At 44.7% G+C, this 144179-nt stretch overlaps 1 protein-coding gene across 2 annotated transcripts; it reads left to right on the top strand.

The window, feature by feature from the left end:
- Window positions 1-88979: 88979 nt before the first annotated feature.
- On the top strand, window positions 88980-142454 carry ENTPD4 (ectonucleoside triphosphate diphosphohydrolase 4). 2 transcript variants are annotated; one of them, XM_044279204.1, is made up of 13 exons: window positions 88980-89137; window positions 91813-91923; window positions 93326-93523; window positions 94374-94579; window positions 108201-108351; window positions 108643-108746; window positions 108901-108960; window positions 109042-109172; window positions 127819-127985; window positions 128062-128386; window positions 131451-131536; window positions 131856-132017; window positions 141647-142454. In XM_044279204.1, the coding sequence occupies exons 2-13, from the start codon at window positions 91916-91918 to the stop codon at window positions 141873-141875; spliced, it is 1827 nt and encodes a 608-aa protein (XP_044135139.1). In that variant the 5' UTR covers window positions 88980-89137; window positions 91813-91915; the 3' UTR covers window positions 141876-142454. The 2 variants fall into 2 exon arrangements, with proteins under 2 accessions (XP_044135139.1, XP_044135138.1); XM_044279203.1 differs by having other exon boundaries at window positions 109042-109196.
- Window positions 142455-144179: the final 1725 nt, after the last annotated feature.

Genomic DNA, 144179 nt, shown 5'->3' with positions numbered 1-144179 from the left:
TTAATTCCTTAAAAGTTTATGAGTGTAATCGTATCCCAAGAGGATTCCATGTGTGCAAGCAGGTGTCGCAATATGCAAATGATTTGGAGTTTGTAAAGGAATGGAAAGAGGCCCAGTTACAACGTTCTTTGAATTTAAAGGGGCTATTCCATGATTGATGTAAAAATGAATATCAGACATCATATAGCAGATGATAATACCTTTCCTAAAAAAAAGCTAGAACCAGCCTCGTACCTCACATGGGTCCAGAGATCTCCCCATTCATTGTTTCTATTGTTCTAGATTTGTTTCAGGCCGTCAGCTCGGGGCGTGTGCTTTTATTGTAGCTCTTTCCCTATAATTGCCACAGCTCCTAACAAAATATATGGCAGGTGACAGTTGACGATTTAAAATGAGCGCGTGTGACCACTCAGTGAGGTGGACGAGAAGTAAGGCAAAGAACAAACAGCCGGTGGAGCTATACAGATACATTGTATTAAATAGCTCAGTAGATGTAGTACATTTTTAATTACATGCAAATACAAAAGTGTTCAGATCCAGATGCTGGTTTGTAGAATGTAGAATATTTTTCGTGGCACGTCCCTTTTAATGCATAAGGTATTGAAGCGATCTGAGAAGGAATATGAGATTGTAACAGCTGAATTAAATAAACTAATGACTTAATTAAAATCCTTGCTCACAGAATCTCAATTAAAAAAAAAGTTAAAAAATGAATAAATTAAAAAATTTAAAATAAAACTGATATCATCTCAAAATGAAATCAAAGAACAGAAGAGATTTAAGTTTATGAGAGATAAAACTGACACGGACAAAATATTTCATCATAAGATCAGACGGACAAGGAAAAGATCAGAGATGAGTGGACATCAGCGAGTTAATAAAAATCCCGATTAGTGGATCGGATTCAAGCCCTGCAGAGGATACTGGTTCCTGGATGGTGAATAATGACAGTAATTTTCTGGAAGTTCCTTTAGGTTGTGGGGAAAGACACAACGAGGGAGACAAAGATGGAGGAGAGAACAGAGAAAAGAGAGGGAGGCATGTATGGGGTCCATTGTTCACAGTGAATTTTGTGACACAAAATGGATTTTGTATAGACAAAATTCATTTTGTACAATTCTGAATTATGTGAGTCAAAATTACAGAATGGCATTTTGTCACACAGAATGTCATTTTGCACATATGTCATTTTGTCAGACAGAATTTTATTTTGTTGCAAAATGACATTTTGTGACATAGAATTTTACTAATTTAATTTTGCCTATAAAAATGCATTTTGTGTGACAAAATACACTGAACAAATCACGTCCGATAGCCCCATAGTTACACAGAATTCATTTTGTGACACAACATTTTGTCGCACAGGATGTTATTTTGTGATACAGAATGGCATTTGTTCACGAATAATATGGTCGCACAAAATGTTATTTTGTCCCACAGAATTGTATTTTGTCACAGAATTGTATTTTGTGATACAGAATGTCATTTTGTCACACAGAATGTCATTTTGTCGCACAGAATGGTATTTTGTGATACAATTCTGGCATTCATGCAGAATACAGTTGGTGGCACAAAATGTTATTTTGTCACAGAATGTCATTTTGTGACATAGAATTACAGAATTGAAATTGTTGCACAAAATGTCATTTTGTGACAGAATTCTGATACAATTTGTGATACAATTCTGGCATTCATGCAGAATACAGTTGGTGGCACAAAATGTTATTTTGTCACACAGAATGTCATTTTGTGACATAGAATTACAGAATTGAAATTGTTGCACAAAATGTCATTTTGTGACAGAATTCTACAAAATTAATTTTGTCTATACAAAATGCATTGTGAACAATGGCGCTCCATAGACATGAAGAGAAAACAAGTGTCTTGGCACTAATAGTAGTTGTAGAACTACAAGTACAAGAATTAGATGAAGAACTAAAGGATGGACAATATAAGAACTCCTGCTGTGGGCAGATCCCTGGGACTGGTGATGCAAATGAGATAGAGAAATTGGATTTGCTTTCTGTGGATCATGATGTGATTGATGTAAATATGGTGATCAGTATATCTGGTATTTCTCTCCTATAGGATTGCATTAATCTATTATGTAGGGGTTTGAATGACTGTATTACTGATAGATTTGATCAGGTGCGTTGTGAAGCTGATTATTATGTGTCTTTGTGTAAGTTAGAATCGAGATTTGGGAAGTAACGTACAACAGAGAGATGTGTTGGAAGGTGATTCTCCTGCTTATTTGAGTCCCTTAGGATTGAGTTTGAATGAGAACTTTAATCGTGTACAGTCATCGGCTATATGTGATTTAATGAGCCTGTTGGGAGTAGAAAATTATCCTGATAAGTGTGTGGAGCTTGAGGCATTTAAAGGTTGTGTGAGGTCCTCAAATCAGATTCCTATTACACAGGGTAGTGCTCTATTGATATTTTTTTCAAAACAAATACAGCAAGCTCCTGAGGAGCCAGTGCAGAGGATGGGAGTGGTAGTGGACCTGATGAGGTGTTGTGTCAGTGTACTCCCTTAGGCCATCGCTCCCTGGGGATCCATGCAGTGAAAAGGTAGTTTGAAGAATCAGGCCAGAGGTAAACGTATAAAAGTCTCTCTTTAGTAAGTCCAACATATAACCTGTGGCACATCCAGCAGTAGTAGGCCTAAAAAGCCGGTCTTAATAAATGTGCCCCATGGTGTCACACTCAAATCAGGTAATCAAGACATGATACCTGCAAAGGTTCTCTCAGCCTTTAAATTGTCCCTCAGTCTGGTTCAGTAGGCTACACAATCATGGGGAAGACTGTTGACTTGACAGTTGTCCAGAAGACAGTCACTGACACCCTCCACAAGGAGGGTAAGCCACAAGCGGTCATTGCTAAAGAAGCTGTCTGTTTACAGAGTGCTGTATCCAAGCATATTAATGGAAAATTGAGTGGAAGGAAAAAAAGTGTGGTAGAAAAGGTGCACAAGCAACAAGGATAACCGCAGCCTGGAAAGGATTGTTAAGAAAAGACCATTGAAGAATTTTGGGAGATTCACAAGGAGTGGACTGCGGCTGGAGTCAGTGCTTCAAAAGCTACCATACACAGACATATCCAGGACATGGGCTACAACTGTTGTATTCCTTGTGTCAAGCCACTTATGACCCAGAGACAACGTCAGAAGCTTCTTACCTTGGCTAAGGAGAAAAAGGACTGGTCCAAAGTCCTGTTTATAGATGAAAGTAAATTTTGCATTTAGTAACATAGTATATAAGGATGAAAAAATACATTTGTCCATCCAGTTCGGCCTGTCATCCTGCAAGTTGATCCAGAGGAAGGCAAAAAAAAACTGTGAGGTAGAAGCCAATTTTCCCCACTTAAAGGGGTTGTCCAGGTTCAGAGCTGAACCTGGACATACCTCCATTTTCCCCCTGGCAGCCCCCCTGACATGAGCATCGGAGCAGTTCATGCTCCGATGCTCTCCTTTGCCCTGCGCTAAATCGCGCAGGGCAAAGGCATTTTCTGAGTTCCGGTGACGTACCGGGGCTCTCTATGGGGCTGACAGGAACCCCGGTGACGTCACCGGCACTGATGGGCGGGATTTGGCTCTGCCCTAGCCAGTAAAACGGCTAGGGCAGAGCTAAAGCCCGCCCCTCAGAGCCGGTGACGTCACCGAACACACTGCTGGGCGGAAGTTACCGCCCGGCAGTGTGTTATTGTAAACACAAGAGCCTGTGCCCTGCGCGATCTAGCGCAGGGCACGGGAGCGCATCGGAGCATGAGATGCTCCGATGCCAGGCTCAGGAGGGCTGCCGGGGTGAAAATAAGGGTATGTCCGGGTTCAGCTCTGAACCCGGACAACCCCTTTAAGGGGGAAAAAAATTCCTTCCCGATTCCAATCAGGTAATCAGAATAACTCCCTGGATCAACGACCCCTCTCTAGTAGCTATAGCCTGTAATATTATTACACTCCAGAAATACATCCAGGCCCCTCTTGAATTCCTTTATTGTACTCGCCATCACCACCTCCTCAGGCAGAGAGTTCCATAGTCTCACTGCTCTTACCGTAAAGAATCCTCTTCTATGTTTGTGTACAAACCTTCTTTCATCGAGGCGCAGAGGATGTCCCCTCATCAGTGTCACAGTCCTGGGGATAAATAGATGATGGGAGAGATCTCTGTACTGTCCCCTGATATATTTATACATAGTTATTAGATCTTCCCTAAGTCGTCTTTTTTCTAAAGTGAATAACTCTAATGTTGATAATCTTTCAGGGTACTGTAGTTTCCTCATTCCAGTTATTACTTTAGTCGCCCTCCTCTGAACCCTCTTTAGCTCTGCTATGTCTGCCTTGTTCACAGGAGCCCAGAACTGTACACAGTACTCCATGTGTGGTCTGACTAGTGATTTGCAAAGTGGTAGGACTATGTTCTCGTCATGGGCATCTATGCCCCTTTTGATGCAACCCATTATCTTATTGGCCTCGGCAGCAGCTGCCTGACACTGTTTTTTACAGCTTAGTTTGCTGTTCACTAAAATCCTTAGGTCCTTTTCCATGTCAGTGTTACCCAGTGTTTTACCATTTAGTATGTACGGGTGACTTGCATTATTCCTTCCCATGTGCATAACCTTACATTTGTCAGTGTTAAACCTCATCTGCCACTTCTCTGCCCAAGCCTCCAATCTATCCAGATCCCTCTGTAGCAGTATACTGTCCTCTGTAGTGTGTATATACAGTATACTGTCCTCTTCCGTGTCAATTACTTTACACAGTTTAGTGTCATCTGCAAAAATTGATATTTTAAATATAGATATAGGTATGTGGTGGCTCACCTACCGCAATACATGGATTAAGGTGCTCTGTTGATTGGTTGGATTAACAGGAGTGTGTAAGCTCCGAAATGTGTTTGAGGATTATATAAATGCAATATAAAAAAGGTTCTTGTATTAAAATATACACACCGAAAAATGTCAAGTATACATTATCATAACCCATCAAAAAGAGGTAATATCGCAGACTGCGGAAGACAGTTGGGCTAAATACTCAGCCGGGGTGAGATTCCTACAATCCCCGAACACAGCAGAGATTCAAATAGTTCGGAGTAAAGGCGCGCTAACACGTGGGACGCCAACTCTAGACAGCTTGCTGAATGGAAAGACACGGCCGGTGAGAGCACTAAATTGCTCCCAGTACAGACATCAGTACGGCAATCACTGTAGCAAACACAAATATTCAATATTGAATCAATTACTGAGCTCAGTATGAACATTGCATATTATAAATGAATTGATTGAGGACATTAATCAGTGCAATAATCAAAGGGACACCATCACTTATTACAATTATATATTACGGAAACATCAACTTTATATCACCTATCACCAATCTTATATTTATATATATTTATTTTTTATAAACCTTTTACATTCCTTCACATTTTTCCACATTTTCCCTGAGTTTTCACAATCACTGAAGACATTTTTAACCCTTTGGATTAATATGATAAACAGCAACTCCACTGAACTAAATTATAATATTATATATAAGGACATTTATTGATTTTTTGAATTATTTATTTAATTGATTTTCATCTAATTTTTATTACTATTCCTTTTTTTTTGCTTTATTAAATTGCAACTATCAAATAATTATTCATACAAAAAGTTCTATCTATATAAGTTGGAATTTAAACACCATCATAGTAGCAATAATTAGTTACCATTTTTGACTGATAATTAACTATCATTTTATTAATTTATTTTAATTATAACAGCTGATGTTAAAGAATTACTAAGGTGGTTACATTAAATCAGTTCTCTTCATATTTCTTCACTATAAAATTCCATAATACTTTTTGCACTATTTTATATACACATTCTTAGTACAGCCTTGCCTGTTAATCCAACCAAAATTTATATTTTACTGTGCAAGCCTTCTACAAGATCATCAATAAATATATTGAAGAGAATAGGGCCCAATACTGACCCCTGAGGTACCTCACTAGTGACAGTGACCCAATCTGAGTATGTACCGTTAATAACCACCCTCTGTTTTCTATCATTGAGCCAGTTACTTACCCACATACAGACGTTTTCTCCCAGTCCGAGCATTCTCATTTTATATACTAACCTTTTATGTGGTACAGTGTCAAATGCTTTGGAGAAGTCCAAATATACGACATCCATTGATTCGCCGCTGTCAAGTCTAGAACTTACCTCCCTCACAGAAACTGATTAAATTAGTTTGACATTAATAGTGCTGCCCAAGCCTGGTAAGGATCTCACATGCCCGGAGTCCTATCGGCCTATATCTTAGTTATGCACAGATGTCAAGTTGCTGGCCAAAGTTTTGGCCAATAGGCTGGCAAAGGTAATCCTTAGCTTGATCCATGGAGACCAAACTGGCTTTATGCCGGGTAAATCTACAGCCATCAATATTAGATGACTATACCTTCATTTGCAGATGTCTAAGGGAGGAACAGGAAACCGCACAATTTTTTCACTCAACGCTGCGAAGGCTTTTGACAGCGTCGAGTGGAAGTTCCTATGGGGAGTAATGGAAGCTATTGGGTTCGGCCCTAAATTCACATCATGGGTAAAATTATTATATGGAAGACCGAGGGCTCGTATACGCACAAATGTGTTACTATCTGATACATTTACCTTAGAGAGAGGTACGCATCAGGGATGTCCCCTGTCGCCGATGCTTTTCGCTCTGGCTGTGGAACCCATGGCACAGATAATACATACTAATCCCAAAGTGACAGGTCTAGTATATGGAAGTATAGAAGAGAAAATTGCACTCTATGCTGATAACATATTGCTCTTTTTGGACAAAATAGACCAGTCTATACCTCATGTAATGAAGCTTATTGAAGATTTTCGTACTTATTCAGGTCTAACCATAAATTGGGACAAATCAGTCAAGCTCCCTCTGGGTTCTGTACCGATATCGCTCCAGGATAAGATAGCCCCTCTACAAATAGCCACAACTTTCAAATACCTAGCAATACAGGTGTCATATAGATCACAAGACTACATCAATTTAAACTTGACCCCACTACTTGACAGGAGTACTAAAAACAGGTGACTAGCTGGTGTAAGTTGCCGATATCAATTATTGGAAGAGCTAATTTAGTTAAATAGGTACTAATGCCACAATTTCTCTATGTATTGCACAACAGCCGACACTTCTATAAAATACAGGGCTTATTCAGGTCCCTGATATGGAGTAAGCAGTCTCCAAGAAGCCGTTTAGAAAGCCTATAAAGGGAAAAGGATAATGGAGAACTGGCAATCCCCAACCCATGGTTATACTTTTTGGTGGTACAGGCTCAGCAGTGCAAAACATTGGGTACAATGGGCAGCTCGGGCTCAGTAGGCGCGCTGATGTCTTATTTGATGGGAGGAAGGCCTCCAGGCTATATACTCGAATTTGGCTCAGTCATTCGACCCCCAGACTATATCCCGGAGCATAACTTTATTCTGTAAAGTATGGAAGAAACTGAAAGATATCACAAAAATTTCGGGATGTAGTGCCCTTACACCTCTCAGGAACAATCCCAATCTCTCTGAACGAAATAAGTTAGAAGGCTTTGGTACTTCGGAAAAACAGGGAATATACTGGATGTCACAACTTTATACTAATGGGATTTTCAAAAGCTTTGAACAATTGAAGGAAGAGTTTAACCTCACCAATACATATTTCTACCAATATTTACAACTACGTCACGCCTTGGCAGTGCAGCGAAAGACAATGGATTTGACTATACAAGCGTCTATGATAGCACAGCAAATTAGAAAGGGGGGAGAAACTAAGGGAGTGATTTTTGTATTCTACAAGCTATTGCTCTCATTCTATCAGGACCGTTTTTCATTAAATGTTAGGGAAAAGTGGTCCCGCGAGGTAGGCCCCTTAACTGATGCACAGTGGTCGGAGGTACTGTCTAAGGGCCCCTTGCCATCACTGTGTGAGACGCATAGACTCTCACAGCTGTACTTAGTACATGGGGTATACAGGACACCCATGTTCCTCCAAAGGCTGGGTATACGTACCACATCTAACTGCCCTAAATGTGATATTTTTGAAGCATACATACTCCACATGTTTTGGGAATGCACTGCCATAGGCCCTTTTTGGCGAATAGTACTGGATATTATCTTTGAGGTATATAAAATCAGACTTCCAACTGAACCGTTAATATGTATACTGGGCCTGTTACATGACGACTCCACAGAGGATATTAGTATTGGTATAAGTAGATCACTATATCAGGCTAGGAAACTAATAGCCAAGTATTGGATAAGCACTACAGTATCGACTAAAGAGGAGTACATTGCACGTATGAATGTGATAATTGGACTAGAGAGCGGAGTGTACTATAAAAGAGGAACAATTAAGAAGTTTGAGTCTATTTGGGGACCATGGTTAACGATGCCAGGACTGCCCTCTAGACGCCTTCTAACCATACAACTGGGGTAGAAACTGCTAGACAATGAACAAACGGGAATTTAATCTTTTTAAGATGCCGATGTACTTCTTCCTGGGTCAAACAGGACACTTTTAATGGGGAATTAACTTTTACATTCTGCATTTCATCTGACAGTTTATTTTCTTCAGTGAATACAGTGGAGAAAAATATATTTAATAGCTTTGCTTTCTCCTCCATGCTCTCTGCAACTCCCCCCTCATTACTCTGTAAAGGGCCGACACCTTCAGATTTATACTTTTACCATTTATATAATTGAAGAACATTTTAGAGTTAGTTTTGCTCTCTTTGGCAATTAATCTCTCGGTCTCTAGTTTGGCTGCTTTTGTTAGTTTTTTACATATTCAATTTTTTTCCTTTTCAGTGCTTCCTCACTACCCTTCTGTTTTAGTGATTTAAATGCTTTCTTTTGTCATTTATTGCTTTCTTTACAGTTGTTTATCCACATTGTTTTTTTCTTGTTCCTTAACCTTTTATTCCCATAAGGTTTGTACCTCTCACAATTAGATTTTAGGATGCTTTTAAAAATATCCCATTTTGTGGCTGTATATTTATATTTGAGGAGTTTGTCCCAGTTAGTAAGGCCTATGGCCTCTCTTAGTTGGCTAAATTTAGCTTTTTTGAAGTTTGGTATTTTTGTTCTTCCCTGAAGAAAAGCTCTTTTGAATGATAATTGAAAGGTTATTACTTTATGGTCACTATTTCCCAGGTGTCCTCCGACCTGCACATCTGTTCTGTCATTTGGAAATCAAGGTCCCAGAGTCTGGAGGAAGAGAAGAGACACAATCCAAGTTGCTTGAGGTCCAGTGTGAAGTTTCCACAGTGAGTGATGGTTTGATGAGCCATGTCATCTGCTGGTGTTGGTCCACTGAGTTATATCAAGTCCAAAGTCAGCACAGCCGTCTACCAGTAAATTCTACAGCGCTTCATGCTTCCTTCTGATGACAAGCTTTATGGGACTTAGCACCTGCCCACATGGCCAAAAATACCAATACCTGGGTTAATAACTACGGTATTCCTGTGCTTGATTGGCCAGCAAACTCATCTGACCTAAAGCCCATAGATAGAGAATCTGTAAGTATTGTCAAGAGGAACATGACAGACCCATCAATGCAGACAAGCTGAAGGCCTCTATTAAAGCAACCTGAGCTTCCATTACAGCCCAGAAGTGCCACAGGCTGATCACCTCCATGCCATGCTACATTGATGCAGTAATTCATGCACAAGGAGCCCCGACCAAGTATTGAGTGCATATACTGGACAGACTTTTCAGCAGGCCAGCATTTTTTGTATTAAAGGGATATTACGGCTGTTGAACGTTACATAACTATCAGATCAGTGGGGGTCCTACTGCTGGGAACCCCACACATCACAAGAGCAGGGGCCCTGTGCCCCCCTGAAATAAACTTAGCGGCGGGTTGAGCATGTGTGCAGCCCCTCCATTTATCTCTAGGGGAGTAGAGATTGTTGAGGTGTAAAGTACAGGTAGGAACCAGACAGATTGTTTCTGGAGCAGTTTAGTAAGTTTATTAATGTATATTTATTACCCAGGGACATTTAGGAAGCAAGGAGGAACAGAGGGAGTTGGGTCAAAAAGAGGGGCTGTCCCTCCAAAAGTGAGATGCTTGGGAGGCTTGTGTGTATATATACTTATAAAGGGAGATAGAGGCAGTGAAGGCAGCAGCAGTCAGTATGGAGCGTGTATATATATATATATATATATATATATATACACACACACACATACATACATACATACAGGGTGGCCCACCAAAAAGTTTTCCACCTCCAGAGATAGTATGGCAATATAAAGGAGCAAGTGGATTGTTTATTTTTTTATTATCACATTTTTTTTTTGCTGAAAGTGGTCCCCGCTCACGTCTATGCATCTTTGGCCATGTTGGATTATGTTGGCTGATACTGCTTGCAGCTCTTCAACAGTGATGTTGTAGAAGAAAAAAATGTCCTGATGGGACAACATGCCACACCTCAAAGAACTCATGGACGGGTTCATCAACTGGTTATGGAGGAGCGAACTGTGAGTAAGGGGTTATCAACACCATGTTCCCCAGACTTGTCCACATGTGATTTTTTATCTGTGGGGCAATTTAAACCAGAAAGTGCTCGCTAACAATCCACATCTCCTGGATGAACTCAAGGAGAACATTACAAACACCATCCTCAGCAGCATCACAAGCAGTATCAGTCAACATAATCCAACGTACCCAAAGATGCAGAGAACTGAACGGGGACCACTTTCAACATCTTTTGTGACTTGTGGGTAATTAACATAAAAAACTCCACCTGCTTGTTCATCTTGTCATACTATAGCTGGAGACGGACTACTTCTTTGTGGGCCACCCTGTATAAAGGTAGATAGAGACAGTGAGGGCAGCAGAAGTCAGTGTGGAGCGTTTATATGTATGTATATATAAAGGTATATGAAGATAGTGAGGGCAGCAGCAGGGAGTGTGGAGCATGTACAGTACAGACCAAAAGTTTGGACATACCTTCTCATTCAAAGAGTTTTCTTTATTTTCATGACTATGAAAATTGTAGATTCACACTGAAGGCATCAAAACTATGAATTAACACATGTGGAATTATATACATAACAAAAAAGTGTGAAACAACTGCTGCCCTCACTGCCTCCATCTACCTTTATATATACATACATATACACGCTTCACACTGACTGCTGCTGCCCTCACTGCCTCTATCTACCTTTATATATACATACATATACATGCTCCACACTGACTGCTGCCCTCACTGCCTCCATCTACCTTTATATATACATACATATACTCGCTCCACACTGACTGCTGCCCTCACTGCCTCTATCTACCTTTATATATACATACATATACACGCTCCACACTGATTGCTGCTGCCCTCACTGCCTCTATCTACCTTTATATATACATACATATACACGCTCCACACTGATTGCTGCTGCCCTCACTGCCTCTATCTACCTTTATATATACATACATATACACGCTCCACACTGACTGCTGCTGCCCTCACTGCCTCTATCTACCTTTATATATACATACATATACACGCTCCACACTGACTGCTGCTGCCCTCACTGCCTCTATCTACCTTTATATATACATACATATACACGCTCCACACTGATTGCTGCTGCCCTCACTGCCTCTATCTACCTTTATATATACATACATATACACGCTCCACACTGACTGCTGCTGCCCTCACTGCCTCTATCTACCTTTATATATACATACATACATATACACGCTCCACACTGACTGCTGCTCTCACTGCCTCCATCTACCTTTATATATACATACATATACACGCTCCACACTGACTGCTGCTGCCCTCACTGCCTCTATCTACCTTTATATATACATACATATACATGCTCCACACTGACTGCTGCTGCCCTCACTGCCTCCATCTACCTTTATATATACATACATATACATGCTCCACACTGACTGCTGCTGCCCTCACTGCCTCCATCTACCTTTATATATACATACATATACATGCTCCACACTGACTGCTGCTGCCCTCACTGCCTCCATCTACCTTTATATATACATACATATACACGCTCCACACTGACTGCTGCTGCCCTCACTGCCTCCATCTACCTTTATATATACATACATATACACGCTCCACACTGACTGCTGCCCTCACTGCCTCCATCTACCTTTATATATACATATATATACATGCTCCACACTCACTGCTGCTGCCCTCACTGCCTCTATCTACCTTTATATATACACTATATACATACATATACACGCTCCACACTAACTGCTGCTGCCATCACTGCCTCTATATACCTTTATACATACATATACACGCTCCACACTGACTGCTGCTGCCCTCACTGCCTCTACCTTTATATATACATACATATACACGCTCCACACTGACTGCTGCTCTCACTGCCTCCATCTACCTTTATATATACATACATATACACGCTCCACACTGACTGCTGCTGCCCTCACTGCCTCCATCTACCTTTATATATACATACATATACACGCTCCACACTGACTGCTGCTGCTCTCACTGCCTCCATCTACCTTTATATATACACACATATACACGCTCCACACTGACTGCTGCTGCCCTCACTGCCTCTATCTACCTTTATATATACATACATACATATACACGCTCCACACTGACTGCTGCTGCCCTCACTGCCTCTACCTACCTTTTATATACATACATATACAGTACAGACCAAAAGTTTGGACACACCTTCTCATTCAAAGAGGTTTTCTTTTTTTCATGACTATGAAAATTGTAGATTCACACTGAAGGCATCAAAACTATGAATTAACACATATGGAATTATATACATAACAAAAAAGTGTGAAACAACTGAAAATATGTCATATTCTAGGTTCTTCAAAGTAGCCACCTTTTGCTTTGATTACTGCTTTGCACACTCTTGGCATTCTCTTGATGAGCTTCAAGAGGTAGTCACCTGAAATGGTTTTCACTTCACAGGTGTGCCCTGTCAGGTTTAATAAGTGGGATTTCTTGCCTTATAAATGGGGTTGGGACCATCAGTTGCGTTGTGGAGAAGTCAGGTGGATACACAGCTGATAGTCCTACTGAATAGACTGTTAGAATTTGTATTATGGCAAGAAAAAAGCAGCTAAGTAAAGAAAAACGAGTGGCCATCATTACTTTAAGAAATGAAGGTCAGTCAGTCCGAAAAATTGGGAAAACTTTGAAAGTGTCCCCAAGTGCAGTCACAAAAACCATCAAGCGCTACAAAGAAACTGGTTCACATGCGGACCGCCCCAGGAAAGGAAGACCAAGAGTCACCTCTGCTGTGGAGGATAAGTTCATCCGAGTCACCAGCCTCAGAAATCGCAGGTTAACAGCATCTCAGATTAGAGACCAGGACAATGCCACACACAGTTCTAGCAGCAGACACATCTCTAGAACAACTGTTAAGAGGAGACTGTGTGAATCAGGCCTTCATGGTAGAATATCTGCTAGGAAACCACTGCTAAGGACAGGCAACAAGCAGAAGAGACTTGTTTGGGCTAAAGAACACAAGGAATGGACATTAGACCAGTGGAAATCTGTGCTTTGGTCTGATGAGTCCAAATTTGAGATCTTTGGTTCCAACCACCGTGTCTTTGTGCGACGCAGAAAAGGTGAACGGATGGACTCTACATGCCTGGTTCCCACCGTGAAGCATGGAGGAGGAGGTGTATAGTGTGGGGATGCTTTGCTGGTGACACTGTTGGGGATTTATTCAAAATTGAAGGCATACTGAACCAGCATGGCTACAACATCATCTTGCAGCGGCATGCTATTCCATCCGGTTTGCGTTTAGTTAGACCATCATTTATTTTTCAACAGAACAATGACCCCAAACACACCTCCAGGCTGTGTAAGGGCTATTTGACCATGAAGGAGAGTGATGGGGTGCTGCGCCAGATGACCTGGCCTCCACAGTTACCAGACCTGAACCCAATCGAGATGGTTTGGGGTGAGCTGGACCACAGAGTGAAGGCAAAAGGGCCAACAAGTGCTAAGCATCTCTGGGAACTCCTTCAAGACTGTCGGAAGACCATTTCAGGTGACTATCTCTTGAAGCTCATCAAGAGAATGCCAAGAGTGTGCAAAGCAGTAATCAAAGCAAAAGGTGGCTACTTTGAAGAACCTAGAATATGACATATTTTCAGTTGTTTCACACTTTTTTGTTATGTATATAATTCCATATGTGTTAATTCATAGTTTTGATGCCTTCAGTGTGAATCTACAATTTTCATAGTCATGAAAAAACGAAAACCTCTTTGAATGAGAAGGTGTGTCCAAACTTTTGGTCTGTACTGTATATGTATGTATATAAAAGGTAGATAGAGGCAGTGATGGCAGCAGCAGTCAGTGTGGAGCGTGTATATGTATGTATATATATAGGTAGATGGAGGCAGTGAGGACAGCAGCAGTCAGTGTGGAGCGTGTATATGTATGTATATATAAAGGTAGATAGAGGCAGTGAGGGCAGCAGCAGTCAGTGTGGAGCGTGTATATGTATGTATATATAAAGGTAGATAGAGGCAGTGAGGGCAGCAGTCAGTGTGGAGCGTGTATATGTATGTATGTATATATAAAGGTAGATAGAGGCAGTGAGGGCAGCAGCAGTCAGTGTGGAGCGTGTATATGTATGTATATATAAAGGTAGATAGAGGCAGTGAGGGCAGCAGCAGTAAAGGTATATAGAGGCAGTGATGGCAGCAGCAGTTAGTGTGGAGCGTGTATGTATGTATATAGTATATATAAAGGTAGTAGAGGCAGTGAGGGCAGCAGCAGTGAGTGTGGAGCATGTATATATGTATATATAAAGGTAGATAGAGGCAGTGAGGGCAGCAGCAGTCAGTGTGGAGCGTGTTTATGTATGTATATATAAAGGTAGATAGAGGCAGTGAGGACAGCAGCAGTCAGTGTGGAGCGTGTATATGTATGTATATATAAAGGTAGATGGAGCCAGTGAGGCAGCAGTCAGTGTGGAGCGTGTATATGTATGTATATATAAAGGTAGATGGAGGCAGTGAGGGCAGCCAGTCAGTGTGGAGCGTGTATATGTATGTATATATAAAGGTAGATAGAGGCAGTGAGGGCAGCAGCAGTCAGTGTGGAGCATGTATATGTATGTATATATAAAGGTAGATGGAGGCATGAGGCAGCAGCAGTCAGTGTGGAGCATGTATATGTATGTATATATAAAGGTAGATAGAGGCAGTGAGGGCAGCAGCAGTCAGTGTGGAGCGTGTATATGTATGTATATATATATATAAAGGTAGATAGAGGCAGTGAGGGCAGCAGCAGTCAGTGTGGAGCGTGTATATGTATGTATATATAAAAGGTAGATGGAGGCAGTGAGGGCAGCAGCAGTCAGTGTGGAGCGTGTATATGTATGTATATATAAAGGTAGATGGAGGCAGTGAGGGCAGCAGCAGTCAGTGTGGAGCGTGTATATGTATGTACAGTGGAGGAAATAATTATTTGACCCCTCACTGATTTTGTAAGTTTGTCCAATGACAAAGAAATGAAAAGTCTCAGAACAGTATCATTTCAATGGTAGGTTTATTGTAACAGTGGCAGAGAGCACATCAAAAGGAAAATCGAAAAAATAACTTTAAATAAAAGATAGCAACTGATTTGCATTTCATTGAGTGAAATAAGTATTTGAACCCTCTAACAAAAAAAGACTTAATACTTGGTGGAAAAACCCTTGTTTGCAAGCACAGAGGTCAAACGTTTCTTGTAATTGATGACCAAGTTTGCGCACATTTTAGGAGGAATGTTGGTCCACTCCTCTTTGCAGATCATCTCTAAATCCCTAAGGTTTCGAGGCTGTCTCTGTGCAACTCTGAGCTTGAGCTCCCTCCATAGGTTTTCGATTGGATTAAGGTCCGGAGACTGACTAGGCCACTCCATGACCTTAATGTGCTTCTTCTTGAGCCACTCCTTTGTTGCCTTTGCTGTATGTTTTGGGTCATTGTCGTGCTGGAACACCCATCCACGACCCATTTTCAGTTTCCTGGCAGAGGGAAGGAGGTTGTCGCTCAGGATTTCACGATACATGGCTCCGTCCATTTTCCCGTTTATGCGAATAAGTTGTCCTGTGCCCTTAGCAGAAAAACACCCCCAAAGCAAAATGTTTCCACCCCCATGCTTGACAGTGGGGACGGTGTTTTGGGGGTCATAGGCAGCATTTTTCTTCCTCCAAACACAGCGAGTTGAGTTAATGCCAAAGAGCTCTATTTTGGTCTCATCAGACCACAGCACCTTCTCCCAGTCACTCTCTGAATCATTCAGGTGTTCATTGGCAAACTTCAGACGGGCCTGCACATGTGCCTTCCTGAGCAGGGGGACCTTGCGAGCCCTGCAGGATTTTAATCCATTGCGGTGTAATGTGTTTCCAATGGTTTTCTTGGTGACTGTGGTCCCTGCTAATTTGAGGTCATTAACTAACTCCTCCCGTGTAGTTCTAGGATGCTTTTTCACCTTTCTCAGAACCATTGACACCCCACGAGGTGAGATCTTGCGTGGAGCCCCAGAGCGAGGTCGATTGATGGTCATTTTGTGCTCCTTCCATTTTCGAACAATCGCACCAACAGTTGTCACCTTCTCTCCCAGCTTCTTGCTAATGGTTTTGTAGCCCATTCCAGCCTTGTGCAGGTCTACAATTTTGTCTCTGACATCCTTGGACAGCTCTTTGGTCTTTCCCATGTTGGAGAGTTTGGAGTCTGCTTGATTGATTGATTCTGTGGACAGGTGTCTTTTATACAGGTGACTAGTTAAGACAGGTGTCCTTAATGAGGGTGACTAATTGAGTAGAAGTGTCTAACCACTCTGTGGGAGCCAGAACTCTTAATGGTTGGTAGGGGTTCAAATACTTATTTCACTCAATGAAATGCAAATCAGTTGCTATCTTTTATTTAAAGTTATTTTTTCGATTTTCCTTTTGATGTGCTATCTGCCACTGTTACAATAAACCTACCATTGAAATGATACTGTTCTGAGACTTTTCATTTCTTTGTCATTGGACAAACTTACAAAATCAGTGAGGGGTCAAATAATTATTTCCACCACTGTATATATAAAGGTAGATGGAGGCAGTGAGGGCAGCAGTCAGTGTGGAGCATGTATATGTATGTATATAGTGTATATATAAAGGTAGATAGAGGCAGTGAGGGCAGCAGTCAGTGTGGAGCGTGTATATGTATGTATATATAAAGGTAGATGGAGGCAGTGAGGGCAGCAGCAGTCAGTGTGGAGCACGTATATGTATGTATATATAAAGGTAGATAGAGGCAGTGAGGGCAGCAGCAGTCAGTGTGGAGCGTGTATATGTATGTATATATAAAGGTAGATGGAGGCAGTGATGGCAGCAGCAGTCAGTGTGGAGCATGTATATCTATGTATATATAAAGGTAGATGGAGGCAGTGAGGGCAGCAGCAGTTAGTGTGGAGCGTGTATATGTATGTATATATAAAGGTAGATGGAGGCAGTGAGGGCAGCAGCAATCAGTGTGGAGCGTGTATATGTGTGTATATATAAAGGTAGATGGAGGCAGTGAGGGCAGCAGTCAGTGTGGAGCGTGTATATGTATGTATATATAAAGGTAGATGGAGGCAGTGAGGGCAGCAGTCAGTGTGGAGCGTGTATATGTGTGTATATATAAAGGTAGATGGAGGCAGTGAGGGCAGCAGTCAGTGTGGAGCGTGTATATGTATGTATATATAAAGGTAGATGGAGGCAGTGAGGGCAGCAGCAGTCAGTGTGGAGCATGTATATGTATGTATATATAAAGGTAGATGGAGGCAGTGAGGGCAGCAGCAGTCAGTGTGGAGCATGTATATGTATGTATATATAAAGGTAGATAGAGGCAGTGAGGGCAGCAGCAGTCAGTGTGGAGCGTGTATATGTATGTATATATAAAGGTAGATGGAGGCAGTGAGGGCAGCAGCAGTCAGTGTGGAGCATGTATATGTATGTATATATAAAGGTAGATGGAGGCAGTGAGGGCAGCAGCAGTCAGTGTGGAGCGTGTATATGTATGTATATATAAAGGTAGATGGAGGCAGTGAGGGCAGCAGCAATCAGTGTGGAGCGTGTATATATAAAGGTAGATGGAGGCAGTGAGGGCAGCAGCAGTCAGTGTGGAGCGTGTATATATAAAGGTAGATGGAGGCAGTGAGGGCAGCAGCAATCAGTGTGGAGCGTGTATATATAAAGGTAGATGGAGGCAGTGAGGGCAGCAGCAATCAGTGTGGAGCGTGTATATATAAAGGTAGATGGAGGCAGTGAGGGCAGCAGCAGTCAGTGTGGAGCGTGTATATGTGTGTATATATAAAGGTAGATGGAGGCAGTGAGGGCAGCAGTCAGTGTGGAGCGTGTATATGTGTGTATATATAAAGGTAGATGGAGGCAGTGAGGGCAGCAGCAGTCAGTGTGGAGCATGTATATGTATGTATATATAAAGGTAGATAGAGGCAGTGAGGGCAGCAGCAGTCAGTGTGGAGCGTGTATATGTATGTATATATAAAGGTAGATGGAGGCAGTGAGGGCAGCAGCAGTCAGTGTGGAGCATGTATATGTATGTATATATAAAGGTAGATGGAGGCAGTGAGGGCAGCAGCAGTCAGTGTGGAGCGTGTATATGTATGTATATATAAAGGTAGATGGAGGCAGTGAGGGCAGCAGCAATCAGTGTGGAGCGTGTATATATAAAGGTAGATGGAGGCAGTGAGGGCAGCAGCAGTCAGTGTGGAGCGTGTATATGTATGTATATATAAAGGTAGATGGAGGCAGTGAGGGCAGCAGCAATCAGTGTGGAGCGTGTATATATAAAGGTAGATGGAGGCAGTGAGGGCAGCAGCAATCAGTGTGGAGCGTGTATATGTATGTATATATAAAGGTAGATAGAGGCAGTGAGGGCAGCAGCAGTCAGTGTGGAGCGTGTATATGTATGTATATATAAAGGTAGATGGAGGCAGTGAGGGCAGCAGCAGTCAGTGTGGAGCGTGTATATGTATGTATATATAAAGGTAGATGGAGGCAGTGAGGGCAGCAGCAATCAGTGTGGAGCGTGTATATATAAAGGTAGATGGAGGCAGTGAGGGCAGCAGCAGTCAGTGTGGAGCGTGTATATGTATGTATATATAAAGGTAGATGGAGGCAGTGAGGGCAGCAGCAATCAGTGTGGAGCGTGTATATATAAAGGTAGATGGAGGCAGTGAGGGCAGCAGCAGTCAGTGTGGAGCGTGTATATATAAAGGTAGATGGAGGCAGTGAGGGCAGCAGCAGTCAGTGTGGAGCGTGTATATATAAAGGTAGATGGAGGCAGTGAGGGCAGCAGCAGTCAGTGTGGAATGTGTCTCCACAGTTAAGTAAACAGAAGAAAAAGGAGTGTTGCTAAGACACAAAATGGGCCACTTTAGCGCTATTTTTGTAACAGAAATGTACAATTTCAGTAATTAAAGTATATTACAAAAATTGTCAATATCACTTCCCCTACACATTACAAAAAAAAAAAGTGACAGTTACACTTTAAGTTGTTCTCACAGGAGAACAATATCTGGTACCTGAGTTTCCCTTTTTTGGGGTATAGGGTAAAGCATCCCCACCTGCAACCAGCTACCAAGGCCTGTTAACCCTTCGACAGCCTATAGAAAGGAAGTCAACATATGCATACATATCCTAAATCCCACACATTTTAACCCTCTTATGCAGTGGGCTACCCGCTCACTGCATTTGCATGTAAAGATCCCTTTTCACATGCATTAATAGGGAACACAGAAGAAAGGATGCCCCATATATTAGCCAGGGCTGAAAGCCCCTAATCACCCTTACCTATGAACTCCCGTTTATTACAGTTGGTTACATTCCTTCAAATACATTTTTCTGATCAGCACAGCCAGGCTAGAAAATAGGTAATTTTAGTGCAATTTTGCAGGTGATTCTAAAGTACAATAATACTCCATACTAATAGCCATGTGTACTTGATATGTACATACAGTAGAGCTCTTCTATATACTTATCAGCTTGTGTTCAGTGTCTTAGAGTTTTTTTTTTTGCGATAGTGTGCAACCATGTGTCGGCAGTTTTGGGTCTGTCTTATGAAGTGGGTGTCAGGGCGGGTCTGTTGGTTTTGATCCAGACTGAGCTCCGGCTCCTGCAGATAAATGTATACGGTCCTGCAAAATAGACTGACACAGCTATAAGATAAGCAGCACATGTTGCTGGATAGTAAACTGTCCGCTGCGCTATATCCTGTATTACTGTGAGGGTTATTCTAGCAGTATATAGCGTTGTGCATGTTTCTTCCATTTTTCAGGCACCACAGATGGTATAAGACGGAATGTTTCATGACACGTATTTTTCACGGCAGAAAGTCCGTTCTTGCATATACTGAATTATACTGTCAGCATTATGCCAGTATATTTCTGTAGAAGCAAGGTCAGGCAGAGACACACAGCATTATAAATCATTATAACGCCTGTAAAATGAGCAGTGTCCATAATGGAAAATTACGCTCCCACGTGGAGCATGTTTTCTGCACTGGACATCTGAAAGAGGCCTAAGGGAATAATTTTGGCTCCACTTGCACTATTTAGGGTCCATGCACATTGGTGCTCATACAGACCCTGTATGAAGCATGGAAGTATGGACTCTGTGGGTCTATATTATAGACTTATTAAACCTATAAATGCTGCTATAAAAACAACCATAGAATGCCCAGTAGAAATATAAATACTTTATTAGATCATCAATGGATCACCAAAAATTCATAAAATATTTTTTACACAGATATGCTATGGAGAATAATCAGCAAAACAGACTGGAAACAATAGTCCCCCCCGTCGGTGCCTCAAACACCCACCAAGCAGATGAAAAACATGTCAGTGTGATGTGCAGTGAGGTGATTCACCAGTAGAGAGTGTCAGTAAACATCCACTACAAGTGTCTGTGATATTCAACTCACTGCACAACCCAGGGAGAGGTTATAGTGTGAAAAAATACAGCAAAAAATGATGATACAATGGAGCACAAAGTCACATGACATTCATCAGATACATCTAGATGCAGTCTGCCCATATACAATAAATCAAGGATACCAGGCTGTACAATCAAACTCCCACACAAAAGATATCCACTGGGGACGTGAACATACCCACAGACATGATGGAGGGTGGAAGCACCGAACACAGGGCTGGAAGGAACCCCGACGCGCGTTTCGCCTCAGCTTCGTCAGGAGGTTAATGTGAGTGAGGCCATGGCTCCCCCTTTATACCCCTCATGCAGCTACACCTTTAATTAGTATGCTTCAGCTGATACTCATTTATCGAGCGCTTGTGCCCGATGATGTACGCCGAGGACATCATGGAGACGCCGCATTCATCAGGAGGAGGGGTGGAACGCAAACGTGCGTTCCAGCCCGCCTCCCAAGGAAACGTAGCCGCGTCGCCACGTGACCCGGCACACAGCGCATCCTGGCCAAGCGCTATATCAGCCTATACAACGAACCTGCCAGAACGGCTCAGAGAATACCAGAGCCCGTCCGAATGTGTGGCGAATAATCTTAACCCTTAGTGGGGTTTACATAAGGTGTATAAAGTCCGGAAATGCCTTAAGACCGCTGAATATGCATGGCTAATGATTGGGATACATACAGGGGGGGGAAAAAGAAAAGATAAAGGTGAAAAAGAAGTTGAGGAGAGAACAAATAGATAAAAATAAATCAGCAGAAAATAAAGAAAGGGAAGTAAATACAGAGTCTACGCTAATACTGCTGTAAACATGATTCCATACTTTCATCTTTTCATACAAATATTCATAAATTTCACACCATAGTTGAGTATATAAAATGTAGCATAATTTCTTATACATTGCACCCCATGATTTTATGAAAACATATACACACCGATTTTACAAATTTATATATCAGGAGTAGCATGATTTTTTATGATGAATTAGGTCCCATGATTTTTAACAATAGATTTACGTATCCATGACATCATGATTTAACAATAGATTTACATATTCATGACATCATGATTCCATATATAATTGCAGATACACACGAATTTTACAAATTTATATATCAGGAGTAGCATGATTTTTTATAATGAGTTAGGTCCCATGATTTTTAACAATAAATTTACATATCCATGACATCATGATTTAACAATAGATTTACGTATCCATGACATCATGGTTCCATATATAATTACAGAAATTTATAATGAGCAGACTTTATGAACATGATTGTATTGAATGATAATTGATATATATTACCTCTAAGATATGATGAATGTATATCAATTATGTATATGTACAGAAAGGAGCAATATGTTTCAGAAAAACGAATTCCAATCTTATGTTATCGCCAATATTGTCAAAAAATAACTGTAAGTGACCCGTGCAACAATAATTATATAGGTATGGGCCCTAACCAATAGAGGTCCCGTCCTATCTAGCCCATTCAAAATAAGACTACATAGGCCCTATGAGATTATACTACCGCTTAAATACTTCTAAAGTAAAAACAGTAATCCGTTCAATTCACACATATCATAAACAAGTTCCACCAACGTTTAGAAGGAGGAAGGAGAAATGTTTTCATTTATAATTGATGTGAAGTATTGCGGGGGATGATCGATGGACCAGAGTGTCGCCGAGCCCACCTAAACCAAGTGGGCTCAGTGCAGTCAGGCCCATCGCCACACCCCAGCAACACCCCAAAATATACATAGTCATTTACCCTAGACCCAAAATTGTGAATTAATATAAGAGGACCGTGCTGGTCAATAACATCAACCAACACCCATCATGTGCATAATAACTTGTCCAGAACGAACATTGTGAGCTTATATAAGAAGGCCGTGTTGGTCAATAATATCTCCCAGCACAGACTATATTACACCCTCCAACGACCTAACCTGTGCAGAAAATATTGGCTAAATGAGTAGAAATTCCAAAATTCATAATTATAGATATTCATAAAGTTGATTATTCATATCAGAAGGTGAGGGTGTGTCCAAAAACAGCTGGGTACCATCAATCATGGTTATACCAGCCTAATCGGGCACAACATCACCCAATGATGTACATAAAGTTCTAAAACAACATCACGTTCCAATTATACTCCATACAAATTCATTCACCAATAGTCTAGCCCATATATCATAGCAGATTCCTTATCAAATAACCATGGAACCACCCACGCAGAAATAAGTAGAAAGATCATAATGTTTCTTTCTGTTGATATCTTCCCTTCCATTAGCATCATAGAATTTCCGATACATATGGGAACTCCTCCTCAACTTGAACACCTCCACTCGTCGTACCATGTCCACACAAGAACTAAATAGAATAAAAAACAGTTAAAATCACTGAAAAAATTCAGTAACAACGCTACCCTAAATAAAGGATTTGAAACTCAAAGCCTCATTCAATCCATGAGGAGTCACTGTATTGAGCAGAACCATCCATTTGGTCTCCTTTTGGAGGAGGCAGCGTTTAATATTGCCCCCTCTAATCCCCAACCGTACCCGGTCTATCCCTTTAAACAAAATACCCCTGGGGTTACAACCATGCATCTCCCTAAAATGTTTTGCCACTGGTTTCAACTTTCTAAGTTTCTCGCACTCTGTAATCTCGGCAGCAGCCTTAATGTCACGAATGTGTTCCAGGACTCTCGTTCTGAGTGCCCTCGTGGTCATGCCTATATAGACCAGGCCACAGGGGCACTCAGCACGATAGATCACCGCCTCCGTTTTACAGGAGATGTGATGCACAATTTTATACTCCTTCTCCCTGTTGGTGTTGGTAAATTTATCTGACCGAATCATATATTTGCATGCTGTGCAATCACCACAGGGGAAGAAACCCCACTGTGGGCCCCTATCTCCAAATATCCCTCCCTTAGTGGGGGCCACATAGTGGCTCCTGGTCACAATATCTCTCAAGTTTTTAGCTCTCTTCCAAGTGACCAAAGGCCTATCCGAGATGACCTTTTTCAGGTCTCTATCTGTGCGAAGAACCTGCCAGTGTTTGTGGAGAATATCTTGTATTTGTCTCCATTGGGCATTAAAGTTGGTGATGAACCTAGGAAAACCAAAATCTTTTTCTTTTTCTTTTTTGCGTGAGGATTGTTTGAGTAGACTATCCCGCGAGGAGTTTTTGGCCCTGTCATAGCCTTTTTTGATTACTTTTTGGCTATACCCTCTCTCTCGGAGTCTCCTAGAGAGATCCGCTGCCTCTCGCTCGAAGCTTACTTCGCTAGAACAGATTCTCCTAGCTCGACAGAATTGTCCAATGGGTATAGCGCGAGCGACTTGTGGATGATGCGAAGAAGAGGAGAACAGTAATGAATTTGTGGCCGTGGGCTTCCGATGTATGTCAAAGCCCAACAGGCCATCGTTCTCCACAGTAATAGCAAGATCCAAAAAATCAACACGCTCGCCACTATAAACCCACGTTAATTTTATATTTTGATCATTGGAGTTAAGATCATCCATAAACTTCTTCAAGTGCGACGTCGAGCCCTGCCAGATGAACAGCACATCATCAATATACCTTGACCACGAGACTACGGCGTCATGACCTTCCAAATTCAAGACTATCTCCCTCTCCCACAGCCCCAGGAAAAGATTTGCGTATGAGGGCGCACAAGTCGCCCCCATCGCAGTTCCCCGGAGCTGTAGGAAATAGCGATCCTTAAATGTAAAAGCATTGTGTTTCAATGCAAACTCCAACAGCGTCATGATTAGATCAACCAGATCGCTGTCTAGTTTGGTTGTATTGAGAAAGAATCGTGACGCTCGCAGCCCGTGGTCGTGGCAGATGGAAGTATACAGGGACTCGACGTCGCACGTGACCAGAACCATGTTTTTATCCAAATGCACACCACTGAGTCTGTGAAGGACATCAGTGGTGTCCCGTACGAAAGAGGGTAGGGTCTCAACACATTTTTGTAAATAGTAATCCACAAAGCGGCAAATAGTCTCACACAGGCTCCCAATCCCAGACACTATCGGTCTGCCCGGAGGTGTTTTGGGGTCCTTGTGTACTTTCGGCAATAAATAAAATGTGGGAAGTACCGGAAATTCGGTGGTCAAACCTTCCCACATTTTCATGCCTATAATACCCTTATCATATGCATGTCTCAAGATACCATCCAGCTCATTTTTATATTGTATCATAGGATTAGATTTTAGTTTCTGGTAACAGGATATGTCCCCCAGTTGTCTAAAGGCCTCTTTCTCGTACATCCGCACCGGCCAGACCACAACATTACCCCCCTTATCCGCAGGTTTTATAACAATATCTTTCATATTTTTAAGTTCCTTCATAGCCAGCCGTAACTCTCTGTTGAGATTATCATGCGATCTGTTATCGCATAGTTTTTCAAGATCTTGTTTGACTAATTTAACAAATATGTCAACTGCTGGACAAGAGGCTGTAGGGGGCCAATGCTGTGATCGGCGGTGCAGGTGCACGGGAAATTTGGACACATCTGTTTCCTGTTCCTCCAATAGAGATTGTAAATCATTTAAAGTTTGTATCTCAATAGGGGAGAGATCGGATTGGTCTCCACCCCTATTGAAGTATTTTTTAAAACACAGTTTTCTTGCGAAGAGTTCCAAGTCCTTCACCGACAGGAAAAAATCAAATTTTCCCGTCGGTGAAAAAGTCAGACCCCTCCGCAAGACAATTAGTTGAGGCTGTGTAAGAACCGTATCTGACAAGTTTATTACCTTTAATATCTCTTTGCTCGTTTCCCCAGGGCATAATTCTGCCTTGTCTTTCGCTTTGTAGATGCTGTTCTTAAACGGGAGGTCCAATTTTCCTCGCCGCCTCCCTCGCCGGATCCCCGGCGCTCCTCTAAAAAATGCTCTCCACATCCTTGACTATTTGTGGAAGTTGTGGATAAAGAGAGTGATGAATTTCGTGTGCGGCTTCTTGTCATGTGCCACCGATATACTTTGTTACTCTGAAAATCAACCAGATCTCTCTGGAATTTTTTCACTTTAAGGGCCTGGATTTCTTTTTCCCATTTCACCAGATCTTCCTCCAGTTCACCATCAAATGATGCACAAGCTTCAGCTGGTACCATCCGTTGTATCTGTTCTCGTAAACCATCAATCTCCTTCTCCACAACCTCCAATGTTCTTCTATCTGCCCCAATCAGGAGCTCAATTAGGGTGCGGGAACACCGAGTTAGTGTGTCCTCCCACTTCCCTACAAAGGATGGATCCTCCACCTCAAAGGCAGGAAATAGCTGTAATCTTAGACCCCGCGGGATAATTTCTCTCTGGAGGTACTGCTCAAGTGAAGCCTTATTCCACCAGACTTTGATCCGTTTTTGCAACAGATCTTTAATTTTGAGTTTCAAATCCTTTATGTTACTGGACTCTGCCCCAGCTGTCGCTGATTCTCCAAAGATGGACCCGAGTTGTGTTACCCAGGTCTTATCTCGTTTTCTGAAATCCATATATTTGGAGGCACTATCTGTAAAAACAGACAATAAATTAACATAGAACCGAAAAAAGGAGGCCTCACTATAATACCGTAAATAAGGGCAACCAGAGAACCAATCAATTAAACCTATAAATGCTGCTATAAAAACAACCATAGAATGCCCAGTAGAAATATAAATACTTTATTAGATCATCAATGGATCACCAAAAATTCATAAAATATTTTTTACACAGATATGCTATGGAGAATAATCAGCAAAACAGACTGGAAACAATAGTCCCCCCCCGTCGGTGCCTCAAACACCCACCAAGCAGATGAAAAACATGTCAGTGTGATGTGCAGTGAGGTGATTCACCAGTAGAGAGTGTCAGTAAACATCCACTACAAGTGTCTGTGATATTCAACTCACTGCACAACCCAGGGAGAGGTTATAGTGTGAAAAAATACAGCAAAAAATGATGATACAATGGAGCACAAAGTCACATGACATTCATCAGATACATCTAGATGCAGTCTGCCCATATACAATAAATCAAGGATACCAGGCTGTACAATCAAACTCCCACACAAAAGATATCCACTGGGGACGTGAACATACCCACAGACATGATGGAGGGTGGAAGCACCGAACACAGGGCTGGAAGGAACCCCGACGCGCGTTTCGCCTCAGCTTCGTCAGGAGGTTAATGTGAGTGAGGCCATGGCTCCCCCTTTATACCCCTCATGCAGCTACACCTTTAATTAGTATGCTTCAGCTGATACTCATTTATCGAGCGCTTGTGCCCGATGATGTACGCCGAGGACATCATGGAGACGCCGCATTCATCAGGAGGAGGGGTGGAACGCAAACGTGCGTTCCAGCCCGCCTCCCAAGGAAACGTAGCCGCGTCGCCACGTGACCCGGCACACAGCGCATCCTGGCCAAGCGCTATATCAGCCTATACAACGAACCTGCCAGAACGGCTCAGAGAATACCAGAGCCCGTCCGAATGTGTGGCGAATAATCTTAACCCTTAGTGGGGTTTACATAAGGTGTATAAAGTCCGGAAATGCCTTAAGACCGCTGAATATGCATGGCTAATGATTGGGATACATACAGGGGGGGGAAAAAGAAAAGATAAAGGTGAAAAAGAAGTTGAGGAGAGAACAAATAGATAAAAATAAATCAGCAGAAAATAAAGAAAGGGAAGTAAATACAGAGTCTACGCTAATACTGCTGTAAACATGATTCCATACTTTCATCTTTTCATACAAATATTCATAAATTTCACACCATAGTTGAGTATATAAAATGTAGCATAATTTCTTATACATTGCACCCCATGATTTTATGAAAACATATACACACCGATTTTACAAATTTATATATCAGGAGTAGCATGATTTTTTATGATGAATTAGGTCCCATGATTTTTAACAATAGATTTACGTATCCATGACATCATGATTTAACAATAGATTTACATATTCATGACATCATGATTCCATATATAATTGCAGATACACACGAATTTTACAAATTTATATATCAGGAGTAGCATGATTTTTTATAATGAGTTAGGTCCCATGATTTTTAACAATAAATTTACATATCCATGACATCATGATTTAACAATAGATTTACGTATCCATGACATCATGGTTCCATATATAATTACAGAAATTTATAATGAGCAGACTTTATGAACATGATTGTATTGAATGATAATTGATATATATTACCTCTAAGATATGATGAATGTATATCAATTATGTATATGTACAGAAAGGAGCAATATGTTTCAGAAAAACGAATTCCAATCTTATGTTATCGCCAATATTGTCAAAAAATAACTGTAAGTGACCCGTGCAACAATAATTATATAGGTATGGGCCCTAACCAATAGAGGTCCCGTCCTATCTAGCCCATTCAAAATAAGACTACATAGGCCCTATGAGATTATACTACCGCTTAAATACTTCTAAAGTAAAAACAGTAATCCGTTCAATTCACACATATCATAAACAAGTTCCACCAACGTTTAGAAGGAGGAAGGAGAAATGTTTTCATTTATAGGGGGCCAATGCCGATCACAGCATTGGCCCCCTACAGCCTCTTGTCCAGCAGTTGACATATTTGTTAAATTAGTCAAACAAGATCTTGAAAAACTATGCGATAACAGATCGCATGATAATCTCAACAGAGAGTTACGGCTGGCTATGAAGGAACTTAAAAATATGAAAGATATTGTTATAAAACCTGCGGATAAGGGGGGTAATGTTGTGGTCTGGCCGGTGCGGATGTACGAGAAAGAGGCCTTTAGACAACTGGGGGACATATCCTGTTACCAGAAACTAAAATCTAATCCTATGATACAATATAAAAATGAGCTGGATGGTATCTTGAGACATGCATATGATAAGGGTATTATAGGCATGAAAATGTGGGAAGGTTTGACCACCGAATTTCCGGTACTTCCCACATTTTACTTATTGCCGAAAGTACACAAGGACCCCAAAACACCTCCGGGCAGACCGATAGTGTCTGGGATTGGGAGCCTGTGTGAGACTATTTGCCGCTTTGTGGATTACTATTTACAAAAATGTGTTGAGACCCTACCCTCTTTCGTACGGGACACCACTGATGTCCTTCACAGACTCAGTGGTGTGCATTTGGATAAAAACATGGTTCTGGTCACGTGCGACGTCGAGTCCCTGTATACTTCCATCTGCCACGACCACGGGCTGCGAGCGTCACGATTCTTTCTCAATACAACCAAACTAGACAGCGATCTGGTTGATCTAATCATGACGCTGTTGGAGTTTGCATTGAAACACAATGCTTTTACATTTAAGGATCGCTATTTCCTACAGCTCCGGGGAACTGCGATGGGGGCGACTTGTGCGCCCTCATACGCAAATCTTTTCCTGGGGCTGTGGGAGAGGGAGATAGTCTTGAATTTGGAAGGTCATGACGCCGTAGTCTCGTGGTCAAGGTATATTGATGATGTGCTGTTCATCTGGCAGGGCTCGACGTCGCACTTGAAGAAGTTTATGGATGATCTTAACTCCAATGATCAAAATATAAAATTAACGTGGGTTTATAGTGGCGAGCGTGTTGATTTTTTGGATCTTGCTATTACTGTGGAGAACGATGGCCTGTTGGGCTTTGACATACATCGGAAGCCCACGGCCACAAATTCATTACTGTTCTCCTCCTCTTCGCATCATCCACAAGTCGCTCGCGCTATACCCATTGGACAATTTGTCGAGCTAGGAGAATCTGTTCTAGCGAAGTAAGCTTCGAGCGAGAGGCAGCGGATCTCTCTAGGAGACTCCGAGAGAGAGGGTATAGCCAAAAAGTAATCAAAAAAGGCTATGATAGGGCCAAAAACTCCTCGCGGGATAGTCTACTCAAACAATCCTCACGCAAAAAAGAAAAAGAAAAAGATTTTGGTTTTCCTAGGTTCATCACCAACTTTAATGCCCAATGGAGACAAATACAAGATATTCTCCACAAACACTGGCAGGTTCTTCGCACAGATAGAGACCTGAAAAAGGTCATCTCGGATAGGCCTTTGGTCACTTGGAAGAGAGCTAAAAACTTGAGAGATATTGTGACCAGGAGCCACTATGTGGCCCCCACTAAGGGAGGGATATTTGGAGATAGGGGCCCACAGTGGGGTTTCTTCCCCTGTGGTGATTGCACAGCATGCAAATATATGATTCGGTCAGATAAATTTACCAACACCAACAGGGAGAAGGAGTATAAAATTGTGCATCACATCTCCTGTAAAACGGAGGCGGTGATCTATCGTGCTGAGTGCCCCTGTGGCCTGGTCTATATAGGCATGACCACGAGGGCACTCAGAACGAGAGTCCTGGAACACATTCGTGACATTAAGGCTGCTGCCGAGATTACAGAGTGCGAGAAACTTAGAAAGTTGAAACCAGTGGCAAAACATTTTAGGGAGATGCATGGTTGTAACCCCAGGGGTATTTTGTTTAAAGGGATAGACCGGGTACGGTTGGGGATTAGAGGGGGCAATATTAAACGCTGCCTCCTCCAAAAGGAGACCAAATGGATGGTTCTGCTCAATACAGTGACTCCTCATGGATTGAATGAGGCTTTGAGTTTCAAATCCTTTATTTAGGGTAGCGTTGTTACTGAATTTTTTCAGTGATTTTAACTGTTTTTTATTCTATTTAGTTCTTGTGTGGACATGGTACGACTGAGTGGAGGTGTTCAAGTTGAGGAGGAGTTCCCATATGTATCGGAAATTCTATGATGCTAATGGAAGGGAAGATATCAACAGAAAGAAACATTATGATCTTCTACTTATTTCTGCGTGGGTGGTTCCATAGGTTATTTGATAAGGAATCTGCTATGATATATGGGCTAGACTATTGGTGAATGAATTTGTATGGAGTATAATTGGAACGTGATGTTGTTTTAGAACTTTATGTACATCATTGGGTGATGTTGTGCCCGATTAGGCTGGTATAACCATGATTGATGGTACCCAGCTGTTTTTGGACACACCCTCACCTTCTGATATGAATAATCAACTTTATGAATATCTATAATTATGAATTTTGGAATTTCTACTCATTTAGCCAATATTTTCTGCACAGGTTAGGTCGTTGGAGGGTGTAATATAGTCTGTGCTGGGAGATATTATTGACCAACACGGCCTTCTTATATAAGCTCACAATGTTCGTTCTGGACAAGTATTATGCACATGATGGGTGTTGGTTGATGTTATTGACCAGCACGGTCCTCTTATATTAATTCACAATTTTGGGTCTAGGGTAAATGACTATGTATATTTTGGGGTGTTGCTGGGGTGTGGCGATGGGCCTGACTGCACTGAGCCCACTTGGTTAGGTGGGCTCGGCGACACTCTGGTCCATCGATCATCCCCCGCAATACTTCACATCAATTATAAATGAAAACATTTCTCCTTCCTCCTTCTAAACGTTGGTGGAACTTGTTTATGATATGTGTGAATTGAACGGATTACTGTTTTTACTTTAGAAGTATTTAAGCGGTAGTATAATCTCATAGGGCCTATGTAGTCTTATTTTGAATGGGCTAGATAGGACGGGACCTCTATTGGTTAGGGCCCATACCTATATAATTATTGTTGCACGGGTCACTTATAGTTATTTTTGACAATATTGGCGATAACATAAGATTGGAATTCGTTTTTCTGAAACATATTGCTCCTTTCTGTACATATACATAATTGATATACATTCATCATATCTTAGAGGTAATATATATCAATTATCATTCAATACAATCATGTTCATAAAGTCTGCTCATTATAAATTTCTGTAATTATATATGGAACCATGATGTCATGGATACGTAAATCTATTGTTAAATCATGATGTCATGGATATGTAAATTTATTGTTAAAAATCATGGGACCTAACTCATTATAAAAAATCATGCTACTCCTGATATATAAATTTGTAAAATTCGTGTGTATCTGCAATTATATATGGAATCATGATGTCATGAATATGTAAATCTATTGTTAAATCATGATGTCATGGATACGTAAATCTATTGTTAAAAATCATGGGACCTAATTCATCATAAAAAATCATGCTACTCCTGATATATAAATTTGTAAAATCGGTGTGTATATGTTTTCATAAAATCATGGGGTGCAATGTATAAGAAATTATGCTACATTTTATATACTCAACTATGGTGTGAAATTTATGAATATTTGTATGAAAAGATGAAAGTATGGAATCATGTTTACAGCAGTATTAGCGTAGACTCTGTATTTACTTCCCTTTCTTTATTTTCTGCTGATTTATTTTTATCTATTTGTTCTCTCCTCAACTTCTTTTTCACCTTTATCTTTTCTTTTTCCCCCCCCCTGTATGTATCCCAATCATTAGCCATGCATATTCAGCGGTCTTAAGGCATTTCCGGACTTTATACACCTTATGTAAACCCCACTAAGGGTTAAGATTATTCGCCACACATTCGGACGGGCTCTGGTATTCTCTGAGCCGTTCTGGCAGGTTCGTTGTATAGGCTGATATAGCGCTTGGCCAGGATGCGCTGTGTGCCGGGTCACGTGGCGACGCGGCTACGTTTCCTTGGGAGGCGGGCTGGAACGCACGTTTGCGTTCCACCCCTCCTCCTGATGAATGCGGCGTCTCCATGATGTCCTCGGCGTACATCATCGGGCACAAGCGCTCGATAAATGAGTATCAGCTGAAGCATACTAATTAAAGGTGTAGCTGCATGAGGGGTATAAAGGGGGAGCCATGGCCTCACTCACATTAACCTCCTGACGAAGCTGAGGCGAAACGCGCGTCGGGGTTCCTTCCAGCCCTGTGTTCGGTGCTTCCACCCTCCATCATGTCTGTGGGTATGTTCACGTCCCCAGTGGATATCTTTTGTGTGGGAGTTTGATTGTACAGCCTGGTATCCTTGATTTATTGTATATGGGCAGACTGCATCTAGATGTATCTGATGAATGTCATGTGACTTTGTGCTCCATTGTATCATCATTTTTTGCTGTATTTTTTCACACTATAACCTCTCCCTGGGTTGTGCAGTGAGTTGAATATCACAGACACTTGTAGTGGATGTTTACTGACACTCTCTACTGGTGAATCACCTCACTGCACATCACACTGACATGTTTTTCATCTGCTTGGTGGGTGTTTGAGGCACCGACGGGGGGGACTATTGTTTCCAGTCTGTTTTGCTGATTATTCTCCATAGCATATCTGTGTAAAAAATATTTTATGAATTTTGGTGATCCATTGATGATCTAATAAAGTATTTATATTTCTACTGGGCATTCTATGGTTGTTTTTATAGCAGCATTTATAGGTTTAATTGATTGGTTCTCTGGTTGCCCTTATTTACGGTATTATAGTGAGGCCTCCTTTTTTCGGTTCTATGTTAATATATTGTCTGTTTTTACAGATAGTGCCTCCAAATATATGGATTTCAGAAAACGAGATAAGACCTGGGCAACACAACTCGGGTCCATCTTTGGAGAATCAGCGACAGCTGGGGCAGAGTCCAGTAACATAAAGGATTTGAAACTCAAAATTAAAGATCTGTTGCAAAAACGGATCAAAGTCTGGTGGAATAAGGCTTCACTTGAGCAGTACCTCCAGAGAGAAATTATCCCGCGGGGTCTAAGATTACAGCTATTTCCTGCCTTTGAGGTGGAGGATCCATCCTTTGTAGGGAAGTGGGAGGACACACTAACTCGGTGTTCCCGCACCCTAATTGAGCTCCTGATTGGGGCAGATAGAAGAACATTGGAGGTTGTGGAGAAGGAGATTGATGGTTTACGAGAACAGATACAACGGATGGTACCAGCTGAAGCTTGTGCATCATTTGATGGTGAACTGGAGGAAGATCTGGTGAAATGGGAAAAAGAAATCCAGGCCCTTAAAGTGAAAAAATTCCAGAGAGATCTGGTTGATTTTCAGAGTAACAAAGTATATCGGTGGCACATGACAAGAAGCCGCACACGAAATTCATCACTCTCTTTATCCACAACTTCCACAAATAGTCAAGGATGTGGAGAGCATTTTTTAGAGGAGCGCCGGGGATCCGGCGAGGGAGGCGGCGAGGAAAATTGGACCTCCCGTTTAAGAACAGCATCTACAAAGCGAAAGACAAGGCAGAATTATGCCCTGGGGAAACGAGCAAAGAGATATTAAAGGTAATAAACTTGTCAGATACGGTTCTTACACAGCCTCAACTAATTGTCTTGCGGAGGGGTCTGACTTTTTCACCGACGGGAAAATTTGATTTTTTCCTGTCGGTGAAGGACTTGGAACTCTTCGCAAGAAAACTGTGTTTTAAAAAATACTTCAATAGGGGTGGAGACCAATCCGATCTCTCCCCTATTGAGATACAAACTTTAAATGATTTACAATCTCTATTGGAGGAACAGGAAACAGATGTGTCCAAATTTCCCGTGCACCTGCACCGCCGATCACAGCATTGGCCCCCTACAGCCTCTTGTCCAGCAGTTGACATATTTGTTAAATTAGTCAAACAAGATCTTGAAAAACTATGCGATAACAGATCGCATGATAATCTCAACAGAGAGTTACGGCTGGCTATGAAGGAACTTAAAAATATGAAAGATATTGTTATAAAACCTGCGGATAAGGGGGGTAATGTTGTGGTCTGGCCGGTGCGGATGTACGAGAAAGAGGCCTTTAGACAACTGGGGGACATATCCTGTTACCAGAAACTAAAATCTAATCCTATGATACAATATAAAAATGAGCTGGATGGTATCTTGAGACATGCATATGATAAGGGTATTATAGGCATGAAAATGTGGGAAGGTTTGACCACCGAATTTCCGGTACTTCCCACATTTTACTTATTGCCGAAAGTACACAAGGACCCCAAAACACCTCCGGGCAGACCGATAGTGTCTGGGATTGGGAGCCTGTGTGAGACTATTTGCCGCTTTGTGGATTACTATTTACAAAAATGTGTTGAGACCCTACCCTCTTTCGTACGGGACACCACTGATGTCCTTCACAGACTCAGTGGTGTGCATTTGGATAAAAACATGGTTCTGGTCACGTGCGACGTCGAGTCCCTGTATACTTCCATCTGCCACGACCACGGGCTGCGAGCGTCACGATTCTTTCTCAATACAACCAAACTAGACAGCGATCTGGTTGATCTAATCATGACGCTGTTGGAGTTTGCATTGAAACACAATGCTTTTACATTTAAGGATCGCTATTTCCTACAGCTCCGGGGAACTGCGATGGGGGCGACTTGTGCGCCCTCATACGCAAATCTTTTCCTGGGGCTGTGGGAGAGGGAGATAGTCTTGAATTTGGAAGGTCATGACGCCGTAGTCTCGTGGTCAAGGTATATTGATGATGTGCTGTTCATCTGGCAGGGCTCGACGTCGCACTTGAAGAAGTTTATGGATGATCTTAACTCCAATGATCAAAATATAAAATTAACGTGGGTTTATAGTGGCGAGCGTGTTGATTTTTTGGATCTTGCTATTACTGTGGAGAACGATGGCCTGTTGGGCTTTGACATACATCGGAAGCCCACGGCCACAAATTCATTACTGTTCTCCTCTTCTTCGCATCATCCACAAGTCGCTCGCGCTATACCCATTGGACAATTCTGTCGAGCTAGGAGAATCTGTTCTAGCGAAGTAAGCTTCGAGCGAGAGGCAGCGGATCTCTCTAGGAGACTCCGAGAGAGAGGGTATAGCCAAAAAGTAATCAAAAAAGGCTATGACAGGGCCAAAAACTCCTCGCGGGATAGTCTACTCAAACAATCCTCACGCAAAAAAGAAAAAGAAAAAGATTTTGGTTTTCCTAGGTTCATCACCAACTTTAATGCCCAATGGAGACAAATACAAGATATTCTCCACAAACACTGGCAGGTTCTTCGCACAGATAGAGACCTGAAAAAGGTCATCTCGGATAGGCCTTTGGTCACTTGGAAGAGAGCTAAAAACTTGAGAGATATTGTGACCAGGAGCCACTATGTGGCCCCCACTAAGGGAGGGATATTTGGAGATAGGGGCCCACAGTGGGGTTTCTTCCCCTGTGGTGATTGCACAGCATGCAAATATATGATTCGGTCAGATAAATTTACCAACACCAACAGGGAGAAGGAGTATAAAATTGTGCATCACATCTCCTGTAAAACGGAGGCGGTGATCTATCGTGCTGAGTGCCCCTGTGGCCTGGTCTATATAGGCATGACCACGAGGGCACTCAGAACGAGAGTCCTGGAACACATTCGTGACATTAAGGCTGCTGCCGAGATTACAGAGTGCGAGAAACTTAGAAAGTTGAAACCAGTGGCAAAACATTTTAGGGAGATGCATGGTTGTAACCCCAGGGGTATTTTGTTTAAAGGGATAGACCGGGTACGGTTGGGGATTAGAGGGGGCAATATTAAACGCTGCCTCCTCCAAAAGGAGACCAAATGGATGGTTCTGCTCAATACAGTGACTCCTCATGGATTGAATGAGGCTTTGAGTTTCAAATCCTTTATTTAGGGTAGCGTTGTTACTGAATTTTTTCAGTGATTTTAACTGTTTTTTATTCTATTTAGTTCTTGTGTGGACATGGTACGACGAGTGGAGGTGTTCAAGTTGAGGAGGAGTTCCCATATGTATCGGAAATTCTATGATGCTAATGGAAGGGAAGATATCAACAGAAAGAAACATTATGATCTTTCTACTTATTTCTGCGTGGGTGGTTCCATGGTTATTTGATAAGGAATCTGCTATGATATATGGGCTAGACTATTGGTGAATGAATTTGTATGGAGTATAATTGGAACGTGATGTTGTTTTAGAACTTTATGTACATCATTGGGTGATGTTGTGCCCGATTAGGCTGGTATAACCATGATTGATGGTACCCAGCTGTTTTTGGACACACCCTCACCTTCTGATATGAATAATCAACTTTATGAATATCTATAATTATGAATTTTGGAATTTCTACTCATTTAGCCAATATTTTCTGCACAGGTTAGGTCGTTGGAGGGTGTAATATAGTCTGTGCTGGGAGATATTATTGACCAACACGGCCTTCTTATATAAGCTCACAATGTTCGTTCTGGACAAGTTATTATGCACATGATGGGTGTTGGTTGATGTTATTGACCAGCACGGTCCTCTTATATTAATTCACAATTTTGGGTCTAGGGTAAATGACTATGTATATTTTGGGGTGTTGCTGGGGTGTGGCGATGGGCCTGACTGCACTGAGCCCACTTGGTTTAGGTGGGCTCGGCGACACTCTGGTCCATCGATCATCCCCCGCAATACTTCACATCAATTATAAATGAAAACATTTCTCCTTCCTCCTTCTAAACGTTGGTGGAACTTGTTTATGATATGTGTGAATTGAACGGATTACTGTTTTTACTTTAGAAGTATTTAAGCGGTAGTATAATCTCATAGGGCCTATGTAGTCTTATTTTGAATGGGCTAGATAGGACGGGACCTCTATTGGTTAGGGCCCATACCTATATAATTATTGTTGCACGGGTCACTTACAGTTATTTTTTGACAATATTGGCGATAACATAAGATTGGAATTCGTTTTTCTGAAACATATTGCTCCTTTCTGTACATATACATAATTGATATACATTCATCATATCTTAGAGGTAATATATATCAATTATCATTCAATACAATCATGTTCATAAAGTCTGCTCATTATAAATTTCTGTAATTATATATGGAACCATGATGTCATGGATACGTAAATCTATTGTTAAATCATGATGTCATGGATATGTAAATTTATTGTTAAAAATCATGGGACCTAACTCATTATAAAAAATCATGCTACTCCTGATATATAAATTTGTAAAATTCGTGTGTATCTGCAATTATATATGGAATCATGATGTCATGAATATGTAAATCTATTGTTAAATCATGATGTCATGAATATGTAAATCTATTGTTAAATCATGATGTCATGGATACGTAAATCTATTGTTAAAAATCATGGGACCTAATTCATCATAAAAAATCATGCTACTCCTGATATATAAATTTGTAAAATCGGTGTGTATATGTTTTCATAAAATCATGGGGTGCAATGTATAAGAAATTATGCTACATTTTATATACTCAACTATGGTGTGAAATTTATGAATATTTGTATGAAAAGATGAAAGTATGGAATCATGTTTACAGCAGTATTAGCGTAGACTCTGTATTTACTTCCCTTTCTTTATTTTCTGCTGATTTATTTTTATCTATTTGTTCTCTCCTCAACTTCTTTTTCACCTTTATCTTTTCTTTTTCCCCCCCCTGTATGTATCCCAATCATTAGCCATGCATATTCAGCGGTCTTAAGGCATTTCCGGACTTTATACACCTTATGTAAACCCCACTAAGGGTTAAGATTATTCGCCACACATTCGGACGGGCTCTGGTATTCTCTGAGCCGTTCTGGCAGGTTCGTTGTATAGGCTGATATAGCGCTTGGCCAGGATGCGCTGTGTGCCGGGTCACGTGGCGACGCGGCTACGTTTCCTTGGGAGGCGGGCTGGAACGCACGTTTGCGTTCCACCCCTCCTCCTGATGAATGCGGCGTCTCCATGATGTCCTCGGCGTACATCATCGGGCACAAGCGCTCGATAAATGAGTATCAGCTGAAGCATACTAATTAAAGGTGTAGCTGCATGAGGGGTATAAAGGGGGAGCCATGGCCTCACTCACATTAACCTCCTGACGAAGCTGAGGCGAAACGCGCGTCGGGGTTCCTTCCAGCCCTGTGTTCGGTGCTTCCACCCTCCATCATGTCTGTGGGTATGTTCACGTCCCCAGTGGATATCTTTTGTGTGGGAGTTTGATTGTACAGCCTGGTATCCTTGATTTATTGTATATGGGCAGACTGCATCTAGATGTATCTGATGAATGTCATGTGACTTTGTGCTCCATTGTATCATCATTTTTTGCTGTATTTTTTCACACTATAACCTCTCCCTGGGTTGTGCAGTGAGTTGAATATCACAGACACTTGTAGTGGATGTTTACTGACACTCTCTACTGGTGAATCACCTCACTGCACATCACACTGACATGTTTTTCATCTGCTTGGTGGGTGTTTGAGGCACCGACGGGGGGGACTATTGTTTCCAGTCTGTTTTGCTGATTATTCTCCATAGCATATCTGTGTAAAAAATATTTTATGAATTTTTGGTGATCCATTGATGATCTAATAAAGTATTTATATTTCTACTGGGCATTCTATGGTTGTTTTTATAGCAGCATTTATAGGTTTAATTGATTGGTTCTCTGGTTGCCCTTATTTACGGTATTATAGTGAGGCCTCCTTTTTTCGGTTCTATATATTATAGACTTGTAGGCACCCAATGTGGCAACATATACCGTAATGCTACTAGGGGAGAATTCTTTCTTATTAAAGGGATTCTTCCGCTTTTTACCAAATGTTGGCTCCCCCATTCCTCGCTGGACCTGTGGAAGTAAGCATGCTTACCTGCTCCCTGCTGCTCAGTTCTGGTCCCTTCAGTCCACCACTGTTTGCCACGCTCTGTCCCCAGCTTGTAAACCTCTGGGGTCATGTGTATTGCTGCAGCCAAGCAGCATGTGACCCAGCAGCATGTCACCTCTGCAGCCAGTTATTGGCTGCAGCTGCACACCTGACTCCTGTCCATGGCAGAAACACAAAGCAGAGAATACCACAGTAGATTGAAGGATCTGAAACCAAGTGGTTGGGAGCAGCTAAGTATTCTTTCCTCTACAGGTCCAGCGAGGGGGGGAGCCAAAAAATGTTGGAAAAAATAACGACCCCTTTTAAAGTATGGGATCCCCCCCCCCCCCCCCACCACCACCACTAATACAGTATAAGGTAACGAGCGCATGGGCCCATAGCTGTGTGCATGAGGCCTTGTAATGTCTGCATCAGATCTACAGATGGTCCTTCAAACAAAAAGTTTCAAAGAAAAATATGTGTTAGAGACAGAATAATTTTTAGAAATATGCCTCATAGTGCTGAAGCATGCCCATATGAAGGTTTATAGTACCAACTGGTATCCCCATGAGGCGAAAACACGGCCCTAAGAGCTGTGTACGTCAGTTGCTTGTGGTGTGCCCAGCACATGATAGTCCTGCCACCGCATAGCAGCTGTTCATGGCCTGGGGCTGGACGCAGAACTTCTCTACTACAGCTATTTATTTGCTTGCCATGTGATTCCTGCAAACTCGTTCTTTTCTAAACATCGGTTATCTTCATGGAAAATCATTTACTTTAGCAACTCATTAAAGGGCAACAGGCACTGCCTATAAAACCCAGTGTTTCACCCCTCTGTATTTTAAATTGCACATGGAGAAATGTATCGGGACGCACAACAAAATTCTGGGGGACATTTACCAATCTATTTGGGTTCAAGTCAGGGCTCTGGGCCACTCAAGAACATTCACAGAATTGTCCCTCAGCCACTCCTGGGTTGCCTTGGGTGTGTGCTTAGGGTCATTGTCTTGTTAGAAGGTGAACCTTCTGCCCAGTTTGAGGTCCAGAAGCAGGTTTTCATTAAGAATATCTTTGTACTTTGTTCTATTCAGATTTCACTTAACCTTGACCAGTCTCCCTGCCCAGCTGGAGAAAAACACCCCCATGATGCTGTTACCACCATGCTTCACTGTAGGGATGGTATTGGGGAGGTGATGAGCAGTGACAGATTTAATCCAAACATGACGTTTAGGCTTGTTTCACACTTGCGTGAAACAGATCCATCCGGCTGTTCTAGCTGGGAACAGCCTGTTGGATCCATTCCTGCCAGAAGCAGCTATGTGGTGCTGGCGTTCTGTCCAGCATGCAGCGGTATTTATCCGGCCACTCCTTGGCATATTTGCCAGGTTGTGGCTGGATCTCTGCCGGCCCCCATTATAGTGAATGGCGCTGAACGGAATGTGGGCAGTGTCGACTGCGACTGGCACGGACAGCCTGCCGTATCTGTGTCACACAAGTGTGAAACAAACCTTAGAATTGCAGCCAAAATGTTCAATCTTGGTTTCATCATACCAGAGAATCTTGTTTCTCACAGTCTGAGAGTCCTTTAGATGCTTTTTTTGCAAACACCAGGTGGGCTTTCATGTCTCTTTTATTGTGAAGAGGCTTCTTTCTGGCCAGATTGGCGTAGTGCTGTAGTGATGGTTGACCCATGATTTCTCCCACCTGCACACAAGATCTTTAGAGCTCTGCCAGAGTGACCATTGGGTTCTTGGTTGCCTCTCCTACCAAGGCCCTTTCCCCCCGATTACTTAGTTTGGTGGGGCGGCCAGCTCTAGCAAGAGCTTTGGTTGTTCCATACTTCCTCCATTTAATGATGGAGGTCACTGTGCTTATGGGAACTTTCAGTGCAGCAGAAATGTTTTTGTCCTATCAACTGAGTTTACCAAAGGTGGACTTCAATCAAGGTGTAGAAAGATCTCAAAGATGATCAAGAGAAATGGGAGGTCCCCAGAGCTAAATGTCAAGTGTCATAGCAAAGGGTCTTAATACTTATGTCCATGCAAAAATTTAAATCTTTCCTTTCTAGTAAATTTTATACTTGTTTTCACTTTCTCATTATGGGGTATTGAATGCAGATTGACGGAAGGTACAAGGCTGCAACATAACAAAATGTGATGAAACTGAAAGGACTTTCCGAATGCACTGTATTCCACCATCAACTGTAACAATTTTGGGAGCCTTTGAAACCAAAGCAACTCACAAAGCAGCAGACCACATAAAGTTACAGAGCGGGGCCACTGCGGTGCACAGTGCATAAAAGTCACCAACACTCTGCTGACTCAAACTGCAGAACTTCAAACTTGATCTGGCATTGACATCAGCACAAAAACTGTTTGCCAGGAGCTTCACAACGTGGGTTTCCATGTCCAAGCAGCTGCATGCAAGCCTTACATTACTAGGCATCGGATGGATTGGTGTAAAGCATGCCACCAGTGGACTCTGGAGTAGTGGACAGAGGCGTATCTATCACGAGGCAAACAAGGCATTTGCCTGGGACGGCACTTGCCAATGGGGCGGCAAAATGCCTTGTTTGCTTAGTTAGTTAACGTACACAAATACGCCAATTTTTTTTCCCCTTGCTTTGTCCGATGCTTGCCGATCCGATCCTTTACTATGCCGCTGCGAGCGGCAGCATCGCCGGCGCCGCATAGTGAAGGAGTGACTTACTTCCTCCTCCCTCCTCCCTCCTCCTCCCGACCCCAGGTGTTTCCGTAATTTTCACCTACCCGGCCTTGCTACCCACGTCACTTTTAGTAGTGAAGTTGGAGGTGCGTCTCTCCCCTCGGCTCCTGATTGGCTCTGCTGGGGGTTTGTCGGCGCAGGCGCGGAGGATTTCCCCGTAGCGGAATATTCCGGCCCACTGCGTATGCGTGAAGAAGACGGCTCGGCGCAAGCGCAGTAGGAGCCGAAGGTAGCAGAAAATCCGGCTCCTACTGCGCCTGCGCCGAGTCGTCTTTTTTGCTCATGCGCAGTGGGTCAGAAATATTCACAACACAAGCGGCAGCCACAGCCAGCCGGGAAAAGTCTGTCCAGACCGGCTCCCTCCTCACACACCGACACCTTCCGTCCGTCCGTCATAGAACAGAGTTGGCCACTTTTCCTGACTCCCGGCCTACCCTGCGAGGAGTGTCCAGGACCAGGTCCAGGCAGAGGAACAACCAGGAGTGAGTGAGACGAGAGAGTTAAAAAGCAAATAGTGCACGTGCACAGTGAGAGTGAGACTCATAAATAAAGGTGGTATGATGTCAGACTGTCTATGGTGGCCCTGGCCTCTCCTTGAGGCTGCCCCATACAGACTGTATGGGGCAGCCTCAAGGAGAGGCCAGTGCCACCATAGACAGTCTGACACACATACCACATTTATTTATGACACAGTGCAGAGTGCACTATTTGCTTGCGGCAGCCCCCATACAGTTTAGTGTCTCCTTGTGGCTGCCCCCGTCCCCTCCCCCCATACAGTATAACACAGTATAACGTCTCCTTATATCTGCCCCCCATACAGTATGTATAATGTCTCCTTGTGGCTGCCCCCACCCCCCATACAGTATATCGTCTCCTTGAGGCTGCCCCCATACAGTATAACGTCTCGTTGAGGCTGCCCCAATACAGTATAACATCTCCTTGAGGCTGCCCCCATACAGTATAACGTCTCATTGAGGCTGCCCCCATACAGTATAACATCTCGTTGAGGCTGCCCCAATACAGTATAACGTCTCCTTGAGGCTGCCCCCATACAGTATAACATCTCCTTGAGGCTGCCCCCATACAGTATAAAGTCTCCTTGAGGCTGCCCCCATACAGTATAAAGTCTCATTGAGGCTGCCCCATACAGTATAACGTCCCCTTGTGTTTTTTTCTTTTAAACGGGTATTTATTGCAAAATATATATCGTTATCGCGATAAATTTCTTAATATTGTTATGCAAAACAGGAAAGGGTGGAGCCTAAAGAGGAAGGGGTGGGGTTTACAGAGGAAGGGGTTTGGCCATGACAGGAAGGGGTGGGTCAAATTTATATTAGGGGGGTGCCCGAGTTTAGTCTCGCCTAGGGCAAATTTCCACATTTCAATTTCTCTACTTTTATAATAGATAGTAATACCTCCAAAATAGTTATTTTACATCCCCCAAATGTCTACTTCATGTTTGGATAATTTTGAGAATGGCATTTTTTTTTGGGGGGGGGGGGGGACATTACAAGGCTTAAAAGTTTAGAAGCAAATCTTGAAATTTTTCAGAAAATTTCTAAAACCCACATTTTCAGGACCAGTTCAGGTCTGAAGTCACTTTGTGAGGCTTACATAATAGAAACCACCCAAAAATGACCCCATTGTACAAACTACACCCCTCAAGGTATTCAAAAGTGATCTTACAAACTTTGTTAACCCTTTAGGTGTTCCACAAGAATTAATGGAATATAGAGATAAAATTTCTAAATTTCCCTTTTTCGGAAGATTTTCCATTTGAATCCATTTTTTCCAGTTACAAAGCAAGGGTTAACAGGAACACAAAACTCAATATCTATGGCCCTGATTCTGTAGTTTACAGAAACACCCGATATGTGGTCGTAAACTGCTGTACGGGCACATGGCAGGGCGCAGAAGGAAAGAAATGCCATACGGTTTTTGGAAGGTAGATTTTGCTGGACTGTTTTTTTGACACCATGTCCCATTAGAAGTCCCCCTGATGCACCCCCAGAGTATAAACTCCAAAAAGTGACCCATTTTAGAAACTACACACCTCAGGTGTTCCACAATAATAATGGAAAATAGAGATGAAATTTCAGAATTTCCCTTTTTTGGCAGATTTTCTATTTTAATAATTTTTTTTCCAGTTACAAAGCAAGAGTTAACAGCCAAACAAAATTTTATATTTATGGTCCTGATTCTGTAGTTTACAGAAACACCCCATATGTGGTCGTAAACTGCTGTATGGGCACACGGCAGGGCGCAGAAGGAAAGGAATGCCATTCGGTTTTTGCAAGACAAATTTTGCTGGACTGGTTTTTTGACACCATGTCCCATTTGAAGCCCCCCTGATGCACTACTAGAGTAGAAACTCCCAAAAAGTGATTCCATTTTGGAAACTACAGGATAGAGTGGCAGTTTTGTTGGTACTATTTTAGGGTACATATGATTTTTGGTTGCTCTATATTACACTTTTTGTGATGTAAGGTGACAAAAAAAAGCTTTTTTACTGTATTCACCTAAGGGGTTAGGTCATGTGATATTTTTATAGAGCAGGTTATTATGGACGCGGCGATACCTAATATGTCAACTTTTTTATGTAAGTTTTACACAATGATTTCATTTTTGAAACAAAAAAAATCATGTTTTTGTATCTCCATAGTTTGAGAGCCATAGTTTTTTTAGTTTTTGGGCGATTATCTTGGGTAGGGTATGATTTTTGCGGGATGAGATGACGGTTTGATTAGCACTATTTTGGGGTGCGTATGACTTTTTGATCGCTTGCTATTACACTTTTTACGGTGTTCATCTGAGGGGTTAGGTCATGTGATATTTTTATATAGCAGGTTCTTACGGATGCGGCGATACCTAATATGTATACTTTTTTTATTTACTTACATTTTACACAATACCAGCATTTTTGAAACAAAAAAAAAATTATGTTTTAGTGTCTCCATATTCTGGGCGATTGTCTTAGGTAGGGGCTAATTTTTTGCGTGATGATGTGACGGTTATGTTGGTACTATTTCGGGGGGTTATGCGCCTTTTTGATCACTTGATGTTGCACTTTTTGTGATGTAAGCTGACAAAAATGGCTTTTTTTTTTACACTTTAAAAAAAAAAAAATTTATGGTATTTATCGGACAGGGTGAATCATGTGATATATTTATAGAGCCGGTCATTACGGACGCGGCAATACCTAATATGTGTATTTTTTTTCTGTTTTTTACTTTAAAATAAGGGGAAAGGGGCATTGTTTTTTTTTCTTTTTTACTTTATTAATTTTATTACTTTATTAAGGTTATTAATTTTTAAACTTTTTTTTTCTTTACTTAATTTCTAATGTTCACTTTTGGGGGTCTGATCCCCTCTGCAATGCATTACAATACATCTGTATTGTAATGCATTGCCTGTTCCTGTACTACAGTGAGTAGTACACAAACAGGTTGCCTAGGAGTACACAAACAGGTTGCCTAGGAGACGGGCCTGTGGCTGGATCTCCTCGGCTCCCGTAGAAGACAGTTCCCGTTGCCGTGCAAGACATTGGACAGCCTCTGCACGGCATCGGGCTGCCTTCTGAGACATCGAGTCCCCGCCACAGCAGCGCAGGGACTCGATGGGCTCACTCAAACACAAACCCCTTCTATGCCGCGGTCAGCGGCATAGAAGGGGTTAATCTGCAGTGATCGCCGATACCGGGGGGGGGGGGGGGGTCACAGGACCCCCCTGAGCATTGACCCAGGGTGCCTGATGATTGATTTCAGCAGGCACCCAGTTCCGATCACCGCCCACCTTGCGGCGGTGATCGTAAATACACATGACGTACCGGTACGTCATGTGTCCCCAACAAGTTAAGCATGTCAAGATGTTTTGGACAATTTTATGCTTCCAAATTTGTGGCAACTGTTTGGGGAAGGCCCTTTTCCAGCATGACTGTGCCCCAGTGCACAAAGCAAGGTCCATAAAGACATGGTTGGGTGAGTTTGGTGGGAAGAACTTGACCGGGCTCACAGAGGCCTGACTAAAACCCCATCAAACACCTTTGGGTGGAAATAGAATGGAGACTGGAAGCCAGGCCCTCTCCTTCAAGGGATTCTGTCACCAGGATTTCACTTACTGAGCTGTTAACATGACCACATCAGTCTCCATGATTTATATTACAATATACTAGTATTACTGCCCTGTGTCCTGTAATTTGTCTATAAAATTGCTTTTATTAATATGCAAATTACCTAAATAAGAAGCCCAAGGGGTTGTCCCTCTGTCCGTTGGAGCCCAGCCGCACCCCTTCTCCTTCAGCCCAGCACCGCCCCACTGCTAATTTATTCACTCCTCATCGCCGACCTCATATGCCTGGTGCGCCGTAATCTCGTGCATGCGCTGTGGATAGACGTGTCAGCCCCTGTGCGGTGTCTTGGCATCGGCCTCACAGAACACATTGCGCATGCGCTGACTGGTCATTCCACGGCGCATGTGCGAGATTACGGCGCACCAGGCATATGAGGTCGGCGATGATGAGTGAACAAATTAGCAGTCCTGGTGACAGAATCCCTTTAAGCATCAGTGTCTGACCTCACAAATGCTCTTCTGGATGTATGGGCACAACTTCCCACAGGCACACACCAAACTCTTGCAGAAAGCCTTCCCAGAAGAGTGGAAGCTGTTTTAGACTGAGATATCATAAAATACTCCTGTAATATGTACAGTAGGGGCCCGATACTTTTGTCCACATAGTGTACATGGGCTGTAGCATTTTATGTCACCCAGAACATTGGTTACCCCATTTATAAATGAGGACAAGGCAATGCAGCTGATATTTTAGCCATACATTATTGCAGCTGACTGTTGGACCCCAATGATACAGTGTAGCCTTAACTTAAGGCCTCATGCACACGGACCGCTCTCGGCCGCGGAACACGGCCATGTGCATGAGGTCTAAATGGGATTTCAGGATTTATGCGAGTAAACCATCCAGGGTTTTTTGCTAGTAGTAACACATAAATGTGTGATCATTGTGGGTCCTATTGTTCTGTCCTCCACCTGTTGAGAGAATGGGGGTCCTATGTCACTCATTACAATGCTAAACCTAGCCGATGAGAGAGCTCAACTGTTTCATGTCGCCTATAGCTCTTATTAGGGTGTTTCCCCTATAGATGTCATATACAGAACCACCTCCGCCCCAGAAGTAATAGCAGATATTAATGGCATATCCTATGAATCCTCTGGAGAAGCAGGTCAGAAATGGTGACAGTAATGGTGGACATAGTCCGTTTCCTCAATTGTAGGGCGCAGCATTCACAAGGCCTCTGGCCTACAGGCTTTACTCTGTGTGTACTAACAGTGTTTATTCACCGTCTTCAACCACTTTACTGTATGGAGCATGACATGGTGAACAGCAGGGTGCGGCTCCAGCTCTGCAGTCATGCGGCTCTACACAAATAGCAAATACTTGGGGATTGATATATATGGTACACGCGTCATTACTAAACACTTTCCAACATGGCACGTGGATGACATTCATTTACTCTGATATTACCACCCCTGCTCAATATGGTGGCAGCAACAACAGTCTGATTCTGCAGGAACATGTGGACCTTTCTTCTTCATTGAAACCAGAAGTAGTAGAGATGTGTGTATATATATATATACAGTACAGACCAAAAGTGTGGACACACCTTCTCATTCAAAGAGTTTTCTTTATTTTCATGACTATGAAAATTGTAGATTCACACTGAAGGCATCAAAACTATGAACTATGAACACATGTGGAATTATATACATAACAAAAAAGTGTGAAACAACTGAAAATACCGTATTTATCGGCGTATAACACGCACTTTTTCCCCCTGAAAATAGGGGGCAAATGATGTATGCGTGTTATACGCCGATTAGGGCTGAAACGTGTCCTCCGGAGGCCAGAGAGGCAGGACTGAGCCGGCCGGCACAGCGGAGGGAGGAGGAGGGAGTCCCTCCCTCCCCACTGTGAGCGGCTGCCGCTGAAGACCAACGAGGACAGAGTAGGAGGAGGAGGGGAGGGACTGTGGCCACTGCGCACCAATGAATGTGCCGGCCATATCCCACAGTTCCGATCAGAGTCCCAGCAGTGTAATGCTGGGGCTCCGATCGCTTACCATGGCAGCCAGGAGTCACGCTACTGAAGCCCTGGCTGCCATGGTATGTTAGTGAGCAGAGAGCAGCGCATTATACTCACGTGCGCTGTGGCCGCCGGTCGCTCCTTCTTCTGTCTGTGCGGCGGATTGCTAATGCTTACAGCATTAGCAATGCGCCGCACAGACCTATGAGAAGGAGCGACCGGCGGCCACAGCGCACGTGAGTATAATGCGCTGCTCTCTGCTCACTAACATACCATGGCAGCCAGGGCTTCAGTAGCGTGACTCCTGGCTGCCATGGTAAGCGATCGGAGCCCCAGCATTACACTGCTGGGGCTCCGATAGGAACTGACACTGCCACCAATGATGGGGGGGAGGAGGGGGACCCTGTGGCCACTGCCACCAATGATTAATACTGGGGAGGGAGGGGGGGGGGGGTTTGCGTTACCAGAGGGGGCAGATCAGAGGCTTTATTTGAAATTTATTTATTTTTCCTGAAATTTCCCTCTAAAATGAAGGTGCGTGTTATACGCCCGTGCGTGTTATACGCCGATAAATACGGTATGTCATATTCTAGGTTCTTCAAAGTAGTGTCAGTTTTGAACTGTCTTAGGAGTTAAGTGAGATCAAAATTTCCTATAGTGCTTTACTTTAGAAACACAATATGACTCACCTGAAATAGAGAATCCTACAGAGTTGTGAAAAAGTCTCACCTGAGGTTCTTCATCGTGTTCACGAAGACTGAATTGAATATTTAACCATGTGTATCCGGCTGAATGGTGGACACATTGAACACATCATGTAAAGCATTTTAGGAAACTTTCACCTCGCTTAATTCCTAAGCAGGTAAACCGCCCAAAACTCATACCTAAACCCTAGGTGGGCCCACCAGTAAGATTTATTTTGGGGGGCCACCGTACGGACACATTAAAATATTTCCTGCTCACACAGCAGCAAGACACTGCAAGATGATTAATTATGGGGGTCCCTGCAGCAACTTTGAGAAGGTGGGTCACTGGGAGAAGAGGACACTGGTAGCTTTCCTCTATACCTAGAAATCATCTCAGCTCTGTTTGTGTCAATAATAATAAGCTGGGTAGTTTCTTAAATAATGTACTCTGTTTTTTATATGAACATAGTCTGGTTGAGGTGTTGTACATTGAATACATGTCTGTAGTGCAGTAGTCTACTGTGTTATGTGCCACTTGTGCAGTGAGTGGAAGACTAGGGGCCCACATAGCTCAGGGGACCACCGGGGGAATCACATGTACCACTGTGGGCCTGTCCGAGCCTGCTAGGTGGTGCTTATCTGCCAGTCAATGGTGTCATAATGGGGTACCACAGGGGTCAGTATTAGTGCGGTCACTGTCACTAGTGGGGTACCAAAGGGGTCAGTATTGGGCCCTATTCACAACAATATATTTATTAATGATCTTGTAGAAGGCTTGCACAGTAAAATATAAATTTTTGCAGATGACACTCAACTGTGTGAAGTAATTAACACAGAAGAGGACAGTATACTGTATATATACTACAGAGGACGGTATACTGTATATATATATATATATATATATACTACAGAGGACAGTATACTGTATATATATATATATATATATATATATATACTACAGAGGACAGTATACTGTATATACTATATATGAGTATTACACTCACCGGTAATCCGGTTTCCTGGAAGTCTCCATGACAGCACAAACTGAGATTGCCTTCCTCTGATAGGACAGGAAAAAGCACACAGAGAGGTTAAAAACCCCACCCCCACCCCTCATCGCCAGTGTATTATAACAGGACTAGGACAAGGGGTAGAACGTAAAACTAGCCAAATAGTCAATTGACAAAGAAAAGAACATGGGCGGGACAAAGTTGTGCTGTCATGGAGACTTCCAGGAAACCGGATTACCGGTGAGTGTAATACTCATTTCCCCAGTCGTCTCCATGACAGCACAAACTGAGAACTAACAAAGTAACTTAGGGGGGGGGACTACAGCACCTAGGACTTTATGTCCAAAGGCCAAGTCCTTGTCAGCAAACACATCCACCCTATAATGCTTGGTGAAGGTGTGGGCCCTCTTCCAGGTAGCTGCCCTGCAGATCTGTTCTAACGAAGCAGAGGCTCTTTCAGCCCAAGAAGTGGATACCGATCTAACTGAATGGGCTCTAAGGGATGGAGGAGCCTCCCTACCAGAGGCTTTATAGGCCTCGGAAATGGAGCATCTAATCCAGTGGGATATAGACCTCTTAGCTGCCTTCTTACCCTTATTTGGACCTGCAAACTGGATAAATAAATTCTTGTCGATACGCCACTCCTCTGTGGCGTGTAAATAATGAAGAACTGAACGCCTAACATTTAAATTGTGGAATCTAGATTCCTGCTCGTCTTTAGGGTTAGGAAAAAAAGACGGGATAACTATATCTTGCGACCTATGAAAGGAGGAGACCACCTTGGGGAGAAAACAGGGGTCTAATTTGAAAACGAGCTTGTCGTCTAGCACCTTGAGGAAGGGTTCCTGTATGGACAGAGCCTGGAGCTCGCAAACCCTCCTTGCGGAGGATATGGCCACTAGGAAGATGGTTTTCAGAGTGAGCCACTTAATAGATAGGGAGAGCAGAGGCTCAAACTGAACATCTGACAGCCCTCAAAGGACGGTGTTGAGGTTCCATGGTGCGACCATATTCCTGACTCAGGGATTTAGTCGATCTGCCACTTTCAGGAATCTTGCTACCCAGGGGACCTCATAAAAGGCTGGTATTATAGAGGGCCCTCAAGGCAGACACCTGAACTCGCAATGTGTTAGGAGCAAGACCCAAATCCAGCCCATCCTGGAGGAATTCCAGGATAAGAGGGATATTAGGGGTGGACTGGTTGAACCTGACTCCGCCCCAGGAGGCGAACTTCCTCCAAACCTTGAGGTACGCTTTGGAGGTGTTGGACTTCCTACTGAGTAAGAGGGTCTTAACTACTCTTTCAGAGAGCCCTAGCCCTAGCAAGAGGGATTGCTCAGAATCCAGGCGGACAGCTTGAGGAGGTTGGTATTGGGGTGCGGTATGGGACCCTGGGTTAGAAGACCCTCCTCCGACAGGAAACAAATGGGATCTTCCAGGCTGAGGGACCTGAGGAGCCCGAACCAGCTTCTCCTGGGCCAGAATAGGACCACCAGAATCAGTCTGCACCTTTCGGACTGAAACTTTTGGAGCACTCTTGGGATTACTGGTATCGGGGGGAAAGGCGTAGACTAGGCTCGTCGTCCAGCTCTGGGTAAAAGCGTCTATCGCCACACATGGGTCTCTTCGATTGAGGAAGAAGAAATTCGGAACCTTGCGATTCTTTGCTGATGCGAACAGGTCTAGGATGGGATCCCCCCAACGATCCCGAATCTGTTGGAAGGCAGTCTGGGACAAAGACCACTCGCCTGGATCCAGACTTTGCCGACTGAGGTAATCCGCCTGGAGATTCATGGATCACTTTAGATGTACTGCCGCAAGGGATTGTAGATTCTTTTCTGCCCAAAGGAAGATTCGGGTCTGAGAGCCTCTGGAGATGACCGTGTCTTGTTCCTCCTTGGTGCTGGATAAATGCCACCGCTGTGGAATTGTCCGAATAAACCAGGATGTGGCGATTTTTGGCCTGTATTTTGATGGACCTGAGGCCTTTCCACACCACACGGAGTTCTCTGTAGTTGGAGGACATCCTTCTCTGGTCCTTGGACCAAATCCCTTGAAAAGTCTCTGAAGCCGTGACGGCCCCAGCCCCAAGAGCTGGCGTCCGTCGTGAGAGAAACACGCTTTCCTGCCTCCATGGAACTCCCGATTCCAGGTTCTTGGTCTTGAGCCACCAGCCCAGTGAAGCCTTTACCTCCCGGGACACTGACAACCCCTGGTCCAGGGATGATCGATACCTGTTCCATTGTTTTAGAACCAGCTTCTGTAAAGGTCTTGTATGGAATTGGGCCCAGGCAACCGCGGGGATGCAGGAGGTGAGATGGCCCAGCATTTCCATGCCCTGCCTTATTGAGCAACGGGACCGCTTGGTGAAGTGGAGGACCCTTGACCTTAGCTTCTGTACCTTTAGCGGAGGGAGAAAAGATTTTTGAAGAGCTGAATCCAAGAGAATACCCGGGAATACCTTCTGATGGTCTGGGAACATGTCGGACTTCTCCCGGTTGATCAACCAGCCCAAGTTCTGGAGGCGCGAGAGAACCACTTGGATGTGTCTGCGAAGGAGATCTGAGGTTTCTGCCACTATTAGAAGTTCGTCTAGGTAAGGGACGATTATTATCCCCTCCTTGCTTAGGGAGGCTATGACCTCCGCCATCACCTTGGTGAATATGCGGGGTGCAGATGATATGCCGAACGGGAGGCACTTGAACTGATAGTGGCAAACTGTCCCGCCTTGCTCCACCGCGAACCTCAGATATCTTTTTGAACGGACCTGTATTGGGATATGGAAGTATGCGTCGGAGAGGTCTATTGTAGCCATCATAGACCCTCTTTTGATGAGCTTCACCGCTGACTTGACTGTCTCCATCCTGAACTTGTGGTAGGTGATGTGTTTGTTCAGGGGTTTTAAATTTATGATGGTCCGAAAATTGCCATTCGATTTCCGGACCAGGAATAAGGGGGAATAGTGACCCCTCCCCAAATCTCTGGCAGGGACCTTTTCTACTGCCCCCAGGCGTAATAAGTTTCTTACACCCTCGGATAAGGGAGACTCGAGGCCCCTGGTGAGCTTGGTCAGGACGAACCTCTGCGGAGGAAGGGAATCCAGTTCTATAGTGTAGCCATGTTCTACGATGCCTAATATATACGGATCCGTGATGGTTTGTTCCCAAACCCCTAGAAAGGAGCTGAGCCTTCCTCCGACCGGGATGATGTCATTGTTTTGATGAAGAGGGAGAGGGATCTCCCCTATTGGGATAAAGGAAAAAACCTTTTCCTCTCCCGCTTCTCGTAAATCCACGACCCTCGCGGCTCCTCCTATCGGCCCTGGGATCCTGCTGGGGCCTCCAAAAAAAACTGTCGCCTGGACTTGGATTTGTCCTCTGGAAAGCCCTTCTTACTGTCTGTGGCATTCTCAAGGATCTTGTCCAGGTTGGACCCGAACACGTACTGACCGTGAAAGGGTAGAGATATCAGCCTGTTTTTTGATACGGTGTCGCCCGACAAGGCTTTAAGCCATAGTACCAGTCTGGTGGTATTGAACAGAACCGCCGTGCGGGTAGATAGCCTAACCGATTCTGCAGCGGCATCGGCAAGGAAAAAAGTTGCCTTCTTCAGAAGAGGAATACTGTCCAGGATCTCCTCCCGAGGGGCCTTATTCGCTATATGGTGCTCTAGTTGTTCAAGCCACACTGCGAGTGTACGAGCCATACATGTCGCTGCTACCCCCGGCTTTAGGAGAGCTGCTGTAGCTTCCCAGGTTCTCTTGAGCAGACTCTCGGCTTTCCTATCTAGAGGGTCTTTGAGCTGCGCTGCGTCCTCAAACGGAAGGACCGTTCGTTTCGCTACTTTAGCAACGGGAGCATCCACCCTGGGAATGGCCTCCCAGTCGGCACAGTCTGCTTCGTCGAAGGGGTATCGCCTTTTGAGGCCCCGTGGGATAAAGGAACCCTTCTCCGGCTTCTCCCATTCTGTCCGTATCATCTTCTGGACATTGTCCGGGACCGGGAACACCGATTTGTGCCTCTCCCCTAAACCCCCAAAAATCTCCTCCTGGACTGACTTGGATCTTTTAGGGACCTCCATCTTAATAGTAGCCCTGATGGTTCGGATCAATTATTCGATATCCTCTGGGTTAAAGAGGAGTCTCCTGTACTCGCTACTTTCCTCCAATTCCTGAGATCTAGCCGAAGTCCCTGCATCTGACAAAACAGAGTCGGCCGAGTCCAGATCACTCCCGGAGTAGTCAAGGCCTCTGGAAGAGGGTAGTCTGTGGCCCTGGCCGGGCTGGGGTATAGGGGAGGCAGGGGGGTCCCTAGCGGCCAACGCTGATTGGACCTCCGTTCTGACCAGAGTCTTTATCTCCTCCATGAAACTAGAGGACTCTGCCTTCACCACGGTAGAGGTGCAGTCTTTACATAGTAACTTGGACCCTGAGGAAGGAAGGCGCTTAGAACAGACGCCGCACTTCCTGGGTCTGGGTTTAACGGAGGAGGAAGACTCCTTTTCTCCCTGCAACACCAAGGGAGGAAAGGGTCAACCACTGCAGGGAAAATAAGCAATATGAAAAGGGTGCCAGCAGACTACTCACACCGCCCAGAGTGGTAGGGGGCTCAGGACCCGAGCCAGTGGTGGTAGGGGCATCATCTTCTCAGCTCCCGTCCACTTGCGTTGCTGTCAGCAGGTAGGGTGACCGTGGAGGCCTCAGAGCGGCCGAATCGGCTTCCCTTTTTGAATTTGGCGCCGGCCTCGGACTCTGATGTCACAACGCTGGCCACGCCTCCCGGCATCTGACGTCATCACCTGGCGACTGGAGGGAAGCGCGTCACAGCGTCGCTCCAGCCGCCCTACCTCACTGCTTCAAGCCCGCCTGGGCTGCCGCAGAGGGAACTTCGCCGGGATCACCATGAATGAGGGTGACCCGGGCATAGACCACGCCTGGAGGAGGGAGAGCCGGACCCCGGAACCGACCTCCGGTCTAACAGATGACACCCCGCCGTAGCAGGGTGAGAAGAAAAAAGGTAAAAAAAAAAATCGAAAGAAAAACTAGGGAACCCAGAAGGGCTCCCAGCACCTCTCTGGCATTCCTTCCTTGACAGGACAGGAAAAAACACTGGCGATGAGGGGTGGGGTTTTTAACCTCTGTGTGCTTTTTCCTGTCCTATCAGAGGAAGGCAATCTCAGTTTGTGCTGTCATGGAGACGACTGGGGAAATATAATATTTATATATATATACACATACACACACACACACACACACTACAGAGGACAGTATACTGTGTATATATACTACAGAGGACAGTATACTGTTTACATATACTACACAGGACAGTATACTGTATGTATATATATATATACACACACACACACACACACACACTACAGAAGACAGTATACTGTGTATATACACACTACAGAGGACAGTATATATATATATATATATATATATATATATATATATATATATATATATATATATTAATATTAGAAAAAATAGGACTGCACTCCTGAATAAAAGTGAAATATAGCTTGCATCCCAGGGGGCTTAATGTAGAATTTAGGTGAGAGATCTGCGATTTGGGGTTGAACTTGATTCTCCTTGTATCGGCGGTCCTCCTGTTTCAATTTTGTATAATAGTGCCTTGAAATGGTGAAAGTACAAATTTGTAACCTATATGAAATATATCAATCAATTTGTAATTAATTTGTTAATTTTTCTTTGCCCTTTAGAGTAATTTTAATCTTCAAAAGATCGGATGGGGATCCCTAACCTGGACCACTCCGATGGCGATGACGCCGAGCAACAACATCTGTGCTCTCTCGCTGCGCAACTCCAGACATGAAATCCTGGCACTCCCGTGCAGTGCTTCCCCTTGAGGAAGAACCCCCCCTATGGCTGCGCTATTGCCGGCAATGTGGTTGGCGGTGCCAGCGGGGCACATTGATGTGTCCCCCTCCGACACACGCGACCCAGTGGGCCGGATCCATCTCAGCAGAGCTGGAACCTTCCCCACATGCTGGACCATGTGGTCCAGCATGTGGGGAAGGTTCCAGCTCTGCCGAGATGGATCCAGCAGATCAATCTGTGGTCCAGCATGTGGGGAAGGTTCCAGCTCTGCCGAGATGGATCCGGCCCACTGGGTCGCGTGTGTCGGAGGGGGACACATCAATGTGCCCCGCTGGCACCACCAACCACATTGCCGGCAATAGCGCAGCCATAGGGGGGGTTCTCCCTCAAGGGGAAGCACTGCACGGAAGTGCCAGGATTTCATGTCTGGAGTTGCGCAGCGAGAGAGCACAGATGTTGTCCAGTTCAGGGATCCCCATCCGATCTTTTGAAGATTAAAATTACTCTAAAAGGCAAAGAAAAATTAACAAATGAATTACAAATTGATTGATATATTTCATATAGGTTACAAATTTGTACTGTCACCATTTCAAGGCACTATTATACAAAATTGAAACAGGAGGACCGTCAATACAAGGAGAATCAAGTTCAACCCCAAATCACAGATCTCTCACCTAAATTCTACATTAAGCCCCCTGGGATGCAAGCTATATTTCACTTTTATTCAGGAGTGCAGTCCTATTTTTTCTATTTTGTATTTTTGGGGTATTGCCGCTGCCCTTGTTGGACATTGCACAGCTTTTTGGATGGTGCTCCCGCTGGACTTTTTCTACAATATATATAGATATATATATATACGCATGGAATGGGACAGCACTTCAAGACTTGAAAAAAACGTGATGTCTTTATTCACCCATGTGGCTACTGTTCTACATGGGTAAATAAAGACATCACGTTTTTTTCAAGTCTTGGAGTGCTGTCCCATTTCATGCGTATATTAAGGTTGAGAAGCATATTCCCTTGGACGTTGCACCTGAGCCAGTTTACTGGTACCGCCAAATCTTTTTTCTATCTATCTCTCTCTATCTATCTCTCTCTCTCTATACACACACACACACTACAGTAGATTGTATACTGTGTATATATACTGCAGAGAACAGTATACTGTCTATATACTACAGAGGACAGTATACTGTGTGTATATATATATATATATATATATATATATATATATATATATATATACAGACGTGGACAAAATTGTTGGTACCCTTTGGTCAATGAAAGAAAAAGTCACAATGGTCACAGAAATAACTTTAATCTGACAAAAGTAATAATAAATTAAAATTCTATAAATGTTAACCAATGAAAGTCAGACATTGTTTTTCAACCATGCTTCAACAGAATTATGTAAAAAAATAAACTCATGAAACAGGCATGGACAAAAATGATGGTACCCCTAGAAAACACAGAACATAATGTGACCAAAGGGACATGTTAATTCAAGGTGTGTCCACTAATTAGCATCACAGGTGTCTACAACCTTGTAATCAGCCATTGGGCCTATATATATGGCTCCAGGTAATCACTGTGTTGTTTGGTGATATGGTGTGTACCACACTCGACATGGACCAGAGGAAGCAAAGGAAAGAGCTGTCTCAAGAGATCAGAAAGAAAATTATAGACAAGCATGTTAAAGGTAAAGGCTATAAGACCATCTCCAAGCAACTAGATGTTCCTGTGAGTACAGTTGCACATATTATTCATAAGTTTAAGATCCATGGGACTGTAGCCAACCTCCCTGGACGTGGCCGCAGGAGGAAAATTGATGACAAATCTAAGAGACGGATAATCCGAATGGTAACAAAAGAGCCTAGAAAGACTTCTAAAGAGATTCAAGGTGAACTTCATGCTCAAGGAACATCAGTGTCAGATCGCACCATCCGTCGTTGTTTGAGCCAAAGTGGACTACATGGGAGACGACCAAGGAGGACACCATTGTTGAAAACGAATCATAAAAAAGCAAGACTGGAATATGCCAAACTACATGTTGACAAGCCACAAAGCTTCTGGGAGAATGTCCTGTGGACAGATGAGACAAAAATCGAAGTTTTTGCCAAGGCACATCAGCTGTATGTTCACAGACGAAAAAATGAAGCATATCAAGAAAAGAACACTGTCCCTACTGTGAAACATGGAGGAGGCTCTGTTATGTTCTGGGGCTGCTTTGCTGCGTCTGGCACAGGGTGTCTTGAATCTGTGCAGGGTACAATGAAATCTCAAGACTATCAAGGAATTCTAGAGAGAAATGTACTAGCCAGTGTCAGAAAGCTTGGTCTCAGTCGCAGGTCATGGGTCTTGCAACAGGACAATGACCCAAAACACACCGCTAAAAACACCCAAGAATGGCTAAGAGGAAAAAACTGGACTATTCTAAAGTGGCCTTCTATGAGCCCTGACCTCAATCCTATTGAGCATCTTTGGAAGGAGCTGAAACATGCAGTCTGGAAAAGGCACCCTTCAAACCGGACACAACTGGAGCAGTTTGCTCATGAGGAGTGGGCCAAAATACCTGCTGAGAGGTGCAGATGTCTCATTGACAGTTACAGGAAGCGTTTGATTGCAGTGATTGCCTCAAAAGGTTGCGCAACAAAATATTAAGTTAGGGGTACCATCATTTTTGTCCATGCCTGTTTCATGAGTTTATTTTTTTACATAATTCTGTTGAAGCATGGTTGAAAAACAATGTCTGACTTTCATTGGTTAACATTTATAGAATTTTAATTTATTATTACTTTTGTCAGATTAAAGTTATTTCTGTGACCATTGTGACTTTTTCTTTCATTGACCAAAGGGTACCAACAATTTTGTCCACGTCTGTATATAGATATACTACAGAGGAAAGTATACTGTGTATATACTGTATACTACAGAGGACAGTATACTGTGTGTGTGTGTGTGTGTGTATACAGTACAGACCAAACGTTTGGACACACCTTCTCATTCAAAGAGTTTTCTTTATTTTCATGACTATGAAAATTGTAGATTCACACTGAAGGCATCAAAACTATGAATGAACACATGTGGAATTTTATACATAACAAAAAAGTGTGAAACAACTGAAAATATGTCATATTCTAGGTTCTTCAAAGTAGCCACCTTTTGCTTTGATTACTGCTTTGCACACTCTTGGCATTCTCTTGATGAGCTTCACTTCACAGGTGTGCCCTGTCAGGTTTAATAAGTGGGATTTCTTGCCTTATAAATGGGGTTGGGACCATCAGTTGCGTTGTGGAGAAGTCAGGTGGATACACAGATGATAGTCCTACTGAATAGACTGTTAGAATTTGTATTATGGCAAGAAAAAAGCAGCTAAGTAAAGAAAAAGGAGTGGCCTTCATTACTTTAAGAAATGAAGGTCAGTCAGTCCGAAAAATTGGGAAAACTTTGAAAGTGTCCCCAAGTGCAGTCACAAAAACCATCAAGCGCTACAAAGAAACTGGCTCACATGCGGACGGCCCCAGGAGAGGAAGACCAAGAGTCACCTCTGCTGCGGAGGATAAGTTCATCCAAGTCACCAGCCTCAGAAATCACAGGTTAACAGCAGCTCAGATTAGAGACCAGGACAATGCCCCACAGAGTTCTAGCAGCAGACACATCTCTAGAACAACTGTTAAGAGGAGACTGTGTGAATCAGGCCTTCATGGTAGAATATCTGCTAGGAAACCACTGCTAAGGACAGGCAACAAGCAGAAGAGACTTGTTTTGTGCTAAAGAACACAAGGAATGGACATTAGACCAGTGGAAATCTGTGCTTTGGTCTGATGAGTCCAAATTTGAGATCTTTAGTTCCAACCACCGTGTCTTTGTGCGATGCAGAAAAGGTGAACGGATGGACTCTACATGCCTGGTTCCCACCGTGAAGCATGGAGGAGGAGGAGGTGTGATGGTGTGGGGGTGCTTTGCTGGTGACACTGTTGGGGATTTATTCAAAATTGAAGGCATACTGAACCAGCATGGCTACCACAGCATCTTGCATCGGCATGCTATTCCATCCGGTTTGCGTTTAGTTGGACCATAATTTATTTTTCAACAGGACAATGACCCCAAACACACCTCCAGGCTGTGTAAGGGCTATTTGACCATGAAGGAGAGTGATGGGGTGCTGCGCCAGATGACCTGGCCTCCACAGTCACCGGACCTGAACCCAATCGAGATGGTTTGAGGTGAGCTGGACCGCAGAGTGAAGGCAAAAGGGCCAACAAGTGCTAAGCATCTCTGGGAACTCCTTCAAGACTGTTGGAAGACCATTTCAGGTGACTACCTCTTGAAGCTCATCAAGAGAATGCCAAGAGTGTGAAAAAGCAGTAATCAAAGCAAAAGGTGGCTACTTTGAAGAACCTAGAATATGACATATTTTCAGTTGTTTCACACTTTTTTGTTATGTATATAATTCCATATGTGTTAATTCATAGTTTTGATGCCTTCAGTGTGAATCTACAATTTTCATAGTCATGAAAATAAAGAAAACTCTTTGAATGAGAAGGTGTGTCCAAACTTTTGGTCTGTACTAATATATATATATATATATATATATATATATATATATATATATATATATATATATATATATATATATATATATATATATATATATATATATATATATATACACACACATACACTACGGAGAAAAGTATACTGTGTTAGGGATCGAACGATATTGAATTTTTAGAGCAGATACCGATAACCTGTGAACTTTCAGGCCGATAGCTTATACTGATTTTCTGTGCATTTTCATTTTTGAAAAAAAAAAATAAAATAATTTCTTTTCACCACATCATAGATTTTTTTAATTATATTTTAATAGTTTGGACTTTTCGGCCGTGGCAATATGAGATATGTTTATTTATTTATTGTTTATATATTTTATATGTAACATAAGGAAAGGGGGTGATTTACACTTAATATTTTGGTGTTTTTTATTTATTTATTTTTACTTTTTATTAAATAACTATTCCCCCCCCCCCCCCCCCCCCCCTTAGGGGCTAGAACCTGGGATCTTTTAATCCCTTGTCCTATTCACCCTAGTAGAGCTCTATTAGGGTGAATAGGACTTCACACTCTCTCTGCATAGTACACACAGCAGCAGGGAGCTGACCATGGCAGCCAGGGCTTCAGTATCGTCCTGGCTGCCATGGTAACCAATCAGAGGCCCCAGGATTACCGATCAGAAGCTGCCACTGCCACCAATGAAGAGGAGGGGAGGGGACCCTGTGGCCACTGCCACCAATGATTTTAATACTGGGGGGTGGCGGGGAGGGCAGACTGCGCCACCAATGTTTTTAATACTGGGGAGGGTGCACTGCGCCACCAATGATAATTAACATTTAATACAGGAGGCGGGTGTGTCGGCGCAGACTCACATAGCCGGCACCCTGCCTCTGACAGCGTGCTGCGATAAGCGCCAGCAGTAACCCCCTCAGGTGCGGCACCTGAGGGGTTAACTGCCACTGATCGCAGCTTCCTGTCATATAGGCTGGGCACCGCCTCCTGTATTTGTATTAGACATTAATTATCATTGGTGGCGCAGTGCGCCCGCCCCTCCTCCTCCCGTCTCTCCTCATTGGCAGCGCAGCACAGGGGGAGGGAGAGAGTGACTCCTTCTCCCCTGTGCTGCTGAGGGAACATGGCAGCAGCTCGCTAAAGTTCTGTGATAGCGCACTGGACGCATTATTGGCGTTATCGGCAGGGTTAGATGCCGATACCGACAGAGAACAGTATACTGTGTATATATATATATTTATATATACTACAGAGGACAGTATACTGTGTGTATATATACTACAGAGGACAGTATACTGCTACAGATGGATCTGGATAGATTGGAGGCTTGAGCAGACAAGTGGCAGATGAGTTTTAACTCTGACAAATGTAAAGTTATGCACATGGGAAGGAATAATGCAAGTCATTCGTTCATACTAAATGGTAAAACACTGGGTAACACTGACATGGAAAAGGATCTAGGTATTTTAGTGAACAGCAAACTAAGCAGTAAAAACCAGTGTCAGGCAGCTGCTGCCAAGGCCAATAACCTAATGGGTTGCATCAAAAGGGGCATAGATGCCCGTGATGAGAACATAGTCCTACCACTTTACAAATCACTAATCAGACCACACATGGAGTACTGGGCTCCTGTGAACAAGGCAGACATAGCAGAGCTGGAGAGGGTCCAGAGGAGGGCAACTAAAGTAATAACTAGAATGGGTGGACTACAGTACCCTGAAAGATTGTCAAAATTAGGGTTATTTAGTTTAGAAAAAAAAAGATGCCTTAAAGAGGCGATCTAATAACTATGTATAAATATATCAGGGGTCAGTACAGAGATCACTCCCATCATCTATTTATCCCCAGGACTGTGACTGTGACGGGGGGACATCCTTTGCGTCTTAAGGAAAGAAGGGTTCTACACAAAAAAAAAAAAGGAAAAGAAGACATACAAATACTATCTGAGCTATCCCCACTGGAGTGTTCCTTTAGGTATCCTTGTTCATGAAACCTGTGGCCATATCCTGTTGGTGATATTCCAAGTTCATCCATTCCCTCCAAACTGGCATAGAATGCTTCAATGTAAAGGTAGTAAAGGCCACATACATACAGAAAAACTGGGTTCTCAGACCATATAATGCTGCACATGGAGCCTTTATGGTATACCTCTCAACCGTCCGGTCCGGTTTTCAGGCTCCCTGTCCTCTGTCCGGCGCAGGGCCTGGACGGACACAGAGATGTCCTCCTTTTCAGTAGCTCACGCTCAGAAAGCAGCACAGCTCCACTGTGAGCTCCCTGAGGCTGACTGAGGGGGAGAGAAGAACCCCGGCTGCCCCAAGGTCATCTTCCCCTTCTTACCTCTCCTCCCCTGTTTTTTCCCCGGTGGTGATGGGGGCGTGGCTTCATCCCGGTGGAGCGTGGCTTCACAGGAGTGGGCGTGGTTTATCGCTTTGGAGGCGTAGCCGGTGAGGTCCGGCTTTCTTGGGTGAAGCCAGTGGCCACCCTAACTGTATATCTCAATTTACACTGTGCAGGACAGAGTACAGGCCGGGGATCATTTTCAGATGAGGAATCGGCTTGTGTGCTCTTCCGTTCAGCTCAACAGGGGGCATAACTACTGTGTGTGGGTACTATGGAGGCATAACTACTGTGTGTGGGTACTATGGAGGCATTACTACTGTGTGGGGGCAATATGAAGAATAACTATTGTGTGGGGGAATTATGGGGCCACAACTACTGTATGGAGGCATAACTAGTGTGAAGGCAGTATGGAGTCATAACTACTGTGTGGAGGCAGTATGGAGTCATAACTGCTGTGTGGAGGCACTATGGAGGCATAACTACTGTGTGGAGGCATAACTGCTGTGTGGAGGCACTATGGAGGCTTAACTGCTATGTGGAGGCACTATGGAGGCATAACTACTGTGTGGAGGCATAACTGCTGAGTGGGTGCACAAAGGTGGGGGTATTATGGGGCATAACTACTGTGTAGGGGCACTATGGTGGCATAACTACTATGTGGCATCACTATGGGGCATAACTACTGTGTGGGGGCACTTTGTTACCAAAACTACTGTATGGGGGCTCTATGGAGGCATAACTACTTGTGGAGGCACTAAAGGGACAAAACTATTATGTGGGGGCACTATGGGGACTGGGTATATAATATGTATAGTAAATTGTCCCTCCTTAGGCGTATCAGAAATTGGGAGTTATGTTTATGGGTCTGTATTGTGGCCTTGTTCGCATTCCAAGTATTGCCATATGGTATTTTGAAGAAGTAATGCTTCTAGAGATGAATACCTCCATAATACGGCAAGAACCTGTGAGAAAGGGGTTATTATCCACCGTGATCTTCTTCAGTTACATCCAGGAGTAAACCACATAAGGTACCTGACCTGCACCCTCACATAGCAGAGCAACGCAAAGCATATACTGAATTCTTCTAGGTAATTCTGACACCTAGTGGACAATATGAGATACTGCATATTCAGCTGGCAGGGTTTGTCAGTCCTAATCCTGGGACCTCAGGGCAGACACATCATAATCATTCAGGAACTGACAGACAACACTGATGGCAGTTATGTTGTTTAATGAACCAGATAATTATTATTTCACAATGAATGCGACAAACAGCAAGAAGAAGACTGATCTGTGTGATGTCATATTCCATAGTCCCGTCTTCCTTCCAACTGTAGCAAGTGACAACATATTGTATGGACATGCTGATCGATGGGTGTTTGACAGCTGGGACCCCACGGTGCCTAAATATGCAGCGTCTGGGTCGGGTTAACCCTGTGCCAAGAAAATACAGAGACTGTGGCCCTTTGGTCCCTGTGATCGGTTGCGGTTCTAGGAATTAGACCCCCAAAGTTCTGCAAGTAACGGCATCTCCTTGCTGTCAAGTACAATCATACATCCCAAGGACTGAAGATAGGAAAGAGGACAAATGAATTTGACACATTCGCTGATGCTGCAGTTCCCCCAATAACACTGCAAACTAAAGTAACCCTATAAGGGCTCCTGCACACGACCGTATCCGTTTTTGCGGTCCACAAAACACGGATCACGGCCAAGTGCTTGCCACCATGTTTTCTTTTTCTGCCGCAGAAATGTACTATTCTTGACCGCAAAACGGACAAGAGTAGAATGTGTTTTATTTTTTGTGGGGCCGCGGAACGAACTTACGGATACGGACAGCCAACGGGTGTGCTGTCCGCATCTTTTATGGCCCTATTGAGATAAAAGTGTCCGCATCCAATTCACAAAAAAACTGCCAAACCCCGCTCCACTAACAAATATTACCAAAGCCCCCCTATAACACAAAACTATATATAGTCAGCCACAGCACCCTTATACACAGTCAGCTGCAGCACCACAACTACAGGGCCTTAAAAAAGCATTCATACCACTTAAACTTTATCCTTGACCTGTCTGGTGTGTTCCTTGGTTTTCATGATGCTGTTTGACCACTAATGTTCACTAACAAACCTCTGAGGCCTTCACTAACAGCTGTAGTTATACTGAGAATAAAGTACACAGAGGTGAACTATATTTACTAATTAGGTGACTTCTGATGGCAATTGGTCACAATGGATTTTATTTAGGGGTGAATACAGGGGGCTGAATACAAATGCACGACACACGTATATGTGTCCTGAAGACACTGATACAGTTGAATGCAATGGTGAAGCTGGGAGCCGTCTGTTCCCTGCTCCACCTTTCGCCAGCCCATTTGCTCCCCAGCAGTGAGTGTATTTCTGGTGATGAAGAAGATGTCATTGCACCTGCTGAGCTGACCAGTAGAGCACACAGCCCAGGGATCATGATGTGCTCCATTCGTCAGGGGAATAGGACTAGATGACTATTACTTTTTATTATATCAACAATACAGGGGTAGTACTACTCTTCGATTAGCACTAAGGCGGTATTTTACAGTGTGGGGCACTAAGGGGGCATATGGATTTAGCACTACTGTAAGATGGGCACTAAGGGGGCATAACTACTGTGTGGGGGCACTATGGGTGTAGCACTACAGTAAGATGGGCACTAAGGGGGCATAACTACTGTACTGGGGCACTAAGGGGGTCGGTTATTCTACTGTATGGGGGTGCAGAAAGCCCTTGTGGGAACCAGTGTAGAGGATGGGAGTGATAGTGGCACTGAAGTAGTGTTACAGTGTCCTACCTCAGGCCATCACTCCCCGGGGTCAGGGCCATCTTTTTATTCAGGGCAAAAGGGCAGTTGCTCCTGAGGGGCCCAAGGCAACTGCCTCTTGAGCCCCACTGGCCAGTGGCATAGCGTGGGGGGGACGTTGCCCCGGGTGCAAAATTCGAGGGGGCGCAAGTAGGACCGCACCGCCAATTATGCAAAGTGAGGTCGATGGCCCCAAGCGGCGTGACCCTGGTGACAAGTGGGGGGCGGCGGCAGGGCACAGGGAGATGAGCGCTTCCATTGTGGAAACGCTCATCTCCATAGTCATCTGTATTGCCGTCCTCAGTACAGTGCTACAGATAGATGTGCTGTGGTGGGGCAAGGGGAGGGAGAGGCCCCTTTCCCGTTCCTCTGATAGGCTGCCTATCAGAGGCTGGTGCAGGCGGCGTGATGACGTCATTGCGCCGCCTGAGCTGTACAGCGCGGGACACAGGCCAGAAGAGGCCTGCATCGCATCGCTGCCAGCCTGATGGAGGTAAGTATAAGTGTTAATTGTTTTATATGGTACTACTTACTGGCACATGATTGGGGGGAATCTATGGGGGCACTTGCTACTGGCACACGATTGGGGGGGCATCTATGGGGGCATTTGTTACTGGTATATGATTGGGGGGCATCTATGGGGGGCACCTGTTACTGGCACATGATTAGGGGGCATCTATGGGGGCACTTGTTACTGACACATGATTGGGGGGCATTTGTTACTGACACATGATTGGGGGCGTCTATGGGGGCACTTGTTACTGGCACATGATTGGGGGGCATCTATGGGGGCACTTGTTACTGGCACATGATTGGGGGGCATCTATGGGGGCACTTGTTACTGGCACATGATTGGGGGGCATCTATGGGGGCACTTGTTACTGGCACATGATTGGGGAATGTTGGGGGCACGATCACATGATTGGGGGAATGTATGGGGGCACTTGTTATTGGCACATGATTGGGGGGCATCTATGGGGGAACTTGTTACTGGCACATTATTGGGGGCACTTGTTACTGGCATATTATTGGTGGCACTTTTTACTGGCACATTTGGTGGCACTATGGGGGCACTTCTTACTGGCACATTATTGCAGGTACTATGGGGGCATCTACTGAGGCCACAAAGAAGGGGTATATTATATGGGGGGAAGGGGAGGGGAACACTATGGGGGCTTCTACTGAGGCCACAAAGAAGGGGTATTTTATATGGGGGGCTCTGTATAGGGGCATTTTATACTGGGGCACATTATGGTGGGTACTATGGGGAAGGGGAGAGAGTACTATGGGCTTATCTATGGGGGGGCACTAAGAAGGGGTATTTTATACTTGCAAATTATGGGGGACACTGAGGGCATCTACTGGGGAACTATATATGGGTGATTTTATACTGGTACATTATGGGGGCACTAGGAAGAAGGGGGAGGAGCACTATGGGGGAATTTAGTTGGGGCCCTATATAGGGGTATTTTATACTGGCACATTATGGGGGCACTATGGGGACATTAGCTCAACTGGGGGCATTAAAAGGGGGTATTTTTGCACTGGCACATAAGGAGAATTATTACTACTGGGGGCATTATGGTGGGCTTTATTACTACTGGGGGTCTATGGGGAACATAATTACTAGTATGGCACTATGGGAGCATTATTACTTCTGGGGCACAGTGGGGACATGTTGGGGGCACTGTAGGAGCACTATTACTACCATGTGTGCTCTAGCAGAGAATTATTCCTATTGGTGGGACTTTTGGGAGCACCTATTACTGTGGGGGCACCTTGGCACAGTATCAGTTTACCAAAATTATTTTTGGGGGACGTTATGTTTACACTATTAGTGTCAGGGGCACTATTTGCTGGGCGCAGTTATTTTAGGGCACTGAGTGCCAATAATTATTGAAGGGCGCTATCTGCATGATACTAGTATTATCAGGGGGTTTATCTGTTTCTGCAGTATAGTATTGGGAAGCACAGCGGCACAGTATTGGGGGTGGTAGGATGATTTGTCCAGAAGATGAGGAAAGAGAACATCTACATCAAAGAGACGTGACTGGATGTAAGAGGTATGGGACGCTGTATTACCCTGTATGTAGGGGTGGATGGAGGGGTTAGTAGTTCAGTACTATCTGCACATTGTAAAAAATAAAAAATAAGTAATCTGCAAAATACTATATATTTGTGCTTTTTTAATTTTTTTAATAATGATACATCCATTTTATTTGATATTTTTGTACTGATTCTTTCTTTCTTTCCCTCTATATTAAGGGACACTATCGTCACCAGAACCACAACAGCTAAACGTAGTAGTTCTGGTGTCTATAGCATGTCTCTGCAAGCTTTTTAATGTAAACACTGACTTTTCAGAAAGAAGGCAGTATTTATATTACTACCAAGGAACACCTCTAGTGGCCACTCATCATTATTAAAGTTTACTACTCTACGAGGTGTGTGAATTTATTTTGTGTGTGTGTTGTTGTGGAGGGCGTGATTGCATGCTAGGGTGTGGGAAGGCGGGATCCAGAGGGCCCAGGGTCCAATTAATATCAAAAACGGCCCTTCCCGGGGTCCATTTCAGTGAAAGCTTTAGTACTAAAGAATGAGTTCAGAAAAGAAAATAGGAAAAAACACGGTGGGCATAGAGATTATCTACATAAATCAAAAAGTTGTATTGGGTAATTTTTGTTACAGCATCTGGGAAAATAAATGGTTGTGTATGATTATTGTACTCTTTGTGTCAATCAAACGATATGTATCAAACACATGTTATGTACTTAATACATTTATATGAAAACTGAATAAAAACAGGTTTAAAGGGCTTCTGTCACCCCACTAAAGTGATTTTTTTTTTTTTGGGCTAGTGAAATTAGTTATATTGTGATATATGACAATATAATTGTGTCACTTACTTTGATCCAGCAGTTTCTGCAAAAAACGAAGTTTTAATATATGTAAATCCGGTCTCTACCAGCAAGTAGGGTGGCTACTTGCTGGTAGCTGCTGCAGAAATCCGCCCCCTCGTCGTGTTGATTGACAGGGCCAGCCGGGATCTCCTCCTCCGGCCAGCCCTGTCGGCATTTCAAAAATCGCGCGCCTCTGTTGATTCGGCGCAGGCGCTCTGAGATGAGGAGGCTCGTCTCCTCAGCACTCCCTCAGTGCGCCTGCGCCGATGACGTCTTCTATTTCGGTGATGTCATCGGCGCAGGCGCACTGAGGGAGTTCTGAGGAGACGAGCCTCCTCATCTCAGAGCGCCTGCGCCGAATCAACAGAGGCGCGCGATTTTTGAAATGCCGACAGGGCTGGCCGGAGGAGGAGATCCCGGCTGGCCCTGTCAATCAACACGACGAGGGGGCGGATTTCTGCAGCAGCTACCAGCAAGTAGCCACCCTACTTGCTGGTAGAGACCGGATTTACATATATTAAAACTTCGTTTTTTGCAGAAACTGCTGGATCAAAGTAAGTAACACAATTATATTGTCATATATCACAATATAACTAATTTCACTAGCCCAAAAAAAAAAAAACACTTTAGTGGGGTGACAGAAGCCCTTTAAAAAAAAGAATGAGTTCAGAGCTAACACTTTTTAATGAGTGCAACATAGAACTTGAAATACATACAGTAGCAGCAGACTTTAGTGCAATCCGTCTTTGGCACAAGCTGAGAAGGTATGGTGTCATTATTAACCCCTGCCCGACCTTTGACGTCCTGTTACGTCATGGGTACCACCGAGTTCCCGCAATTTGACGTAATAGTACGTCATAGTGATCGCGCGTGCACCGGAGCGGTGCGCGCGATCACTGCAGGGGCCCGGCAGTCCGTGGTAGCCGGGCCCCTGCTGTATCCACCGGCATCGCTGTAAAAGCCGATGCTGGCGGATTAACCCCTTCTATGCCGCGGTCCGCGCTGACCGTGACATAGAAGAGGTTTGTGTCGGGTGAGGGAGAGAATCGAGTCCCCGCGCTGCTGTGGCGGGGACCCGATGCGACACAAGGCAGCCCGATGCCGTCCAGAGGCTGCCCAATGCCTTGCACGGCATCGGGAACTGCATTCTACGGGTGCAGAGGAGATTCAGCCTCAGGCCCGGTCTCCTAGTCCTAGGCAACCTGCTAGGCCTCATGCACACGACCGTTGTGTGCATCCGTGGCCGTTGTGCCGTTTTCCGTTTTTTTTCACGGACCCATTGACTTTCAATGGGTCCGTGGAAAAATCGGAAAATGCACCGTTTGGCAGCCGCATACGTGAGCCGTGTTTCCTGGCCGTGAAAAAAATATGACCTGTCCTATTTTTTTCACGGCCAACGGTTCACGGGCCCATTCAAGTCAATGGGTCCGTGAAAGAACACGGATGCACACAAGATTGGCATCCGTGTCCGTGATCCGTGGCCGTAGGTTTTAGTTTCATACAGACGGATCCGAAGATCCGTCTGCATAAAAGCTTTTTCAGAGCTGAGTTTTCACTTCGTGAAAACTCAGATCCGACAGTATATTCAAACACAGAGGCGTTCCCATGGTGATGGGACGCTTCTAGTTAGAATACACTACAAACTGTGTACAAGACTGCCCCCTGCTGCCTGGCAGCACCCGATCTCTTACAGGGGGATATGATAGTACAATTAACCCCATCAGGTGCTGGCACCTGAAGGGGTTAATTGTACTATCATATCCCCCTGTAAGAGATCAGGGCTGCCAGGCAGCAGGGGGCAGACCCCCCCCCCCCTCCCCAGTTTGAATATCATTGTGCGGCCCCCCCCTCCCCTGTTGTTAACTCGTTGGTGGCCAGTGTGCGCACCCCCCTCCCTCCCTCCCTCTATTGTTTTAATACATTGGGGCCAGTGTGCGCGCGCCCCCCCAACCCCCCCTCCCTCCCTCCCTCCCTCTATTGTAATAATAGCATTGGGGCCAGTGTGCGCACCCCCCCCCCCCCCCCCGATCATCGGTGGCAGCGGAGTAGAAGATTTTCATACTTACCTGGCTGCTGGCTGCTGCGATGTCTGCGTCCGGCCGGGAGCTCCTCCTACTGGTAAGTGACAGCAATGCGCCGCACAGACCTGTCACTTACCAGTAGGAGGAGCTCCCGGCCGGACACAGAGATCGCAGCAGCCAGCAGCCAGGTAAGTATGAATCTTCTACTCCGCTGCCACCGATGATCGGGGGGGGGGGGGGTGGGGCACACTGGCCCCAATGCTATTATTACAATAGAGGGAGGGAGGGAGGGGGGGGGGGGGTTGGGGGGGCGCGCACACTGGCCCCAATGCTATTATTACAATAGAGGGAGGGAGGGAGGAGGGAGGGAGGGGGGTGCGCACACTGGCCACCAACGAGTTAACAACAGGGGAGGGGGGGCCCACTGGCCACCAATGAGTTAAAAACAGGGGGGGGGGGGGTCTGCCCCCAGCTGCCAGGCAGCAGGGGACAGTCATGTACACCGTTTTTTTGTATATTCTAACCTGAAGCGTCTCCATCACCATGGGAACGCCTCTGTGTTAGAATATACTGTCGGAAATGAGTTTCACGATGTAGCTCATATCCGACAGTATATTCTAACATAGAGGCGTTCCCATGGTGATGGGGACGCTACAAGTTAAAATATACCATCGGATTGGAGAAAACTCCAATCCGATGGTATAACAGAACTCCAGACTTTACATTGAAAGTCAATGGGGACGGATCCGTTTGAAATGGCACCATATTGTGTCAACATCAAACGGATCCGTCCCCATTGACTTGCATTGTAATTCAGGACGGATCCGTTTGGCTCCGCACGGCCAGGCGGACACCAAAATGACTTTTTTCATGTCCGTGGATCCTCCAAAAATCAAGGAAGACCCACGGACGGAAAAACGGTCACGGATCACGGACCAACGGAACCCCGTTTTGCGGACCGTGAAAAAAAACGTCCGTGTGCATGAGGCCTTAGTGTATGACACTGAGTCACACACTAACAGGCAATGCATTACAATACAGATGTATTGTAATGCATTGCAGAGGGGATCAGACCCCCAAAAGTGAATGTCATAAATAAAGTAAAGTAAAAAAAAAAGTAACAAATAAGTGTTTTTAATAAAACTTATAAAGTAATAAAATGAATAAAGTAAAAAAGAAAAAAAAAGACCCTTTCCCCTTATTTTATACAAAAAAACTGAAAAAACAAACAAAACACGCACATATTAGCTATCGCCGCGTCCATAATAACCGGCTCTATAAATATATCACATGATCCACCCTGTCCTATAAACACCATAAAAAATAAAAATAAAAACTGTGTAAAAAAAAAGCCATTTTTGTCACCTTACATCACAAAAAGTGCAACACCAAGCGATCAGAAAGGCATATGACCCCCAAAATGATATCAATAAAACCGTCACCTCATCCCGCAAAAAATTAGGTAGGGGCTAAGACAATCGCCAAAAAAAAAAAATAAAAAAAAAAAACTATAGCTCTCAGAACATGGAGACACTAAAACATCTTTTTTTGGTTTCAAAACTGCTATTATTGTGCTAAAGTGAAATAAAAAAAAATATATATACATATTAGGTATCGCCATGTCCGGAACAACCAGCTCTATAAAAATATTACATGACCTAACCACCCTAAACACCGTAAAAAATAAAATAAAAAAAACGGTGTAAAAGAAAAGCAATTTTTGTCACAAAATTTGCAACAGCAAGTGATCAATGCCCCCGAAAATAGTACCAATCAGATAGTCTACTAATCCCAGAAAAAGTTAGACCCTACCTAAGAGAATCGGTCAAAAAATAAAAAAGCTATGGCTCTCAGGCTATGGAGACACTAAAATATGATTATTTTTTGCTTCAAAACTGCTATTATTGTGCTAAAGTGAAAAAAAAAAAAAAAAAAAAAAAAAAATACATATTAGGGATCGCCACGTCCGTAACAAACAGCTCTATAAAAATATCACATGACCTAACCACTCAGGTGAACACCATAAAAAAAAAAAAACTGGAAAAAAAATATATATATTTGTCACATTACATCACAAAAATTGCAACAGCAAGTGATCAAAAAGCCATATGCCCCCCAAAATAGTACCAATCAGACCGTCACCTCATCCCGCAAAAAATGAGACCCTACCTGAGAGACTCGGTCTCAAATAAAAAAGCTATGGCTCTCAGACTATGAGACACTAAAATATCATTATTTCGGTTTCAAAAATGCTATTATTGTGTAAAACTTAAATAAAAAATAAAAAGTAGACCTATTAGGTATTGCCACGTTCGTTACGATCTGCTCTATAAAAAAGTCACATGACCTAATCCCTAAACCTAATAAAAACGGTGCCAAAAGATCCATTTTTTTGTTACCTTGCCTCACAAAAAACGCAATATAGAGCAATAAAAAAATCATATGTACCCCAAAATAGTACCAATAAAACTGGCACCTTATCCCGTAGTTTCCAAAATGTGGTCACTTTTTTGAGTTTCTACTGTAGGGGTGCATCAGGGGGGCTTCAAATGGGACATGGCATCTAAAAACCAGTTCAGCTAAATTTGCCCTTTCAAAAATAATATGGCATTTTTCCTTCTGCGCCCTGCCGTGTGCCCATTGTAAGGGATCGCCTCTTATTTGGGGGTCATTCGCACAGATATCTTCAGGACACCAAGTTTAAAGAGGACCTTTCACTCGTATACAAACTAAAAACTAACTATATCTGTGGGCAGAGCGGCACCCAGGGGTCCCCCTGCACTTACTAGTATGTCTGGGCGCCGCTCCGTTTGCCCGGTATAGGCTCCGATGTCTCAGCTCCGTCTGTTGTACTGGACTGATTTTTTGTAGGAGGCGTGTCCCTTGCTGCAGCACTGGCCAATCGCAGCGCACAGCTTATAGCCAGCACTGCAGCAAGGGACACGCCTCCTACAAAAAATCAGTCCAGTACAACAGACGGAGCTGAGACATCGGAGCCTATACCGGGCGAACAGAGTGGCGCCCAGGCATACTAGTAAGTGCAGGGGGACCCCTGGGCTCCGCTCTGCCCACAGATATAGTTAGTTTTTAGTTTGTATACGAGTGAAAGGTCCTCTTTAAGATCCAAACACTGTGCTTTATTGCGGCACATCCGCTTAAACATAAACAATAATACAAAATAACAAACACTTGCCCGGCTAGGCTCTAACTAAACAAATAGATGCCTGACTCACCTAAGTCCCTGTTCACACCCTGTGAACACGTGCGGCTTTCTGAGCCAAAGTCCCACAGCCTCCTGGCTGTACAGAGCACAGTACACCACTGTCTCCAGTCCAGTATTTCTTGTGGGGGATTGGGGCTCAGTAGTCTGCCTGACTATGGCCCTGTGACCCTCCCAGGCGTCGCTGTGTCCCCCAACTCCAGGCTATCTCACAGCCTTGTGGTCCCTCAGCATTGCCCAGCTGAGACCACACAGACAGAGCCTCCAGGCCTCTGTCCACAGGTACCACACTCCCCCCTTTCTGACACTCTGGGAGGTGCTTTGTGCTAGGCTGATTACCTCCAGCTTCTCTCACCTGTGGTGGAACAGGGGTGTGGACCGAACTATCCACCCCTTCCTTGCCTCTAACCTGAGTGAGACCTGTCACTGTCTCACATATCCCCCCCCCTTTGTTCAAGCCCGTGAGGGTGAACACCTGCATAACCACGGGAGGCTGGTGAGAGGGCATCCACCTGGCCTGGACGTGGGGAACAGCCACCCACCCTGCTCTTTGGCTGCTCCCAATAAGAACCGGCCCAGATTGGCTTTACAGCCACACTAAGTAACCCAGTGTCAGCGAGCACTAGCTGCCGCTGACACAGAAAATTACCGGTTCTTATTTCACCGAGGCCAGGAACCTCGGTGACACGTACCTTCCCTTTGTTCTGCCAGACCCACGCCACCAGAGCTTGGTTTATCACCAAAACCAACATCTTGCCTAACCAAAAATGCCTAAAGGCCTCATGTGCCATCTCATGGCCAGATACTCTTTTCTTACTCTTTCCCGAGTGATGATGCGCTGACGTATATTTTGATCTCTCTCTCTTTTTAGATCCTCTGGCTCCTGTACATGCGCCTCACGTCCTTTCTGGGACTGCTGCAGCTCTTGCCTGAACTGTTCCCAGTCATGGTCATATCCCGAGACTTTCTCCTTTGCTTTGCAGAGCTCCTTCAGCAGAGCATGCTTGCCCCTACTCGCTTCTTTTAAGTGCATCTGGGTCACTTCTTCCTTCTTTCCAACAGTAGTTACCCCAGCTACTATGGCAGTTTTAGAAACCTCTGCTTCTTTAGCGGCTTTTTCCACTTCGGCCGCGGCTCCCTTTGGCTTAACTTTGGCCTCTGTAGAACCTGGGGACTTCATGTCAACCAACATATCGGCCTTAACTTTTTCAGTCTTTGTCTTCTTGAAGTCTCCAGTCTCTTTGTCCGCCTTCTCATCCTTCTCGGACATGGCACCATACACTTGCCCTGTTAACCCCTCCCCCTCTTTCTCATTGAGGCAGGAGGCACCAGGGTCTTCAGCAGACTCCTCGTCTTCTTTTATTTTCTCCAAAGGCTCACCCAGGACCCTGTTCTCATTTTGTGGAGGAGTCAGGAGATACAGGCCATTGTAATAGCCCAGATCCGAAAACTGATCGTTCACCTCCTTGTACTTCTTCCCCAGCAGCCTGCTGGCTATTTGGAAGGCCTTGTATGCAGAGGGGACATCTTCCAGGCCTAGGCTACACGCCACCACGGGTCTGTGGTCTTCGGCATCCACATCAGCCCCATCAACTGGTTTAGCAGAAGCATCTTCCATCTTCTCTGCCACAGCCAGCACCACCATGCCACCCTCTCCAGTCCCATTTTTAACCGGCTCTGGCTTCTTGACGTCTTCCAGAGAACTCTCCTCTTCAGGTTTCTCACCTTCTACCTGCTGCTCAAGAGCACACTTAGATTTCTCCAACTCATCTTTTAAGCTCATGAGATTTTCAGTCTCTGCTCTGAGTTGCTTGTTCAGCCTCTCCAATTCAGCATGCTCCTCAAGCGCTTCTTCCAGGGCTTTAGCCAAGGAGAGGGCCTTGGTCTCCTTTTCCCAAGCATCAGTCTCTGTTTGGTCACTTTTTTCACCATATCGAGCAGAGACGCATTTCTCTTCAGCTAGGAGCCAGTCCCACTTCTCCTGTTTCTTTGCTGGATTAGACATAACTTGCTTCTGGTGGTCCAGGTCCACCATCAGATCATCCAATCCTCGCTGAAGTTTGTTCTTTGTTTTCTCCACCTTTTTGTAAGTCACACCCTGTTTCTTCAGGCGCTGAACCACCAACTCCATGTTTTTCAGCAGTTTCTTTTCAGCTTTTTGCACAAGCTTGTGGGAAGTGCCCCGCTTTTTGGCCTCCGGTTCCAGCTGCTCCTTGCTCGGCTGCAGCAGATGTAGGAGTATCGCCATTCTCTTTCTTTGCCCTTTCTGAAATTTTCTTCAGTTGCTCTGTGAAGACAGCTAGTCCCGTCTCTAAGGTTTCTAGGGAGCGTGAGGAGAGAGAGAGAGAGATCATCCTCCTGTTTGCAGCTGTACTGTCATGTCAGGTCACCTACAACTGCCTGGACATGGACCTCAGACCCTAGGCTGATGTCACCCGACTTAATTCTCATCTCGTCAGATATAACTGTCTGGTCGCTACTAGTAACCACCTTAGTTTCGCAGGACCTTGATATGGTAGCTTCACTCTCTGAGTTGCTATCGGTCACAGCACATACGTCACCTATACCGCTCGTGTCATTGTTAATTCTGACCTCTAGGGGCACCGCTGAGCTAATCCCCACCTGGGACACTTCCTTAGTAACCGACCAACATTGTTGAGACTGCATTTCCACCTCTGGTACGTGCGGTACACCCTCTAACCCCATCATATTTTCCTGCACCTTCAAACACTGAGCTGGAGCTGGGCTTTGCTCCACACCACTTATATGCACGTCTTCAAACCTTTTGATTACGTCATATCGCGCTTCATGAAACATAGCAGATGCAGAAAATAAAGTTTCATCATCATTTACATTTTTACCACCAGGGGGCGCTTCTCCCCTGACCACAACCTGCAACGGAAAAGTTATATCACTGTCACCACATATTTCATATGACATCATATTTTCCTTATGCATTTCCGCATTTTTGTCACCATCACCTTGCACTTGACCAGCACCATTGTTTCCAATGGTCGATATTCTTTCCCCATGCAGGTCAAAGTGCAGCTCCCTTAGATCCTCACTTAAAGGGACAGGTACAGGTTCTGCAGGAGTTTCGTCACCATCTGCAGAAGTGTCTACCTTACCCCACAGCAACAAACCGATATCACGGCCCAACACTCCCTCATGCATGAGCGTATCTGTAACATCAAGTTCATCAGTCTCTGTTCTCATTGGAGTCTCACGCTCAGTGAAAATCAGTGGATAGTCCTTATCCGCACGACTGTCCAGCACCTTTATTATTTTATCAGTCTCTGGTTTCAATATTGTGCTACCTCTTACCCGGGCTAGCATGGGATCCCGGATCCTTGTCATCCCAAAACTAGCTTTGGTCATGGGCAACTGAGGCAACACAGAAACCTTCTCCCCTGCAGGTTTCTGCGAGGGAGCCATCACAGCCGGCTTATCCGCCTGTCCAGACACAGTTTTTTCTCTGTGTGACTTATTACCTACCGGCCCAGCAGATATCCCCTGCCGCCGGCTCACTGTCACTGGGTCTGCCACATTGTTCCTGTTATTAACTGTCTTACCCTTTGTAATCAACCAGTCTGGTAAAGCAGTGACATCCTCTCCCGCGGACTCATCAAGGTTGTGGTTGCTCCTAGCAACAGCTTTACCGCACCTCCGCACTAGGACTCAGGACACAGTCGCAGGGAAGATATGCACTCCTGAGAACCGCACCGCTCTCCACCTCTTTGTCTTCCCGACGGTTGCCCTTGGCAACGGCATATCTTTGCTGTTCATCGGACTCTCCAGGTACACAATTTGTAGCATTTTCTCCGCTCCACAGCTGCCAAAATAATGGGAAGTCTTTGCCAAGCACAAACTCCACTTCCAGGGTCTCACATTTTAAGAGCTCCCATTGCACAGGGCCATAGTCTGTTATAAAGGTCAGAGACACGGTGACATCTGTCTCTGGCCCTCTCTCCAGAAAGTCCAGCACTTCAGGCCTGACGCGAGACACCTGCTGGCGGGCATCTAGAGTGACCCCCAGCGGGATTCCCCCAATCACCAACTCGCAGGATCTTTTTGTACAGGGTCCATACAGTGTTGAGAACCCATTTCTCAAGGCCAGCTGCAACTGTGCCTCCAAAGCCTCTCGCTCTGCATCAAATTTCGCCAATTCATTTTTAGTGTAGCCAATTGCTATGGCCATGTCTTCTGCATGCTGTATGCGCCAGCGCTGCCGGAAGTACTCTTCCCCGAGACCCATGGTAGCAGGAAAAGCTTTCAGCCACAAGTCCACTTTTGCTGGGCTACTGGCCCTTTAATTCACTGCAGTTTTACTTGCACCACAGCAAAATAGTTCACACTCTTTTGAGCAGCACCTGCTCCACTGGACAAAAAAAAAAAAAGCTTCCGTTCCTTTAAAGCCACACACGGCAAAAAACAGCTTTTAGCAGCACCTGCAGTCTCAGCGTTGCCCCTAGCAACCGACCGTTGCCCTTCTCTCATGGACAACTGCCCGCATCCGACACCAATTGTAAGGGATCGCCTCTTATTTGGGGGGTCATTCGCACAGATATCTTCAGGACACCAAGTTTAAGATCCAAACACTGTGCTTTATTGCGGCACATCCGCTTAAACATAAACAATAATACAAAATAACAAACACTTGCCCGGCTAGGCTCTAACTAAACAAATAGATGCCTGACTCACCTAAGTCCCTGTTCACACCCTGTGAACACGTGCGGCTTTCTGAGCCAAAGTCCCACAGCCTCCTGGCTGTACAGAGCACAGTACGCCACTGTCTCCAGTCCAGTATTTCTTGTGGGGGATTGGGGCTCAGTAGTCTGCCTGACTATGGCCCTGCGACCCTCCCAGGCGTCGCTGTGTCCCCCAACTCCAGGCTATCTCACAGCCTTGTGGTCCCTCAGCATTGCCCAGCTGAGACCACACAGACAGAGCCTCCAGGCCTCTGTCCACAGGTACCACACTCCCCCCTTTCTGACACTCTGGGAGGTGCTTTGTGCTAGGCTGATTACCTCCAGCTTCTCTCACCTGTGGTGGAACAGGGGTGTGGACCGAACTATCCACCCCTTCCTTGCCTCTAACCTGAGTGAGACCTGTCACTGTCTCACACCGTATAGCAGTTTACGATCACATGTGGGGTGTTTTTGTAAACCACAGAATCAGGGTAATAAATATTGAGTTTTATTTGACAGGTAACCCTTGCTTTGCTACTGGAAAAAATTGATTACAATGTAAAATCTGCCAAAAAAGTGAAATTCTGAAATTTCATCTCTATTTTCCATCAATTCTTGTGGAACACCTAAAGGGTTAACAAAGTTTGTAAAATCAGTTTTGTATCCCTTGAGGGGTGTAGTTTCTAAAAGGGGGTAATTCTTGGGTGGTTTCTATTATGTGAGCCTCACAAAGTGACTTCAGACCTGAACTGGTCCTTAAAAAGTGGGTTTTGGAAATTTTCCGAAAAATTTCAAGATTTGCTTCCATATTTCTAAGCCTTCTAATGTCCCCAAAAAATAAAATGTAATTTTCAAAATGATCCAAACATGAAGTAGACATATGGGGAATGTAAAGTAATAACTATTTTTGAAGGTATTACTATCTATTATAAAAGTAGAGAAATAGAAATTAGCAAATTTGCAAATTTTTAAATTTTTTGGTAAATTTGGTATTTTTTTATGAATAAGAATGTTTTTTTAAAACTTATTTTTACCACTGTCATGAAGTACAATATGTGACGAGAAAACAATCTCAGAATGGCCTGGATAGGTAAAAGCGTTTTAAAGTTATCACCACATAAAGTGACACATGTCAGATTTGCAAAAAATGGCCTGGGCAGGAAGGTGAAAACAGGCCCGGGGTTGAAGGGGTTAATAGCTTTCTGTCCTGCATTATTTATACTCTGACAGTATTAGGACCTTCTTACATGATTTCAGAGTAGTTTGTCACCTTTAGGACCCTTTCACACAGGCGAGTATTCCGTGCGGATGCGTTGCGTGAGTTGAACGCATTGCACCCGCACTGAATCCTGACCCATTCATTTCTATGGGGCTGTTCACATGAGCGGTGATTTTCACGCATCACTTGTGCGTTGCGTGAAAATCGCAGCAAGCAATGACCCCATTATTGTGGCATAAATAAGTTGCAAATTATGGAGCACGCAGGGTTTAGCGGTGCATCACATGACCTGCTGAATTTACTATAAGTTACGCCAGAAACTGGCTTTAGGTATAGCTGAAGTCTATGCCAGCCCCTAGTTAGTGTAGACTTGAGTTTCTGGCACATGGAAGACCAGAAATGTTACTAATTTACTAAGAAGTATCTGCTACAGTAGTGCAGCGGTTGTGTCAGGATCTCCGCCAGGTCACCATTTCAGTTCCGCTTTAGCTTCTGACAATACCTGCCGGAACAGCCTGTCGGGTACCAAGCTCTAGTGTGAAACTAGCTTTAGGCGTATCTCACTGCGGACCACAGAGAACAAGACTGGCATATGCATCCCTCAATATGTTCACCATATTCTATGGGTTATTATGATCACAGGGATACCAAATATTGTATTTTGGTAGTTAATAATAGTAAATATGTTAAAAAATTTAAATTATTGTAATTATATTTTTGCTCCATAATTTATTTATTTTTTATAACATTAACTTAGCTGAAAAATTTAACTTTTACCATAAAAGAAAAGCAGGAAAGTATATTTTGATGCCAAATTCAATACTAATGAATTTATTTTCCAGGTCTCGGCTGGGAATTGAACCCAAGCCCTTCCGTATAGCAGGCAACGTACTTACCACTATGCTATAGACCCACTTTGTTAGGGTACCTGCACACAATGCGGATTATGTGCAGTTTTTCCGGATTTTGTACGGAAAAAACGCAAGCGTAATACAGCACCGGCAAAGTGAACAAGTTTTTTTTGGGGGTAATTTAAGTTTATTAGAAGATGTCATTAAACAGCATCTCAGATAACGTACATATGTTATTTTTACATAATATAATCCACGCAGGGATATATTTGCTGGTGACACTGTTGGGAATTTATTCAAAATTGAAGGCATACTGAACCAGCATGGCTACCACAGCATCTTGCAGCGGCATGCTATTCCATCCGGTTTGCGTTTAGTTGGACCATCATTTATTTTTCAACAGGACAATGACCCCAAACACACCTCCATGCTGTGTAAGGGCTATTTGACCATGAAGGAGAGTGATGGGGTGCTGCGCCAGATGACCTGGCCTCCACAGTCACCGGACCTGAACCCAATCGAGATGGTTTGGGGTGAGCTGGACCGCAGAGTGAAGGCAAAAGGACCAACAAGTGCTAAGCATCTCTGGGAACTCTTTCAAGACTGTTGGAAGACCATTTCAGGTGACTACCTCTTGAAGCTCATCAAGAGAATGCCAAGAGTGTGCAAAGCAGTAATCAAAGCAAAAGGTGGCTACTTTGAAGAACCTAGAATATGACATATTTTCAGTTGTTTCACACTTTTTTGTTATGTATATAATTCCATATGTGTTAATTCATAGTTTTGATGCCTTCAGTGTGAATCTACAATTTTCATAGTCATAAAAATAAAGAAAAACTCTTTGAATGAGAAGGTGTGTCCAAACTTTTGGTCTGTACTGTATGTCATGAAAGTTCAGATTAAATCAACAATAACATCCGCGGTAAACATCTGAGGACAATAGTAGTTTTTTTGTTAAACATTTAAAGAAAAAGAAATAAACATTGCAGACTTATGTATACCAGCATGTGGAACTTCACCGAATCTAAATTGTATATGTGATACAGACTTATAAGTGCATAGTCTAGATAGATCATCATATCGTACCCGCTAAGGAGGAATATGAGGCGGAGAATTGAGTCCATGTGTTCGGATGGCGTATAATTTCTCTAATTCATAAGCTATTCCTACAGTGGAAATTAGCTCCCGTATCGTCAAGGGTGCACTAGATTTCCAGGTTTTTGCAATAATAGCTCTAGCTGCTATAATCACTTGACCACATATTAGTCTCATGTGTGGGGGGAAATCCACCAGTCCCACAAAACATAAGGCTAAGGCCTCATGCACACGACCGTTGTTTCATTCCGTGTCCGTTGTTCCGTTTTTCGTGATTTTCTGCGGACCCATTGACTTTCAATGGGTCAGCAGAAAACTCGGCTAATGCACCGTTTGTCATCCGCGTCCGTGATCCGTGGTTCCAGTCCATCAAAAAAATAAAACCTGGCCTTTTTTTTTTCACGGAAAATGGTTTTCGGACCCATTCAAGTCAATGGGACCGTGAAAAAACGCGGAGGCACACAAGATTGTCATCCGCGTCCAGTTTTTTTCCTATCATTTGCATGGCAAACTTGACTTAGACTTTTTTTTACTTTCCTTCATGTCTGGTAATCCTCCAAAAATAAAGGAAGACACGGAAACAAAAACGGACACGGATCACGGAACAACGGAACCACATTTTGCGGACCGATAAAAACAACTGTCGTGTGCATGAGGCCTAAGGATGGTGATAAAGGGATCTCTATTCCTGTAATACGGCGAAGCAGGGAAAAAGTTGCTTTCCAAAAGTTAAAAACCAAAGGGCACTCCCACCACACATGTTTATATGTTCCAATAGAGCCACACTTCCTCCAGCATAAGGGGGAACATGACGGGTTCATTTTATGTATATGCGATGGTGTAAGGTACCAGCAGCTGTTTCCCACTGAGTAGCACCCCTGGACACTTTTTTCACTATGGGGAATGCTGCGTACCAGTCTTCTACCGAATGTATGATATCTAACTCTTTTTCCCATTTCATCACAAAAGGCGGTTTGTCAGATACATTAGGAGAGGAGAGGATGGTATAGAAGAAGGAGATCCCCCTAATATTGGACGATGAGTTGGAGAGAAATCCCAAAATTTGGGACGGGAAGCGAAAAGCAGAGGTATCTTGACTTGATAATGTGTGTCTAATCCTCAGATATTTATAAAAATCTTTCTGAGGTATGGAGTATAGTTGGGTTATATTTTCAAAGGTGCGGAGGTGCGACCCTTCATATAATTGCTTAATGTGATGTAAACCTGCCGTGATCCAGTTATCTAAATTTAAATCTGGGGTCAAACATTAAGGTACGATAGAGGTAACTGCTCTATTGTGTCTGAGGGCAGGGCCATAAAGTAAGGTAAGGCATTTTTCCAGGCCGCATTCGATGCTTTAACACTCAATAATGGGGGTAGAGTGCCTTCCCTGGTCTTAGGGCTAATATCCAATGCTGTGATAAGAGAGTGATCGTTAGCACAAGCTTCCAAAGTGACCCATCTTTTGTCCTTATTATTCAGCCACCAATCTTTCATTTGAGTGATAATGGTTGCCCAATAGTATTTTTTAACGTCAGGGATGCCGATCCCCCCCCTCGTCCAGGGTCTAGTCATAGTGGAGAAACATATTCTGGGTTTTCTTCCCGCCCATACAAAGCCGTTAAGCAGTTTTTGTAGGGAGCAAAAGAATGCTGTTGGGACTGGGATCACCACTGAGCGAAAAACGTATAGTATGATCGGTAACAACATCATTTTTATGATAGCCACTTTGCACGCCCAGGAGATGAATGGTAAAGAGAATTTCCCTATCAATGAGGAGATTTTAGGAAGTAGAGATCCCTACTGTTATTCGTGAGGGTTATGCCCAAGTAGGTGAAACTTTTCTCTTGCCAACTAAAAGGGTATTTAGAGACAAGGTTTGCCCTTCGTGACGATTTAATTCCAACCGTAAATGCTTGAGTTTTTGATAAATTAAGTTTGTAGTAGGAAATATTTAGAAATTCGTCTATCACTCTTTGAACTCCGATAAGAGAGGTCTCCGGTTCTGAAAGGGATAAAATAACGTAATCAGCGTATAGTCCCAGGACATTAGGAGCTCCTCCCGCCGCGATCCCTATTATATCTGGAGATTTGCGAATAGTTTCGGTGAGGGGTTCCATCACTAAGGCAAAGATAATAGGGGATAATGGGCACCCCTGCCTGGTCCCATTAGTTATAGGGAACCTGTCTGATAAGAAACCTGATGTGTACACTCGGGCAGATGGGGAGGAGTAGAGAGCAAGTATGGCCGATTTAATAAAGCCTTGAAAGCCAAATTTGTCAAGTGTGGCAGACAAATAGCCCCAATATACCCTATCGAACACCTTCTCTGCATCCAGGGCTAGGAACAGAGAGGGCGCTCGAGATCTCTCTGCACATTGAATCAAGTTAATGAATCTCCTCTTTCCGTCTGGGACTCGCCTACCCGCCATGAACCCTACTTGATTTGGGTGCACTAGTAGTGGGATGAACTTTAACAATCGAGTAGAAAGTATTTTAGCATACATTTTTACATCAGAGTTTAATAACGAAATAGGGCGGAAGTTGGCCGGGTGGACCGGTTCTTTACCTGGTTTCGGTAGAGTTACAACATGTGCCATCAACATTTCAGTTGGAAAACTGCCTTCTACAGCAGCCTTATTAAATACTTTCATTAAAGTTGGAATCAAGGTGGGGCAGTAATGTTTGTAATAAGTATTAGTATATCCGTCAGGGCCAGGGGCCTTCTGCAGTGGGAGGGATTTTATTGCTGCCGCAATTTCTTCAGCTGAGATTGGGGAGGAAAGGGAATTTACTTGTTCCCCAGACAATTTGGGCAACTGAATAGAGTTGAGAAATGACTCTATTGCCTCCTTAGTGGGATGCGTAGTTTGCTCATCATTCTTCAAATTATTTAGAATTTCATAATATGATCTGAATTGGTCTGCAATTTTCCTAGGGTCTATTATTTTATTAAACAAAATCACAGACATATAGTGGCCAATATGGGGGAACTGCCCAAGCTCCAAACACTGTAGCGTGTTTCTCATTGGGCGAGCAGTCCCACCGCATGTGAACCACAGAAATACCGTGGCAAGTATGGGGGAGCTGCTTTTCTTTTGCACCTGGTAGCCTCCATCACACAGTCTGATATGGGTGAGGCTTACTGTCTGGCTGTGTTCACATTGCATTAGTTGTCCTGCTATGCGGTTGTGTGGAAGCTTGGCTGTGAGCTGGATTTCATCACCTTCAGACCGTGTTTACACCATAGTTAGCGCAGTGGTAGGAACCCTTGCCATGCTGAGTGACCGTGACTTGGTGCATGATGGGCTCCAATATCTTCCTGACAGGAATATATTGGCAAAAGTCTCAGCTTTTAATATCTGCTTGTATGACTAGCTAGTATAGTCAGTGGCATATCCGTTTGGTGCACTTTCTTCAGTGATCTATTATTTTATTACCCCGTTTGTCTAACAGGAATGCAACACGGGAGGAGGCTGAGACTTGTTTAAGTTTTTTTAGCAAGGAAGGCACCTGCCTTATTGTTTTGCAGGTAGCACTGCAACTTGAACCTTTTGAAAAAAAAATCATGTTGAGTCGCAAGTAACGCTTGTAAACAGCGTCTGAGATCTCCCAGAGTAACGGAAGTGGTATGCGAGACCGCAGCTTTGTTTAGGGATTCCAGACGCCGGATAGAAGCAGTGAGATCCATGACCTCTTTATTGCGTTTCTTTTTCGCTTGGGCGCTACATTGGATGAAGATTCCCCCGCATAACCGCCTTGTGTGCATTCCATAAGACATATGGATCGATATTTGGGGTATGGTTTAACTCAAAATATGAGGCTAATTCAGATTTCAGTTTGTCTGCGTGGTCAGGATGATGTATTATGGAGTCATTTAAATGCCATTGAGAAGGGAGAGGGGAGGAGGTAAGTTCTGTGTAAGTGTGATCGGTGCGTGATCCGACCATGTAATTGTCTTAATGGTGGTGGAATCTGCCTGTAGCAGCAACATCTTGTTGCCTATAAAAAAAATAAAAATTCTGGAGTAAGAATGGCGCGGAGGAGAAAAGAAGGTATAGTCTCTCTCACCTCCATGTTGGCATCGCATCTGCGAGTGGTGGAATACGTCTCCCCGGAGCCGTGGTGTCCAAGCGGGCGTCTAGTACAGTGTTAAAATCTCTACCCACTACCAAAATCCCTGTACTCAGCGACCTTATTTTGGGCATCAGGGTCGACCTGAATCGCATATGGTGTCTATTAGGAAAATATACATTAACGAAAGTATACGTTACATTATTAACAGTACATACTATTCCTAAAAACCGCCCTTGAGGATCTACGATAGAGTTATGCAGAGTAAAAGCCACTGAATTTCTAATTGTTATAGCCACTCCTCTGTGTTTCGCAGGGCACGAAGATAGGAAAATGTGTGGGAATAGTTTGTTAGTAAATTTAGGAGACTTATCTCTATGAAAATGAGTCTCTTGCAAAAAGAGAATATTGCATTTGAGAGATTTGGCCTCTCTCCAGACCATGCTACGTTTATAAGGGCTATTATGGGACGCTATAGATAACACCATGGTGTGGGTCAGATGGTGATGTTCCACAAGAAGGTGGCCGCATACTTTAAACGGTGAGATATACAATGTCTGTAACAGGAATAAACTAGAGAAAACATATGAGAACAAATAACATTGACTGCACTGTACCAAGTTACTAAACCATAGAAGTGTAACGTACTGCAGCGCTGAGGGGGGAGACATTAGAAAGACATTTCCGATGCTCATGAGAAATGTTATAAACCATGGTGCCATATTCAACAATAACCTTTAACGACATATACCTTCACCAACCTAAACTGTAATAATAATTAATAAAAAACAACGGAAACTTCAAGTGGATGAAAAGGCCGCGGTCTTTATTAAATTATTGGGGGTTACATAACTCAACCAATTTAAACCAATATAAAACCATATTAATAAAATTCAAGTCCATTTACTGAATTAATTTAAATCCACCCAGAATTCTGAGCGACTAACCCCCCCTTTAAAGAAACAAAGACCGCGACAATATTCAGGGGAGGGCGGGAGGGACAAGCCTCTTCTCTGTTCTTGACACGGCGACTGATCTTGACAGGTACGACACCTTCTTAAATAGGTAGAATTCCCGCCGAAACGCTCCACAAACCAATCCAGGACCTAGATAAAAATAGAACAAAGCCCAGCAACCGGACAGCAACCGATTTAACCAATAGTAACACTGCCCCTTCAGCCACACAGACCAATCCAAAAGCTGCCCGGTATCCAGCTGGCTTACTTGACCTGAGGGAAATAAACAGAAACACAGGGAACAGACAAGGGGAAAAAGGCAGAAAACACAGTCCATAGCAACCTATGTTTCAATGGCACCATGAGGTGCAAAGCCTATTCAGGCCAAGCCCCTATCAATATTGCAATTTTACCCTAATTGGGATAATGAAAGATGAAACCAATAACCATAACAGACATTATACTCAAGTACGTGCTGTAGACACATCGGCAGTGAGAGAGAGCAGCGTTCATATATATATATAGCAGCCGGCTTGTTGGAGATAGGGCCCGTCCTCCCACTTTCCTGACCCTGCTGCCAACTTACTTTGAGGTCTTGCCGTGCAGTGAGGAGGACACCGTGCCGGGAGCTTGCAGTGGTCAGCGCAGATGTAATGGCGCAAGGTGCGTTGGCCCGCTGAGAAGAGCGGTTTCTCCCGAGGTTGCCGGTTTACCGCTCAGAACCCCCGAATTTCCCGCTAGGCTGGTAGGCTGAGGTACAGGGGTGCAATGGGTCCGCGATCCGCCCGTTCCGCAAAAAGATAGGACATGTTCTATCTTTTTGCGGAACGGAAGTACGGGACGAAACCCCACAGAAGCACTCTGTAGTGCTTCCGTTCCGCATCTCCAGATTTGCGGACCCATTGAACTGAATGGGTCCGCATCCATGATGCGGAATGCACACGGAACGGTGCCCGTGTATTGCGGATCCGCAAATGCGGTCTGCAATACGGCCACGGGGCACACACGTTCGTGTGCAAGAGGCCTTATACTATTTTATACTTTTTAACATTATTCATGTGAAGAAAACTTTGATACTATTTAGTAGCTTTTTAAGCCTAAAAAAATCCTTTTTTTTTTTAAAAACAGAACAGTTCTAAAGTGTAGTGAGAAATCTGCTGCCTATCATACAGAAGGCCTCGGGTTTAAAGGCTATGAAAACCTTCGTGGGCATGTTTTTTTTTAGGATTGCATTCTACTCATTTGGTCTAAAAATAATTTTTGCCATTGGTCTTTATTAAAAATGTTCAGCAGTTTTTTAAGATACGGGGTTGAAAATCTTTCTGTTAAGGGTCTATTCACACGTCCATAGTGTATTGCGGATCCGCAATACACCCAGCCAGCACCCCCATAGAACTGCCTATTCTTGTCCGCAATTGCGGATAAGAATAGGACATGTTCTATTTTTTTCCGAAGCCGCGAATCGGAAGTTCAGGGCCACACTCCGGAAATGCGGATGCGGACAGCACACTGTGTGCTGTCCGCATCCATTCCTGCCCCATACAGAATGAATGGGTCCACACCCGTTCCGGATAATTGCAGAATGGGTACGGACACATTCTACGGACGTGTGAATGGACCCTTACTCTGAGACGTACAGTTTTTATCTCTGATCTTCTGACCTTAGAGGCACTAATTTGAGCCATATACCTATAAATTTGATAAGAATTTAGCTATAATGCGTGTGTAAGGCCTGTTTCACGCGGTCGGTATAATTCTGGCAGACTGTTCTGGCAGAGAACAACTTGGCGGAGCTCTCTGGATCCAGCATTGCTGGACGTTACCGGAATCCCCACTGGCTCCATTGACTATAATGGGGTCGGCAGAGATATGTCCAGTACCTGGCAAATATGCCGTGATTCGGCCGGACAAATACCGCTACACCCGTGATAAATGTCGCGGCCATTACAATAAATGTGATTCTGTAACACAATTCTCCCTTCATTTAACCCATAATAAAAGTTTACTATTATGTGTACAGCAAAATGGCCTGAAGCAAAAATGAATGATAGATGGGGGCCCCACGTAGGGGCCTGAAATTCCTTTCCTAATGTTGATATTCATGGGGCCATTGTAGCATTTTTATTAGGGGCACTTGGCTGGCACTGTTTATCGGGGGGTCATCCTTAGCCCTGTACATGGGACACTCTAGGACTATTAACGGAAGTAATACGGCCACAGCTCACTGTACTCATGTCAATCATTAATGGGCAGCCTGCCCATTTCAAAGATGGCGGGGATGGTGACCCGGAATTTCTCCCCAGCATGTAGTCTCGCGAGACGTAGACAGGTGTTCCGCGGTTGCTAGGGCCGCCTGGTTACCCGGCCTGTGGCAGGGAGGACGGCCTGCTGGCCGCGAATACACCTCCCCTCACCCCTCCCCGGGGAACAGACGTCTACCTGAGCGCGGTGACGTGTCCTTCACACTACGGTGGCGGCTGTCAGCTGTGGGGGAAACGGGGAAGTAACCGGTACGTGTGGTAATGGGGGAGAGGAGGGAGGTGTGTGACAGGGGAGCAGCCATGACGTCTGCTGTCACTTACCGGGAACCGCAGTATAGCAGCCCTGTCATGTGTGTACAGTCCTGTAATGTGTGCCATGTGTGTGTGCAGTCCTGTAATATGTCATATGTGTGTACAGTCCTGTAATGTGTCATGTGTGTGTCCAGTCCTGTCATGTGTGCCATGTGTGTGCAGTCCTGTCATGTGTGTGTCCAGTCCTGTCATGTGTGCCATGTGTGTGCAGTCCTGTAATATGTCATATGTGTGTACAGTCCTGTAATGTGTCATGTGTGTGCAGTCCTGTCATGTGTGTGCAGTCCTGTCATGTGTGTGCAGTCCTGTCATGTGTGTGTACAGTCCTGTCATGTGTGTGTACAGTCCTGTCATGTGTGTGTACAGTCCTGTCATGTGTGTGTACAGTCCTGTCATGTGTGTGTACAGTCCTGTCATGTGTGTGTACAGTCCTGTCATGTGTGTGTACAGTCCTGTCATGTGTGTGTACAGTCCTGTCATGTGTGTGTACAGTCCTGTCATGTGTGTGTACAGTCCTGTCATGTGTGTGTACAGTCCTGTCATGTGTGTGTACAGTCCTGTCATGTGTGTCATGTGTGTGCAGTCCTGTCATGTGTGTCATGTGTGTGCAGTCCTGTCATGTGTGTCATGTGTGTGCAGTCCTGTCATGTGTGTCATGTGTGTGCAGTCCTGTCATGTGTGTCATGTGTGTGCAGTCCTGTCATGTGTGTCATGTGTGTGCAGTCCTGTCATGTGTGTCATGTGTGTGCAGTCCTGTCATGTGTGTCATGTGTGTGCAGTCCTGTCATGTGTGTCATGTGTGTGCAGTCCTGTCATGTGTGTCATGTGTGTGCAGTCCTGTCATGTGTGTCATGTGTGTGCAGTCCTGTCATGTGTGTCATGTGTGTGCAGTCCTGTCATGTGTGTCATGTGTGTGCAGTCCTGTCATGTGTGTCATGTGTGTGCAGTCCTGTCATGTGTGTCATGTGTGTGCAGTCCTGTCATGTGTGTCATGTGTGTGCAGTCCTGTCATGTGTGTCATGTGTGTGCAGTCCTGTCATGTGTGTCATGTGTGTGCAGTCCTGTCATGTGTGTCATGTGTGTGCAGTCCTGTCATGTGTGTCATGTGTGTGCAGTCCTGTCATGTGTGTCATGTGTGTGCAGTCCTGTCATGTGTGTCATGTGTGTGCAGTCCTGTCATGTGTGTCATGTGTGTGCAGTCCTGTCATGTGTGTCATGTGTGTGCAGTCCTGTCATGTGTGTCATGTGTGTGCAGTCCTGTCATGTGTGTCATGTGTGTGCAGTCCTGTCATGTGTGTCATGTGTGTGCAGTCCTGTCATGTGTGTCATGTGTGTGCAGTCCTGTCATGTGTGTCATGTGTGTGCAGTCCTGTCATGTGTGTCATGTGTGTGCAGTCCTGTCATGTGTGTCATGTGTGTGCAGTCCTGTCATGTGTGTCATGTGTGTGCAGTCCTGTCATGTGTGTCATGTGTGTGCAGTCCTGTCATGTGTGTCATGTGTGTGCAGTCCTGTCATGTGTGTCATGTGTGTGCAGTCCTGTCATGTGTGTCATGTGTGTGCAGTCCTGTCATGTGTGTCATGTGTGTGCAGTCCTGTCATGTGTGTCATGTGTGTGCAGTCCTGTCATGTGTGTCATGTGTGTGCAGTCCTGTCATGTGTGTCATGTGTGTGCAGTCCTGTCATGTGTGTCATGTGTGTGCAGTCCTGTCATGTGTGTCATGTGTGTGCAGTCCTGTCATGTGTGTCATGTGTGTGCAGTCCTGTCATGTGTGTCATGTGTGTGCAGTCCTGTCATGTGTGTCATGTGTGTGCAGTCCTGTCATGTGTGTCATGTGTGTGCAGTCCTGTCATGTGTGTGCAGTCCTGTCATGTGTGTACAGTCCTGTCATGTGTGTCATGTGTGTGCAGTCCTGTCATGTGTGTGCAGTCCTGTCATGTGTGTGTACAGTCCTGTCATGTGTGCCATGTGTGTACAGTCCTGTCATGTGTGCTATGTGCATTGCATAGGTGATTACCACACATTTAACCTGTTAGGCTGCACACTCGCGGTAATAACACGTGCACTTTTGGATACGTGTTCAAAAAGCAACGTGTAAACCCGGCCTAAGACCTGTCCAAGAAATGTCACCAGTGTGTTCGCTGCGCGGACTAGTTAGGGCATTGATGGTGAACCTTTTAGAGACCGAGTGCCCAAACTGCAACCCAAAACCCACTTATTTATTGTAAAGTGCCAACATGGCCATTTACCCTGAATACTAATATAATATATCTTTCATGTACTTTATCATTCATCTATAATAGCCTGCCTACATTCAGTGAGCTGTCTGTGCCATTCATAGCATGCCCTGCGCTGATAAATGGCAGAAAAAGTCTAAGGCCTAGTGTTACACCTTGGACTTCTTCCAGGGTGCTGGTGCCCACAGAGAAGGCACTGAGTGCCGCCTCTGGCACCCGTGCCATAGGTTCGCCATCACTGAGTTAGGGAATAATAGTAAATGCCACCGTTTTTCATTGTTTCATAAGCTGTGATACCAGAAAACTATGGTATTCTGACCACGATGGATTACCCAGAAGCCCCTGTATAACACTGCTGTCTGTGCTTCCTGTGCAGGTAGAGAAGATGGGGGACGCTTCAGTGGAGGAAATCCGGTAGCAAAGCAGCAATTATGGGGTGAATGTGGTTCCCGTTCTGCTGATCTTAACCTAAGTCCAAGATGGGAAGGTGAGTAATCCAACCTGAGGAACACACGTGGTCAGTGTATAAGGGGCAGGAACCGAGGAACGTATAAGAGGCTGGAACAGAGGAACATATGTGGTCAGTGTAAAAGGGGCAGGAACCGAGGAACACATGTGGTCAGTGTAGAAGGGGCAGGAACCGAGGAACATATAGGGTCAGTGTATAAGGGGCATGAACTGAGGAACATATGTGGTCAGTGTAGAAGGGGCAGAAACCAAGGAACATATAGGGTCAGTGTAGAAGGGGCAGGAACTGAGGAACATATAGGGTCAGTGTATAAAGGGCAGGAACCGAGGAACATATAGGGTCAGTGTATAAGGGGCAGGAACTGAGGAACATACGCGGTCAGTGTATAAGGGGCAGGAACCGAGGAACATACGGGTCAGTGTATAAGGGGCAGGAACCGAGGAACATACGTGGTCAGTGTATAAGGGGCAGGAACCGAGGATCATATGTGGTCAGTGTATAAAGGGCAGGAACCGAGGAACATATAGGGTCAGTGTATAAAGGGCAGGAACCGAGGAACATATAGGGTCAGTGTATAAGGGGCAGGAACTGAGGAACATACGTGGTCAGTGTATAAGGGGCAGGAACTGAGGAACATACGCGGTCAGTGTATAAGGGGCAGGAACCGAGGAACATACGTGGTCAGTGTATAAGGGGCAGGAACCGAGGAACATATGTGGTCAGTGTTTAAGGGGCAGGAACCGAGGAACATTTGTGGTCAGTGTATAAGGGGCAGGAACCGAGGATCATATGTGGTCAGTGTATAAAGGGCAGGAACCGAGGAACATATAAGGTCAGTGTATAAGGGGCAGAAACTGAGGAACATACGTGGTCAGTGTATAAGGGGCAGGAACCGAGGAACATACGTGGTCAGTGTTTAAGGGGCAGGAACCGAGGAACATATGTGGTCAGTGTATTAGGGGCAGGAACCGAGGATCATAAATAAGGAGCACTGTTTTCAGTGCAGTGAGGTGCAACGGTGACACCCTCATTGCACCAAACAGCGAATTTGCATGTCACAAAATCAAGGAATGCGGGCTGTGATCAGGATAAGAGAACTATCAGTTGAATCAGGAGACCTGCACACATCTGACACCACTTGGATTACTATCGAGGTGTTTGGTGACAGATTCTGAGGGTTCTGAGCTATTAGGACATATGGACCGGAGTTGTCCTGATGGTATAATGGGGCAGAATTTTTTTAAATTTTGTTTAGAGCAAAAGTGGATCAGTTTACCCATTGCAAACAATCTCTCATTTTTTAAAGAGATCTATGACATAGAATATCATAATTTTTCCTTGTATTAGTCTTGATGACTGTACCCAAAAAACGTCCGCCACATCATTCATTCCCCACCACGTGTATTTTGTTTGCTTCCAGGCTTAGCATATCCTGCCTCGTTCCTGCTTCCTGGCACTTTAGCATATCCCCTGGTGGGTGGCCTCGTGCCCTGAATACCACTCTGCGGCAGCTGGTGATTATTGGTACTGTGGTGGGCATTCTGTTATTTCTGATCTACTCTCTGCTGCTGGTCAGGACGAAGTACAGTCGTTCTCAGCGAGACCGAAAATATCACAGGTAAGATACTGTAAGTGGGGGAGGGGAATCCACACCGACCTGAGGGCAGCAGAGTCTCAGTGATACTCTGGTCCATAGAAAACTGGTTTGCTTAGGGCTTATGCTTTCCGCTCATACTATTTTTCAGTGCAGTAGCCTTCTTATAAGGCCTCATGCACACGGCCATTGTTTTGGTCTGCAACTTTGGCGGCTCGGATGCGGACCCATTCACTTCAGTGGGGCCGCAAAAGATGCGTAGAGCACTCCGTGTGCTGTCCGCATCCGTGGCTCCGTTCCGTGGACCGCAGGAAAAATAGAACCTGTATAATTCTTGTCCGCGTTTTGCGGACAAGAATAGGCAGTTATATTAAAGGCTGTCCGTGCCGTTCCGCAAACTGCGGAACACACACGGACGCCATCTGTGTTTTGCGGACTGCAAAACACACAACGGTCGTGTGCATGTAGCCTAATGGCGTCATGCCATCTCTTCTACCTATCTACTTAAAGTAACTAAAAATTGATGTCTGCTATTACACCCCCTTCTCCAGTGAGTGAGAGCAAAAAAAAAAAGAAAAATTTAAATATTAACCCCCTGTAGTATGAATTAAAGGGCTTTCTAGGATTAGAAAAAAAACAGCACCAATTTTGTCCGTAGGCTGTATCTGGTATTGCAGCTTAGCCCCATCTGCTTTAGTGGACCATAGCTGCAATTACATGCATATTTCATTAACAAGATGGTTCTGTTTTTTTTTTTTCCAAGCTGGAAACCCCTTCTCTAAATATAAAGAATATGTCTGTAACGCTCATGAATACTGACCATACATTTCTGTATGTGGACTGTACTTGAGGCTTCCCTATGTCTACCGTTCAGGTATCTGGCTCGTGTTACTGATATGGAAGCCACTGACACAGGCAATCCCAATATTAACTATGGAGTGGTGGTGGACTGTGGAAGCAGCGGGTCACGGATATTTGTATACTGCTGGCCCCGGCACAATGGCAATCCCCACGACCTGCTGGATATAAAGCAAATGAGAGACCAGAACAGAAAGACTGTGGTGATGAAGATCAAACCAGGTACTGACCGTAGTGGTAAGAGTGTGGGGGGCTACATGTGACTCACCTTCACTATACTAGTGGAGAATACCATACACATTGTAAATTCTGACAAACCGGCTAATTACGCAGGACCTTTTTTTTATCCAATATGTAGGGGGGGCTTCCCAACTCCATCTGAAAATGTCAAGGATAGGAAGAATCAGACGTGTTAGATTTTAAGATGTCCAATCTCCTAAGCTGCTGCAGGAGGGTCTAGCAGAGGATTATTCCCCCAAGGGCTCATTCACACGGCCATATTTTTCTGCACGCTTCTGTTCTGCAATTTTGCGGATCGGATGCAGACCTATTCATTTGAATGGGGGCCGCAAAAGATGCAACACACCGTGTGCTTTCCGCATCTGCACATCCGTTCCACTGCCCCGCAAAAAAGATAGAACATGTCCTATTCTTGTCCTTTTTGCGGACAAGAATAGGCATTTCTGTCATAGGGCAGGAAGTTCCAAACCGCAAAATGCAGAATGCACATGGCCGGTATCTGTGTTTTGTGGATCTACGATTTGCGGTCCACAAAAACAGATATTGTTGTGTGAATAAGCCCTAAGTAAAGCAGGGTAGTTCTTGATCTGTAGGGCAGTGGATTACCTGCAAAGTACCGATCCTCTGAGACTTAAATGGAAACCTACCAAAATTCTGAAGTCTATTTGGTTTATGTCAAATTCTCAGTTCTAATCTGCAGGCCTTCTGTAATGACATTAATGACTGTATTACACTGCCTGATTTTTCGGCAGTATGAATGCTCGTTAGTGATCATCTTGCAGTGTAATACTGACGCTTGTTGCCTGATCAACGAGCAAACCCTCAATCATCGGGCAATCCAACTCTTTTGACATGTTAAAACATTATTGTTTGCAGGCGGTAGATGGTGGTGTTTAATCATGATCTGCTGCCGGCAAACCACTATACTGCATGGGGACGAGCGATGGCATAAGCGTTCGCTCCTCCCCATACTGAGGAGGAGATCACTGCATGCAATAGCAGTGGTCTCCTCCTCTAGCGAGCAGGCGATTGCCGGGAAGGAACACTTCCCTCCCGACAATCATCTGCCACATAGGGCTGTGTAATACAGCCTTATAAATCTAAACGGCCCCCTACCTGCCAGATCTTTCCTTGTTTTATTATATGTGGATTCTGATTGTCTACTATGAGGCCTAGTGTCCCTGCGATAACACTAAGTTGCCAGACTACAAGGACAGGAAGTGTTATCATGGTGATACAGGCACAGAAGCTCAGCTCACAGATGGCTCATAAGAAATTGTACCGAAAATCCAATGAAAACCCAGCAAGGTGAAGCCCAATCTACATGAGACGTGAATTAGTGATAAGTTGTCTTTCTGGGACACCTACTTTAATATCCATAGGAGATGTACTGCATCTATCCAGACAGTCCATCCCATGATGGACCACTTTATTACCTGAAGTGACCTCTTCAGTTCTAGTATATCTGCTTGCTGTCTTGCTGCTCTCCCCTGCCTCTGATAAATAGTGACGCTAGTAAGGTCCTGTCATTTTCCCATCACATACAGATCATACTGCTTTATCTGGATACATATGCTTTTGGATTAGTGGTGTTAGGTATGTGGTTGGAAGACATCAGCCCTGTTTGTAGCCTCCACCGCCGCCTGGGAATGGGGTGATGTTATCAGCACTAGGGCTCATACCTGTACATCTGGTTTTACTTTGCTCACGTGTCCATTATAACATATTATTGGCTTTAAATACCGTACATCAGGGTTGCACAAAGTTTTTTGGTCTGGTGGCTGCATTGTGACATTGTTTTATTTCAAGGGGCCGAAAAGCAAAATTTCCATCAGCGCTCATACAGTATGCATGGGCCTATTACATGGGCTGATACAGTGTGAATGGGAGAACAGCGATCACTATCAGTCGTTCCTCCCACATTCAGCTCTAATGATTCTCAGCAGTATGCCCCTGATTATACAGAGATGTGCTGACTGTAACTATACACCTTTCATCCTGAGCGATCGCTCATTTATCAGCTCATCATGATTATATGGGCCATTATTTGTTCCCAATAATTGGCCAGAATGTCATGCAGTGTAATAGGGGCTTGAGGCTCCATTCACACGTCCGCAAGTGTTGTCCGCACCCGTTCCACAATTCTGCGGAACGGGTGCGGACCCATTCATTCTCTATTGGGGACTGAATGGTTGCGGAGAGCACACTACACGGGCGAGTTTTCTGTGCGGGTGCAATACGTGAAGTGAACGCATAGCACCCGCACTGAATCCGGACCCATTAATTTCAATGGGTCTGTGTACAAGAGCATTGGTTTTCACGCATCACTTGTGCGTTGCGTGAAAATCGCAGCATGCATTACATCCGGAAGCAAGTGCGAATGCAACGCGTTTTTCACTGATGGTTGCTAGGAGATGTTGTTTGTAAACCTTCAGTCTTTTATCACGCGCATGAAAAACGCATAAAAAAACTGAACAACTGAACGCAATTGCAGACAAAACTGACTGAACTTGCTTGCAAAATGGTGCGAGTTTCACTGAACGCATCCGGAGCCAATCCGGAGCGCTTGTGTGAAAGAGGCCTAAGGGGTTAAAATAGTTTTTAGGATGTTGTAATGGGTTCCTACAGTCACCAACCCCTTGTTTGGAGCATGCATTCTGATGCATTGTGGCGTTTACACAGAGCGGACATTTTCATTGCCAATTTAACCCCTCTCAAAAGCATGAAATAACTAGTGAAAATCTGCTAAATAAGCTGACCTGCTACAGATTTTAAAATCTGCACGCATGTGCACACATAACAGTTTCCACAGGGCATGGATGGGTTAAAATCTCTTGTACTTTGCTGGTACTGTGTTGTGCTGCCGATGTCATATGCTGTGTGAGCATGCAGCCCATATGCTGTACTGTATGTGTTCAGTATATAACTTTATGTCACGGGAGGTTGACTAAAGACAGAATTCCTGTACAGTACCCCTTATTATTAGGCAGTACCTCTTTTGGGGCACTAGGTGGTGCTGCTGTTCACATTACCATTTAGTTTATTAGACAAAACCACTCTGTTCAAGCCTCCTATTATATGTACAGATAAGTGATCAGCAACCTTCAGCACTCCAGCTGCAGTGAAACTACAACTCCCAGCTTGCACTCTTACTCATCTGTTCTTACAACTCCCATAGAAGTGAAAGGAGGATTCTGGGAGTTGGTAGTTTCAGAACAGCTGGAGTGCCAGAGGTTGCTGATCATGCAGGGCCCGGGACCTATGAAATAAGGGAAGAGAAATACAAGACAAATACAGATGATTTTAATTCATCTCAAGCTTCATAAGATTCATCAGTGACCAGAGCCTAGACATCAGACATCCATGGACTCATTGACACAGACTGCTCATCTTTGGACCGCCTGTTTGTACAGTCGTGGCCAAAAGTTTTGAGAATTACATAAATATTGGAAATTTGAAAAGTTGCTGCTTAAGTTTTTATAATAGCAATTTGCATATACTCCAGAATGTTATGAAGAGTGATCAGATGAATTGCATAGTCCTTCTTTGCCATGAAAATTAACTTAATCCCCAAAAAACTTTCCACTGCATTTCATTGCTGTCATTAAAGGACCTGCTGAGATCATTTCAGTAATCGTCTTGTTAACTCAGGTGAGAATGTTGACGCGCACAAGGCTGGAGATCATTATGTCAGGCTGATTGGGTTAAAATGGCAGACTTGACCTGTTAAAAGGAGGGTGATGCTTGAAATCATTGTTTTTCCATTGTTAACCATGGTGACCTGCAAAGAAATGCGTGCAGCCATCATTGCATTGCATAAAAATGGCTTCACAGGCAAGGATATTGTGGCTACTAAGATTGCACCTCAATCAGCAATTTATAGGATCATCAAGAACTTCGAGGAAAGAGGTTCAATTCTTGTTAGGAAGGCTTCAGGGCGTCCAAGAAAGTCCAGCAAGCGCCAGGATCGTCTCCTAAAGAGGATTCAGCTGCGGGATCGGAGTGCCACCAGTGCAGAGCTTGCTCAGGAATGGCAGCAGGCAGGTGTGAGCGCATCTGCACGCACAGTGAGGCGAAGACTTTTGGAAGATGGCCTGGTGTCAAGAAGGGCAGCAAAGAAGCCACTTCTCTCCAAAAAAACACATCAGGGACAGATTGATCTTCTGCAGAAAATATGGTGAATGGACTTCTGAGGACTGGGGCAAAGTCATATTCTCCTATGAAGCCTCTTTCCGATTGTTTGGGGCATCAGGAAAAAGGCTTGTCCGGAGAAGAAAAGGTGAGCGCTACCATCAGTCCTGTGTCATGCCAACAGTAAAGCATCCTGAGACCATTCATGTGTGGGGTTCTCATCCAAGGGAGTGGGCTCACTCACAATTTTGCCCAAAAACACAGCCATGAATAAAGAATGGTACCAAAACACCCTCCAACAGAAACTTCTTCCAACAATCCAACAACAGTTTGGTGAAGAACAATGCATTTTCCAGCACGATGGAGCACCGTGCCATAAGGCAAAAGTTATAACTAAGTGGCTCGGGGACCAAAACGTTGACATTTTGGGTCCATGGCCTGGAAACTCCCCAGATCTTAATCCCATTAAGAACTTGTGGTCAATCCTCAAGAGGCGGGTGGACAAACAAAAACCCACTAATTCTGACAAACTCCAAGAAGTGATTATGAAAGAATGGGTTGCTATCAGTCAGGAATTGGCCCAGAAGTCGATTGAGAGCATGCCCAGTCAAATTGCAGAGGTCCTGAAAAAGAAGGGCCAACACTGCAAATACTGACTCTTTGCATAAATGTCATGTATTTGTCGATAAAAGCCTTTGAAACGTATGAAGTGCGTGTAATTATATTTCACTACATCACAGAAACAACTGAAACAAAGATCTAAAAGCAGTTTAGCAGCAAACTTTGTGAAAACTAATATTTGTGTCATTCTCAAAACTTTTGGCCACGACTGTACAGTAATCCATTCTTCAGTAGTTTCTTTGCCCTCTCGGGCCAGTGACAGTCACAACAACCGGTATTCGGATTTATATGAACTGTTTCAAGCTTTTTATTCATTGAGGAGATTTCAAAGGAGAATTATTAAGTCTAAGAGAAAATATTAGAAAGAACACACATTACAGTGCATAATGTATGTTGGTGACTAGATGTAGAGATTGACTTGTGGACATTAGATGTAAGAAATCACAGCAGGTCGTAGTCTCCTGCTCTGTCCTATATTTCTGCACATTCCTGACACACGCATGACTAGCAGTGAGGAATCCCAAACTGACAGGTGACCCTGGGGGCCCCATTACATAGGCCTTTCCTCATTGCTGTGTCTAATGGATCTATTTCTTTAATGCTTCCTTTTAGCTTTTCTGCTATGTCAGGAATGGGAATACAGCAGTAAAGAGGAATTTTCTTTTATGTAGGCGATAATAGGAAATGAGACCCATAACCTGGCCGTACATGTGAAACACTTGTTCACCAGGGGCATAGCTATAAGAGAAGCAGGGGAAGCGGCTGCTATGGGGCCCGAATTTGGAAGGGGCCCGCCCAGGAGGAAAACTGAAAGATTTTATTGTCAGGGTCCCCTCAACAGTGTTGTATATAATGACATTATATACAGTGACATGGCATACAGTATATACATGTAAGAAACAGCCGGAGAGGCTGCCGGGTCTCATCTGAGAAGGTGATCTTGACTTCCCACAGGAATGGGGGTTGCACAGGAGGAGAGAGTTGCTGGGGGGCCCTGTCCAAATAAGTGCTGTGGGGCCCAGTCATTTCTAGTTACGCCGCTGTTTGCTGGGACATCTGACAGCCTGACAAGTAACAGGAAGGAGGGAACGTGTGAATCGGAAAATACTTTAGTACAATAATATATACGGATATAGGTAATGTAAATGTGCCGTAACAATTGGACTCTGTGTTCTAAATGCTAGACTGTTAGAATCCAGGCTAATGGCGATATTTTATCATTACAGCAGGCTAAGACGCTATGACATTTCTCCACATCCCACCCTGTCATTTGTGGTGAAGGTGTGATAGATGCCATTGGTTTCCAGCACTGTGTGTTCTCTGTCCTTCCTCAGAGCTGTAGTCTGCATTAGGCTGCTTTCCTGTGACACCTGCATGCTGGACGGGTTCTCCATCATTACATCTGTCTTCTCTCTGGAGGACCACAGTCAGGCTATAGGGGAGACAGCTCTAATAAGATTTATTTGTGCATCTGTGGATCTTTCATGGAAGACGGTATGCAAATGAGCTCTTAGCAAGCTCTGCCTCTGATGCCACCTGATGTAAGGCAGCTATCCTATAAGTTAATGTTCAAATCTTTAAATAGGCTTTGAGACATGACTTGGATAATAACTAAGCCAGCATCTCATCTGCAGACAGCTGTTTCAGGGTGTTTGCCCCTCATCAGTGCAGAGCAGAGAGTACTGACTTAACTGGATGAGAGAGGATTCGGAAAATACTATATCTCCTTATGGAGAGTACCTAGGCCCCTCACCCAGTTAAGGCAATACTCTTTGCTCTGCACTGATAAGGGGATATCACCCCAAAACAGCCGTGTGCAGATGAGATCCTGGCTTAGTTTATATCCAAGTCATGTCCTAAGGCCTGTTTCTACCAGCTTTTCATCAGTCTATTTTCTCTATTTCTAGTATAAATTTGTGTTGGTTACCACGTGTTTTTAATTATTTGCATTTTAAAGGTCTGTTTAAAAAGGACTTGAAATGCGTAAGCAGGAACCGTATGTTGACATGGTTTTAATGTAGTACAATAAAGGAATAGTTTTTAATGAGACATTGGACCTATGTGCCATGGCCACCAATCTGTTTTGGTTCTGGTAGATTCCGTCAATGTCTGCAATGTCCAAACAGTCACTTTGTGAACAGGGAGGCTTCACTTAAATGCAGAGGTTGAGCTTTCCTATATGTACTGAATGGCGATCCAGTGGTTCAAACTAGGCAGGTTTTCTGTTCAGAAGTCTGGCTGGCTTTGGACGTGTGCTGACAGTCGTAGCCATATGAAAATCACAAATATAACAGGATTACTATAGGAAACCTTTAACGGTTGTTATTTCTATAAACTAGAAATATGTTTATGTGCTTAAAGGGTTTGTTCAAAGATCTAAACGTATACCCTGTCTACAGTTGTGTTCAAAATAATAGCAGTCAGACATCACTAACCTGATCAATCACTGTTTTTGGTAGAAATGAAATTTCTACATGGCAAATAATTTACTAGCAGGTGTAATAGAGTAATAGAAATCCAACAGACCCAACAGTCATGACATGCATGCTGCTGATTCTCTGTAATTGAATCACTAATTGAAAGGGGCATGTTCAAAATAATAGCAGTGTTGAGCTCAATGAGGTGGCAATTTGAAAAACAGGTGGCAATTATTGCCCTTAATTAGGAAGGAAGGCAGCAAATGTTGTACATGCTGGTTGCAGTGCATTTCTCCCTGAAATTCTGAGGAAAATGGGTCATTCCAGACATTGTTCAGAAGAACAGCGTACCTTGATTAAAAAGTTGATTGGAGAGGGGAAAACATATGAAGAACTGCAGAAAATGATAGGCTGCTCAGCTAAAATGATCGCAAATGCTTTAAAATGGCAACCAAAACCTGAAAGACGTGGAAGAAAGCAAAAAACTACCATTCAAATGGATAGAAGAATAGCCAAAATGGCAAGGACTCAGCCAACAATCAGCTCCAGGAAGATCAAAGAAGGTCTAAAGCTACCTGTGAGTACTGTTACAATTAGAAGACACCTATGTGAAGCCAAGCTATCTGCAAGAAGCCCCCGCAAAGTCCCACTGGTGAAAAAAAGACATGTGCTGAAGAGGTTACAATTTGCCAAAGCGCACATTGACCGGCCTAAAGAGACATGGACTGATGAAAGTAAGATTGTTCTTTTTGGGTCTAGTGGCCGGAGACAGTTTGTCAGACGTCCCCCAAACGCTGAATACAAGCCACAGTACTCTGTGAAGACAGTGAAGCATGGTGGTGCCAGCATCATGATATGGGGATGTTTCTCATACTACGGTGTTGGGCCTATACCAGGGATCATGGATCAGTTTGAATACATCAGAATACTTGAAGAGGTCATGCTGCCTTATGCTGAAGAGGAAATGCCCTTGAGATGGGTGTTCCAACAAGACATCAACCCCAAACACACCAGTAAACGTGCAACATCTTGGTTCCAGACCAACAAGATGGACGTTATGGAGTGGCCAGCCCAATCCCCAGATCTTAATCCAATAGAAAATTTGTGGGGTGACATCAAAAATGCAGTTTCTGAGGTAAAACCAAGAAATAGAGAAGAACTGTGGAATGTAGTCCAATCATCCTGGGCTGGAATACCTGGTCACAGGGGCCAGAAGTCGGTTGACTCCGAGCAACACAGATGTCCAGCAGTTCTCAGAAACAGAGGTTATACAACTAAATATTAGTGAAGTCAAAGGAAAGCAAAATCTTCAAACATTTTTCAGTTTATATAGTGAATGTTTGAGTTTGTAAAGAAAAATACAAACACTGCTGTTTTTTTTTAACAGTCTAATATTCACTTTTCTTCATTAGAGGAACAACACAAATTTTATATATTTTTCTTCATGTTTTGATTTGGAATAGAATGTGTAGTGTTCCCAATGCATTTGTGTGTATGGAAATAAAAGCTATTAGAAGGATTTTGACCTTTTTATTCACTTTTTTAACCTCTTCAGGACACAGGGCGTACTGGTACGCCCTTATGTCCTGGTACTTAAGGAGACAGGGCGTAAGGGTACGTCCTGTGTATTTCCGATCGCTGCCGCCCGGCGGGCGGTGATCGGAACCCAGTGCCTGCTCAAATCATTGAGCAGGCACCTCGGCTAAATGCAAGTGGGGTCCCGTGTCCCCCCTGTGACGGCGATCGGCGGTGCCATCAGGTCCCCATGCGGCTGTAGGGGGGACCTGATGGCATGGAAGGCAGCGCGATGGCTAAGGAAGGCATTGCGCTGCCTTCCGGTGACGAGCCTGTGAGATCTAGCCCCCTGGATCTCACAGGCCGGAAGCTGTAGGAGTAATACACACAGTATTACTCATACAGCCAATGCATTCCAATACAGAAGTATTGGAATGCATTGTAAAGGATTAGACCCCCAAAAGTTCAAGTCCCAAAGTGGGACAAAAAATAAAGTGAAAAAAAAAAAGTTTCAAGTAAAAATAAACAAAAACGTAATTTTCCCCAAATAAAGTTAAAAAAATTGGTAAAAAATAGGGGGGGGGGGGAGTATACATATTAGGTATTGCCGCGTCCGTATCGACCGGCTCTATAAACATATCACATGACCTAACCCCTCAGATGAACACCGTAAAAATAAAAAAATAAAAACTTCTAAATAAACCATTTTTTTGTCACCTTACACCATAAAAAGTACAACAGCAGGCGATCAAAAAGGCGTTTGCCCACCAAAATAGTGCCAATCAAACCGTCATCTCATCCCGCAAAAAATGAGACCCTACCTAAGATAATCGCCCAAAAACTGAAAAAACTATGGCTCTGAGTATGGAGACACTAAAACATGAATTTTTTTTTTGTTTAAAAAATGATATTGTTGAAACAATGTCGACCTTTATGTTCTTACTTTATGATGAAAACTAATAAAAACAATTTTATGTTTCAAATGCTTTATTGAAAATTTATAGCATTATAAAAAAATTATATCATGAAATACCAATGGCATAGGCATTTTGCTCATACACATAGTACAATCACAAAAATAAAATAAAATGACATTAACAATAGTCAAAGGGAGATCCTACAATGGTTATTTGTAAGAAGGTGGCGTAGGGTATTACAGCCGTAAGTATTCAAGTGGTCTTAGAGCCTCGTACACTTGAGGCCGCCATACAAGGCGCATCAAACATTACAACGACATACTTGAGGAGGAGGAAACCCAGGGCTCCCATAGTTTTTCAAAAGCCTCAAACGTGTCCATACGAATGGCTGAAAGCTTTTCATATAGTAGAATCCTATTGACTCTGTCTATAACTGCTTGAAAACTTAACGACCTGGATCTTTGCGACCTGGATCAGGTTAAGGATTTTTAAGATGTTATCAGGGGCTTCCCTACCTGGAATAAATCCTACCTGGTCCTTATCAATTAGACTAGGGAGAAGAATATTGAGTCGTCGAGCAAGGATGGATGTGAGAATTTTTGCATCCAGGTTCAGTAGTGATATTGGTCTATAATTAGATGGAGATAAGTGATCTTTTTTGGGCTTGGGGATGACTGTAATGTTGGCAACTAGGAAGTCGGGATGAGGGTATTACCTTGCATTATATGATTACAAAATTTGGTGATATGAGGGGTTAACAGGGGGGCAAATTTTTTATAGTAGAGGGCCAATAGACCGTCAGGGCCAGGTGCTTATCCCAATTTTAAGGCCTTAATTGTAAGTTCCACTTCCTCGTCCCTTATTGTTTTGCTTAGGTTACCCTCTGCTTCGGGGGAAACCTGTGGTAACCTTATAGAGTTCAGGAAATTGCTTTCCACTTGTCCCTGTCTATTACCCGGCTTATCATAAAGTTTTTGGTAAAATGCATGAAAGGTTTGGTATATGGTTTCTGGGTTGGAGGATACCTGTTCCGACCTTGAGCGAATCTGAAACACCTGGTTAATTTTTTGTTTAGCTTTGAGTTGACGGGCCAGCATCCTGTCAGGTTTATTAGAGTATTTATAGTAGTAGGATGCGGTCCAACGTAAAGCTTTTTCCGTATGGTTCGTGAGAATCATGTTTATTTGCAGTTTGGTGTTTTTAATTTCCCTAAGCAGGTACAGTGAGGGAGCTCTTTGATGGGCATTTACTAGTCTACTAAGCTTAGACTCAAGGTTTAGTAGGGTGGCATGTCTCTCTTTTTTCAAAAGTGATGCTTCCTTGATGATTTGACCCCTCATAAAAGCCTTATGGGAGAGCCAAACCACAACAGGGTCAATATCTGGGTCAGTGTTTTCGAGGAAAAATTGCTTCAAAGTATCCTGGAGCCGATCACGTATGACAGGCCTGGTCAATAGTGACTCATTAAGCCTCCATGTGAAGAGACGACTTGTGGGGGTAGATGGAGTGATGTCAATAACAACCATATCATGGTCGGACCAGGATATCACTTGATGCCTACAAAAAGCTAAGAGCGGTAAAAGAGACGTGGAAATCAGGACTAAATAAATACGGGTATATAGGTGATGGGCTGGCGAGTAGTAAGTGTAACCCCTCTGGGTGCTGTTGTGCTCCCTCCAAGAGTCGGCGATGGAAAGGGATTCCATAACATTCTTAATCCAGGACCCCTGAGCAGTAGGGCGCGGAGTATTAGGAGGTGAGGAGCGATCAAGTAAGGGATTTATTACAAAATTGAAGTCCCCTGCCCATATTAACTCATCAAACCTTAGTGCTTCAAGAATATGGTACATTTGAGTGAAAAAGGTAATCGGGTCTTCCGTTGGAGCATACACATTCGCTACACACAATATTTTTCCCTCTAATTCTCCTAATAGGATAACATAGCGTCCCTCTTGGTCAGTGATGTGATTAGTTATCTGGAACGGAAAGGAATTCCATAAAAGAGTGACTACTCCCCTACTTTTAGTGCGAAACGTGGAAGAGAAAACCCTGGGGTGGAAGAATTTAGGATGGGAGGTGGGCGTAAAATGCGTTTCCTGCAAACATATGATATCAGGATTATGTCTAAGATAGGATGTGATGGCCGTTTTGCGTTTCCTCTGGGAATTTAAACCCTGTACATTGTGTGACAACAACTTACACATTATCCCAACAGTATATAGTGAAGCTTAGTATATCAAATTGTATAGACCACAAAATGCAGTTAGCGGTAAGAGTAGGGATCCCCATAAAGAAAAATAAATTGACAAACAGAAATGATGATAAATCTAACAATGCTGTTATACAGCAGGACTAGCTGTACCCAATATGGCCAGCAAAAACAAGCGGGCCAGATGTGGGTATCAGGGGAATAATATCTATCCCTGAGTCCACACAAAACAGCCCAACAATGGTAGGCAACATGAACATCCGATTCGCTGTGACTCTAGCGAATAGCCTGAGCTATCTATACCCGTGCAGGAGGTCATACCCAAAAATGGGGTCACTTTTTTGGAGTTTCTACTCTAGGGGTGCATCAGGGGGGCTTCAAATGGGACATGATTTAAAAAAAAACAGTCCAGCAAAACCTGCCTTCCAAAAACCGTATGGCATTCCTTTCCTTCTGCGCCCTGCCGTGTGCCCGTACAGCGGTTTACGACCACATATGGGGTGTTTCTGTAAACTACAGAATCAGGGCCATAAATATTGAGTTTGGTTTGGCTGTTAACCCTTGCTTTGTAAGTGGAAAAAAATTATTAAAATGGAAAATCTGCCAAAAAAGCGAAATTTTGAAATTGTATCTCTTTTTTCCATTAATTCTTGTGGAACACCTAAAGGGTTAACAAAGTTTGTAAAGTCAGTTTTGAATACTTTGAGGGGTGTAGTTTATAGAATGGGGTCATTTTTGGATGGTTTCTATTATGTAAGCCTCGCAAAGTGACTTCAGACCTAAACTGGTCCCTAAAAATTGGGTTTTTGAAAATTTCTGAAAAATTTCAAGATTTGCTTCTAAACTTTTAAGTCTTGTAACGTCCCCAAAAAATAAAATACCATTCCCAAAATGATCCAAACGTGAAGTAGACATATGGGGAATGTAAAGTAATAACTATTTTTGGAGGTATTACTATGTATTATAGAAGTAGAGACATTGAAACTTTGGAATATTTTTTTTACTTTATTTTACCAGTGTCATGAAGTACAATATGTGACGAAAAAAGTCAAAGCGTTTTTTAAAGTTATCAGCACTTGGGCTCCATTCACACGTCCGCAATGTGTTTCGCGGAGCCGCGAAGCCGCAAAACACGGACAGCGGTAATGTGCGTTCCGCATTTTGCGGACTGCACATTGCCGGCACTATAGAATATGCCTATTCTTGTCCGCAATTGCGGTCAAGAATAGGACATGTTCTATTTTTTTCGGGAACGGAATTGCGGACCCGGAAGTGCGGGTCCGCAATTCTGTGTCCGGCCAACACATCGTGCTGCCCCATAGGAACGAAATTGTGGACATGTGAATGGAGCCTAAAAGTGACACTGGTCAGATTTCCTTAAGGTGAAATAAGGCTGTGTCCTGAAGGGGTTAAACACACTGCTATTATTTTGAACACAACTGTATAGTATAGAAAACAAGTATCTTGTGTAGACTAGGACCCACACCAATCCTAAAGACTGCCTTTCCAGCTGAATGGAGCATGATCAGGCATGCTGCTGCGCCTCCATCCATTCTGTATGGGATTGCTGTGCGCTGTGCTCTACTCTCTCCTGCACTCCACCACTCCATTCATTGGGGGAATTCAGGACCACTATTTGTATGATTAGTGGGGTTCCCAATGCTAGAACACTGATAAGATACTTCTTCCCTATCCTGCGGCGAACCACTTTAAATTCTATTATCTGGCACATGTTCCAGACTACATGAAATCAGGTACCAGACATGTCTCACCATCCAACTCTCTCTTTCTAGGTATTTCAGAGCTTGCCACCACCCCAGAGAAAGCCAGCGACTACATCTCTCCTCTGCTGAACTTCGCCGCTAGCCATATTCCCAGGGAAAAGCACAAAGAGACCCCCCTATATATTCTGTGCACAGCAGGGCTCCGAATCCTCACTGAGAGGTGAGATGTCCCTCAGGGACAAACCTGCGTCCTTTCTAACCTCGTGTCGTAACCTATTTCTTTGGCATCAGGCTTCACTTCAAACCACACATGGCTTGACATCTTGCATGGGTATGGAACTGGTCATTGGTGGTTCACCAGAAATCTGCTGGTAAAAATAGCATCACTCGGGCAGTGTTATGTACATCTGTAGACCTCTGCACTTGTGTGGTTTGGCGCCTGAAATATTTCTGCCTACATTTGCAGACCCACAGCGTACGAACATGTACTTAGTGCACTTGTTTGTTTCAGCCAGCAGGAGGCCATACTTGAAGATCTCCGGACAGATATCCCAGTACACCATGACTTTCTTTTCTCTGACTCCCATGCAGAAGTCATCTCTGGAAAGCAGGAAGGTATGTCACATGACCCCGACGGTAGGGACCTCTAAAGAGGGGGCATTTTAGGCCATGCTGCCATTTTTGTTTTTGTAGAACCACAAGCACATGCAGTAATAGATGTACCGTGCATATTGCTTTGTGCCTCACATGAATTTGTTGGATTTTGTAGGAGTGTACGCCTGGATTGGCATCAATTTTGTTCTCGGTCGCTTTGATCACATAGAAGATGGTGAGGACATTTTGTGTGGGGCGGATTCCTCCTAGAGTCATTACTTTCTCTTTGCTTACATGTCACTTTTGGTCTCCACAGAGGATGAAGCAGTGGTGGAGGTGAATGTACCCGGAAGTGATAAAAAGGATGCCATACTACGCAAGCGCACAGCTGGCATTTTGGACATGGGTGGAGTCTCCACTCAGATCGCATATGAAGTACCTAAAAGTGTAAGCTTTGCCTCCTCTCAGCAGGTCATTATCAGTAATACTTTTACTTTTTTTAATTTGCTTTTATTTGGCTTCTTATTTAGTTGATATCCGCTTCACCTAATCCAAGTAATGGTCACCATCTGGGACATTAATGGTGGGTCCACATAGGATGGCCTCACAAGGGCTGATGTTTCTGAGTAATCGCGCACTATCTGCCCCCCCCCACACTATATCATAAAATGCATGTTTGCCTTTTTGGTTTTAAATACACATGTGAGTTTTGAATGTATATTATATAAAGTTGACACATCCCATACAAAGAGGGTACATAGGAAAAAATATTCCCTGTGACTAGTGGTTGTGTGAAGTCTGGCAAGCATGCACACGCCATTCAAAATGTATGGGATTGACTAAGCTAGCCGAATGCAGCGCTCCATTCAAAGTTAGCACTGCGACTGTGCAGTAAGGTATACGGGGGGGGGGGCCCCAGGGATCACACATTTTGTGGATAGGAGATAAATATGAATTGTGGGGAAAATCCTTTAAAGCGCCTCATCGCCCAGATCAACCCTACCCTGTCAGACATAAAGACTGGTAGGGTTGATGACTCTGAGAGAACGATACCGGTCTGGTAGGGTAGGGTTGATCCTGGTGACAAAGCCGCATTAGCCAAGCCAAGGTATGTGTAGTGAATGGGGAGAGGGGAGTAAGCTGCTGCCAGACACCTTTTGAAAGTGGCTTACCTTCTGGGAATAAAAGGATTGGACAGTTGAAATACAATGTGTCTGATCCTTATCTACCCTGACAGTGGGGAAGAGTCAGGAGCCTCCCGTACACCTTAGATGGTTGGCCGAACCAACTGAGTAACCAACTAGGTGGGCTTGGACAACATAGATCTAATGTGTATGGACAACTAGATTGCAAGGTCACATTGCTACATCTAAAGTAACGATTACAAATGTTGTCACATTACTGCGCATGAAATGTGACCACTTTAGCACAAATCCAGATCTGCTGCATCCAATTGAAGTCGCCCTTTTTTAGTGTGTAATAGGTATTGCAATTCCGAAATTGCACACAACAGTCGGGCAGTTCTCACCATAAGACTGTTGCGTGCACATTTTTTGGTCACCTAGCCTTATGTGCCTGTGACCTACTCCTTCCATATTGTAGGTCCTCTGGCACAGCTGGTGTTTTAGGTTTTATGCCCCTTTGTGGTTGATCAGCTGGATCCATAGGTGGGCGTTACTTCCTCTATATTTTATTCTGTAGGGCGTCAGGCCCCTTCAGAGAACACTGCGTAATATCTAATTACAGGGACCGCAGTATTTCATGCTGGCAAACAATCAGGAGGTCAGTTTAGGAAACCAAGACCCTTTTATGCTGAATACATGACATTGCATCGTGCACACTGTCATTATGTCTTTTCATGATAACTGTTCTACTGGCTGCCCTATTACACGGGCTGAAGGAGCCAGGAATGAACTTGCAGTACTAACATTTTTCCTGATCATTGCCTGCTTGTTAGCTGCATACATGCGGCAATGTTGGGGGGGGGGGGGGGCTATATGAGAATGGATGATCACAACTACGATCGTTCATCCCCATACAGATCCATTGTTTATCAGCAGCACAGTTAACTCTTTGTGGCAGAACAGCTCAATATTTTTAATGAAGGCCAATTGAAAATATGATTTTTAGCCCAAAAATTAGTAAAATGCAATCATAATACAGAAATTGCCTCCAAAGGTGTACATAGCCTTTAAGCTGTTGTCAGACCTTTCGTATCAAAGAACACAATAGTCATCCTCTCCTCTGCCTCAAACAGCTGTCAACAGGGAGCAACAGGTTGTAATGAACTGCACAATTATCAGGGCGATGAAGTTGTTTGATTCTTGTATGGACTATATACAAGAGCAGGTGTCTGGCTGGGGAGGCTTTGTCTTAGGAAAAAGTGACTGATTTCATGGGATGATCGTTCAGTGCAATGACTTCAACTAAACTTGGCGGAGGCTTGCCCCAATGTTGGTGTACTGAGAATGACTTCTAGAAATGAGATCCTAATAATGTACAAAAGCACTAAATCTTAAGCAAACAATTGGTTTAGTAATTAATACAAAGCCTTCACATACTTATCGCTGCTGCACTGTTTGCTCTTTCTTCCATATGACGCATTCATACCTATGTCAAGTATTCCACGTATACTGTGTCACCCTGTTGGCGAGACCTAATTTAAAATACTTGTGCAGGTGGTCCCCGAACCCTCTTACTCTACTCTACGTACTCTAACTTTAATAACCTTCCATCTGTGTAAACCTCATGATGTTCAGGACTTGATCCACAAAGTGAAAGATTGCCCCGCAAGGTGTAAATTGTTGAGAGGCCGCCACCGTTTTGTCTTCCACCAGCCATCCATATTACTGAAGGCACACTTTACTCTCGCGGTCGACAATTCTGAAACGCCCCTCCAGCTTTGTGGAGGCTTATATACAACATGGCATTACTGACATTGCCTACAGTGCTTACAGGTAAAACTCCAAAAATTTGAATATTGTGCAAAGTTCATTTATTTCAGTAATGCAATTTAGGCTACATGCACACGACCGTATGTGTTTTGCGGTCCGCAAATTGCGGATCCTGGAAAAAAAATAAATAAATTACATCCGTATGCCATCTGTTTTTTTTTGCGGATCCATTGTAACAATGCCTAAAACGGACAAGAATAGGACATGTTCTATTTTTTTTGCGGGGCTACGGAACGGACATACTGATGCAGACAGCACACTGTGTGCTGTCCGCATTTTTTGCGGACCGATTGAAATGAATGGGTCTGCATCCTATCAGCCCAAAAAACTGAACTGAAACAAAATACGTTTGTGTACATGTAGCCTAAGGCTAGGTCTACACAACGAAGTGTCGCGCGACACATGGGGCACAACTACACTGCAACGGGTGTCGCGCGACACATGGGGCACAACTACACTGCAACGGGTGTCGCGCGACACATGGGGCACAACTACACTGCAACGGGTGTCGCGCGACACATGGGGCACAACTACACTGCAACGGGTGTCGCGCGACACATGGGGCACAACTACACTGCAACGGGTGTCGCGCGACACATGGGGCACAACTACACTGCAACGGGTGTCGCGCGACACATGGGGCACAACTACACTGCAACGGGTGTCGCGCGACACATGGGGCACAACTACACTGCAACGGGTGTCGCGCGACACATGGGGCACAACTACACTGCAACGGGTGTCGCGCGACACATGGGGCACAACTACACTGCAACGGGTGTCGCGCGACACATGGGGCACAACTACACTGCAACAGGTGTAGTTGTGATGGATTTGAGATGGATTTTTCTGCGACTGTCGTGTTGCAGTCGCAGCATGTCTCATTGCGACACCATAGACTATCATTATAAAAATTGTTGCACAACATTGGTGCGCAGTGTAGTTGTGCCCTATCTGTTGCGCGACACATGTCGTCGTGTAGACCTAGCCTAAAAGGTGAAACTAACATATGAGAGAGACTCATTACATGCAAAGCGAGATATTTCAAACCTTTTATTTGTTATAATTTGGATGATTATGGCTTATAGCTTATGAGACCCCAAAGTCACAATCTCAGGTCCCCTTTGCTCAGGGGGTATGGATTAATTAGCTGACTAGAGTGTGACACTTTGAGCCTAGAATATTGAACCTTGCATTACTGAAATAAATGGACTTTTGCACGATATTCTAATTTTTCGAGTTTCACCTATATATGGCAGGTTTGCCACTGCTAAAATACTGGACTTTTTTTTTTCTGTTCATCAGGCATTTGTATATTCGCTTCTTCAATTAACGGCTACGTACACCTTCAGAGGCATCTTTTTTAATAGGATTGCATTTTACTAATTTTGACCTAAAAATAATTGTTTTAATGTTAACTGTTTGTCTAGCTGTGTGACTGGTATTTTTATTTTCACTTTTTGACGATCATCTAATAACCCTTATCTCTAAATTACTAAGATGTCATAAACACTTATTTAAGCCACATTATTATCAGTAAGAGAAGAGCTGAGCTATAATGAGTGTTTGTTTATAAGGTCAGAGAGCAGAGATAAGGAGCCGTCAGATTAGCTGGATGACAGAGCAGAGAGAAAATTCTGATCCCTCTATTAGGAGCATCTCAGCCCTGTACAGAGAAAAGGGTTCCTTATTTGTAATAAAGACCAATCTAAAAAATGATTTTTAGCTCAAAATGAGTACAATGCAATAATTAAAAAAAAAATGCCCCCAAAGGTGTACATAGCCTTTAACCGCTTGCCGCCACGCTAACGCCGAAAGGCGTCATCGCGGCGGCTCTCCCAGGTCACACTAACGCCAATAGGCGTCATCTCGCGTGAGCCGAGATTTCCTGTGAACGCGCGCACGCAGGCGCGCGCGCTCACAGGAACGGAAGGTAAGCGAGTGGATCTCCAGCCTGCCAGCAGCGATCGCTCGCTGGCAGGCTGGAGATGTGATTTTTTTGATAACAGCGTCTAATATACCTGCTACCTGGTCCTCTGGTGGTCCCTTTTGTTAGGATCGACCACCAGAGGACTCAGGCAGCTCACTAAAGTAGCACCAAACACCACTACACTACACTACACCCCCTCTGTCACTTATTAACCCTTTATAAACCACTGATCAGCCCATATAGACTCCCTGATCACCCCCCTGTCATTGATCACCCCCCTGTAAGGCTCCATTCAGAGGTCCGTATGATTTTTACGGATACATGGATCGGATCCGCAAAACGCATACGGACGTCTGAATGGAGCCTTACAGGGGGGTGATCAATGACAAGGGGGTGATCACGCATATAGACTTCCTGATCACTTCCCTGTCATTGATCACCCCCCTGTCATTGATCACCCCCCTGTAAGGCTCCATTCAGACGTCCGTATGATTTTTTACGGATCCACGGATACTTGGATCGGATCCGCAAAACACATGCGGACGTCTGAATGGAGCCTTACAGGGGGGTGATCAATGACAGAGGGGTGATCACCCATATAGACTCCCTGATCACCTCCGTCATTGATCACCCCCTGTAAGGCTCCATTCAGACGTCTGCATGTGTTTTGCGGATCCGATCCATGTATCCGTGGATCCGTAAAAAATCATACGGAAGTCTGAATGGAACCTTACAGGGGGGTGATCAATGACGGAGGTGATCAGGGAGTCTATATGGGTGGTCACCCCTCTGTCATTGATCACCCCCCTGTAAGGCTCCATTCAGACGTCCGCATGTGTTTTGCGGATCCGATCCATGTATCCGTGGATCCGTAAAAAATCATACGGACGTCTGAATGGAGCCTTACAGGGGGGTGATCAATGACGGAGGTGATCAGGGAGTCTATATGGATGATCACCCCTCTGTCATTGATCACCCCTCTGTAAGGCTCCATTCAGACGTCCGCATGTGTTTTGCGGATCCGATCCATGTATCTGTGGATCCGTAAAAAATCATACGGACGTCTGAATGGAGCCTTACAGGGGGGTGATCAATGACAGGAGTGTGATCAATGACAGGGGGGTGATCACCCCATATAGATTCCCTGATCACCCCCCTGTCATTGATCACCCCCTGTAAGGCACCATTTAGACATTTTTTTGGGCCCAAGTTAGCGGAAAGTTTTTGTTTGTTTTTGTTTTTTCTTACTAAGTCTCATATTCGGATTAACTAGTGGTTCACAATAGCGTTTACGTACTGACTCACGTGTATCTTTTTACTGCCTAAATAAAGTACGTTAAAATTGTCTTTATTAAATTATATATTAAAATTATCTGCAACACATTAGGCTTAGTAGGGTGAAATGGGATATCCCAGACTAATGATGCTGATCCCTAAAGCTCATCCCTACCACTAGAACTCCCAATTGTAAGGAGTTAATAATATACGGCGTGTTCCTTTATAGGTTTGGGGTATATGGTAGGCTCCCATACATAGGCACCTGATTGAAACAGTGGGTGAATGTGTCAGGTCTCCAGTAGAAGAGACTCTGCACACAGTGTCAGGTAGCACTACTAGGATAGCCCAAATCCCAATCAATGGGGATATCGGAACAGGCCGTGGGCTTTTATAGTCAGCAAGTCAGTCTGTAGTTGTTATCACAGCATTTGATTGCTCGACGCGTTTCTCTTATCCAACTTGTTAGTTGGTTCATCAGGAGCAAACAGCTGAAGCCTCTGTTATCTCCGCATGTCACCCTCTCACACAGGGTGCATTACAGAGCAGCAAGAGGCCTCAGGAATCATCTGACTAGATGTTGAACTAAATGCAGTTGATGTAATGCATATAGCCCTATGTCACACATTAAATTCACTGTCACCGTTTTGATTTACTTCCCCTTACACTGGGGACAACGGTCACTTGATGAACTAAGTGTTTTGAACGGAGAGTGCTGGACGCCACTGATGGCGTGCGTTCAGCAAAGAGCCCTCGGCAATATGGCCGTGACCCGCGCGTAGCACGGGCTTGTTTAAATGGAGGAACCACCTCCCATCCATGAGGCGACACTGCCGGTGCCCAATCCGGAGCAGAGCGCGTCATCCGGCCGCGCATTGTTTATCCCGTCGCGGCCGGATGACGCGCATACCATCTCGTCATCAGCAAGGGACTGTGGAAGCTACCGCTCCACCCACTTCTCCGCGTCATCCATAGGGGAGGGGAGAAGCCAATGACTGATGTCTTCTCACTTATACTGCATTGTTAAAGCAGAAATGAGGACATATAGTTGTTCTGTAAAGATTGCTCTGGTTTTAAAAGCGCCAGAGGACATTAATAGTACAAAAATGTATGGCCAGTATTATGAATCTCTTCAATATTATAATTAATACAGGAGGGTGATCTCCCATATCAAATTACAATATAATAACAGCATTTCTGGAAAGGAAATGTATATACAGTAATACCAGATTAATCCAGCATAGCAGATCCAGTATATTAATCGGATCTGAAGGATCTCAAAATGGCAAATATATCACTCCTCAAAAGATGTTAAAAGAGTGATATTCTCAATTAGAGATTACTCAATAAAACAGGCGAAGGAGATAGTGTCATTGAGGCCATTGGGTTTCACAGTGTTTAGAACAAATGTCCACTGTGCCTCTTTTTTGAGCAACAAAGTGTCGATGTCACCTCCCCTCGGTGGTGGCCGAACATGTTCTATACCTTGGAATTAAAACAATCCAGATTGCCAGGATGGCAGGTGGCTACATGTTGTGCTATCGGGGTGTCTCCTGAGTTTTTAATTTTTAGGAGATGCTCACCAACACGCCTCCTAAATTCGCGTTTCGTTTTGCCTGTATATTGAATACCACAGATGCAGGTAGCTAAATACACCACTCCAACTGTTCTACAATTGATAAAGGACTTGATAGCATATTCATGTCCTGTGATGGAGCTCCTGAATTTTGTACTTTTTAAGACAGCTTTACAGGCGACGCAGCTCCCACACTGATAGGTACCCTTAGGTTTGTTGGTTCCCAGCCATGTTACATCTCTGGGACTGGTAAAGGCACTATGAACCAGTTTGTCCCTGATGTTTCCCCCTCGTCTGTATGTAATCATGGGGCTACTGCCTATCAAATGACCAACATCCGGGTCAGTTTTCAAAATATCCCAATTATCAGTGAGGAGCTTGCGTATCTCCCTGCTTGCTGTGTCATAAGTACCAATAATTCGTATCTGTGGCTCATCAGATGTTCTGTTCCTCGGATGCAACAGCTCCTCTCTATTGCATGCTGCTGCATGTTGATACGCCTCCTTCAAAATTGCTTTAGGATAGCCTTTATCTGTAAACCGTACTTTAAGGTCATCAGCCGAGGCCTTAAAGTCGGACCATTGGGAACAATTACGTCTCATCCTGAGATATTGTCCCTTTGGGATGCCCTTCTTGAGTGGTTGGGGGTGTCCACTCTCCCATCTCAAGAGGGCATTCGTGGCCGTTGGTTTACGGAACACCTTGGTTGCAATATGACCCGAAGGGTCAATCTCAATCATAAGATCCAGAAAGGTAAGTCGTTTTTCATCAATCTCTGATGTAAAAAACAAACCAAGAGAGTTGTTATTTAGTCTCGAAACAAAATTCACAAACCCCTCCTTCGTGCCTCTCCACAAAATGAAAACATCATCAATGAACCTCATCCATAATAGTATGGATGAGGTCCATTGTTCCATTTCCTCGTTGAAGACAACCTCCCTCTCCCACCAGCCCAGGTAGAGGTTAGCAAAAGTAGGAGCACATGGGCTCCCCATCGCCACCCCCCTGAGCTGGCGGTAGAGGGAACGGTCAAACAAGAAAATGTTATGATGTAAAATAAAATTCAACAAAGTGATCACAAACTCATTGTGTTCACGATATTGTGATCCCCTTTCCAGTAAGAACGCATTTGCTGCGTCACAGCCTTGTTTGTGTGGAATGGAGCTGTATAACGCTTCCACATCCAAACTGGCAAGTAGGGTGTCTTTTTCACATCTGATGTCATTAAGCCTTCTGAGGACGTCCATCGAATCTCTCACAAAGGACGGTAGACTAGACACAAAGGGTCTCAAAATTTGATCAACATAAATACTTATTTTTTCCGTAAGGCTACCTATACCCGACACTATCGGCCTCCCTTTTAGGGGTGTAGTCCCCTTATGTATTTTGGGTAAACTATAGAAGGCCGGTAGTGTCGGGCAGGCAGGCATAAGATATGCCAATTCGTTTGCACTTATCAGCTTACGCCATTTTGCCCTACTGAGAATCTGGCCTAATTCTCTTTTATAGGCCTCAAGGGGATTGTGATCCAATTTTGCATAGCAGGTTTTATCGTCAAGAATCCTCATGCACATCTGAACATAACAGCTGACATCTAAGACAACCACATTGCCCCCCTTATCTGAGGGCTTGATGACAATAGTGGTATCTTGCTGTAGCTGCATCAATGCCAGCTGTTCTTGCTCAGACAAATTTTTAGGATATGGATTCTGAACGTGTAGTGATCTTAAACGTTCGGTGACGACAGTGAGAAAGACATCAAGGGGTGAATTGTTGGGTAGCGGAGGAAACTTTCTTGAAATGGGTTTCAGGTCAGTAAATGGTCCTTCCCCTAGATTCCTCTCGCTTTCCATCAGTAGATCAGCAAGCAATCTCACATCAGGAAGGTCATCTTTATCTATACCCAGTTTATCACATTCCTCCTTATCATGGGTGCAGAAAAACTTTTTCCATTTTAGTTTTCTGATAAACAAATTAATATCCTTCACCCATGTAAAAGGGTTAAATTTACACTCAGGGACAAAAGATAAACCTTTACTTAAGACTGTCATTTCCGCGACTGTCAAAGTCCGTTTAGAAAGGTTAATAATTTGTGAAGTGTCCACTAGTTCGCACCTCTTGTTTTGCCTCTTCTGTTCCTGAGCGAGTAATCGCTTGTGAATTGGGTCGGTTCCAGGGAACCCAAAGGAGTCCCTAAAAAACCACCTCGATGTCCTCTCCCACTGCCGTCACGAGCCCTACCGCCTCTACCTCTACCCCTACCTCTGCCTCTTCCTCTACCTCGTCTACTTGGGTTTGAGCCAGACCCAAGTTCAGGATCTGTTTCGTATTCAGAGGAGGATAAATCTGTTTCACTCTCGTTTGTATTCTTCTCTTTCTGTGGACCAGCAAACTCAAGGATCTTGCCTTCTCTAAAATCCTTACTATCCCGTACAAACTGGTTATGCTTCCTTTCCTTCAGATAGCCAGTGAACCTCTCCACTGACTGCTGTAACAGTGTTTCCCTTTTCGAAAAATCTGGTAGCGGAGCAAACTTTTTCGCGGCCTCAATGGTTTCTTTTAACTCTGCTGTATTTTTGACCAGTAGTTCTTTTTCTTCCTCAAGAAGGAATCTCATCAACCGTAGTGATGATTCAATTGACTCCTTCTCCCATTTATTCATCAGAGACTCCGATCTAAGCCTGATGTTAGGTAGAACAGGATTTCTTAATCCTCTTGGGACTATTTTATTTTTTAAGTAAATCTCCAAGGTTTGGATCTCCCACCACGACCTGACCTGATTCTTGTATACTCTAGTCAGATTTTTAAACATAACATTGATATTCGGTGTATATAACTGGGTGGGAAGGTCTTGTTCAGAGAATACTTCTTTAGGATTCCCTAGCCATGCATCTGAAGTAATGTCCTCGGACAAAAAACCCGCCATTACAGTATTAAACAATGAAATCAGATTAACTAGTGGTTCACAATAGCGTTTACGTACTGACTCACGTGTATCTTTTTACTGCCTAAATAAAGTACGTTAAAATTGTCTTTATTAAATTATATATTAAAATTATCTGCAACACATTAGGCTTAGTAGGGTGAAATGGGATATCCCAGACTAATGATGCTGATCCCTAAAGCTCATCCCTACCACTAGAACTCCCAATTGTAAGGAGTTAATAATATACGGCGTGTTCCTTTATAGGTTTGGGGTATATGGTAGGCTCCCATACATAGGCACCTGATTGAAACAGTGGGTGAATGTGTCAGGTCTCCAGTAGAAGAGACTCTGCACATCACACAGTGTCAGGTAGCACTACTAGGATAGCCCAAATCCCAATCAATGGGGATATCGGAACAGGCCGTGGGCTTTTATAGTCAGCAAGTCAGTCTGTAGTTGTTATCACAGCATTTGATTGCTCGACGCGTTTCTCTTATCCAACTTGTTAGTTGGTTCATCAGGAGCAAACAGCTGAAGCCTCTGTTATCTCCGCATGTCACCCTCTCACACAGGGTGCATTATAGAGCAGCAAGAGGCCTCAGGAATCATCTGACTAGATGTTGAACTAAATGCAGTTGATGTAATGCATATAGCCCTATGTCACACATTAAATTCACTGTCACCGTTTTGATTTACTTCCCCTTACACTGGGGACAACGGTCACTTGATGAACTAAGTGTTTTGAACGGAGAGTGCTGGACGCCACTGATGGCGTGCGTTCAGCAAAGAGCCCTCGGCAATATGGCCGTGACCCGCGCGTAGCACGGGCTTGTTTAAATGGAGGAACCACCTCCCATCCATGAGGCGACACTGCCGGTGCCCAATCCGGAGCAGAGCGCGTCATCCGGCCGCGCATTGTTTATCCCGTCGCGGCCGGATGACGCGCATACCATCTCGTCATCAGCAAGGGACTGTGGAAGCTACCGCTCCACCCACTTCTCCGCGTCATCCATAGGGGAGGGGAGAAGCCAATGACTGATGTCTTCTCACTTATACTGCATTGTTAAAGCAGAAATGAGGACATATAGTTGTTCTGTAAAGATTGCTCTGGTTTTAAAAGCGCCAGAGGACATTAATAGTACAAAAATGTATGGCCAGTATTATGAATCTCTTCAATATTATAATTAATACAGGAGGGTGATCTCCCATATCAAATTACAATATAATAACAGCATTTCTGGAAAGGAAATGTATATACAGTAATACCAGATTAATCCAGCATAGCAGATCCAGTATATTAATCGGATCTGAAGGATCTCAAAATGGCAAATATATCACTCCTCAAAAGATGTTAAAAGAGTGATATTCTCAATTAGAGATTACTCAATAAAACAGGCGAAGGAGATAGTGTCATTGAGGCCATTGGGTTTCACAGTGTTTAGAACAAATGTCCACTGTGCCTCTTTTTTGAGCAACAAAGTGTCGATGTCACCTCCCCTCGGTGGTGGCCGAACATGTTCTATACCTTGGAATTGGCAGGCAGTGACGGCAGTGGGAGAGGACATCGAGGTGGTTTTTTAGGGACTCCTTTGGGTTCCCTGGAACCGACCCAATTCACAAGCGATTACTCGCTCAGGAACAGAAGAGGCAAAACAAGAGGTGCGAACTAGTGGACACTTCACAAATTATTAACCTTTCTAAACGGACTTTGACAGTCGCGGAAATGACAGTCTTAAGTAAAGGTTTATCTTTTGTCCCTGAGTGTAAATTTAACCCTTTTACATGGGTGAAGGATATTAATTTGTTTATCAGAAAACTAAAATGGAAAAAGTTTTTCTGCACCCATGATAAGGAGGAATGTGATAAACTGGGTATAGATAAAGATGACCTTCCTGATGTGAGATTGCTTGCTGATCTACTGATGGAAAGCGAGAGGAATCTAGGGGAAGGACCATTTACTGACCTGAAACCCATTTCAAGAAAGTTTCCTCCGCTACCCAACAATTCACCCCTTGATGTCTTTCTCACTGTCGTCACCGAACGTTTAAGATCACTACACGTTCAGAATCCATATCCTAAAAATTTGTCTGAGCAAGAACAGCTGGCATTGATGCAGCTACAGCAAGATACCACTATTGTCATCAAGCCCTCAGATAAGGGGGGCAATGTGGTTGTCTTAGATGTCAGCTGTTATGTTCAGATGTGCATGAGGATTCTTGACGATAAAACCTGCTATGCAAAATTGGATCACAATCCCCTTGAGGCCTATAAAAGAGAATTAGGCCAGATTCTCAGTAGGGCAAAATGGCGTAAGCTGATAAGTGCAAACGAATTGGCATATCTTATGCCTGCCTGCCCGACACTACCGGCCTTCTATAGTTTACCCAAAATACATAAGGGGACTACACCCCTAAAAGGGAGGCCGATAGTGTCGGGTATAGGTAGCCTTACGGAAAAAATAAGTATTTATGTTGATCAAATTTTGAGACCCTTTGTGTCTAGTCTACCGTCCTTTGTGAGAGATTCGATGGACGTCCTCAGAAGGCTTAATGACATCAGATGTGAAAAAGATACCCTACTTGCCAGTTTGGATGTGGAAGCGTTATACAGCTCCATTCCACACAAACAAGGCTGTGACGCAGCAAATGCGTTCTTACTGGAAAGGGGATCACAATATCGTGAACACAATGAGTTTGTGATCACTTTGTTGAATTTTATTTTACATCATAACATTTTCTTGTTTGACCGTTCCCTCTACCGCCAGCTCAGGGGGGTGGCGATGGGGAGCCCATGTGCTCCTACTTTTGCTAACCTCTACCTGGGCTGGTGGGAGAGGGAGGTTGTCTTCAACGAGGAAATGGAACAATGGACCTCATCCATACTATTATGGATGAGGTTCATTGATGATGTTTTCATTTTGTGGAGAGGCACGAAGGAGGGGTTTGTGAATTTTGTTTCGAGACTAAATAACAACTCTCTTGGTTTGTTTTTTACATCAGAGATTGATGAAAAACGACTTACCTTTCTGGATCTTATGATTGAGATTGACCCTTCGGGTCATATTGCAACCAAGGTGTTCCGTAAACCAACGGCCACGAATGCCCTCTTGAGATGGGAGAGTGGACACCCCCAACCACTCAAGAAGGGCATCCCAAAGGGACAATATCTCAGGATGAGACGTAATTGTTCCCAATGGTCCGACTTTAAGGCCTCGGCTGATGACCTTAAAGTACGGTTTACAGATAAAGGCTATCCTAAAGCAATTTTGAAGGAGGCGTATCAACATGCAGCAGCATGCAATAGAGAGGAGCTGTTGCATCCGAGGAACAGAACATCTGATGAGCCACAGATACGAATTATTGGTACTTATGACACAGCAAGCAGGGAGATACGCAAGCTCCTCACTGATAATTGGGATATTTTGAAAACTGACCCGGATGTTGGTCATTTGATAGGCAGTAGCCCCATGATTACATACAGACGAGGGGGAAACATCAGGGACAAACTGGTTCATAGTGCCTTTACCAGTCCCAGAGATGTAACATGGCTGGGAACCAACAAACCTAAGGGTACCTATCAGTGTGGGAGCTGCGTCGCCTGTAAAGCTGTCTTAAAAAGTACAAAATTCAGGAGCTCCATCACAGGACATGAATATGCTATCAAGTCCTTTATCAATTGTAGAACAGTTGGAGTGGTGTATTTAGCTACCTGCATCTGTGGTATTCAATATACAGGCAAAACGAAACGCGAATTTAGGAGGCGTGTTGGTGAGCATCTCCTAAAAATTAAAAACTCAGGAGACACCCCGATAGCACAACATGTAGCCACCTGCCATCCTGGCAATCTGGATTGTTTTAATTCCAAGGTATAGAACATGTTCGGCCACCACCGAGGGGAGGTGACATCGACACTTTGTTGCTCAAAAAAGAGGCACAGTGGACATTTGTTCTAAACACTGTGAAACCCAATGGCCTCAATGACACTATCTCCTTCGCCTGTTTTATTGAGTAATCTCTAATTGAGAATATCACTCTTTTAACATCTTTTGAGGAGTGATATATTTGCCATTTTGAGATCCTTCAGATCCGATTAATATACTGGATCTGCTATGCTGGATTAATCTGGTATTACTGTATATACATTTCCTTTCCAGAAATGCTGTTATTATATTGTAATTTGATATGGGAGATCACCCTCCTGTATTAATTATAATATTGAAGAGATTCATAATACTGGCCATACATTTTTGTACTATTAATGTCCTCTGGCGCTTTTAAAACCAGAGCAATCTTTACAGAACAACTATATGTCCTCATTTCTGCTTTAACAATGCAGTATAAGTGAGAAGACATCAGTCATTGGCTTCTCCCCTCCCCTATGGATGACGCGGAGAAGTGGGTGGAGCGGTAGCTTCCACAGTCCCTTGCTGATGACGAGATGGTATGCGCGTCATCCGGCCGCGACGGGATAAACAATGCGCGGCCGGATGACGCGCTCTGCTCCGGATTGGGCACCGGCAGTGTCGCCTCATGGATGGGAGGTGGTTCCTCCATTTAAACAAGCCCGTGCTACGCGCGGGTCACGGCCATATTGCCGAGGGCTCTTTGCTGAACGCACGCCATCAGTGGCGTCCAGCACTCTCCGTTCAAAACACTTAGTTCATCAAGTGACCGTTGTCCCCAGTGTAAGGGGAAGTAAATCAAAACGGTGACAGTGAATTTAATGTGTGACATAGGGCTATATGCATTACATCAACTGCATTTAGTTCAACATCTAGTCAGATGATTCCTGAGGCCTCTTGCTGCTCTGTAATGCACCCTGTGTGAGAGGGTGACATGCGGAGATAACAGAGGCTTCAGCTGTTTGCTCCTGATGAACCAACTAACAAGTTGGATAAGAGAAACGCGTCGAGCAATCAAATGCTGTGATAACAACTACAGACTGACTTGCTGACTATAAAAGCCCACGGCCTGTTCCGATATCCCCATTGATTGGGATTTGGGCTATCCTAGTAGTGCTACCTGACACTGTGTGATGTGCAGAGTCTCTTCTACTGGAGACCTGACACATTCACCCACTGTTTCAATCAGGTGCCTATGTATGGGAGCCTACCATATACCCCAAACCTATAAAGGAACACGCCGTATATTATTAACTCCTTACAATTGGGAGTTCTAGTGGTAGGGATGAGCTTTAGGGATCAGCATCATTAGTCTGGGATATCCCATTTCACCCTACTAAGCCTAATGTGTTGCAGATAATTTTAATATATAATTTAATAAAGACAATTTTAACGTACTTTATTTAGGCAGTAATAAGTCTCATATTCCACTAACTTGTGTCAAAAAATAAAATCTCACATGAACTCACCATACCCCTCACGGAATCCAAATGCGTAAATTTTTTTAGACATTTATATTCCAGACTTCTTCTGACGCTGTAGGGCCGCTAAAATGCCAGGGCAGTATAAGTACCCCACATGTGACCCCATTCCGGAAAGAAGACACCCCAAGGTATTCGCTGAGGGGCATATTGAGTCCATGAAAGATTGAAATTTTTGTCCCAAGTTAGCGGAAAGGGAGACTTTGTGAGAAAATACTAAAAAAAATCAATTTCCGCTAACTTGTGCCAAAAAAATAATAATTCGATGAACTCGCCAGGCCCCTCATTGAATACCTTAGGGTGTCTTCTTTCCAAAGTGGGGTCACATGTGGGGTATTTATACTGCCCTGGCATGTTAGGGGCCCGAAAGCGTGAGAAGAAGTCTGGGATCCAAATGTCTAAAAATGCCCTCCTAAAAGGAATTTGGGCCGCTTTGCGCATCTAGGCTGCAAAAAAGTGTCACACATGTGGTATCGCCGTACTCAGGAGAAGTTGGGGAATGTGTTTTGGGGTGTCATTTTACATATACCCATGCTGGGTGAGAGAAATATCTTGGTCAAATGCCAACTTTGTATAAAAAAAATGGGAAAAATTGTCTTTTGCAGAGATATTTCTCTCACCCAGCATGGGTATATGTAAAATGACACCCCAAAACACATTCCCCAACTTCTCCTGAGTACGGCGATACCAGATGTGTGTCACTTTTTTGCCGCCTAGGTGGGCAAAGGGGCACACATTCCAAAGTGCACCTTTCGGATTTCACAGGTCCTTTTTTACACATTTTGATTTCAAACTACTTACCACACATTAGGGCCCCTAGAATGCCAGGGCAGTATAACTACCCCACAAGTGACCCCATTTTGGAAAGAAGACACCCCAAGGTATTCCGTGAGGGGCACGGCGAGTTCCTAGAATTTTTTATTTTTTGTCACAAGTTAGCGGAAAATGATGATTTTTATTTTATTTTATTTTTTTCCTTACAAAGTCTCATATTCCACTAACTTGTGACAAAAAATAAAAAATTCCAGGAACTCGCCATGCCCCTCACGGAATACCTTGGGGTGTCTTCTTTCCAAAATGGGGTCACTTGTGGGGTAGTTATACTGCCCTGGCAATTTAGCGGCCCTAATGTGTGGTTAGTAGTTTGAAATCAAAATCTGTAAAAAATGGCCGGTGAAATCCTAAAGGTGCTCTTTGGAATGTGGGCCCCTTTGCCCACCTAGGCTGCAAAAAAGTGTCACACATCTGGTATCGCCGTACTCAGGAGAAGTTGGGCAATGTGTTTTGGGGTGTCATTTTACATATACCCATGCTGGGTGAGAGAAATATCTTGGTCAAATGCCAACTGTGTATAAAAAAATGGGAAAAGTTGTCTTTTGCCAAGATATTTCTCTCACCCAGCATGGGTATATGTAAAATGACACCCCAAAACACATTCCCCAACTTCTCCTGAGTACGGCGATACCAGATGTGTGTCACTTTTTTGCCGCCTAGGTGGGCAAAGAGGCACACATTCCAAAGAGGACCTTTCGGATTTCACAGGCCATTTTTTACACATTTTGATTTCAAACTACTAACCACACACATTAGGGCCCCTAGAATGCCAGGGCAGTATAACTACCCCACAAGTGACCCCATTTTGGAAAGAAGACACCCCAAGGTATTTCGTGATGGGCATAGTGAGTTCATGGAAGTTTTTATTTTTTGTCACAAGTTAGTGGAATATGAGACTTTGTAAGAAAAAAAAAATAATAATAATAAATCATCATTTTCCGCTAACTTTTGACAAAAAATAAAAAGTTCTATGAACTCACTATGCCCATCAGCGAATACCTTAGGGTGTCTACTTTCCGAAATGGGGTCATTTGTGGGGTTTTTCTACTGTCTGGGCATTGTAGAACCTCAGGAAACATGACAGGTGCTCAGAAAGTCAGAGCTGCTTCAAAAAGCGGAAATTCACATTTTTGTACCATAGTTTGTAAACGCTATAACTTTTACCCAAACCATTTTTTTTTTTTACCCAAACATTTTTTTTTAATCAAAGACATGTAGAACAATAAATTTAGCGCAAAATTTATATATGGATGTCGTTTTTTTTGCTAAATTTTACAACTGAAAGTGAAAAATGTCATTTTATTTCAAAAAAATCATTAAATTTCGATTAATAACAAAAAAAGTAAAAATGTCAGCAGCAATGAAATACCACCAAATGAAAGCTCTATTAGTGAGAAGAAAAGGAGGTAAAATTAATTTGGGTGGTAAGTTGCATGACCGAGCAATAAACCGCTAAAGTTGTGGAGTGCCGATTTGTAAAAAAGGGCCTGGTCACTAGGGGGGTATAAGCCTGTGGTCCTTAAGTGGTTAAAGGGGTGTTCTGGTTATATCCACAGGATAGGGAATAACTATTAGATCGGTACCCCCAGCCATTGGTGCGAACAGCAGTCCCAAACCCTCTGAAGCCCCTTGAAATGAACGGAGCAGGTGGCTGGAAATGTGTGCAGCTGCTCCTTTCATTTCTATAGGAGTCCCAGGGTTAGCCGAGTGCAGCGCCCCCTTTTCCTACCGCAAGTGCTCAAATCTCACTGTTCAGGAGCTTTCTTAGTTCCCCAAAACTCCATCTAGTGTAAAACCACAGAAGATGGGGGGACGCAGGTTCAGTATCTCTTCATCTGAGTATCCACTCCAGTAATCGTGGAGTGAGAACATTTACAGAAAACCACCTTGAGCCATGGATCCCTACAGAATGCATGAACTCTACAGATACATCAGAATTATCAGTCCCATGATACTATACTTTGCTGGACAGAAGGTTGACAAAACTACTTGGCGTCTGCAGGATTTTAAATTAACCCCAAGCTATTGGCCCCCGGAGTCTCTAGGTAGCGTATGCTACTTTATTAGATGATGTCCTTCTGTTCAGGCTGATTAAACTTCTTTATGAGCGTGTCTTAAGGTGTGCAAGACGTTTCTGCCCATTAAGTGCTTCCTGTGTATGTTGTGTGCACTTTGCTGCCATTTGACATCTCTCCCACCTTTCCATCCGTCCCCAGGAAGAAATGGCTAAGAACCTGCTGGCAGAGTTCAACCTTGGCTGTGATGCCCACGAGACACAGCACGTGTACAGAGTTTACGTGGCCACTTTCCTAGGATTTGGGGGCAATGCTGCAAGACAGAGGTATGAGGAATACATAATCTCCAGCACAATGGAAAAGAACAGGTCAGTGTTAAATTCATATGTCTAAAGGCTGTTTATGGGCAGTAAGCAGTATACTGATGGCTGTTACTTGTCCTAGACTTCTAGGGAAGAAGGTTGGGCTGACTCAAGATGTGCCGTACCTTGACCCGTGCCTTCCTTTGGACATCCCAGATACAGTTAAGCAGGGAGGACAGACCATGTTTTTACGTGGCACCGGTGACTTCCATCTCTGCCGACGGATCATCCAGCCTCTAATGAATTTGTCCAACGAGACCCAGACAACCTTAAATGGCATTTACCAGCCACCGCTGCCCTATCACAACAGTGAGTTCTATGGCTTCTCAGAGTTCTACTACTGCACAGAAGATGTACTGCGGATGGGTGGTGACTACAACTCCGCTCGTTTCCTACGTGCAGCGAAGGTAAGGGAAGGGCAGTGATAAAGGGGTTGTCTCATTAAGACAACTTGCTGACCAGCAATGACCCAACCATGTGTGTCCACTGATCCATCCAGCGGTAGGATCCCTACTAAGGCTGAGTGAACTTGTGTTTCAAGTCCGTCGTATAAGGTTCGGGTTATCTATGAATTCCATTCTGGATTCCGCTACCAAAGACCAAACTTATGGTCCGTGGTAGCCGAATCCATAACGGAATTCTTAGATAATCCGAACCTTGTACTCCGAACTTGAAACCACCAGTTCGCTCATCCCTAATCCCCACCGATAAGACACTGTGGATAGGGAATATGTTGTCTTAATTGGGACAACCCCATGATTTTTATATGGGCTCAGTAAAACCTTTCCACACTACATGCTAATAAAGTATCAAGTTATAGCCTAAAAGAGCACCTGATCTTATTGCAGTGCCAAATTGGAATTAAAGGCTGCAGGAAAGAAATGTCTATATACTGTATCAGTCTTTTTCCATGACGGCACTCTCATCCCTCTGTCATATGGACAGTATGCAGATCCAAGTCTCAAGCTGTTAAATCACCTGCGGTCTCAATGTAAATGGTCCACTCCCGCAACTTACAAAATAACACAACAATTAAGGCGTGCATAACAGACCAATGTAAAGAAATGCAAATCAATTTTATTAATGTATCAATAAAAATGTACATGATGCATGATATATATAAGTAAATAGGCAGGGACAACCACAGTCCTACATCACCCTATTATCAGCCCAGTCATATAAATTGTGTAGGTAATATCTAAATTTTTCAATACAAAGGTATAACAATTTATCCGAATGGATGTGATGCAACAGAGAGCATGAGATATATGCAGACAGCGTACGTGCCCCTAAACTACTAAGCGGCAATGCGGCCTTGGTCCAGAACAGACATGTCTAACTACCAGGCAGTGCACTAAGTAATGAGGGTACATACCAATGAAGCTGGGATTAATGCCAGGGCAATGGCGCTCCTCGACGCGCGTTTCGCATGTTATTCGCTTCCTCAGGAGGAGTTCCAGCATAGAAGTATCATTATATACCATGATATAGGCACGTTCCAATACAGCGGTACTTTAACCTTGTTGGCCCTGCCGCCTCTGCCTTAAAAAGTGCTTTGTACAGATCACCTTTGCTAGAATAAGTCTTCCTGGTAACACAGGAGGAGTGGGTTAACATAGATAAGAATTGTCATGGGACACAAGAAAAGAAGCTCTTCTCATCGATGGCACATTAGTTCTATAAATATAGCGCAAGAATAAATAGGGGGGGAATTTATCATATTCCAGCGTTATACGCCAGTCTATGATATCCCCTTGCAGTGCCGGAGGCTGCACCTAATTTATTATGAGCCTCGCACCTTGTCATAAATTAGGCGCAGCTCTGGTAGTCCATGTGCCCAAACTGAAATCTACGCCACCCCCTAGTCGGCATAGATTTCACTCTTTTACGTCAGAAAACTGATGTAAAAGCAGATAAATATGCCAGGGCTGCTGGTGCAGGGCCAGCAGCCATGGCATATTTATCTTTTTTTACATCAGTTTTCTGACATAAAAGAGTGAAATCTATGCCGACTAGGGGGTGGCGTAGATTTCAGGGCAGGCCTTACCACACCCCCTTTTTGGCAAAGTGACAAGGGCAGCAGAGATAAAAATCTTTCCTTAAAAGGATTATGCCATGATTGATGAAATCACATAGTACACGACAATACCTTTCTAACAAAGCTAGAACCAGCCCTGTACCTCACATGGATCCAGAGATCTCCACATTCACGGCCCCAGTTGCTATGCTAGATTATCTTCAGCCTGGCAGTTCAGGGGTGTGTCCTTTCTGCTGCAGCTCTCTCCCTGTAACTGCCACAGCTCCTAACAGAACATATGATTGGTGGCAGTTGAAGAGTTAGGGCTCTTTCAGATGGCCGTATGCTGTCCGCAAAAAAACTAATTCGCATTTTTGCAGACAGCATACGGCGGTCTGAATGAGCCCTTAGGGTCCATTCACAAGTCCGTTTTGGTGTTCTGCATCCATTCCGATTAAAAACGGAACGTTATGCGGATCCATTCATTTTCAATGGAATCCGCAAATAATCGGACAGCACTCATGGTGCTCTCCGATTCCGTGATTCCGTTCCGTGGGTTCCGTTTATTCAGATCCAGGAAAAAAATATACCCTGTCCTACTATTTTGTCCGATTTTGCGTTCCGTCATGCCATTCTAGTCAATGGATCTGTCAAAAATGCGGAAGACATGCTAAAAGCATCCTCATGTCATCCAGATTTTCGGATCCGCAAAAAACAGGAACGTTTATCTGGAAAGGAATGGACCCTTAAACTGAGCATCCGGACAAAAGAACAAACGGCAGGCGGCGCTATACAGATGCATCTTATTGAATAGCACTAATAGCTATAATAAATGTTTAATGACCTGCAATTACAAATGTATTCAGATCCAGGTGCTGGTTTGAAAAATGTAAACTATGCTTCGTGACACGACCCCCTTACGTGGCGTTAAAAAAGTGGCAAATAGTGTTTGCAATTTTTCACAAAAAAACTGGTGGGGGGAGGAAGGATATATGCCTCCCATATTTATTATCCCAAATTTCAGGAACCTGTCTGGGTTCTTGAAATTTCATTAGGCCTCTTCTGAGTTTCTATTACCACTTGTTTCCCAAGTCGGCAGCCAACTTCCAGGAAACTAGCCAAAGACTTATCCTGATGGCAGCCATATCTGGGTGGGAAATCGCATCTGCTACAGTCATCCTTCTGGGACCACACAAATAACTAACAGCGGGGTTGAATTAAGGGGACAGTCACACAAGGGTTAAAGGGGTTATCTGAGACTAAAAAATGTCCCCCGTATGCCCAAGCCCCGGGGAGAAACAGCAGTGGCGTTGCGGGGAGCCAGGTAAGTAGATTTAGTGTGAGGGGGACATTTTTTAGTCTCGGATAACCCCTTTAATTGGAGTGGTAATGAAATAATTTAAAACAAAAGCCTTTTTTTGTTTAACAATTTATATATATGTTTTTTTCATCAGGATTACTGTGCTACCAAATGGTCAGTTCTAAGGGAGAGGTTTGATCGTGGCCTATACGCATCACATGCCGACTTGCACAGACTTAAGTGAGTATCACAAAAATTACTCCTCACCACTCACACAGGGGTTTGTCCGATCAACCCTTTTCATAATGCAGCCCCAGAGCTGATTGCAAGCAGTCCCGCTTCTGTCACCCCCAGCAAACAGCTGATTTTGCTGGAGGAGCTGGGGCCAGCCGGGCCGACATGTAGTCTTATATGGTGACCATTCAGATGACAGAGCTCCTACAGAGTGCCTCTCTGGCTCAAAAAGGGAGAGGGTCCCAAACAAGCTACTTGTGTATCTGTATGTTATTCTTTTAGAGGGGACTGTGCCGATTTTTACATGGTAATCTCTTCATTACAGGTACCAGTGCTTTAAATCTGCCTGGATGTATGAGGTTTTCCATACAGGCTTCTCGTTCCCTTCCAACTACAGCAACCTTAAAACTGTCCTTCAAGTGTATGATAAGGAGGTTCAATGGACGCTTGGAGCAATATTATACAGGACTAGGTTCTTGCCATTGAGGTAACAAGTACATTTCTTCTTCTTTCTGGCCTTCATATTCTGAAAATTTGGCACACTCCAGTTAAAAAGGAGTGTAAATGAATATTTGATAATTTTTTGGTGATAGTAGTCAGAAATACAAATATATAACCTGAAATATAAAGTATAGCCCAAACCCCCCTGCAGCCACTGTTCACAAGCTCAGTGCCTGGGGATGAATTTAGGCAGAGTGTGTACAGGGAGGTCAGACCTCTAGTCCTCGGTTATATGAGATTCATTTTTATATTTCTAGAATAAAGATATGATTTGCTTTCATGACCTTTTATAATAGTTGGGGGCACAATCCTCTAGAGCAGTGGTCCCCAACCTTTTTTGCACCAAGGACCAGTTTAATGCAAGACAATTTTCCCAGGGACCGGGTGGGGGGGAAAGGGGGCGGGGGTTCGGGGGGTAGGGGCTTAGGGGGTAGGCGGGGCTTAGGGGGTGCTAGTTGGCGCTGACTGATTCACGTGCATAACAAAACACAAGGTGCATATTAAAATATATAACACTATATAACAACTATATAAACTGACTAGGGTCTCTGCTACACTGGTCTCTGCTGCACTGTACCGTATTTTTCGCCCTATAAGACGCACCTAGGTTTTAGAGTAGAACAATAAGAAAAAAAAAATTTCATTACACCTCAGGTCAGACCAGCAATCAAACCCTCAATGTTAATCAGACCTCGGATCAGACCCCCAATGCCTCAGATCAACCCCCCAACCTTTAGCCATCTATCAGCCCCCTATGTGAGCCATCACCCCCTTATGTTAGCCATCAGCCCCCTTATGTCAGCCATCAGCCCCCTATGTGAGCCATCAGCCCTTATGTCAGCCCCCAGGGCAAATAAAAAAATAACACTTACCTCTCCTGCTCCTGGTCACTATTGCGATCCTCTTCATCCTGCTGTCGGCTGTGTATCGCGGCGCACAGTGTGAGGTCACAACGCAGCCCTGCACAGCCGAGCCGAGGACCAGGAAGCGGTGAGTACAGATCCTTCAACGCTTCCTGGTCCTCCTGTACTAATGAAGCGCTTCCATAATGGGCTTGGAATAATGAGCAGTCCTTATTCCTGCCCAAAGAGTTTGGCGCGCTTGCACAGCAACTCTTGATAATAGAAAACCTTTCCAAGCCTAATTTGACTCCGTATATGGATAGCCGTCACCTAATGGTAATATTATTCTCACTGGTGGGGTTATTAATCTGTACTTTATACACTCATTGCCAAAAAATACTGCAGGAAATGTCAGATTGCTGCATGCAGATCTGTCTGAGACAGATATGTAATTGATTACAGATAGGGTTGTTTCGATGCCAAAATTTAGATTCAGTTTCGATACCATAAAAAAGTATTGCGATACTCTATACCATTCGATACTAGGCGAAACAAATAAAACACCCAAAAAAAGCGTGCATTCCGCATTTTATGGAACGTCTGGCCCATAATCGACCAGTCCAATCCGATTTTTTGGGGGACAAGGTGACTAAAAAATGGCGAATTGCGCAGTTTTTATTTTATTTTTTTCTATTTTGGCGTTCACCGCATAGGAGATTTTTTAAATATTTTAATCGTTTGGACTTTTCGGACGTGGCAATATGTGATGTTTATATTTTATATGTAAAATTGGGAAAGGGGGTGATTTATACTTAATATTTATTTATTTTTTTTACTTTTTATTTAATAACTATTTTCCCCCTTTTGATCCCTTGTCGTATTCACCTTAATAGAGCTCTATTTGGGTGAATAGGATCTTACACTGTCCCCGCTGCCCTGGGCTTTGTGCACACAGCAGCAGGGAGATTACCATGGCAGCCAGGGCTTCAGTAGCGTCCTGGCTGCCATGGTAACCGATCGGAGACCCAGGATTACACTGCTGGGGCTCCGATCAGAAGCTGCCACTGCACCACTAATGAGGAGGGGAGAGGGGACCCTGTGGCCACTGCCACCAATGATTAATACTGGGGGGCTTGGGTGGGAGGGGAGCACTGCGCTACCAATGTTTTTAATACTGGGGAGGGGGGGAGGGCGCACTGCGGTACCAATGATAGTTAACCTTTAATACAGGAGGCGGTGCCGGCAGAATCACATAGCCGGCACCCTGCCTCTATGACAGGGAGCTGCGATCAGCGGCAGTTAACCCCTCAGGTGCGGCACATGATGGGGTTAACTGCAGCTGATCGCAGCACCCTGTCATAGAGGCAGGGTGCCGGCTATGTGATTCTGCTGCCTCCTGTATTTGTATTAGAAGTTAACTTTCATTGGTGGTACAGCACAGGGGGGAGGGACAGACTGCTTCCTTCTCCCCTGTGCTACTGAGGGAACTTGGAGCGCACTGACAGCAGCGCACTCCAAGTTCTGTTCTACTAGACTGCGCAACCCAGTAATGAAAAAATGGAAATCCCAGTATCGATATTTCGATAACCGAAACAACCCTAATTACAGATGTGGTCTCATTAGACACTTAGTCTTGCCACAAAAAGAGTGTTAAATTGCTTCCACCACTGCTTTATAATAAAACTCTTAGGGGCTGTTTCACACGAGCGAGTCCATTGCGGGAATCACGCTCAGTGTGTGAGTGTGATCCTCCGCTCTGGACTTGCAGGAGCGCACGGCATTATCATGATTTATAATGCTATGTGTCTCTGCTTGGCCTTTTTTCCACAGAATCATAGTGACATAAAGCTGTCAGTATGATTCTATAGAAATAAGGTCAAGCAGAGACACATAGCATTATAAATCATGATAATGCCGTGCGCTCCTGCAAGTCCAGAGCGGAGGATCACACTCACACACTGAGCGTGATTCCCGCAATGGACTCGCTCGTGTGAAACAGCCCTTAGAGGCTACTTCTGGGTAGTGTGCCTTGTGGGGAGAGATCACTGACTGCTAGACTGCCAGATAACAATACTTCTTTGGCCTGTCCAATCGCCATATTTATCCCCAATGGAGCATTTATGGGACCAGCTGGGATGCAAATGTTCTGCAGGATACCATACAGAACCTGTATGCCTCCATGCCCAACCGTATCTCCTTTTGTATCCAGGCTAGAAGCTGTATCTCATCTTGTATCCAGGCTAAAAGCGTGTATCCATGCAGTGGTATACAGAGTATGGAAGTTGTAGTTTTGCAACAGCTGGAGGGCCGCAGGTTGGGCACCCCATCCCTTGGAGGATTAAGGGCTCCCATACACATTAGTGTATTGTTGGCCGAACCTGTCAAGAATGGTGGGTTCAGCCGACAGTCTATGTGTGTGAGGACCTCCTCACCTTCCCCCCACAGATGATGTCGAGGGAGAGAAGGATTAGGGGAAGTAAATATTTCTCGCCCATTTTCCTTGGGGGACACAGACCTTGGGTATAGCTCAGCTCCCTAGGAGGCGTGACACTAAGTAAAACTGTTAAGCCCCTCCTCCATCAGCTATACCCTCAGCCTGGAGATAGAGGCTACCAGTTTTTAGCTTAGTGTCCAAGGAGGCAAGACACCCCCTGCTACTGCAGGGCTGTTTTCTCCTTGTTTTAATTTTTTCTCTAATTTGTTATTTTATTTTTGTTTTTTTTCCTAGGGATACCAGAGACGCATTGGACCTCTCTGCTCTCCCGGGGTTGAGCTGCGCCAGTGTCAACTTATTTGCACTGCTGCCTCCCCCACAGAAGCAATAGGAGGATCTGGGCAGCACTGGCTCCCCTACATCCCACCAGCTAGGGGGTCGCCCGCACGCCAAGCCCCTCTTCCAGCTTCCTGCCACTGCGGTGCCAGTGGCTGAAGGGGCGACCCTGCTGGAAGGAACTGAGGGCGAAGACAGGTAAGATGGCTATTTCCAGCCCATACCCTGTCCCTATTTGCATGGTTTTTGGGGGGCACCCGTGGTTGCATTGAGCACGTCGCTCTGTCCCTCTCTTGAAGATCTCCCCATCTGCGGCTGCTTCCGCTCCCCCCCCCCCCCCCCACTGTCTTAGGGCCCACTGGCATTACTCTCTGAGAAGCGGTGCCATCATCCTTCTCCCTCCCCGCCACCGCCGCTCCGTGCCGTGATCGGGGGGCGTGGCTTAGGCCCGACATCGACGGTTCGGGCTCGGCGGGGGACATGGTGACAGTGGAGGTCCGGTGAGGTCACCCACCTGATATCGCCGCGCATTGGGCCTGCGGGCCTTTATTTTACGGCAGTTCGTTCTGTGGCTCACGCTCCTGCATAGGCCTGAGAGCTCTCGGCAGCAGGGGGCCTGTTTTTTTTCGCGCGCGCGTCATTGGGGGCGGAGTTTACGTTCTCCTTCACAGGAGACAGTCAAGCGTGTAGGGGGCGGAGCTTCTTCCCGCGCCTCTGCTGAGTTTTTTGCCGCGTTTCCTCACTCCGGTCTGGAAGCTGAGCCACGTGGGAGACTCCCGGTGCATGGATCGCGTTTCTGGACGCACGCTCTGCTATTGTTGCCTTCTGCAGCTGTTGATCTGGTCTTCACTCCTGACGTTCTTCTGAGGCACTGGTAGGACAGTTAACCCTCTCCTAACCCTCCTGGTCATAGCTGCTGCAACCCCTTGTGGTCTCTGTATCAGGGTGCGACCACTTTTTCAACATGTCAGATCCCACGGGTGCCCCCAAACCCTGGTACCATGCCTGTACCGCCTGCAAGGTACTTTTTCCGAGTGGGCAATCTGAGCCGCATTGCCTTGCATGTCAGGCCCCGGTGCAGGGCCCGCTTCCCGCTGCGCTCCCCGTTGCCTCTGAACCCCCTGACTGGGCTAAGTCTCTGTCTCAGGCGGTGGAGAGCCTTACGCACGTAGTGGGCCGTCTCGTGGATAGACCGCCTCTCCCGCAGGCTGCCGCAATCCCTGTCGCGCCCGCTGGGAATTCCGTTTCTGCCGCCCCCACTGATTCCCTGCCTCCCAGTGAATCTTCCAGGGCCCGGCATACTCAGAAACGTCCGAGGATTGAGCGCACATCTTCTCCTGATGTTTCGCTCTCTCCGCCACGCGTGCGAGCTCAGTCAAGCCTATCCTCTCAAAGGGATACGCCTTCTGAGGGAGAGCTGGCGGATTCGGACGTGGACATGGACTCAGAGCTTCCGTCAAAATTGTCATCCGCGGTGGGGCATCTTATCGCTAGCATCCGCGATACCTTTCAGATACATGATGACCCCCCCAGCTCTGAGCAGGCCGGCGTGTCCTTTCTCCGGCCCAGACAGGCCTCCAAGGTTTTTCCCATACATGCCGATTTTTCTTCTGTGGTATCCAAGGCTTGGACTCGGCCTAACGTCCGCTTTATTACGCCTAAAAAGCTGGACATTTGCTATCCCTTTCCAGCGGATTCTGTGACCACGTGGACATCCCCACCCAAGGTTGATCCTCCCGTGGCTCGCCTGTCCAAGAGCACTGCTATTCCTGTACAGGACGGATCTTCCCTCCAGTCTGCTGAGGACCGTCGTACGGAATCCCTCTCTAAGGCCATATTCACTGCCTCTGGTTCGGCCCTTAGACCGGTCTTTGCCTCCGCCTGGGTTGGTAAAGCGGTCTCTGAATGGGGTTTGCAACTGGAGCAGGAGTTAGGGTCGGACGTCCCTGTTCAGGACCTCCGCTCCTTAGCCCAGCTAATTATCCAGGCCGGAAAATTTATCTGTGAGGCCTCCCTTGATGCGGGTGCCCTCATTGCCCGTTCCTCGGCCCTGGCAGTTTCTGTCAGGAGGGAACTCTGGCTGAAGGTTTGGGCGGCGGACGCCGCTTCCAAACGTTCTTTGGCCGGCCTACCATTCACGGGTTCCCGCTTGTTCGGGACCCGTCTGGACGAACTTATATCAGAGGCCACGGGTGGGAAGAGTACTCACCTCCCCCAGTCCAGGCAAAAGGGCGCCCCCCGTGGTCGCGCTGGTTCGTCCCGGTTTCGGTCCTTTCGTAAACCCACCGGGTCTAGACCAGCGGCCGGTTCTTCTTCCTCCGGCCCAGCCCAGGATAGACGCAAGAAGCCGTTTTTTCGGGCGCAACCTACCTGGCGCAAGGCCCAGCCTGCGCGGGCTTCCACAGGCCAGCAGCCCTCTGCCTGAAGGTGCGCCCCCACCCACCCGGGTGGGGGGCCGCCTTCTCCTGTTCAGGAACGTTTGGCGGGCCCACATCTCAGACGCATGGGCGCTCGAGATTGTATCTTGCGGGTACAAGATCGAATTTGCGTCCATTCCGCCAGACCGTTTCTTCCGTTCACGTCCTCCGCGGGATCCCGTACGGGCGGCCGCCTTTCTCGCGGCCATTCGCTCGCTAATAGACAAGGGTGTCGTCACCCCTGTGCCTCCGACGGAAAGGTTCAGGGGGTTCTATTCGAACCTCTTTGTGGTCCCCAAGAAGGAAGGCTCGGTGCGGCCGATCTTGGACCTAAAGCGCCTGAACCGGTTTCTCCGTCTGCAGAGATTTCGGATGGAGTCTCTCCGGTCCGCAGTGGCCTCCCTGGAGAAGGGGGATTTCATGGCTTCAATCGACGTTCAGGATGCATACCTCCACGTTCCGGTTGCTCCATGTCATCACCGCTTCCTGCGCTTCACGGTGGGGGACGATCACTTCCAATTCGTCGCCCTTCCCTTTGGTCTGGCAACGGCTCCTCGGGTGTTCACCAAGGTCCTGGCCCCTGTCTTGGCTCTTCTACGTTCAAGAAGTGTTTTTCTTCTTCCGTACTTGGACGACATCTTGGTCAAGGCACCCTCCTTTTCTCAGGCATCCGGCAGCGTGGATCTCACTCTGGAGACCCTGACGCGTTTTGGTTGGATTATCAACCACCCCAAGTCTTCCCTTACTCCCTCCAGACGGCTGATCTTCCTGGGGATGCTCCTGGATACGGAACTGGCGGAGGTCCGCCTTCCGTCGGACAAGCGCCTGGCCCTTCGCGGGTCGGTTCGCAGTCTTCTCCGTCATCACCGTCCTTCCCTCAGATCCAGCATGCGGTTGCTGGGAAAGATGGTTGCCTGTTTCGAAGCTGTGCCATTCGCACAGTTCCGATCCCGCGCTTTTCAGAGGGCGATTCTGTCGGCCTGGGACAAATCACCGAGGAGTCTGGACAGGACCTTCCTTCTGCCTCCCCTGGCTCGGGCTTCCCTCAGCTGGTGGTTGCATATCCCTCTGAGGGGGAGGTCCTTCCTTCCACTGAACTGGCTGGTGATTACCACCGATGCCAGCTTACGGGGGTGGGGGGGGGGTTTTCCCTCCCCGATCCGTCCAGGGCGTTTGGTCTCTGTCGGAGTCCAGACTTCCGATCAACATTCTGGAACTGAGGGCAGTTCTTTTGTCCCTCAGACACTGGACCCATCTACTGAAGGGCCACCCTGTTCGGATCCAATCGGACAATGCCACGGCTGTGGCGTACATAAACCATCAGGGAGGCACCCGCAGCGCTGCGGCGATGCAAGAGGTGTCCCTCATTCTCCTCTGGGCAGAGACGCACGTGCCAGCCTTGTCTGCAATTTACATCCCGGGGGTGGACAACTGGGCGGCGGATTTCCTCAGCCGGTCCACCATCGACCCGGGAGAATGGTCGCTGCACCCAGAGGTGTTCGAGGCCCTTTGTCTTCGCTGGGGTCGCCCCGACGTAGACCTCATGGCCTCCAAATTCAACCACAAGGTTCCCCTATACCTGGCCAGGGCACGGGACCCGCAGGCATACGGCGCCGACGCGCTCATCCTTCCGTGGCGCGAATTCTCCCTTCTGTACGTCTTTCCTCCTCTCCCCCTCCTGCCACGGGTTCTTCGGAGGATCGCGGCAGAGGGCGTTCCCGCGATTCTAATCGCCCCGGATTGGCCCCGTCGGTCCTGGTACGCCGACCTAATGTTGCTGTTGGCAGACGCACCGTGGCCACTGCCCTCCAGGGAAGACCTTCTCTCTCAGGGTCCGATCTTCCACGAGCATTTAGGCTCGCTACGTTTGACGGCGTGGCTGTTGAGACCGCCGTCTTAACGCGACGGGGTTTCTCCGCGGACGTAGTCCGCACCATGATTCGTGCTCGTAAGCCCGTGTCCTCTAGAATCTACTATCGGGTTTGGAGATCCTATCTGGGTTTTTGTGAGTCCCGGAGCATCCCACCTCTCCGGTTTTCTCTTCCCACGATCCTGTCCTTCCTCCAGTCGGGTCTGGACCTGGGGCTGGGCCTCAGTTCTCTGAAGGGACAGATTTTGGCGCTGTCTATTCTTCTCCAGCGTCCCTTGGCCTCTCTGGGGCCGATTAAGACTTTTTTGCAAGGGGTGGCTCACTCTGTTCCGCCGTACCGCCCTCCGGTTCCTTCCTGGGACCTGAATATGGTGCTCTCGGCGCTCCAGTCTGCCCCCTTCGAGCCTTTGCGGGAGGTCTCCCTTCGCCTTCTGTCCTGTAAGGTCATCTTTCTTGTGGCCATCACGTCTCTCCGACGGGTGTCGGAGTTGGCGGCTCTTTCTTGCTCCGAACCTTTCCTGGTCTTCCACCAGGATAAGTTTGTGCTTCGGCCTGTCCCGTCCTTCCTGCCAAAGGTGGTCTCCGCCTTTCACATCAATGAGGACATCGTCCTTCCGTCGCTCTGTCCCTCTCCTTCCCACCCCAGAGAACGGGAACTGCACCGTCTGGATGTGGTCAGGGCGTTGAGGATTTACTTGGAGGTCACCGGATCTTTTCGGCGCACGGATTCCCTGTTTGTGGTTCCGGAGGGTTCGCGCAAGGGTTTGGCGGTCTCCAAGGTGGCCATTGCCCGTTTCATTAAACTGGCGGTGTCTGAGGCTTATCGAGCCAAGGGCAGGGCTCCGCCTTTCGGCGTCACTGCTCATTCCACCAGGGCAGTCGGAGCTTCATGGGCGCAGAGGCATCGGGCCTCGGCTGAGCAGTTGTGCAAAGCAGCCACTTGGTCTTCTCTGCACACTTTCACCAGGTTCTATAGAGTGCATACGCATGCATCAGCGGATGCTGCTTTGGGCCGCCTGGTCTTGCAGGCTGCGGTTTCCTGATGCTCAGGTGGTGTTCCGCCTTGGGTTGTGGTCCCTCCCTTCTTGGACTGCTCTTGAACGTCCCAAGGTCTGTGTCCCCCAAGGAAAATGGGCGAGAAAAGGAGATTTTTGTATAACTTACCAGTTAAATCTCTTTCTCGCTCTTCCTTGGGGGACACAGCACCCACCCTTCTGTGTTTTGGTTATGGGGTTATGGTCTGGCGCCCTGTTGGGTTGCTGGCTGTTGTTTACGTTGTTGGTTGTTATCCTTTCACTACTTGGACACGCAACTGGTAGCCTCTATCTCCAGGCTGAGGGTATAGCTGATGGAGGAGGGGCTTAACAGTTTTACTTAGTGTCACGCCTCCTAGGGAGCTGAGCTATACCCAAGGTCTGTGTCCCCCAAGGAAGAGCGAGAAAGAGATTTAACTGGTAAGTTATACAAAAATCTCCTTTTTTGCCTGATCCGTTTCTTCTCCTAGGAGATAAGCCATCGCCAGAAGTGTCTGGCTGCAGCTTTCTCCCCATTAAATATACATACCCGTTTTGCCAGACCAAACATGTATGTTGGAGTCAGGAGAGATAGTTGTCGGCAGCCTTAAGTATTCTGTTATTTAGGTGCTTTATGTGATTGCATAATGTCATTATCTCTAGGATTATCCCACATCTATCCTTGTGCTCTTGTCACCCACAGAGACATCCAGCAGGAGCAGTTCCGTGGCAGCCACCCTCATTGGCGAGGAGCATCCTTTGTGTACAACCATTATCTGTTTTTGGTCTGTTTCCTCGTGGTCCTACTCTCCATCATGTTATACCTGCTGAGGCTCCGCCGCATCCACCGCCGCATGCAGAGGAACACGTCATCTTCTGCTCTGTGGGTGGAACAAGGGTTACCGCCATCTGGGCTTCCCGGACCTTTGTAAAGTACTAGTAGCAATATCTTGCACATCTTCTTAAGCCTGCTGGATGGAAAGGCTTAAACTGCCTGTCACTGCTACAGGGACCGATGTGAACTGTCCATTGGATCCTTTTGATGTTGAGGGATTGGATATCGGAACAAGTCTGGTGTTATGGGGGTAAACATGGCTCAGATTGTGAAGGAAGGCAACTAATAAAAAGCCATGTTCTAAGTCTCAGGGTCTTATATCTTGTCAGTAATATTGGGGTGAGACTTGTGTTCCCCATTACTTGTATGGAGCCTGTGAATAAGGACTCCTTGAACCCCCCCTCCCCCACCAAGGAAACACAGCCTGCCCCCAAAATACCTACCTTTCATTTCTCCCAGCATCAAGATACAATAGTCCTTATTTCAAAAATAATCCAGATGACTGGTGCAGGACATAATTGTTAGTTGCACCCTACGCATGAAGCATTGATGATGAGAGCTGATCCAGGACTCTATTCACTGACTGTCTTCCCTCACCGATGTCACTCGTTTCTAGGAGATTGATAGGATAGCCATACGTTAATTACAATAAAATGGCTGCCGTCATCAGGTAAAAGTGGAAGTCTCAGCGAGTTTTCCCTTCAGTCTGCGTGTTTGCTTCTTCCATGACAGCTTTGCCCCTCTCTCTCATACTGCATTATGGCATTGCCTGGCACAGCTGCTGCCAGCCGTAACTGGCTGCTCAATAGGGGGATAAGTATGGGTTATAGATGTGTAAGTGCAAGCATCTTCTGTGGACACCTGCTCCCTGGAGTAAAAGAGTTGCTAAATTTGCAGATAAATGCTTGCAGATGCTGTATTGCTCCCAGAAACAGAATGGAGTTACACGTGCCAGTCCTCAGTTATATGGGGTTGTCAGAGTTATTAGAAAAAACAGGGAATTCAACAATGGAGGTAAGCTGCCGCCAGATGCTTGATAACACATGCATGCTCGGCTAAACATGCATGTATATGGGGGAGAACAATTAAAGGTGTATGGCCACGGTAAGTCGTGCAGTACATTATAAAGGAAGAAAGTCTTCTATTATGTAGGACAGTGGTATCCAACCATATGGTTGTCAGTGTCTTCAGTGAAGCTCCAAATGCAGATGCTACTGTGCACTAATGTCACCATAAGAGGCCACCACGCAGTTTTTTGGATGAGGTTTTGAGGCAGGATTTTGGTCTGAATCTACCAGGAAGTAGACGTCCTTCCTTTTATATTTCTGATTCCTATCTACTCCACTTCTGACTTTGGCAAACAATCCTGCAGGCAGATGTGCTTCAAACGTCGTCCAAAATACTCTGTGTCACCATACCCTACAATTTCTAAATCTTGGCACTAGGAACAAAGCTACAGTATATCAATGCAGGTAACAGGGATTTATTTTTATTTTTTTTGGTTGGTAGCCTCTGACCCCCCACCCCACCCCGATAAGAAGGGGCAGTTGTGCTTGTCTCAGCAGCATCCATATATACAGGTCCTTCTAAAAAAATTAGCATATTGTGATAAAGTTCATTATTTTCTGTAATGTACTGATAAACATTAGACTTTCATATATTTTAGATTCATTACACACCAACTGAAGTAGTTCAAGCCTTTTATTGTTTTAATATTGATGATTTTGGCATACAGCTCATGAAAACCCAAAATTCCTATCTCTAAAAATTAGCATATTATGAAAAGGTTCTCTAAACGAGCTATTAACCTAATCATCTGAATCAACTAATTACCTCTAAACACCTGCAAAAGATTCCTGAGGCTTTTAAAAACTCCCAGCCTGGTTCATTACTCAAAACCGCAATCATGGGTAAGACTGCCGACCTGACTGCTGTCCAGAAGGCCATCATTGACACCCTCAAGCAAGAGGGTAAGACACAGAAAGAAATTTCTGAACGAATAGGCTGTTCCCAGAGTGCTGTATCAAGGCACCTCAGTGGGAAGTCTGTGGGAAGGAAAAAGTGTGGCAGAAAACGCTGCACAACGAGAAGAGGTAACCGGACCCTGAGGAAGATTGTGGAGAAGGACCGATTCCAGACCTTGGGGACCTGCGGAAGCAGTGGACTGAGTCTGGAGTAGAAACATCCAGAGCCACCGTGTACAGGCGTGTGCAGGAAATGGGCTACAGGTGCCGCATTCCCCAGGTCAAGCCACTTTTGAACCAGAAACAGCGGCAGAAGTGCCTGACCTGGGCTACAGAGAAGCAGCACTGGACTGTTGCATGTCATTCGGAAATCAAGGTGCCAGAGTCTGGAGGAAGACTGGGGAGAGGGAAATGCCAAAATGCCTGAAGTCCAGTGT

This window comes from Bufo gargarizans, chromosome 2, assembly GCF_014858855.1.
Source record: "Bufo gargarizans isolate SCDJY-AF-19 chromosome 2, ASM1485885v1, whole genome shotgun sequence".
Classification (NCBI taxonomy): domain Eukaryota; kingdom Metazoa; phylum Chordata; class Amphibia; order Anura; family Bufonidae; genus Bufo; species Bufo gargarizans.
This window is presented reverse-complemented; position numbering and strand designations above follow the sequence as displayed.

Coding starts and splice junctions, on each gene's coding strand:
- ENTPD4 (XM_044279203.1), top strand. Junction 108,747..108,900: donor CATCTCTGGAAAGCAGGAAG/GTATGTCACATG, acceptor TGGATTTTGTAG/GAGTGTACGCCTGGATTGGC. Junction 128,387..131,450: donor GTTTCCTACGTGCAGCGAAG/GTAAGGGAAGGG, acceptor TTTTTTCATCAG/GATTACTGTGCTACCAAATG.